Source organism: Rhincodon typus, chromosome 28, assembly GCF_021869965.1.
Source record: "Rhincodon typus isolate 14 chromosome 28, sRhiTyp1.1, whole genome shotgun sequence".
Lineage (NCBI taxonomy): Eukaryota > Metazoa > Chordata > Chondrichthyes > Orectolobiformes > Rhincodontidae > Rhincodon > Rhincodon typus.
The window spans coordinates 29,985,911-30,130,089 of record NC_063359.1 but is presented as its reverse complement, the minus strand read 5'-3'; the positions used below and the strand labels follow the sequence as shown (position 1 = coordinate 30,130,089).

At 40.2% G+C, this 144,179-nt stretch overlaps 2 protein-coding genes across 3 annotated transcripts; one reads left to right on the top strand and one right to left on the bottom strand.

The window, feature by feature from the left end:
- Window positions 1–45,390: 45,390 nt before the first annotated feature.
- On the bottom strand, window positions 45,391–119,208 carry ak8 (adenylate kinase 8). Its single transcript, XM_048613385.1, has 11 exons — window positions 119,094–119,208; window positions 114,491–114,575; window positions 101,403–101,452; window positions 95,450–95,563; window positions 90,629–90,697; window positions 63,007–63,088; window positions 51,290–51,361; window positions 49,606–49,806; window positions 46,198–46,329; window positions 45,644–45,710; window positions 45,391–45,463 (listed from the first exon to the last, which is right to left on the bottom strand). Exons 1-11 carry the CDS (start codon window positions 119,175–119,177, stop codon window positions 45,391–45,393), a joined length of 1,029 nt encoding a protein of 342 aa, XP_048469342.1. The 5' UTR covers window positions 119,178–119,208.
- A 198-nt stretch (window positions 119,209–119,406) lies between these two features.
- Window positions 119,407–132,944, top strand: spaca9 (sperm acrosome associated 9). Of its 2 annotated transcripts, none has more exons than XM_048613648.1 (3): window positions 119,407–119,561; window positions 128,038–128,183; window positions 132,464–132,944. In XM_048613648.1, exons 2-3 carry the CDS (start codon window positions 128,040–128,042, stop codon window positions 132,668–132,670), a joined length of 351 nt encoding a protein of 116 aa, XP_048469605.1. In that variant the 5' UTR covers window positions 119,407–119,561; window positions 128,038–128,039; the 3' UTR covers window positions 132,671–132,944. The 2 variants fall into 2 exon arrangements, with proteins under 2 accessions (XP_048469605.1, XP_048469604.1); XM_048613647.1 differs by lacking the exon at window positions 119,407–119,561 and adding an exon at window positions 127,164–127,304.
- The last annotated feature ends 11,235 nt before the right edge of the window (window positions 132,945–144,179 follow it).

Sequence of the window (144,179 nt, the reverse complement as noted above, 5' to 3'; positions counted from 1 at the left end):
ATTTCTGACATGTGAGTCAGCTTGCCGATTGCTTGCCTTCGGCATCATCCAACTGTGTCTTCAGCACAATGTCCCTGCATTATCCATGGACACTATGTTTTTCAATCCTTTGGCTGCGTGAGTCAGCACCGGCAAAACACCAGATCATCTCACCATATCATCGTACCATTTCAGCCCTTCAGCACAAGCTCCAAGACATCTTTAGTTGCACGCCCCGACCAGGTCACTTTGCACACAGAGCCACATTTATCTTATGCATCTGCGCAGAATGCATCTCATAGCTCTTTGCTTGCCTTCTTAGCACATACCCTTATTTTGCACTTACTTGGAGGCTGTTAGCCTCTGTGTGGCTCACATTGCTTTTTAGGGCACAGGGAGAGGAGGGCATCTTGTCAGGGTGAGAAGAGCTGATAAATCAAGGACTGGACATGTCACTGTATGGCACCAGGCTATATAAATGCCACACCAGCAACTTGTGTCTGCAGTTTACATGGCATACTCACTTCATGTGCTTCAAGCAATTGGCCATGTTTGAAAGTCAAAGAGGATCATTTGTTAGTTGGATGAAGCGAACTGTGGTCAGTCAGGGGTACCACCACAGTCAGTCAAACTCTTCCAATTATACTACAGGGGACTTACCACTGTTATTCAGATGCTGGGTCCCACCAAAGTCTGGGGATTGAGCCACAGTCTACCTGCAGGCCGAGCACAACCAGTCTAGGGATTACTGGTAGGTCAGTCATGGTGGAAACATCAGTCTAGGTGATGGCCATTTTTTTCCTGCAGTGATACAATGAGAGCAGTTAAGTATGATAGAACCGGATGGAGGAGCAGTTAGTGATGATTCAAGAGCAGGAGAGGTGGTGAGTTGGCCCAGTAAGGAAGTAGGAAGCATGGAGGGCCAGAAGGATTAATAGTTTGGGAGGATGAGGTGGATGAGAGCTGTTGAGTGGACATGATGCATACAATAATGAGAAGTGTAGCCTGTGAGTTTTGATGACAGAGTTAGAATGAGTGGTGGCCCAGTGAGTGTGAGATGGCAAAGAGAAGATGGTTGCACTCACCCAATCGTAGTGCAAAAAATTATTGACCTTCTTCCTACAGGGCTGGACATTCTGCTTTACCTGGGGCATTGATGTGAGCTGCTATTTGGATCCAGGCTTGGTGACATGGCCTCCTATGGTGGACAAATGGAAAAAGAACTGCCCCCCTCTCCTTACTCTTGTTCACCAGCTCTTCTAGCTTCATGAAATGAGATGTGAGCTTTCCTTTCTGTGCCATATTTGTCCAGCACTACAGTGTGAAGGACAATTCCTGGTTTGCAGTGTCTAAGGTGATGTGCAACTGGGCTTTAAATTATAGTGTTATTGGTGTGAACGTGAGACAGTTGTGAGCACTTTCTCCTGTCCTGCTGTGCAATTCAACAACAAGAGTACTGTATTGCCCTGTGTATAGTAATGACATGAAGAATGAAAGATTGCATGAAAAAAGTTACTTTGAGCCATTGTCGACCAGAGGCCATGAATCAAAACACTAACTGCAAATGAGAAAATTTCACCCTATTATTCTGCTTTATTTATTCTCAGGATGCAGGCATCAGTAGGAATGTGAAATTTATCGTTCACTTCTAGTAGAACTGAATCACTTGCCTGGTCACTTCAGAAAGCATTAAGAGTCAAAACTAGAGTCTTTTATAAGCCAGACTGAGTAGCACTGGAATGGCTTACTTTCTTGAAGAACATTGGTGAGCCAGGTGAGCTTTTATAACAATCAGCTACAGCCATGCTCTTCAATTCACTCCACATGATATCACAAAACAGGTGAAGGCACTAAATACTGTAAAGGCTACAGACTCTGACAACACTCCAGCAACAGTACTGAAGACCTGTGCTCCGGAACTTGCTACATCCAAAGCCAGGGAGTTCCAGTACTGCTATTACACTGTCATCTCTCTATGTGGAAAATTGCCCAGGTATTTCCTGTAGACAAAAAGCAGGACAACTTCCGTTCTACTTTCAATCATCAGAAAAATGATGTCAAGCAGCACTTGCTCAGCAATACCCTGCTCACTGCCGTCCAGTTTGGCTTCTGCCTGAACCACTCAGCTTCTGACCTCATTACAGCCTTGGTTAAAGCATGGATTAAAGGGCTAAATTCCAGAGGGGAGGTTAAAATGACTACCCTTGACATCAAGGCAGCATTTGATCAAGTGGGACATTAAGGAGCCCTAGTAAAACTAGGATCGTGCGAATTGGAGAAATTTCTGTGAGTCATAGCTAGCGTGCAGGAAGATGGTTGTGGTTGTACGATGTCTGTTATTAGAACTCCAAGCAATCTCTGTAGGAGTTCCTCCTAAGTCCGTGATGCTTCATTAATGACCTTCCCTCCACTATTAGTTCAGAAGTGGGGTGTTCGCTGATGACTGCTCAATGTTCAGTAACATTTGCAACTCCTCAGATATTGAAGCAATCCATATTCAAGTACAGCAGTACCTGGACAATACCAGAATTAGTTGACCAGCGGCAAGTAATATTCACGTCACAGAAGTGCCAAGCAGTAACCAAGTTCAACAAGAAAGAATCTAATTTTTGCCCCTCGACATTCAATGGCATCGCTGAATCCCCCACTATCAATAAATATTCTACCATTGACCAGAAGCAGAACTAGACTACCCAAATAAATACTGAGGCTACAAGAGCAGATAAGAAGAAGCCTACAACAAGGATCTCATCTCCTGATTACCCAAAGCCTATCCACCATCCAAAGGCATGTCAGGAGTTTGATGGAATACCATTTGCCTGGATGAATGCAGCTCCAAAAATATTCAAGGAGCTTGATAACATTCATGAAAAAGCAGCCTATTGAATTGATACAACATCCACAAACATACAATCCCCCCATTGCACAGCAGAAGCACACTGTATCATTTACTAGATACACTGCAGAAATTTGCCAAGCTTCCTTAGATAACACCTTCCAAATCCAAGGCTCCTACCATCTAGAAGGATCAGGGCAGCAGATAGGTGGTATTACCACCATCTGCAAGTTTTCCTCCAAGCCCCTCACCATCCTGACTTGGAAATATATCGCCATTCCTTTGGTGTCACTTAAATCTTGTGACTTTTGTGCTGTACAGACGTTTCTACAGCCGGTACACTAGGATATGCTAATCATGATGCTAATACAAAGGTTACACATCTTTATTTGTGTTGGCTTAGGTCTTACAGAGCATTAAAAACAGAATGATGAAAACCTTGGTCACTATATATAGCACAGAAAAAAATATCACAAAGCTCACTGCTGTCATAACCAATGAATACAATTTTCCCTCACACATGCACATCCTTCTAATTGTCAAATCAGAGCACATATGTTCAATGTCAACAGATAAATCAGTCAGATTTGAACCTAGATTAAAAATGCACCTGTCTATAAAGGGCATTTCTATTCACCCAAAAGACTCCTTATGCTCATACTATGTATATGAGCACACTGTGAAATCAACTTTTTAAATTTTCTTTTATTGGGTAGTCGGTGAAGGGAGACAAATAGAAAAAAGTACAACCAGAATACTGAATGATACACTATGAAGGATAGGAAAGTAAAAACAAAAGCCAAGATGAAAATATTACCCCAACCGAGCAAAATATTTATATCCCATTCAAACATTAACATTCTTTTTCCTTGCTTGATTAAAGAGTTGCCGTAGGTTTAATCGAAGGCCAAGGGACCAAAAATACAAGAACCAACTTTTAGTAATGTTTATATTTTATATCAATTTTTACTTTAGTTTTAAAATAAATCAGATGAACATTACTCAACTGTTTTATCTTTGTTTTCATTTAAAACTGATGGAAACATGCTAGGTATGTTTATTCAAATTTCTTCTGACAATCTAACCTTTCCCTTTCATTTGCATTTGTTATAATTTTACACACATCAGATTGATTTAGCAACGTAATTAATACCAGTGATCAATAAGATGCAAGCCACTTTGTCATCACTAGTCAATGGCATAGATTTTGACTTGGTGTGGTATTGTAATAGACGTGTCAGCTTGTCAGCAGCTCATTTTACATTTCCCCCAGTTTTCAATTCTATTGACTTCAATGAAAATAAAATTTGCAAGAGATGTAACAGGCTGCCAATTCACTCCTGCACCAAGTTAAAATTCAGCCCACTGTTTTAATTTCCATTTAGTGGTTTTTTGCATAAAATTCAAGGATTGTGCAGCACTTTGACTACCTAACTTCCCTGGGAGAAAATTTATTTGAATGTACGCAGGCCTACATTGAGTCCTTCAAGGCAGAAAGCATTGTGGTGCACTACTACCATGACACTTGCAGGTTTCTTCACAGGTTGTGCAGCCAAGCTGGATAAATCCAACCCAGTTAATTATGGTCTATCAACCTACTTTTCATTATCAATGCAGGAGGTGTCAGCAGTGGTATCAAGCAATACTTATAAACAGCCCAGACAGTTTTGTCTTCCCGGGAGAACTCACCTGCAGCCCTAATTATAGCCTTTATAAAAACATGGACATGAATTGACTTCTAGGGGGTGAGGTGAACATCATTGCTGTTGACATCTCAGCAGCATTTGTGGCACAGTAAAAATGAGTATCAGAGAAAATTCTCTAATCCTATACCATACCTAGCAAAATGAATAGGTTCTGGTTGTTATATGCCCATCATTTCATCTCTAAGACATTGCTATGAAAGTTCATAACAGCAGCATCTAAGGTACAACCACATACCACTGTTTCACTAATGCCCTTCCCTCATTATAAGGTCAGAAGTGGATTGTTTGCTGATGATTGCCCAGTTGCCCTTTTTGGCTATAGATGTCAGATGCACTATAGTCTCCTTAGTGTTCTCTGACAAAATTGGCCAATGTCTCACAAATCTAATCTCGTGCCTCTCTTTGCAATCATGAATAATAAGTAATCTATACTAATTTCCTGTTTAGCCCATCTAGGCTGCTATCACATTTAATCCTGACTTAACCCTCCTTAAGTTACAGAGTGAATATCTCTTGCATCCTTCAGGACAGTGGTTCTTAAAGTGAGATGCGGGTGATCCTTGGGCTAGTTCAAAATGCAAGTCATTGAATTGAAGTATTAGACAAGAAAAGTTTGAGAAACTTTTGACTCACTTGAGCCCATCAAGTTTGCTCCACCATTTGATCATGGCTGATATGTTTCTCAACCCCAATCTCCTGCCTTCTCCCCGTAACCCTTGATTCCCTTACTAATAAAAACTTATCTATCTCTGTCTTAAAGAAAGTCAATGACTTGCTTCCACAGCCTTCTGCGGCATTGAATTCCACAGAATTACTACTCTTTGAAGGAATTCGTCCTTATTTCAGTTCTAAAGTGTTGTTCCTTCACTCTGAGGCTGTGTCCTCAGGTACTAGTTTCTCCTACTAGTGAAAATATCTTCTCCAAGCTCACTATATCCAGGCTTCTCAGTATTGTATAAATTTCAATGTGATTCCCCCCTCATCCTCCTAAACTTTATTGAGTACAGACCCAGAGCCCTTTATTTCTAGAATCATTCTTGTGAAACTCATCTGGAACCCCTCCAAGGCCAGCACATCTTTCCTTAGATGCAAGGCCCAAAACTGCTCATAATATTCCAAATGCAGCCTGACGAAAGCCTTATACAGCCTCAGCAGTACTTCTCTGCTGTTGTATTCTAGCCATCTCAAAATGAATGCTAACATTGCATTTGACTTTCTAATTGGCAGCTGTGAGATACAATGGCTTTAAGAGGTATATTTTGTCCTGGAGACAGAGGTGTCAATTCAGTCTGCTCAAAACTATAGAGTAAACAGCTTGTGAGGCCTTGAGGCTTTTTTAAAAAGTTGGAACAATAGAAGCAGCCTGAATGGGTGGGGTCAAGCTCCCACAGAATTTTTAGCTTTGGCCTTCTGCAGTTGCTGTGGCCTTGAAGCTGGATGTGGAAGGTCTTATTCTTTTTTCTAGTCCAACTAGAAGCTAAGGTTCTCTCCCTGCTGCTAAAATTGCATGTGAGACAATCTATTTTACTGAATTTGCCTTTGTCAAGTATATGTTTATGGGATGTTACTACACTGGAACAATTAATTATTAATAGTTGATATATGCTATTTTGTTAAGCATTTTGATAGAGTTACAGTTAAGCCAATTCTTTTTATTTTGTCTGTATTTTAACTATTGTGTAAAAATAAAGTGTGTTTTGCTTAAAGTCGATAGTTTGACCAATCGAATTGCATCTGGAATGCAATGCCTTATTCTTACTTTTAAAATAAAATACATTAGGGACTAGACTATGTTCTTAATATATTTTGGGGGGGGTTTGGTCTAGTCCATAACATAACTGAACCTGCACTTTAGCCTTAAGAGAATCCTGAACTAAGACTCCTATGGTCCTTTGTGCTTCAGATTTCCAAAGCCTTTTGCCATTTAAAACATTAGTCTACGAGTCTATTATTCCTACCAAAGTGCATGGCCTCACAATTTCCCACATCGTATTCCATCTGCCACTTCTATGCCCACTTGTTTAGCCTGTCCAAATCCTCTGCAGCTTCCCTACCTCTTCAACACTACCTGTCCTTCACATTATTTTGTATCACCTACAAACTTAGCAACAAGGCTCTCATTTCTTTCATCCAGATTGTTAATGTATGACACGAATAGTAGTGATCCCAACACAGACCCCTGTAGAACTTCACTAGTCACCAGCTGCCATCCTGAACAAGGATCTTTTATCCCCACACTGTGCCTCTGTGTGCCAGCCAATCCTTTATCCATGCCAGTACCTTACCCTTAACACTGTTGGCTCTTATATTGCTTAGTAGTGCCCTATTATGTCAAAGGCCTTCCGGAAATCTAATCCAATCCTAACAGCAGACAACCATGAGATTGGATTTTCCGTGTTTGTGAAGCTGATAACAAAGAGGAAACAGCGGAATGTGGTGGCCGACATGAGACAGAAGCTGTTCAGCTTGGTACCAGACATCAACTCATTTGGTGTCTCACTGAAAGCAGTGCCATTATCAATGCAGCAAGCAAAAGCAAGTAGGACTGAACTATCACATACTCAATGGGGTTTTTTTCCACTCGGGTGGTCAGCAAAGGCAAAAAATAAGAAATTGTGAGAAAAGCTGCTGTAGGATAACTCATGTGCTGACTCCCCAAGGCCTGTCCACCATCTACAAGGCATAATTGAGGAGTGTGGTAGAATGCTCCCCACTTGCTTGGATGAGCGCAGCTCCAACAATACTCAAGAGTTTTGGCACTATCCAGTTCAAAGCAGCCGACTTGATCGGTACCACATTCAAAAACTTTCACTCCCTCCACTACGGAAGCTCAGTTGCAGTAGTGTGAACTCCCTATGAGATGCACTATAGAAATTCACCAAGGCTCCTTAGACAGCTCCAAACCCACGAATGCTAACATCTAGAAGGACAAGGGACATTGGGAACACCACCACATGCAAGTCCCTTCCAAGCCACTTGCCATCCAGACTTTGAAATGTACCACTGTTCCTTCAGTGTCACTGGGTCAACAATCTGGAATTCCTCACTGATGGCATTACGGATGTACCTAGGTGAAATGGACTGCAACCGTTCAAGTGGGCAGCTCACTACCATTTTCTCAAGAGGAACTAGGAGTAGGCAATAAATGCTGGCCCAGGCAGCAACATCCTACATCCCATGAGTGAATTTAAATAGACTTGTTCTGCTCCATTTGCAATTTTCAAATATTGAAGTAGCCCATACCCACATGCAGCAAGACCTGGAAAACACACAGGTTTCAGTTCCTGCAGCCACCCCCTCCCCCCCGCATTTGTGGAAATAATGTGCATTGAAGTCAAAAGATGCACATCAATATGATTGCTTTAAAATTCTGTGTAATACATAAAATGCTTGTGTTGGGTGTCTTAAGACAACAGTAATAGACAAAAGGTTTAAGGACTTCTTAAGAATACGCAAACAGTGTTTTATTTAATGAAATAAAATTTAAAAATTGTTAAAATTACTGTTGATTGGATTGATTGCTGATGTAATTCTTTTGACTAAATTTGATCTTCCATACTCCCTTGTGTGAATGATTGCTCTTGATTGTTCTCTCAATACTACTCTACTCCTTTCTCAAATGCAGGGTTTATCCCTTGTGAGATAGAGTTCTGACAAACACAGCATTAAAAAAAACTCAAAAGTAAATCTCTCTTTTGTTCAGTATGGTAGTATATAACCTCATAAATCACAACACACAGAAGGAAAAACGTACCTTTCCAGTTGGTGTGTTTTGCACCTAAAATCTAACCTGCTCAGTTGAAGCATAATAAGTCCCATTATTATCAAACTTTCTACTAATTATAATAAAACTACATTAATACATTTTTGCTGTAACTGCTGATGTGTAATTAAATCGTTATTAAAAGCACTCACCAGTAGATGGCAGGCGGTACCAAAAATCCTTGGTTAAGCATTTTTTGGCGAAAACCTGAGGACCCTTTTTGTTGATTGTTTTTAATGTGAATGAGCACAGCTTCCTGTTGAGTCACCATTAAGTTGACATGGGAAGATCATATTACATGGCACACCAATGTATAGATGGTACACTGCTTACCAATGTAACTGCTTGTGATATTTTTCAGACAGCTGATGGTATGTGTGGATATTTTTATAATTAAAATGCAAGTGATACTGGGAAGCCAGAGTTTGTTTTAACCTTTAAATGTGTTTTATTGGCAGTCTTCACACCAGCTGCTTTTAGACATGGGCCAGTGTCAGCTTGGCTCAGTGGTAGCTCTCTTGTTATGGATTCAAGTCTCACTGCAGGATTTCAGCACATATCTTGGCTGACACTTTGGTGTGGAACTGAGGAAGTGCTTCATTGTTGCGGCTGGCTTTTAGCTTAAATGTTAAATTGAAGCTCAGTCTGCCTATTCAGATGGAGATAAAAGATCCCATGGCAGGGCAGTATTCCCAGCATCTAAAACAAAAATGTTGGAAATACACAGCAGATCTGGCAGCATCTTTGGAGAGAAAAGCAGAGTGAATTGGTGAAATTTTGTGAAGGTGACAGGGGTCTAACCTGCCAGGTGGAGACCTCAATTGCTTCCTTTGGGGAAGGTATGTTAAGTCATGAGTCAATCTAGCAGTCAAGAATTCACCACAAGATCAGGATCCAGGGGTTGGGAATTCCTGGCTAACACTGGTTGCTGCAGAAATGGTAGGCTCCAGAGTGCTAAGATCATGGAGCAACCCAGGCCAGAGGTTGGTTCCATGGGGAAAGCTTTGGTGGGATGGGATGACAGAGACTACATTTTGAAAACAAACCTTTGTGAAACACTTTGAGTCATCCTTCTGTTGTGAAAGGCCCCACACACTATAAATTCTTATAAATGCAAAATCTTATTAATACACATCAAGACAACCTCTCTTTGAGTTTGCTATGAGTATATTGCTGATTTCTATGTTGTTTTTTATCTCCTTGGTGCACATCTTGGAGACCAAGTCCACCAGAAGTGGAATGATCAAGCGCAGACCATGGAACTAAGCTAACTGCTTGCATGACAGCACATATTGAAGCCCACGAGGCTCAGACAATTACCACAGGTCCATGACAGCCAGCAGTGAGAATGTTTTCCTGCAGAGTCATAGAATTGCTGAGGTAGTTACAGGAGGCTGATATTTGCTCCAAGGAAAAGGTACTAGTTGTCTTCTCTCAGGACAACAGTATGCCTATTTCCCTGCCACCTTTTAAATGCCATATAGTCAACTGCAGCAGACTAGTCCTGGTCCACATTAAGATGCAGCTATTAGTGGCTGGCCCCACATGGCCAACAGCTATCTGAGATCATTTATCATGAACGCTGTAACCACTAGCCTTAGACTTTGAAGGAGCTCTAGAATATGTAAAAGTGTACACAAGACAGGCACTAAGTGATTGTTCAAGGATAATTTGTACTTTTTACTGTTAAATATTATGCAAAGAATTGTGGTTTTGGCATTACTATTTTTAGAGAAATGAGAACAAGACCTATCAGGTTGCACTGCAGAAAGGAATTTGAATAATGGTAGTTAGCAGTGGTGATGATAAGGATTGGTGGATTATTGGAATTGGAAACAAAATATTTTATGCGAAGCACACTTCGAGAAATTGTTTTCTAAAAGCTCTGGCAACAGGAGTTATGATGGCTGATGCTGCTCATTTCCCCACAACAACACAAGAAATATGAGCAGAAGTAGACCATATGGCCTGTTGAGCCTGCTCCACCTTTTGATACAATCATAATTCATCTTGGACTTCATCTCCACCTTCCCCCTATGCTTTCGTTCCCTTAGAGACCAAAGAACTCTCTTTTCCAGCCTTACATTTCAACAATGGAGGATCCGCAGCCCTCCAGGGTAGAGTATTCCATTGGTCCATAACCCTTTGAATGAAGTAATTTCTTCTCATTTCAGTCCTAAATGATTGGTCCCAAATCTTAAGCCTGTGTTTTAGACTCCCCACCCACAAGAACAATCTCCCAAAGTCTCTCCGATCAAGCCCCTTTAGAAGCTCGTATGTCTCAATGAGATTGCCTTTCATTCTTCAGAGCTCTAGAGAATATTGGTCTAATTTATTCAGCCTCTTATCTTAGGATCCCCCCTCATCACAGGGAGTAACCTAGTGAACCTTGTGGAATCATTTCCAATGGAAATATGTCCTTTCATAAATGTGGAGAATAAAACTGCACACTGTTCCTCTACTCCTCTTGCTTATGCTGTTTTTCAACATTGAATGCCTCTTGCTGCCCTGGTGTTGATAAGGGCTCAGAAGTTATATAGCATGCAATGTATGGTCACACATCTGGATACAATACCGATGGAGCTACACTTGTGGCACAGAAAGATCAAGTACACAATGATATCCACACAACCCCTTAAGGACACAGTTTACACATGTAAAAGATTTCATTTCTAGGTCCTTGTTTAAATAAAACAAAAGACTACACTTTAAATAAGGGATAATATATCAATATGAGTAATTATATCACAATGAGTCACACTTGAATAGGATGTAATCATAAAGCTTGATCGTAAATTTGAAAGGAAACATTCATTTGGACTTAGATTTGCTCCCTCTAATTTCCTGTCAAAAACAATAATCAAAATAAAACAATAAAACAAAAAAAAAGCAGTAATTCCAAGGACAGAGTTGGTACTTAACTAATCATAACCCTGTTGAGATACCATTCATATAATCTATATATGTAACGGGGAAGAAACGGTCTTGTTGTATTATCGCTAGATTATTAATCAAGAGACTCTAGTAACGATCTGGAGACCTAGGTTTGAGTCCTGCCATGGCAGATGTTGGAATTTAGATTCAATTAAATGTCTGGAATTAAGAGTCTACTGATGACTATTAACCATTGCTGATCATCAGGATAAAATCCATCTGATTCACTAATGTCCTTCAGGGAAAGAAATCTGCCATCCTTACCTGGTGTGGCCTGTATGTGACCCCAGACCCACTGCAATGTGGTTGACACTTAGCAATCCTCTGGGCAATTAGGAATGGGCAATAAATGAATGCCTAGCCAATGACAGCCATGTCCTGTGAATGAATAAAAAAAAACTTTCAGACTCTTTAACCTTTAAATTGCAGAGGTTGTTTAGAGCTCCTCTTGTATTCCTCTTGATAAATAAATGGTGAACTTATTGGATAGTGGTAAATGTTTAAGGCTACATAAAAACCATGAATTTCAAAGAAAAGCTGCAAAGAGGAAATACAATAAGCAATGCAACAGACTAAACAAAATAATCTGCTTTCACAGTAATTGCTGAATTAGTAATGGGAAGAAATTAGAAGGTTGTGCTATACTGAAAAATTATTCCTTATGATATTTGAATCTTTTAGCTATTGATAGAGTGTTGGCCATCAGTGTTAAGTGAGAGAATCTAGGATTATACATTGGCTAAGAAGAATGTAATGTTCATGTGTACATGTCAATATCACCTGAATACTGAGTATTGAATTGGCACAGGCTGCAAAAAAATCTTTGAATTTTGCCATCGAGGGAAGATACTTTGAGTAAAAGCACAGAGGTGGGGTAGAAAGTTATCAAAATTCTTGTTTTTGTCTTACTAATACTCGGAAGTGTAACCAGGGCTACCTTACATAATAATTGCACAATTCTGTTTATTTTGGATATAGTTCCAGATGTTATGGTCTTAAAATGTTTGTCGCGACGTCTGAGCAAACTGGACTGTTCTACACGGGGCTGGGTCATGCATGGATTTCCTCAAGATGTGAGCCAGGCTGAAATGCTAAATGATGCAGGATTTATTCCAAACAGGTAAGTCTTTTTAAGAGTTTAAATCTTTGCATTAGTAATATTGAACTGGCATATTGTAACTAGGACTAAATGGGGGTTAATAGGGTTAAGTTTGACTTTAATATACCACATGATGTAATTAGAATCTAGTTACACTCCTAACTATGTAATCTATATAAAATCACCAGTAATCACACGATAACCTGGATTGGGAGTGGAACACCCCATCTTGGGAGCAAACGTGGCAGAGGCAGAGGAATTGGAAGTAGGGTCTTGTATTCTTGCAGGAAGGTGGGTGAGAGGACTACATTTATTTCGGAGCTCCCTTCCCCCTCCCCCATTTCTGAAGAAGGGTCCTGACCGGAAACATCAACTTTCCTGCTCCTCTGATGCTGCCTGGCCTGCTGTGCTGCTCCAGCTCCACACTGTGTTACCTCTGACTCCAGCATCGGCAGTACTTACTATCTCTAAAACAGTTTGTTAATGCTTTCTGTCACACCTCCCTCTTACCTGTTTACTAACCTGTGCATTTCAGTTAAAATGTCTATCTTTAGGCAAATACAGAGAGAACTCAGAACTCACACCCAATGTGAGCAGGAGTTAGTCAGGGCAAATGCTGTTTCCGCCCAATGTTGTCAGTGTGAAGTCTGAACCCTTTTCAGGTTTAGTACCTCATGTCAATGTTGGTGGGGAAGCTGTCAGCGGGAATTGTGTAAGGAAGGACACTTCATCTATTGAGAGCAGGGATTTTAGGTAATCAACTTTCTGGCAATATTAAGGTTCATTGTGCCACTACTATTTTGTTTACATTTGAATGGACAAATCCTAAATTTTTCTTTTATGTTTAGTCAGTATCTAAAGGATAACAGCCATAAAAGCACTCCATTGTTTGTGTGGGAAGGCTACATCTCTCAGCAAGATATCGTGTAGCAAAACGTTCAGAGGGTCATGGCTACTTCCTGGTTTCTACACTTAATCTTCATTTGCCATCCAATTTACTTTTTAATACAATTGAGTGCTAGTAGCCTTATTTCACAAATATGCAATCAACTTCTGCCACAAACATGCATTATGACATTACACATAAATAGGCAGCTTCCCTCCTTTCAGCACCAGGATGTAGGAGATTGATGGGGGAGAAGTTTTAAAATGAGGCAATTAGTTTTCAAAAAAGCTTTTATTGCTGGTATCCAGTGTTGCAGCTTACTCTGCCAAGCTGTTACGCCTAGTCCTGACAAGAAAAATCTACCCCACATGACTGTATACCATCATTGTATAAGTCCATTGTGCACAGTAGGCATACCTGGCATTATTAGATAATTCGCAGCATATTTTCAAGATACTGCCAAATTTCAGAAATGTGGTCCACTTACACTTGTTAGGTTTGAGGAGACTTTTTTTAAACCATTGCTAGCCTCTATTAGCTTTTCTGCAATGAGGAAAATGTTTCTACCACAATATAAGCAACTTTGTCATGGGGAAGGCAGTAAATTCTGACCTCATGAGTAAGAAAGGGAAAGGCAGATGAAATTCAAGTGACATAAGGTCGATTTTTATTCTGTACTGCATTATGTCGTAACTATAATGAATGCTCGTATTTTTATTGAAGCAAAGCTAAAAAGACAAAATTAAGATATTAATTGATAGAATGCAGTCTTGTAAAACTGTAAAATATATGACTACCATTTTACTGATCAACTTGGACTAAATTTGAGCTCTGTCCAGGGAAATTCAGAAATATACTTTTGACTGCTTGAACACAGGTAAGTGAATTCATCAGTGTGCTGTGTTTGCACAGACTTCAGTATTCTCCAGTGCTGATCCCCACATGGATTATGAGAACACACAGCAGATTAATAGAAAGTTCAATGGGAAAATGGAGTTGAAATCTTCAACACAATCTTGGGGCCAGCAAGGTTAATAACCATATTATCAGCTACTCAGTCTTTAGCCATTTCAAGTGGTAGATGTCACTCTGCATGCTGCAGCCCTATCTTACTCCTCATTTATTGTACTAATACAGCTGTACCTGTTCTCTATCCTTGCCATTTACAAAAAGTTTGTTGGGTGTGCAGTGGAATATTCATCACTCTTTAGTTCTGTGTGCAGAGAAAGCATTTTCATAAGGTGCGATTTTCGGGGATTATAGTTCTGCTTCCATGGTAAAATAGAAAACTGAATAAGCCAGGAACTTGGTTGTAAAATTGTGTCCATTAGAGGCAAAGTAATCTGGAATTTCAAATAAGCATTTCTTGTAAATTCACAACCTTTTTCATGTGTTTTCCAGTTATATTCTCTGTACAAATATTGCTGACTTTGTCCAAAGCAAGATTTCAACAAATATGTAATACTACCTGGGCCTGTTTCTGGGCTTCCCCTCTTGGGGTTAAAGCTGCAATGAGCTTTTATTTTAGCACATTTCAGTAACTGATGTGCATTAGTTTAATGAAGTTACTTTAAGGGGAAAATGGGATTTAAGCATCATTTAAAACAGATAATTACATGCTCAATGTTCGCTCAAGGTTCTGTAAGATGGAACAATAGCTACATGCATTGGTAACACTGTTACTGAATCAGAAGAATTGCTGTGCAGTACTGAGCAAGTGCTATATTGTCAAAGGTACTGTCTTTCTGTTGAGGTGTTAACCAGAAGGCTTGCCTGTCTGCCTGTCTCCCTACTCTGGTGCATGAGATCTTGTAGCACAAACCAAGAAAAAGCAAGATATTCTTCCTGAGTTTCAACCAATGTTCTCCTCTCAAACAACACTTCAAGAAACAGATGTTCTAAATATTTATTCATTCACTAATTTCTGTTTGTGGGACGTTGTACACAAATTGGCTGTTGCCTATGCAAAGCTATGACATCAATTCACAATTGAAAGATGCTTAGGACATCCTGACTGATGATGACAATTCTTTCTTTTCTTACACAAACAAACTCGCAACAACACATTCTGGAAATGGCAAACTAATACTGCAAATTCCACAATGCCCTTTCATTAGCTAAAATTAACTTTGCTTGTTAATGTTAATTATGTTAATAATGATCATCCTGAAGTCTGTGGTCTTGTAATTATTCATTCATTAAAATTGAAAAAATTGTTTATTTAAATATTTATCACTTCAGTGTCAGGAAGGCAATGGTCTAGTGGTATTATTGCTGGACTGTTAATCTAGCAATCCAAATAATGTTCTGGGCAGACCTGGTTCTAATCCTGCCATGGCAGATGGTGGAATTTGAATCCAATTAAAATCTGAATTAAGAGTCTAATGGTGACTGTGAATCCATTGTTGCTTCCATCTGGTTCACTAATATCCTTTCGGGAAGCAAACTGCCATCTTTAACTGGTCTGGCCTACATGTGACTCCAGACCACAGTGAAGTGGTTGACTCTTACCTGCCCTCAGGGCAACTGGGAAGGAAAATAAGTGCAGGCCTAGCCATCAAACCCCTCATTCTGTGAATGAAAAGAACAAAGTCATTAACTAGATTTAGAATTTCTGTTCTAGTGCAGTGGTATTCAAATTGAACTTGTCCAACATAACTGACTCTTAGCAGCTGTAACTGCGATCCACTAAAGACTGAATCTATTGCCTTAATATTTAGGGCAGAATGCAGATGATGTCAAAACTACCTGAATAAATTTCCAAGTTTGAAAACATGGAGGCATTGCCCATCTTAAAAGCAAGGCCTCATGTGCATCCTGGAGGTGCCCCTTCTTTCACAGCCAACCACATGGACAATTTAGCTGACAGGCAGCAGAGCTGGGAGCAGGAGTTCCACTTTTAGGAAGTCTGGGGTAGGAGGACTGCCATCGGGAGGACCATGTGGCACTAACAGCTCTTGTGAAATTGTACTCCCAACTACAATTTGAGAGCTTAATTTTAAAATACGTCAGTAGCATCCCATCTCTCCATGGCAGGACATTCCAATTATAGTTTAAAGCATGGAAGATTTAAAATACTTCATATGACAATTAAACAGATATTATCCACCTCTAGGGAGCATTAAAGTCTACACCATGAATTTGTGATTCTCACATTTCAATTTAAAATGCTTGAATAGCCCAAATGGGGTCTGTTTGAACTCAGCACCAAGTTCAAATGGCCTTGCTGAGTTAGGGATTCTCTTATATGTAAGTCTCATCCTTCCCCCCCCCACCTTTTCCCTTAATGGAAAAAGAATAAGGTTTGGAAATAGGGTTAGGACTTCTGCATCAGGGTCATTTTTAAAGGGCAAAATAATTCTGACTCTACAGAAATCTGGTCCTGGGTGTTTAAATGTGCAGCTATATCTATATTTCAGAATAACTTTTTCTAGCAGTTGCTTTCTGTTAATGAATGTACAAGTAACTTAATAAAACCATCCTATTTTGTAAAATAAAACCCCCAAAAATTCCAGAAAGCATTACAGCTTAAACAAAGTATCACTACACAAAAGAACCTTGCAAATTGGAATTATAAAATTACATGCAATTTGGTTTAAAAAGTGAAATATTCGGACACAGTTAATAGGGTGAAATTGTTTTCGTTCGAATAGACGTGATAAATGGCTTTTTCTTTTGGTCACAGAGGCCGAGACGGTAACAATAGGTGGGAGAGGAATTAAAATATGAAATCCAGTCAATGTAACCAGTTTTGGCTTTCATTGGCAGGGGAATTGAGTTTACGAGGTTATGCTGTAGCTCTTTAAAACTCTGGTTAGACCACACTTGGAATATTGTGTTCAGTTCTGGTCACCTCATTATAGGAAAGATGTGGAAGCTTTAGAGAGGATGCAGAAGAGATTTACCAGGATGCTGCCTGGACTAGAGGGCAGGTCTTATAAGGAAATGTTGAGGGAGCTAGGGCCTTTTTCATTGGAGCAAAGAAGGATGAGAGGTGACTTGATAGAGGTGTACAAAGTGATGAGAGGCATAGATAGAGTGGATAGTCAGAGACTTTTTCCAGGGTGGAAATGACTATTACGAGGGGGCATAATTTTAAGGTGATTGGAGGAAGGTATAGGGGAGATGTCAGAAGTAGGTTCTTTACACAGAGAGTGGTGGGCGTGTGGAATGCGCTGCTGGCAGTGGTAGTGGAGTCAGATACTGTAGTGACTTTTAAGTGACTCTTGCATAGGCACATGGAGGATAGTAAAATGTAGGGGTATGCAGGGTAGATTGACCTTAGGATAATAGGTCGGCACGATGTCTTGGGCCGAAGGGCCTGTACTGTGCTGTACTGTTCTATGTTCTATGTTCTAAATGCAATTCTATGTTTCCAAAATTCCCATTATTTGCTTGGATTTTCACATAATTACGGAGACTCTAAAACGGCGGATGGACTCTGGACACAAAGATCCTGCCCTATCTAGGAGAAATCATTTTCGCTGGGGCAGGGTTTGGGGATGAGAGGGAAAGGGATTAAGATCTGAGACCAGAGCGCCAATTTTGTTATGATCCTGGATGAGACCACTAAATTATGCTACAATCTGGTTAGGCATTGGTTGCCTTTTTTTAATGTAGACAAAAATTTTTTTCCAGAGAACTTACTAAAGTAGCAAGATTCCATGAGTTTGAATAAACAGCAAGACATTATTGTACAAGTCTGAACAGTAATAGAATCTACATGTCCAACCTACTTCTTTACATGAAGTAAATGTGGGTAATATACTTTGATCAAACCTCTGCAGTATACATCAACTAGCAAATGCTTTGAAAACATATCACATGCTGTAGTGATTGGAACCAGGTGGATCTTATTGACTATGAGATCCTTGATTGGGGTTGTTAACCTGGGCCAATCATGGACTCCTAGCTGACAGATATTAACAGGGAATTCATGGGTCTCCTGACTTCAGGGACTGACTCTGAGCTGTCTGGTGACAGTCAGTGTACTGTGCACATGTAAATAAAGCATGACTAGGTGATGTGATACCAGCGTCTGTTTAGTTATTTCACATGGATTTCTCAGTAACTTCCCCAGGTGTTAATGATAGAATGGGTCATCAAATAGAGTCATAATCATATGGAAACAGTCCCTTCATTCTAACTTGTCCATGCCAATCAGATATCATAAATTAATCTATTCCCATTTTCCAGCATTTGGCCCATATCCCTCTAAACCCTTTCTATTCTTGTACCCATCCTGATGCCTTTTAAATGTTGCAATTGTACCAGCCTCCACCACTTCCTTTGGCAGCTCATTCCATACACTCACCACCCTCTGCGTGAAAAAGCTGCCCCTTAGGTTTCTTTTAAATCTTTCCCCTCTCACTTTAAACCTATTGCACTTCGTTTTGAACTCCCTTACCCTGGAAAAAAGACCTTTGCAATTCACTCTATCCATGCCCCTCATGATTTTGTAAACCTGGGCCAATCATGGAGTCCTGGCTGACAGATATAAACAGGGGATTCATGAGTCTCCTGACTTCAGGGACTGACTCTGAGCTGGCTGGTCAGCCCTTAGCCTCCAACACTCCAGGGAAAATAGCCCCGGCCTATTCAGCCTCTCCCTATAGTTCAAACCCTCCAACCCCGAGAACGTCCTTGTAAATCTTTTCTGAACCCTTTCAAGTTTCACAACATCTTTCCTAGAGCAGGGAGACCAGAATTGAACACAGTATTCCACAGTGGCCTAACCAATGTTCTGTACAGCTGCATCATGACATCCCATGTCTTATACTCAATGCACTGACCAGTCAGAACAAGCGTACCAAGCACCGCCTTCACTAGCCCATCTACCTGCGACTTCACTTTCAATGAAATGTGATCCTGCACCCCAAGGTCTTTTTGTTTGCCAACACTCCCCAGGACCTGACCATTAAGTGTATAAGTCCTGCCTTGATTTGCCATACCAAAATGCAACTCCTTACATTTAACTAACTTAAACTTCAGCTGCAACTTCTTGGCCCATCTGATCACGGTCCCGTTGTACTTTAACATAACCTTCTTCACTGTCCACTACACCACCAATTTTGGTATTATCTGCAAACTTACTAACCATACCTCCTATATTCACATCCAAATCATTTATATAAATGACAGAAAGCATGCTTGTGGCACACCGCTTGTCATAGGGCTCCAGTCTGAAAAACAACCCTCCACCACCTCCCTCTATCTCCTACCTTCAAATGTTGCTGCAAGGCTCTTATCATGCAGTGTGATAGTTATGAATCTTCAGTCTAGTCATAAATATTTCCATAGGGTGGATAGTGATGTAAATGTTTTAAGCTCTCAAGTGTAAATTACCAGCCCTTTACAAAAGGAGAAAACACTGTCTGTCTATGTCTGAGAGTTGAAAACTTCAAACTGTGAACACCCATTTAAAAAAATGAAAATGAAAGCCCACTGAGTCTGTGAGACTTGAAAAACTCTGTTCCAGCAGTTTCAGTAGCTATTTATTGACATAACCCTGAATGCTATCCTTATAGCATTATTAATGCTTAGCTGCTTTGCACAACCCATCATTATTACAGTAGGTGTTTGTTAATTCACAGGTTGACAGTTTAAAGAGATTATTGAAAAATTAGCTGCCTTTGCTTTGGCTTATAAATTCAACTACTTGTTTTGATAAGGAATTAAGTGGTTGAGGGATTTAAATGTACTGATGGGGTTTTCATGAATGTGCTTTTATATATAGTGAAGGGTGTAAAAGATATTACTTCTCAAAATGAGGTCTGCACATAGTAGATACTGGGTGACTTTATTCTTTATTCGTTCATGGGATGAGGGCGTTGCTGGCCAGGCAGCATTTATTGCTCATCTGTAATTGCCCAGAGGGCAGTTGAGTCAAACACATTGCTGGGGGTCTGGAGTCTCATGTAAGGATGACAGTTTCCTTCCCTAAAGGACATCAGTGAACTAGATGGGTTTTTCTTGACAATCAACAATGGATTCACAGTCATCATTAGACTGTTAATTCCAGATATTTATTGAATTCAAATTTCACCACCTGCTATGGCAGGATTTGAACCCAGGTCCCCAGAACGTTATCTGTCCAGCAATAATACCACTAGGCCATCATCTCCCCGTGAATTGGCATGGAGAGTGTCAGGGCAATATGCAATGAATGGCGGTCATGGATTGGTATAAATTGGCATACAGGTTATAAGGAGTCATTGGGAATATGAGTTAGTATGTGTTTACGTAGATGGGGAATGTGGGAAGGATAGACCAAATGTGGGGTGAAGGCCAAAGGCCCTAAAACATAAGCAAGTAACTAGGACTAAATCACAAGGAATGAGGGAGGCCTTTTAAACAGCCCACCTTGGCATTTGACAACCCCTTTGGTCAGAAAAAAAAAGAAATCAAAACTCTTGGAGAAGACATGCATTTCCTCTTTTTGAAACCTGTCATCGTGACAGGTATACAAACAGTTTACAGAGAGATATTGACAGGTTAAGTAAGTGGGCAAAAAGTTGGCAAGCACAATATGATGTGGGAAAATGCAAAGTTGTTCATTTTGGAAGACAGAGCAAAAGAACAGAATATTATTTAAATGGAAAAACACTGCAGAAATGTGCAGCACAAAGGGGCTTGGGAATACTTGTGCACGAAACGCCAAAAGCTAACACACAGGTACAACAGTTAATAAGGAAAGCTAATGGAATATTGGCCCTTATTTCAAGGGGGCTTGAGTATAGGATTAGGGAAGTCTTACTGCAGTTGAATCAGATGCTGATGAGACCACGTCTGGAAAACTGTGAGCAGTTTTGGTCTCCTTAATTAAGGAAAGCTATTTCATTGGAGGCAGTTCAGAGAAGGTTCCCTGGTATGGAAGGATTCTCTCATGACCAAAGATTAAACAGGTTGGGACTGTACTTACTGGAGTTTAGAAGAATTAATGGTGATCACATTGAAACAAACAGGATTCTTAAGGGGCTTGACAGGGTATATGCTGAGAAGATCTTTCCCCTCATGGGAGAGTCTAGGACCAGAAGGCTTAGCCCCAGAATAAAAAAGTGCCAATTTAAGATTGAGATGAGGAGGAATTTCTTCTCTCAGAGGGTTATGAGTCTTTGCAATTCCTTGCCATAGAGAGCTCTGAGAGCAGAGTCCTTGTACATTTAAAGCTGATTTAGATTCTTGATCAGTAGGGAATCAAGAGTTACAGGGAAAAGACAAGAAAGTGCATGCGGAATGTCGGATCAGCCATGGCCCTATTGAATGGTTCAAGGGGCTGAATGGCCTACTCCGGTTCCTAATTCTCATGGTCTTATGGGTAACATGTTTATATATACTTCAATCACATCGGTTACTCAGGTTCCAATTATCACGTGATTACAGAAAATACCAAATCATTACAGGATTCACAGCTGCTTATGTGACAAACGTGTTTCTGGATGACACTTTGACACAGACTGCATCCTTTATATAGTAATCAGCTCTTCCCCAGAATTCATTCGATATCACCTATATCGTTTTTGTGACAAATAAAAGCCCCTACAGTGCCAGTTCCACAGCACTGATGTCTTTGTGTTTAAAAATAGGTCTCCACCTACCTGTAGCATTTCTTTTATTCCCAGTCAAGTGTTTTTGAGACTTGTTTGCATTTTCATAGCTTCCCTTCCTTTGTGTTGTAGAGTAGTTTCCCCTCAATCTATCTACTGCCATCAGTCCATAATGAGATTAAAGGTAAAAACCAAAAGAACTGCAGATGCTGTAAATCAGGAACAAAAACAAAGTTGCTGGAAAAGCTCAGCAGGTCTGGCAGCATCTGTGAAGGAGAAAACAGAGTTAACATTTCGGGTCCAGTGACTCTTCCTCAGAACATGAAATTAATCATGAGATTAAAGGTGATGCCTAACATTTACAGGCCTTACAATGATTGTACCCCTTTTGTTTGCTAAAAATGATTTCCTTTGATGGTCCTCAAGTCCTGATTTCAGGTTGTGGTCTCTACCCTCTCAGTCCTCCAGCCGTGGTTTTACCTCCAGTATCTGTGCTACCTAGTATTTGTATTTCTTTTACTTCAAAGAAGTAGAGTGATATTTAATAATTATGGAAATTTCTTACTTGAATGTGTGGCATAAATAACTGTGGATGCTCGAGATCCAAAGTAAAAACAGAAATTGCTGGTAAACTCAACAGATCTGGTAAAATTTGTGGAAAGAAAACAGGGTTAACGATTTGAAACATAAAGCAAGAAGTAGGAATATTCACTAATGATTATAGAACATTTATCATTGTTCAATATTGTAATAGCTGTGCCCATTTAAACCTGGAAAACATTCCAACTTGGTCTGATAAGTAGCAAGTAAGATTTGCACCACACAAGTGCCAAGCAAAGACTGCCTTTAACATCAGAGAAAACCATCACCTTTTGACAAAAGGGATACAATCACTGTAATGCCTGTAAATGTTAGGCATCACCTTTAATCTCATTATGGACTGATGGCAGCAGATAGATTGAGGGGAAACTACTCCACAACTCAAAGGAAGGAAATGCAAACAAGTCTCAAAAACACTTGCCTGGGAATAAAAGAAATGATACATTAAATGGCTTAACCATTGCTGAATCCCCCACTATCAACTCCTGGGGATTATCATTGACCAGAAACTGAATTGGACCAGCCTTATAAATACTGTGGTTACAAAAGCAGGTCAGAGGCTGGGAATTCACCTCCCTGACTTCCCAGAGATGTCAATCATCTACAAGGCACATATACAGAGTGTGATGGAATACCATCAACAGCTCCAGCAACACTCAAGAGCCTTATTGCAACCAGGACAAAGCAATCCATTTGACTGGCATTCTATTCATTCAATTTCATTCCCTCCACTATTGATACACTGTGGAAACAGTATGTATCATGTAAAATTTGCACTGGAGCAACTCACCAAGGCTCCTTGGATGATACCTTTCAAATCAATGAACTCCAACACCCAGGAGGATGACAGTAATAGATGCATGGGAGCATCACCACTTGCAGATTCTGTTCCAAGCTACACACTGTCCTGACTTGAGACTGTATTGTCATTCCTTCACTGTTGCTGTCTCAAAATTCTGGAACTCCCTTCCTACTGCGGGGTACCTACACTGAATGGACAGCAGGTGTTCAAGAAGCCAGCTCGCCAGCACTTTTTCAAGGGCAATTAAGTATGGACAACAACTGCTAGTGCAGCAGTCATATGAGCATACAAATTAGGAGCAAAAGGAAATTACTTGTTCCTACTGCACCATTTAAAAGGCACAAAGCTGATCTGTGTGTTTCAAATTCCACATTCTCATCTATGCTCAATAATTTTTGCTTTCCTTGCCAAACCAAAATCCATTTAACACTACCTTAAAAATTCAATGACTCCCACTTCCACAGCCTCCTGAGGAACAACCCTTTGAGAAAAGTAATTTCTCCTTATCTCTGACTCACCTACAAGAAGAAGCATCATTTCTATGTCCGCTTTATTAAGACTGTTCAGGATTTTATGCATTTCAATCAAGTCTCCTCTTACTCTTCTGAACTCCAGTGAAATCAAGCCCATTCTGTGCAACTCACCCTTATAATGTTGCCATAGTCAAGCAAACCATATGACTGCTCTCTCATTAGAGAAAAACAACTGGTTTAACCTGAAGTTGACCGCACCTCAGGCAATAGGAGAGGTTGAGGAGGAGATCCTGCATGGTAATCTCAACCTGTGTGGGAAGTGAACCCTTGCTGCTGGCATCACTGCATCACAACCAACCATCCAACCAATTGAGATAACTGATCCTTATGAGGTAGTCCACTGATTCCAGGTGTCAATCCAGTAAACCTCTTCTGAACTGCTCCAACATTTACATTCTTCCTTGAATAAGGAAACTAAAATTGCGCACAGTATTTGAGATGTGTTCTCACGAATGCACTGCATAACTGAAGCACAACATCTTTACTTTTGTGTTCAATTCCTCTCATAATAAAAGATGGCATCCCATTAGCCTCTTGATTACATGCTTGTACCTGCATTCTAACTTTTATGACTCATGCTAGAATACCTAGATCGCTTGGCTCCCTAGAATTCTCCTGTGAAAGAATTTAAAAATTCTAACCAGTTGAAGGGTAAAGAAATTATTTCTGAATAATGTATTGTATTTATGGCACCTAGTATTGGATTCTTCACAAATGGAAATATTTTCTCCTCACCTGCCCACTCAAATCCTTTCATGGGCTGAATTTTCAATCATCTGTGATTGCAGGCGGGCTTGGAAAATTGCACACTGGTGAGGCATCACTAGTTCTTAATGTCTGAGTGATTGATTAGATTTTCAAAGAAGGTGCCAGTGGGGGTGCTGGTAACTCATTTGTTTCCAGTTAATTGCTTGTTGATCTCATTGTAAAGATCATTAGGCGTGTGGGAGCAAGTTAGTTTTCAAATGGCCAGCACATGGAATGAGGTGCGTCTGGGACATATTTGAACATAGCCATGGCAACAGGGACTCATTAGTGCTCATCACTGCAGTATGAAAATGTTACATAAATGTGCTCAGTTGCTCATTCTGTGGTCCAGAGTTACGATCGCTAGAGGTGGGAAGTTGATTTTTGGAGGAAAAATGTTTGAGGGAAATATGAAGCTGCTGTCTCCCATGGCCTTCTCTGACCATGTTAACTTGGTCTGACTCACTGGAGCTCTTCTGTTCAATGGAGGGACCTAAAGGAAGGTATCAGAAAAATATCTGGCTGCCAATAGACAACTGCACAAACCACTGCTGGCCCTGTGCTCATTCATCAATGGTGCCACCACTGGAAGAGTCTGTCTGGTTTTAAAGTTTCTGGATATCCCTTTGGTCACCACTGACACACAAACATCCTGTCCTGGCAAAACTAAAACAAATAGTGGTAATGGGGGAAAAAAAGGGCCATCACAATCAAAATTGAAATCTTTCCGGATCCGGTGAGACCAGATCATCATCGAGGATGGCAGATTATTATGCAGAGCAACAGTGATTGTCCAAGCAAAGGTCACCACTAGATACTGGCTGAGCTCCATCAGGGTCATCCAGGGTTTTCAAAATGAGGATGTTGGTGAGAAGTTATGTCTGATGGCAGGGTTGGATGCTGACATAGGCATGGTGGTGGGGCAGTGCACAGAGTGCCAACAGAAATTACCGCCAGCAGCTCCCCCTCATTTGTGGGAATGGCCGGGAGGTTCCTGGACTCAGTTACACGTCGACTATGCTGGTCCTTTCACGGGCACTATGTTTTTAGTCATTGTGAATGCCCATTCAAAGTGGTGGGATGTGCATAGAGTTCATTCGTCAAACATGGGGACGAGGAGTGAAAAGTTGTGAACATCTTTTGAAAATTCACGCACTCCCAGGGGTGTTGGTCACAGACAAGGCCATCATTTACCAGCAGGGAATTCGAGTATTTCCTAAAGTCAAATGGCAATTGGCATGTAAGGACAGTTCCATACTATCCCTCGTCCAATGGTCTGGCAGAAGGAGCAGTCCAAACTTTGAAGGCAGGCTTAAAAATAAAGCCTACAGCTTCAATTGATACCAAACTGTCCTGGTTCCTGTTTGATTATGGACTACAGGGACAACTCCAGCAAAGTTGTTACTGGGGAGAAGACTGTGCACCAGGTTAAATATGATATTTCCGGACCTGGAGGGCAGGGTGAAACAGCATCAAGAGTGCCAATGCCACATAGAAGACTCCTCTGAGCACGAGAGCCAGATTAATACAGGGACGAAGTCTGGTGTCAAAACCATGAGAATGACTCTGCATGGGTAAGGGGCATGATTGACACGAGGTCAGGCCCTGTGACGTGCAGAGTTCGGGCAGGTGAGGTGGTCCTGAACAAGCACGTGGACCACATGCAAGCTGCAGCCACGCAAATAGGGCAGGAGCAAAACAGACCCAGCCCTTCAGAACATCCAGCAAGGCTGTCAGAACTGTGGTTCTCCTCTTCTGCCTAGCATTAAAGAAACCTCTGAGGACAAGATGTCACAGTCTCGATGCCGTTACAGCTTGAAGAAGATGAGTCTCGGCCGAAGCAGTCCAGGTACGAGAGGCAGGCTACAGCCTGGTACATGCCACCTGTATCCGAGGAAGAGTTGGAGGAACCAGACCAGCTGCAAAAACACCCCAAGAGAAGCTACAGGAAAAAAGAATGGACCTACATCCCAGGATTTAGAAGAGGTGGGATATAATGATTGGAACAATGTTAGCCAGGTGAATCTCATAGAATATGAGTTCCCTGATTGGGGCTGTTAATCTGGCTGACAGATATAAGCAGGAGTGTCAGGGGTTCTGTGCACTCAGGGAGCCAACGTTGAGCTAGCTGAGTCAATGTCATGTACTATGCACATGTAAATAAAGGGTGACTTGATGATGGTATACCAGCCTGCATGGAGTTATTTCAAATATCACAATGATAAATTAGGAATATTAGGCATTGATTAAACCATGCAACATCTGGTCTTGTTGAATTTGGAATCTCATCCCTAAAACACGCATAACAGTATCAGATCCACATTTAATAAATGCGATTGCATTTTGACTTGTTGCCCTGAGCCCTGATAATATGAAAGGACACATGTCAGTGCAGGAAGTTTGGAACTGCATGAATGAATCTGGATTCTCTAGGAAACTTCTGGGAATGGGTGATGTTCATAAGTATAGGTTGTCAAAGAAAAGTCACAGTATGTGGTAATTGTGTGTATGTTTATGTATGAATCAAAACATTCAAATTTGTGGGAGTATATACTTCTGGAACATGAGAAGAATTTTGGAATTGAAAATAACCCTGATGAAAGCTGATTATGTCCCTGAGCTAAATATAAAAAAAACTGGCATGTTTTATTACTGTGTACTGCATTTAAACTTATGCTTTTTTAAAAAGTCCCACATTGTACTGCAGAATTAATAATCACACATTATGTGTGTTTAGTGTGTATTCTTCAGACAGCTGCCCTTCTCTATTGTAGCCTTGGGATGTAGTCCCTGTGTTGTATTAACAATAATTAGCCTTGTAAGACTAATGGAAGGAGCCTTGTCTAATTGCCCCATTTGAGGGCCCAATTATGCTATTAACATTGTGGGTTAAGCTGATGATGAAAGCATTCATTTGCATAACATTAAGTTAATTGAGCTGGAAGTAGCACTGGATACTGTTGATGATATTGGGATACAGTTTCTGAATGGATAATGATGACCCAAGTTGAGGAATTCACCTGACATTTTCATTAATTAACAGCTATCTGATTACCTCAAGTAGCACAATGCACAGTGGAAGACTGAATAACTACAGGCCATTTAGAAATGAAGTCATTGCTTAGGAGCTCCTTTTAAAGTGAGCTTAATTTTTGCCTGAGCATTTAAACGTAAAATCAAAAATGAACTATAAACTTGTGATCAAGTTTTGATTGTTTGATCTCAGTGAAAAGGATACTATATTTGGTTGGTAATTTAAAACTGGAGAGATTGTTATTTTTGAGATCTGTTACGAAAAAATAACTTATTTAGTGAAAGTATACTTGCAGATCTGACTAAAACAGTTCACTGTTTGTCCACAAGGTATTTCAGACATTGATAACTTCCACTTTTGTAATTATTGAATTGCCTGAGAATCCATTCTTCACTTCCTTGTTTTACTTGATCAGAATGTTGCTTCCACAAATTTAAGACCAACTTCTACATATACACTGATGACACTCAGCTAACCCCTGCCTCCATTCTTCAACACTTCCATTTTGCCTATACTGTCCAACCCTTTGTCTGGCATTCAGTCTTGGATATGATGTTATCTCCTCCAGGTATACATTGATATGACTGAAGGCACTTGTAGCTCATGGTACAAATGCCCTAAGCTTGCTGCAACTCCGTCTTCCTACTCCATCAGACTGAAGCAGACCGTTTTCACCTTTCAAACATGCACTTAAGTTCTGATACCATATAGTTTATCTCGCAAAATTGATCATAACGCAATTGATTCAATTTATATAACACCTTTAGTACAGAAAAATAAGCCAATGCACTTGACAGAAGTAAAACAAGACAAAATTAATGCTGAGCCAAATAAAGAGAGTTTAGAAGGTTTGGTCAAAGAGTTAACAAGGTTTATAAATAAGAGGGAGTTGGATTTAGAAAAATGGAGTGCTTGGTGGTGTGAAATTTAGGGTTTCAAGGATAAGACCATGAAAGGATTTGAAATAAAGATGAGGATTTAAATTGGAATTTTTTCATGGAACAGAACCCCCTGGAGGTCAACATGGACCATAGTGATAGATATGAATGAACAAGACCCATTATAAGCTCGGATCTGAACAGGGGAATTTTGGGTTAGCTAAACTTGACAGGAGGAGTGAAATAACTCCACAGAGGCCAGTATCCCATCACCAACTCACCCTTTATTTACAGTGCATAATACTTGACACTGATCCATCTTCCTCAGATCTCAGAGTCAGCAGAACTTCTGACACTACTGTTTATATCCCTCAGCCAGGACTCCCTGATTGGATTGGGTTAACAGAGAACTCATCTTCTATGAGGTCCACCTGGCTGACCTCATTACAATGACTATGTCTCCCACCCTCTAAGCGCAGGGACATAGGCCTGTTCTTTATCTTGTAGCATCTTTTGGGGATTTTTTTGCACCGGGTCTGGGTCATCTGACTCAGTCTTGGATATGGGCTGTACCTCAGCCTGCCTTTTGCACTCAGAGCAGCTTGGAAGAAATTCATCCTCCTCAGGCTGTAAAGGCATTGAGGCTGCATAATCCGTTGTTTCTATCTCAGACTCAGAAGTTTCTTTGACACTAGGCAGACGGGGAGAGCCCACCGATTCTTACGGGTTTTCCAGCTGCTTTGAGGGGTCAGGTGTGTTTTGTTTCTGCCCCATTGGATGTGTTCAGCTTTCATGTGGTCCATGTGTTTGTTCAGGACCAGCTCAACTACCCGAACTTCGTATGTCATGGGACCTGACATCACATTGACCATGCCTCTTACTCATGCAGGGTCATTCCCATGGTTTTGGCACCAAACTTCATCACCTGAAATAAACTGTCTCTCTCGCTTAGAGAATTCTTGTATCCAGATTCTGGCGTTCCGGATGCCATTTCGCCCTCACCTCCACATTCGGGAAGTTGATATTTAACCTGGTGGGGAGTCCTTTCCCCATTAGCATCTCTGCTGGAGCTATCCCTGTAGTTGCATGAGAGGTGGTCTGATAATCAAACAGGAAATGGGATGGTTTGGGATGGAGTGAAGCTGTAGGCTGTTTCTTTAAGTCTGCCTTCAAAGTTTGGACTGCTCTTTCTGCCAGCCCTTTGGACGAAAGGTGGTACAGAGCTGTCCTTATATGCCCAAAAGCCATTCGTCTTTAGGAAATACTCGAATTGCCCAGTAGTAAATGATGGCCCATCATCTGTGATCAACACTTCTGGGAGCCAGGGTATCGCAAAAAATGCTCACAGCTTTTCTATTGTCATCCCCATATTTGACGAATGAACTGTATGCATGTCCAACCACTTTGAGTGAGTGTCCACAATGACTTAAAAACATACAGCCCATGAAAAGACTGGCAAAGTCAATGGGTATTAAACCTCCCAGACGGTGGTCCAACTTATAATTGTACACAATTAGCATGAGACCTCACCGCTGAATTCGACCTGAAGCTATGGGTGGCACGGCCTTGTCCTCTTTGAGTGGGCCTAGCGGAAATTTGTGGTCTGTAATTATTACAAATTTAAATCTGTAAAGGTATTGATGGAACTTTTTCACACCAAAGATGACTGCTAAACCTTCCTTCTCTATCTGGGCATATTTGCTACCTGCATCAGCCAAAGTCCAGGAAGCATACATTATTGGGCTTTCTTCTCCATAGAGCCATCTGTGAGCTAACACTACCCCGATACCGTATGGGGAGTCACCACATTTCAGCACCAGATCTTGCTTGGGATTTTACTGTGCCAACACCTTAGACTATGATAGCTGTTTCTTCACTTCCCTAAAGGCTACGTCTTTGCTGCAAGCCTATTTCCAAGGCTGACCCTTTTCAATAGCAGATGTAAGGGTGCTAGGTTGGAGGCCAGGTTATGTATGAACTTTCTGTTATAATTTACCTATCTAAGGAAAGACCTAAGTTCCAGTACAGATGTGGGAGCCAGGGCACTCTTGATCGCCCTCACTTTATCTTCCAGTGGGTGTAACCCAGTCTTGTCAACTCTGTAGCCCAAGTAGGTCACTTGGGGCACCTGGAACACACATTTTTCCATTCTAAGGTGTAGGCCCATCCTGGAGAAATATCTAGGACTATGTCCAAGTTTTCTAAGTGCTGTTTGTTGGTCTTCTCTGTTATTAGCACATCATCTAGATAAATGGTGACCTGGGGTAGACCTTATAAAACGTTCTCCATTGTCCATTGAAAAATAGCACAGACTGATGATATCCCAAATGGCAGTTTTTTATATTGGTACAAACCCTTATCGGTATTAATTGTAGTGTACTTCTAGGAATCCTCATCTAACTGTAATATCAGTTATGCATGGCTTATGTCTAGGTTCATGAAGGGCACCCTGCCACCCACCAGCTTTGCGTATAATCCCTGAATGCGAGGGATTGGGTATTTATCCAGCTACGAGAAGTGGTTTACAATTTATTTTAAATCCCCACAAAGACCCATCGGGCTTCGCAATCCATATGACCAGTGCTGTCCATTCCACAAACTGTAGTGGTTTGATGATTCCTTTGTTTTCCAGCCTCCTGATTTCTGCCTGTACTTTTGCCCGTAAGGCAAATGGCACTGGGGGTCCTTGCAGAATCGTGGAATTGCTTCCTGGTCAACATGCCAGGTGGCCTTGGCTTCTTTGATAGTCGCTAGACCTTTCTGAAAAACATCCGGGTATTTAATTAAGACTTCACTGAGGCAGCTATTTTCTAATTGAAAAATGTTGAGCCAACCAAGTTGAATCTTTCTCAACTAATTTCACCCTATCAAGCTTGGGCCAGAGCCTTTTACTACAATCAGTGGTAACTGAACCAGCTGCTTCTCATATGAGACCGGAACCAAAGTTGTACCTTCAATCTGTAAAGGTTCTGTGGTTTAGGTTCTCAGCCTGGCAGAGGTCTTACGCAAACGTAAGGGTTGGAGTAGACTGCAAATTTTGTTATTAAAGACTGGTTCTGCAATCACTGATACAGCCATGCCTGTATCAACCTCCATTAGAATCAGGTGACAATTTAGCCAGATGTTTATTGTGACTGGTTTTGATTTGAGTGTTGCTAAGCAATTTAACTGTTACAAGACAGATGTAGGTGGGCTTCCCAGAATGTGCACTCTCCTGGTAACACCCTATGAGTTCTCTTAACTCAATTCAGGCCTGGTGAGATTCTTTTGCTTTCATGAATCTATTTACCCTATCCATGCCCCTCATGATCTTATAAACCTCTATAAGGTCACTCCTCAGCCTCCGATGCTGCAGGGAAAATAGCCCCAGTCTATTCAGCCTCTGCCTAGAGCTCAAACCCTCCAACCCTGGCAACATCCTTGTAAAATCTTTTCTGAACCCTTTCAAGTTTCGCAACGTCCTTCCTATAGCAGGGTCTTTTCTGAAGAAGGGTCTAGGCCCGAAACGTCAGCCTTCCTGCTCCTCTGATGATGCTTGGTCTGCTGTGTTCATCCAGCTCTACACCTTAGTAAATACTCCTTAAATTTTGAGTAGTTATTTCTATTTTCAACCATCATGCCATTTGTTAAAAGTAAGCTTTAAATGCATTCACTGTGAAACTGACATCTTCCATTAGCAGTATATGCTCAGTCACCATAGAATATATTACAAGATATCTGGAATAGGGACAGGTTTGCTACACTGACTTTGTGTGCTCTACATCAAATATTAAACTAATTTGTTTGCATCACATGAATGCACCAAAATGATGTACATTATACTATATAAGCTTCAAGCTCAAGACTTCATTCAGTTCAACATTCTGAAAAGGAATTCCCAAAAGCACTCCAGAGAAAACCTTAGACTTGAGTAAAATCAATGGGTTAGATTTTGCCTAAAATCATCTAAGTGTCAATTTCAGGGAGTTGAGTTTTCTCATAAAATTTTACACTGCTCATCTGATTAAATGTGCACCACACATCTATGGCACTGCTCTCATGCTATCTTGGTGCTCATCAGCAGCAGAAGTATTCACAGCTGCAGGGACCTGCCAGGATTTCCATTATCAGTGCCATGTTTAAACCCTACTTGTGTACCAGGTCAATCTCTGCCTACCAGGAATAGCTGTTTGCAGTTGCTTGTCCAAAGAATTACTCCAAAGATGGCTGACAGAGGTACTTTGGCACCCTGATTTACTGAAAATAAGATCTAGAGATCTTGGTGGATGTGCTTTTGGAGAGGTGGGCTATCCTCTTGCTTTAAGACCTGCCAGCCTGGTCTAAAGTTGGCATTCGGGTCTGTGCGATGTCCACAAGGAAACAGTATTGCTAGTAGGCACCCAACTGGAGCTGGACCACATACAGGCCCCAAGAAAGTCCCCTGTTGGGATATTTCAGATGTGCCTGTGCCTCCATCTCTAGCCTGACCTGCAAACCCTGACCCTGTGGATGTTCAAGCCAAAGAGATAAACTTGCATCTGGACAGGACATACTCAGGATGTCTACCAAAAATGACTCTGGGTTTACCCACCCAAAACTCCAAAATAGGGCAAGCTCCCTTCACCCAGCTGTGGATGTCAGGACTATACGTAGATATAGTGGGAGAGAAAGAAAAAAGAAAACCTTATGAGGTATGCAAGCAGCACTTGCAGTAAATATGTTATTACATTTGTAAATATATATTCACCTTTCATTATTAACTGTGTGAGAGATTGTAATTTTAGCTGCAGCTACAAGAATGAAGGCAAGATGCTAGCCATCCTTAGTGCCACATGATGTTCTAATCCTGTCTGAGTAATATCTGTCCTTTCAATAGCACCCATACTAGTATGAAATTTTATTGAAATATAGAAAATAGGAGCAGGAGTATGCCATTCAGCCCTTGGAGCCTCCTGTGCCATTCATTATGATTCTGGCTGATCATCCACCTCAAAACCCTGTTCCTGTTTTCTAGCTATTCCCTTTGGTACCTTTAGCCCTAAGAACTATATTCAACTTCTTCTTGAAGACATTCAAATTTTTGGCCTCAACCACTTTCTGTATCAGAGAATTCCACAGGCTCACTCTCTGGGTGAAGAAATTTCTTCTCATCTCAATCCTGAATAACCTACCCCATATCCTTAGACTGTGACCCCCGGTCATCAGGAACATCCTTCCTGCATTTACCCTGTCTAGTTCTGTTGGAATTTTATATGTTTCTATGAGATCCCTCATTATATGAGCTCATTCTAAACTCCAGTGAATATAATCCTAACTGATCCAGTTTCTTTTCATACGTCAATCCTCTCATCTCAGGAAACAATTTGGTGCATCTTCATTGCGCTCCCTCCATAGCCAGAACATCCTTCCTCAGATAAGGAGACCAAAAACTGCTGGAGATATGGTCTAACCAAGGCCCTATACAATTGTAGCAAGACACCCTTGCTTCTGTACTCAAATCCTCTCGCTGTTAAAACCAACATACCATTTGCCTTCTTCAGTGCCTGCTGCACCTGCATCCTTACTCTCTGACACTGGTATGCAAAGACACCCAAGTCTCATTGTACCTCCCCCTTTCCTAATCTATTATCATTCAGATAATAATCTATCTTCCTGTTTCTGCTACCAAAGTGGATAACCTGACATTTATTTTCACCCATCAAGCATTTGCCTACTCACACACTTTAATCAAATCACACTGCAACGTCTCTGCATTATCCTCACAACTATCCTGCTCCCCCCAACCCCCCACCATACATCCAGCTTTATGTCATCTGCAAATCTAGTGATATTACATTTGATTCCCCCATCTACATTATTAATACAGCGAATATCTGGGGTCTAAGCAGTATCCTACTAATCACTGACTGCCACTCAGAGAAAGACCCATTTATTCCTTCTCTTTGTTTGCTTTTGCCAACAAACTCTCTGCCCATGCCAGTACACAACTCTCAATCATAGAACATAGAACATAGAACAGTACAACACAGTACAGGCCCTTCGGCCCAAGACATCGTGCCGACCTATTATCCTACTAAGATCAATCTACCCTGCATACCCTACATTTTACTATCCTCCATGTGCCTATGCAAGTCACTTAAAAGTCTCTAAAGTATCTGACTCCACTACCACTGCCAGCAGCGCATTCCACACGCCCACCACTCTCTGTGTAAAGAACCTACCTCTGACATCTCCCCTATACCTTCCTCCAATCACCTTAAAATTATGCCCCCTTGTAATAGTCATTTCCACCCTGGAAAAAGTCTCTGACTATCCACTCTATCTATGCCTCTCATCACTTTGTACACCTCTATCAAGTCACCTCTCATCCTTCTTTGCTCCAATGAAAAAGGCCCTAGCTCCCTCAACCTTTCCTTATAAGACCTGCCCTCTAGTCCAGGCAGCATCCTGGTAAATCTCTTCTGCATCCTCTCTGAAGCTTCCACATCTTTCCTATAATGAGGTGACCAGAACTGAACACAATATTCCAAGTGTGGTCTAACCAGAGTTTTAAAGAGCTACAGCATAACCTCTTAAACTCAATTCCCCTGCCAATGAAAGCCAAAACTGGTTACATTGACTGGATTTCATATTTTAATTCCTCTCCCACCTATTGTAGGAGGGTTACCAACATGCTAATCTCTTACATGGGACATTATCAAATGCTTTCTAAAATTCCAGATAAACCACATTCACTGTCTTCCCCTTATCAACTGTATTAGTTACATCCTTGAAACATTCCCATTGATTTGTCAAGAATGATTTCTCTTTTGTTAATCCATGTTGACTCTGCCCAGTTCTGTTAGTGTTTTCCAAGTGCTCTGCTATTAAATCTTTTATAATGGACTGTAACATCCCCACTACTGATGCCACGCTAACCTGTCGATAATTCTCTTGTTTTTTCTCTACTTCCTTTTTTTAATAGTGAGGTTCCATTAGCTATTATCCAATTCAAAGGAGCTGTTCCAGAGTCTATAGAACTTTGAAAGATGAGTGCCAATGCATCAACTATTTCTAGGGCCACTTCCCTAAATACTATGGGATGTAGATTATTATACTGAGGGATATATTGCCATTTAATCCTATCAATTTCTACAACACTATTTCCCAATTAAAACTGATTTCCTTCAGTTCCTCCCCCTCACTAGATCCTGTGTTCTCCAAAAATCTTGTGTCCTCCTTTGTGAAGACAAAATCAAAGTATGTGTTCAATTCTTCTGCCATTTCTTAGTTTTTCATTATAATTTCCCCACATTTGAAAATAGGGGATCTACATTTGGCTTCATTAATCTTTTTCCCTTCAAATGAAAAAGATGATTGAATGAGAGAGCAACAGTTTATGGTGAAGGCTTCCAACATTTGTAACCTTAACTTTTATTAAGTAACATGAACAGCTTAGAAAGATTAAATTACACTTGCAGTTGGGATCACATAGGAGATGTTAGCCTCAGCAGCAACAAAACATTTACAGTCAGTGAAAGGTGATTTCATGCAACTCAGTTCCACTGACCCCCGAAACCTTTTTGCCTTGCTTTCCCTATCCATCCGGTTGGGTTTGATTTTCCATGTTCCCAGCCAACTCATTTATTTCCCCACTTAGCCCCCAAGCCCAAGACATACATCTTACACATGCCAAGCATATTCATACTGTGCTCCCCTATGAATGTCAGGTTGGCAGTGATCATCAGTGACCTTCCCGCAAACCCCCAACTCCTACTGTACACTTGCCATTCCATGCTCTCATCTCCCACCCTTATATGTTGAGTTTCCCCCTTCACAGTTATTATCCCTCTGCATCCCACATGTTGTCTCCTGTACCCACAATTGAACCACAGCATTCCCACCATGATAGCAACTTGTCTTTTGCACTCCGGCCCCCCCACCACCCCCGATCCACAATAATGTCATAATTTTCTTTCTTCAGATTTAATCCCTGGTTTCAGACTGAAATACACGGCATAATTCTAACATATTATGGTTACTATTTCCTAAAGAGTCATTAACGGCAAAGTCATTAATGAGCCATTACTTATTACACATCAGTAAATTCAAAAAAATCCCAATGCCATACAGGTCAGACCAAGCAATGGCAGTAGATTCATAGATCAATAGAATCCCTGCAGTGTGGAAGCAGGCCATTTGACCCATTGAATCCACACCAACCCTCCAAAAAGCATCCCACCCAGATCCATCCCTTACCCTATCCCTGTAACTCCACATTTCCAATGGCTAATCCACCTAGCCTGCATGTCCCTGGACACTATGGGCAATTTAGCATGGCCAATCCATCTAACCTGCACATCTTTGGACTGTGGGAGGAAATCAGAGCATCCAGGGGATACCCATGGAGACACGGGGAGAATGTGCAAATTCCACAGAGGCAGTCATCCGAGGCCAGAATCGAAGCTGGGTCTATGCTGCTATGAGGCAACAGTACTAACACTGAGCCACCATGTTGCCCAGATTGCTGGCCTTAAAAGTCATCAGTGAACCTGGGTTTTTATAGTCACTGTTACTGATGCTAGTTTTTATATTCTAGATTTATTTAATGATCTAAATTCTCTAGTTGCCTGAGTTGCAATTTGAACCAGTCTGGTAACATGACCACAATGTTACTGTACACATGTATAGGATGGGCCAAAGGGCTAAAAGTTAACGATGATATTCGACAGTTGCATGAAAAGATAGGATGGGCTGAATGGCTAAAATTATTGATGATATTTGACAAGCTGCACTACCTTGGATGAGTCTTGTTAACCTTCCATTAAGGACTGAAGATGGCACCTGCAACTTGTTTTGCTGTATCTGTGTTTTGTCTTCTGCATCTGCTTTCTTTGTGCTGGCTGTTTGTCACACTGTATAAGAGAGAGAGAGTTTTGTTCCAAATCGCAGGACTTTGCTTCAGCTCAGAATCGTGAATGGTGCTAGGAACGACTTCAGCCTCCAGACCAGCTGTCGATCGAGGGGCTCCCAATGGGCAGGAGGGCTTGAGACTTGTTGCTTTCTCTCGAAGGGCGTGATATTTGTTTTATTTTTCCTTTTCCATTTAATATTACCACTATAATAATTTATTATTACTTCATAAACATACATATTTAAGCAAATTGCTGTGGTCGAGCCTTCTCTTAATTATATTTACCCAAATCTGAAAAGAATTGCTTGGATACACGCTGTGATCCAAGACAACTCATCTGAATTGTATCTAGAATGGACTGACTAAAAGATTAGAAAGAGATTCATTAGTAAAATTCAAACAAGAATTGGTTAAAGCTTGAAGTGAAGACATTTGCAAGACTATGACTTTAGAGCAGGGGAGTAGGATTAACTGGATAACTCTACCAAACAGCTGGCACAGGTGGAACGATTTAATGGCCTCCTTCTGCACTGCATCATTCTGTGATTCCATGACATCTCTTCAGTTATATGCATATAGGTCCTATCTATTACAAAATTCCATTGCGACATGTCCTGTTAATGGACACAGACTCCTAATTTTACCATTGAATATGCTGTACTTTCAGGCTATGCCTAAAATACTCCCTGCTTCTGTATTCCATAAGCATTTATTTTGCCCCTCCTTCTTCAGGTTCCATTGCTCATTCAGAAATAATGTACGGACATTAGCCTTGTGTAAACATGCCTGGTATCAGATCATACCTTTCTCCCCCTGAACAGTGAGTCCCTTCATTTATAAAAGGTGACCATGCTTATGTGAATACAATAAAGTTGCATGTAACATTCAATAATTAAAAAGTATGGTAGCTTCTCCTACTGGGCCAATGCTAAATTATACCAGAAACTACATGTCAAATGTGATTAAATGGCTGTATAGCATTTTGGGATGTCCTGAGGTCGCTAACACAACACACCTGTTTAAAAAGGGAGAAGGCAAAAGACTGAAAATTACAGGCCGATTATCCTAACCTCGGTCATGGATAAGATTTTAGAGTCCATTGTGAAGGATGAAATTTCTGAATACTTGGAAGTGCATGGTAAAATAGGGCAAAGTCAGCATGGCTTTATCAAGGGGAGGTCATGCCTAACAAATCTGTTAGAATTCTTTGAGGAAGTAATGAGCAGGTTAGACCAAGGAGACCCAATGGATGTTATCTACCTGGACTTCAAGAAGGCCTTTGATAAGGTACTGCACAGGAGGCTGCTGAGTAAGATAAGGGCCCATGGTGTTAGAGGCAAGGTGCTAGCATGGATAGAAGATTGGCTGTCCGGCAGAAAACAGAGAGTGGGGTTAAAAGGGTCTTTCTCAGGATGGCAGCCAGTGACAAGTGGTATTCCACAAGGGTCAGTGTTGGGACCATAACTTTTCACTTTATACATTAATGATCTAGATGAAGGAACTGAGGGCATACTGGCTAAGTTTGCAGATGATACAAAGATAGGTGGAGGGACAGGTAGTATTGAGGAGGTGGGGAGGTTGTAGAAGGATTTGGACAGGTTAGGAGAGTGGGCAAAGAAGTGGCAGATGGAGTACAATGTGGGTAAGTGTGAGGTCATGCACTTTGGTAAGAAGAATAGAGGCATGTCTATTTTCTAAATGGGGAGAAAATTCAGAAACCTGAAGTGCAAAGAGACTTGGGAATTCTAGTCCAGGATTCTGTCAAGGTAGACTTGCAGATTGAGTCAGTAGTTAGGAAGGCAAATGCAACTTTGGCATTTATTTTGAGAGGACTTGATTAGAGAAGCAGGGATGTACTTCTGAGGCTCTACAAGGCTCTGGTCAGGCCACGTTTGTATTATTGTGTGTAGTTTTGGGCCCCATATCTCAGGAAAGATGTACTGGCCCTGGAGCCAGTTCTGAGGAGGTTCACGAGAATGGACCCAGGAATGAAAAACTTAACATATGAGGAATGTTTGAGGACTCTGGGTCTATACTTGATGGAGTTTAGAAGATGAGGGAGAATCTAATTGAAACTTACAGATTTCTGAATGGCCTGGACAGAGTGGATGTTGGGAAGATGTTTCCTTTGCTAGGACCTGAGGGCACAGCCTTAGAGTAAAGGGAAGACCTTTTAGAACAGAAATAAGGAGAAACTTCTCCAGCCAGAGAGTGGTCAATCTATGGAATTCACTGCTACAGAAGGCTGTGGAGGCCAGGTCATTTAGTATATTTAAGACGGAGATAGATAGGTTCTTGAATGTCAAGGTTATCAAGGGTTGTGGGGAGAAAGCGGAGAATGGGGTTGAGAAATGTTTTAGCCATGATTGAATGACGGAGCAGACTCAATGGGCTGAATGGCCTAATTTCTGCTCCTATATCTTATGGTCTAATGGAGATCATTGATCGGACTTTATAAATGTAAATCTTCCTTTTAGAAATATATTAGTATTGCGGAGAAAGACGGTGATAAATCATTGGCCTTCAGGATGGTCACAATCAACATATCCTTTGGTGTTGTTTTGGAATATGTGGGTGATGTGTTAAGTGTGCAGTTCCTTTACATTTTTTGCATTCCAGCACACACAAGGAACTAACTTATGATTGGCTTGTGTGGGAATTTTTGATTTGAAGGGAACTTTGAACACAATGGTTAGGTTTAACCCATGCACTGTAAATACTGCTTCTGCATTCAGGCTGTCAGCAAAAATGTGACGGTTAACATGAATTGACAGGAACGAGATTTTACTAGAATGTGATGTACTTTTCCTAAGAGAAATCTTATTTAGCCATTTCCAATAAAACTACTAAACAGTAAATTAAACACTGTTTGGTGTAAATGTTATTATAATTGTCAGATATTTTGATTTTGCTGTATTCCATTAGAGATATGAACATCTAATGGGTATGCATGGAAATATGTTTGTCGATGTTGATAGCTGGAATTTTATAAATCTGCAAGTAAAGCTCTTTTTTTTAAAAGACTGATATCTATTAGAATGAATTTAGTTAGAATGAAAAGTAACAAGAAGAGAGTCAGCAGTTATTAGAATTTACTGAATCTGGCTAGTATGTGTCAAGACTGTTAACCCCATCAATGGGTAGAGTAATAATCATTTTAGTACCTCTGCCAATTGCTCTCTTAGCTGTTGTGTGTGATATTGTCACACATTTCTGTGCAGAGTGAAAATAGTCTTTTATAATTGTCTGCCTTCACTTCTATAATTTTATAGAATATAAAATGATTTCCAATAATTTTAAAATTGAGGCACTAATCCTCAGTATTGTTTCATCTAATAAACTGTTTCTGGTTTGGCACATATTGCTTATTTAAAAGCTTCCACCATGTGCAGCTTCTCATGAGTTTTCTTTAGAAACAAAACTCAGGAGAATGGAAAGATTAAAACAATATAATTGCACAGAAAATAGTTCCAAAGTAATTATTATAAGCTGATATATTTGAAAGCACTCAGCTAAATCTTGGTGCCTGTCAGTTGTATTAATCTAGGACAATAGCCCTGATGTATTCCAAACCAGACTACTCTTTGTCAATTTAATTAAACTGGCAGCATGCATATTTTAAACAATAAGCATACATCAGTCCTAAGGATGAGACTTAAGACTTGCTTTATTGCACTTTTTTTGATGGAGAGTAAAAAGATACAGTTATGTTGAGGGTAGTTAATTAAACAAGTCCTTTGATAATATTTCAGACCAATCAAATAAATCAGAAAATGTATGATTGTGAGCATGATTTGAAAAGCAGTAATGTGCTTGTTGTGGACTATAATTAAATAAATCCTGTCTGATGTATACTGGACAATGTATTGCTTCTCTTGACTATATGCAATATTGGGTAATCAGTGGAGTAGTATTTTGAGTGTGACTACTTTTGAGGCTTGCAAAGAGATTTCATACTAATCATATTTTAGAATTTGATCAATCAATCTTTGATATCAGTAATTAACAGGATAGGTGGGCCATTGGTACCTATGATGTCTACAAGATATCATTGACAAACAATAATCTGGTTAATGAAACTCATACACAAAAAAGAGTCAAACTAACCTAATCTATTGAACAATCCTGTGGTCCTTTAGAGAGTCTTCTTTAATGGAAGACCTTCATTATCCTTTGGGCTTCTAATGCCCACCAAAGACTAATATTTAGTGGTCCTGTTAAAGATGGACCAACATCCAAATTTTAGGATTGGTAATTTCTTTAAAATCTATATTGGGGAGAGATAGTGATATAGTGGTAATGTCATTGAGCTAATAAACCAGACACTAATGCAGTGGATGGCATGTTTAGAGTGGTGGTCATAATGCATATGAAAGGACCTGAAGAAGGAAGGGAGTGGGTGACCACCAGGCAGTTCAAAAGAAACAGGCAGGTAGTTCAGGAGTCCCCTGGGATCCTGCTTACAAGTTGGTATTCCATCTTGGAGGCTGATGAGGGGACTGGTTCTTCTGGCAAGTGCAGACAGAGCCAAGCTTCTGGCACCACAAGCAGCCTGCCTGTGTAGGAGGGGAGGAAGAGAGGAAGGACAATATTAATAGGGGATTTGATAGTCAGAGGATCAGACAGGTGCTACTGTGGCTGTCAACGTGAGTTCAGGATGGCGCGTTGCCTCCCTGATGCTAGGGTCGAGCTTTCACTGAACAGCTGCAGGCTGTCCTGAAGGGGAAGCATGATAAGGCAGAGGTCATGGTACATGTTGGTACTAATGATATTGGTGGAAAGAGGGATGAGGTCTTGCATTAAGAATTCAGGGATCTAGGTTGTAGACTAAAAAGCAGGACCTCTTGGGTTGTAATCTCTGGATTATGCCCAGTACCACATGCTAACGAGTACAGAAATTGGAAAATACGGCAGATGAATGCATGGCTCAAGAGTTGGTGCAGGAAGGAGGATTTAGATTCCTGGATCACTGAGACCATTTCTGGAGAAGGTCAGACCTGTACAAGCGGGATGGTCTACATCTGAACCAGACCAGGACTAACATTCTTGCAGGACAGTTTGCTCGTGCTGTTGGGAAGACTTTAAACTAATTCAGCAGGGTCAGGGGACAAAGACTGTTAGCAGAATATGGGCTCAGACTCATACAGTAAAACAATTAAGTCAGAAGGAGTGCAGCCGTATTAACTTTCAAGGGAGTAAGGCAAGGCTAGATGGTCTTTAATTCCAGGACTATCACGTGTAAAACGGATGAGTTAAGGGCGATGATTGACACATGGAAGTGTCAATAGGAGCCATCACAGAGACATGGTTAAGGGAGTGGCAAGATTGGCAACTCAACTTCCAGGATATAGAATCTTCAGGCGACACAGAGGAGGGGGTAAAAGAGAAGGAGGCATTACATTATTAGTTAAGGAGTCCGTTAGGAGTAAGGAGAGATGATACCTTGGAGGGGGCATGGAATGAAGCTTTGTGAGTAGAGCTTAAGATTGAAAAAGGGGCAACCACATTGCTAGGGACACGGATTCAAGGTGAAGGGTAGGAAGTTTAGGGGGGATGCGAGGAAAATCTTTTTTTACCCTGAGAGTGGTGACAGTCTGGAATGTGCTGCCTGGGAGAATGGTAAAGGTGAGTTGCCTCATATACTTTAAAAAGTACCTGGATGAACACTTGGCGTGTTGTAACATTAAAGCAATGGGCCAAGTGTGATAAATGGGATTATGCGGAAGACCAGGTATTTCTCACATGTCGGTGCAGACTAGATGGGCCGAAGGGCCTTTTCAGCACTGTATGATTCTGTGATTCTTTTCAATGGATTTAAACATTTTGTATGATGTGAAGTGTAATGTTATTCTCTGTCTTCTTTGCAGATATATATTCATTGTAAAGCAATAGAGACACTGATCTCCAACTATCTAGATCCTGCCCCACCGAACTGATCTCCAACTATCTAGATCCTGCCCCACCGAACTGATCTCCAACTATCTAGACTCCATTTTCTCCCCCTTGGTCCAGGAACTCCCTACCTATGTCCGTGACACCACCCACGCCCTCCACCTCCTCCAGAACTTCCAATTCCCTGGTCCCCAACACCTCATCTTTACCATGGACGTCCAGTCCCTCTACACCTGCATTCCCCATGCAGATGGCCTTAAGGCCCTCCGCTTCTTCCTGTCCCGCAGGCCCGACCAGTCCCCCTCCACTGATACCCTCATCCGCTTAGCCGAACTCGTCCTCACATTCAACAACTTCTCTTTCAATTCCTCCCACTTCCTACAGACAAAGGGGGTAGCCATGGGTACCCGCATGGGCCCAAGCTACGCCTGCCTCTTTGTAGGTTACGTGGAACAATCCCTCTTCCGTACCTACACCGGCCCTAAACCCCACCTCTTCCTCCGTTACATTGATGACTGTATCGGCGTCGCCTCGTGCTCCCACGAGGAGCTCGAACAGTTCATCCACTTCACGAACACCTTCCGCCCCAACCTTAAGTTTACCTGGACCATCTCTAACACCTCTCTCCCCTTCCTGGACCTCTCTGTCTCCATATCGGGCAACCACCTAGAAACCGATATTCATTTCAAGCCCACTGACTCCCACAGCTACCTAGAATACTCCTCCTCCCACCCACCTTCCTGCAAAAATGCTATCCCCTATTCCCAATTCCTTCGCCTCCGCCGCATCTGCTCCCAGGATGAGGCATTCCACTCCCGTACATCTCAGTTGTCCTCGTTTTTCAAGGACCGTAACTTCCCCTCCTCGGTGGTCGAGAACGCCCTCAACCGTGTCTCCCACATCTCCCGCACCTCATCCCTCACACCCCGTCCACGCAATAAAAACCAAAAAAGAATCCCCCTCGTCCTCACGTACCACCCCACCAACCTCCGGATCCAACGCATCATCCTCCGACTCTTCCGCCATCTGCAATTCGACCCCACCACCAAAGACATCTTTCCCTCCCCACCTTTATCTGCTTTCCGGAGGGACAACTCTCTCCGTGACTCCCTCGTCCGCTCCACACTCCCCTCCAGCTCCACCACACCCGGCACTTTTCCCTGCAACCGCAGGAAGTGCTACACCTGCCCCCATACCTCCTCCCTCACCCCCATCCCAGGCCCCAAGAAGACTTTCCACATCAAGCAGATGTTCACCTGCACATCTGCCAATGTGGTATACTGCATCCGCTGTACCCGGTGTGGCTTCCTCTACATCGGGGAAACCAAGCGGAGACTCGGGGACCGCTTTGCAGAACACCTACGCTCGGTTCGCAACAAACAACTGCACCTCCCAGTCGCGAACCATTTCAACTCCCCCTCCCATTCCTCAGACGACATGTCCATCCTGGGCCTCCTGCAGTGCCACAACGATGCCACCCGAAGGTTGCAGGAACAGCAACTCATATTCCGCTTGGGAACCCTGTAGCCCAATGGTATCAATGTGGATTTCACAAGTTTCAAAATCTCCCCTCCCCCTACCGCATCCCAAAACCAGTCCAGCTCGTCCCTGCCTCCCTAACCTGTTCTTCCTCCCACCTATCCCCTCCTCCCACCTCAAGCCGCACCTCCATCTCCTACCGACCAACCTCATCCCGCCCCCTTGACCTGTCCGTCCTCCCTGGACTGACCTATCCCCTTCCTAACTCCCTACCTACACTCACCTTTCCTGGCCCCATCCCCGCCTCTTCGACCTGTTTGTTTCTTCTCCACCTATCCTCTCCTCTATCCCTCTTCTTTCCGCCTCCCACTCTCTCCCTATTTATTTCAAAACCCCCTTCCCCTCCCCCTTTTCTGATGAAGGGTCTAGGCCCGAAACGTCAGCCTCTCTGCTCCTATGATGCTGCTTGGCCTGCTGTGTTCATCCAGCCCTGCACCTTGTTGTCTTAAATACACATGTCACTTCTGTTACGAAAAAGAAAACCTCAGGAACTTGTGGCAACAAAGAGATTGAAAGTGAGCTGCAAACATGTTCCATTTTACTGCACGGTTCATGCTACTCCACTGTTCACATTGCAAAAATCAAAAGTTTGTTGACAACCTCACCATAATTGTCTTTCTGTTTTAAAATAGTGCCATGGGATTGTTAACATCCATCTAAACCAACAAAAAGGATTCTTGTTCTACTAAGCATGTTATATTAAGTAGCTGCACTATAATCAATTTTGCTATGGGTGTTTCAAAGTTATTGTCCCCAAGAATGTTTGATGACAACTGTGGCTACTTGCAAATACAGGCTGTTACCAATCTTTTCATACCTGAGCAATGAAGAAAAATAAAGTTTCTTACACATTGGAACTCATTGACAATTATCTCCAACACTGTGCATCTATCTGGAGAATCAGTCTGGTAGTCTGCTGAAAAACAGTTGCACTACAAGATGCATAAAAGTGAAAAGTGCTCTGCCTCAGAGATCCTGTTACCCCTGGGCAAATCACCTGATAATTCGACCAAAGGTGGCTTTGACAGCACTCAGATTTTCTGAGCAATAGACCATCTGCCCTCCTAGTGGAGGAAGGCACTTAGGAAAAGAAAAACAATGAAACCATAAGAATATATAGATTGACACAGTGAGGTAGACAAAGATAATCATTTGACAGTAAAAAGAACAAATTCTGACAATTCGAAGCAGGGCAGCCAAAAACAGATAAGGTGTGCCATTTTGGTTGCGGCATCACATAAACCTATGAGAGTCTGATTCTGCTCAAAAATTCGATTTCCATTTCAGTAGAAATATAAAAGGTATATTTATGACAAGTCACCAAAGTATCAAACATGGAAGTACTGACCTTGCAGCCACGTTTATATGTTGTATGTTTGGGTACCTCCAGAGGCAAAACTATAATAGAAACAAGCCACAATAGGCCATGGATTTACCACATATTTACTGCCAGACTGTAAAGTTTCAAATGTACTGCTGTTGTACTGCAGAATATACAAGACAAAGACAGAAGTTCAATAAAGACAAAAAGTCCACTGAGTTAGTGCTCACCGTTAACAATCCCATATTTTTCGGCAATCAGTGCTGCCTGCAGGCTCCTGCCACTGCCAGGGGGACCGTGAAGAATAATTCTTGGCGTGTAGGGGGCGTTGGATCGATGTCGACTTTGGACATGGCTTAAAGCTGTGTAGAGTGGAAACGTTTTTTTAAAAAACTTAGCAGAGATCCTGAGCACTAATAATACTTAGAGGAAAGCAAATGCATACAGTATGAATATTGTTAAGCCCCATTTGCAGGGGATTCCCCCGCCCCATTTGTATTAATTAACTGCGGAGTAATTAGATGTAATTATTCCCTGCTGATTTTCTTTCACAGTTGAAAAATGTATAAAAATTGCAATGCATGAATAGCCTGTTCCAAGCTTTTAATAAATCAAATTCAAGAGGAATTTTAATGTTTTATAAAATTTTCAGCTAATTTAATTGTACAAAATACAAACAATTACATATATATATCAACAGACAATTGTGCCCTTAGTTTTTTAACAGAAAAATAATATACACTTAAATCAAACTATATTGCTGCACAGATTTTAAATATTGAAATTTACATTAATTTTTATTAAAAATCAAATAGCTTCACTATATATTGTCCGTTTTCTGGTTTCTTTTGCACGAGACAAACACAGCTTTCTTGCAAACCCAAGGGAACAGTGAATTCAACAAATCAGAATATAAGGCAAACTTCATGTATTCTGGCTTGGTAATGGAACATGTGAAACTATCCTGAAAAAATGAATCAGTATGTACACATTTCTCTTCTTCCACTAACGGCTGCAAATTACGATAATCATTTGTGCTGAAAAACAAGTCTGAAATTAATGAAATGCAACATAAAATTTTCATGACTTTATTCAGCAGAATTGTTTTGACTTGTGAATATAAAGCTTGGCACTGCAGTAATGTGATGTCTGTGAACAATAAGGAAGTGGTAAGACACCCATAAAGAAACAAGGTTCACAATCAGTTGCATTTACATACTGCTTCAGTGCTGGCAGTTCTCTTCTTGATTAATTCAAGAGAATGTGGGTGCTATTGGTCAAGCCAGCCTTTATTAGACATCCCTAATTTCTCTGGAGAAGATGATGGTGAGTTGCCTTCTTGAACATGAGCACTCTTAGGGTATAGGGTTGCCCAATGCAATCTTAGGCAGAAAGATCCAGGATTTTGTTCCAGTGACAGTTAAGGAATGGTGACATAGTTCCAAGTCAGGATGGTGTGTGGCTTGGATGACAGTTTGAATGTAGTGGTGTTCCTGTGCATTTGTTGCTCCTGTCCCATGTGACAAAGACCACGGGTTTGGAAGGTGCTATCGGAGGAGCTTTGGTGAGCTACTGCAATGCATCTTGCAGATAGTACACACTGCTGCCACTGCATCAGCGGTAAAGAGAGTGGATGTTCAAAGTTGTGGATGGGGTGCCAATCAACAGGTTACTTTGTCCAGGAGGGTGTCAAACCTCTCAGTGTTGTTGGAACTGCACACATCCATGAAAATTGTGAATATTCCATCATAATCCTGACTTGTGCCTTGTAGTTGGTGAACAGACATTCCAGAATTCCTAATCTCTAACTCGATCTTATAGCCACAGTAACTATATGGCTAGTCCAGCTCAATTTCTGGTCAATGATAACTCCCAGGCTGTTGAAAGTTGGGGATTCTGAATGCCAAAGGGTAATTTCTCTGGTCATTGCACTGGACTTAGTGTAGCACAAATGCTGCATACAGACATTGGCTGCTTCAGTATCTGCGGAAACACAAATGCTGCTGAACATCTTGCAACCATCAGCACACATCTCCACTTCTCACCTTATGATGGAGGGACACTAGTCCAAGAAATCTCTTCATTGACACTCTAGGGCTGAGATGACTGGCCTTTCAAAAATTACAACCATCTGCTTTTGTGCTAAGTATGAATCTGATCAGCTGAGAGTTTCCCTGATTTTCATTCACTCCAGTTTTGCCAGGTCTCCTTGACGCATACTTGGTTGAGTGCTGTATTGATATTAAGTGAAATCAATCATCTCACCTCTGGAGTTCAGATCTTTTGTCCATGTTTGGACTGAAGTTACAATGAGGTCAAGAGCCAAGCAGCCATGGCAGAACTCAAACTGAGCAGTCGTGAGCAGGTTATTACTTTGCAAGTACTGCTTCACAGCCTCTCGATACCCCTTCCATTACTTTGCTGATGATTGACAGTAGAATGATAGGGCAGTAATAGAGCTGCTTTCTGCGCACAGGACATGCCTGATCAATTATCCACATTGTCCAGTGAATGCTTGTGTTGTAACTGTACTTGTACAGATTGGCTAGGAACATAACTAGTTCTGGGGCATAACAGTACAGTATTATGTTTGAATATTGTCAAGGCTCATAGCCTTCGCCGAATTAAGTTTCTTCAATTCTTCCTTGATATCATATGGAGTGAATCGAATTGGTTGAAGACTGGCATCTGTGATGCTGGAGATCTCAGAAGAAGTAGGAGATGGATCATCCCATGGCATTTCTGGCCAAAGATGGATGCGAAAACTTCAGCCTTATCTTTTGCACTTAAGTGCTGGTCTCCCCCATCATTGAAGATGGAAATATTTGTGGAGCTATCACTACCATTAGTCGTTTGATTGTCCACCACCATTCACAGCTGGATCTGGTAGGACTGCAAAGCTCAGCCCTGATAGCTGATAGCTCGTTTATTGATTTCCTTTTTAATAACTGAATAGGTAAATAAAAGTAATCAAAATGGAGAAGCTGCAGATATTAATATATACAATCACACATTTAATTTTCACCTTTGGAACTTTCACCACTATTACGCTATTTATGTACTTTATCCAACACAATAACTGGAGTGACAGAACAGTAGATTGCAATACTGAAGTGCAGTGCCAGACTGAATTGACTCTCCTTCTCTTTCTCACTTTCTGCCCACTCAACTACATACGAGTTTTGATTGGTTGTACTGTTGCGGAATAAACCAAAAGGGAGTAAGTGTCCCTTTCCTTTCTGAAAACATTCATAACTTGCTATAGTTTATTTTATGTTGGAAAATGTGGTTGTCAATGGTCCCCCTCATGCACCATTGCAGTAAATGGTAGATACATAAAACAAATCATTTGGACATCTGTATGATTGCTGGAGGTGAATAGTTGGTCATAAACTTATGTTTATTAGGAAATTCATATGGAATATAATGCAATCCCAATATTATTTTCATTTGAGAACTTTTCATAAAACATATATTGGTGAGTTCTTTCTCCTTAGTTTGAATTGGATTTCAAATCAATAAAACGATAGTCAACTGTTCCACTCATGATTTCAGCTTCAAAACACAAGTTCACAGCTATACAAATGTTACTTTTACTAGATTTTCCTGCGAAAGGTTGTTGATGGAATATTACTTACTCTGCGAAAAGACATCAACACTGGGCTGATCCGCATTAATAATATGGTATTTTTTACTGTAGCTATTCAGTACCCCATGAATCACTCTGCGGTATTCTAATAATCTCTTTGCAGTTTCTTCCTCTGAGGTTCCACCAGGTTTCACTAGGCGCTTTCGTATTTTGCTGGAGGTTGGCCAGTTGAAGGTTGTATGATATATTTCTAAAGTATACAGATAAAGGTTAAATTTAAAGAATGGAATGGTGAAGCACAATATGAAATATAAACTACTCTCTTTGAAGGAACAGTAATCTAGACAACATAAAGAATAAAAACCCACTTCAATAGTTGCAATTACTTACGGACTAATCAAGATGCATCAGTATCTATTTTTATTCAGTAATCAACAACACTGACAATTATCTAGCTAAAATTTGAACATCTTAGTCACTGATAGGGAAAGTATATTTAGGCCAGTTGATAATGGTAATTATGCAGGATGATTTAAAACGAATGAATAATTGGTAAGGTTGACAAAAGTACTAGAAGATCATTGCAGAACAATATTTTATCTCGTTACCTAAGGAGATTGTAATTAAAAATGTTTGCGATATCCAGAACTGTGCATTTATAATACAAGTTTCAAAAAAATTATTGGAAAACACTTTATTTTAATTTTATTATGGATTTATTATACAAGAGAAATTAACTTCTATACTTTCAATATGGAAAACGCACAGAAATGAATTTAAAAATTGAGGACCAAAATAAATGTATTATATTTGTAATAAATATATTGGTAAAGAATGACTGACATGCTCATTAAAAAATGATAAATCTATAGCTATCTATGGAGTTGTAGGACACAGTGTGAATAAGGACAGGAGAAAACAATGGTTAGAACCTCACGGTAACCTCAGGATAAAACTGCAGGAGAGGAAAGACCACTTGTTGCAAGTGAAGTGTCATCTATTTCAGAACTGATTGGATTGCAACCGAACAGCAGTGGAGTTTCATTGCTACACCATGAAGGTGAGGCAGTGAATAAAGTTCGAGGAGTGATTGCTGTTGAATCCAAGAAAGCATAACAGTTCTATCACAAAGAATGACTTTCCTGAATTGACTAATACTATGGGCAGAACTGAAATTGGGCCGAAGGATTTAAAGGGGAATTCAAAATTTATCTGATCCCTTTATCACATTGCAGCTTTGGTATCTTGCTGTGTGACAATTGGCTGCCCAGATTACACCACTTCTAAAGGATATGATTGATGCTATAAAGGATGTGGATGATGCTATATAAATGTAAGCCCTTTATTTTAACTTTTTTCTGTTGCATACCACAGTTTTAGTATTTTTAAGTCTCCTCCTTCCCAAAGGACAAACAAATGAGATGAGTGTATTGTTATGCATTCAAAATAGCATAGTTTTTGTTCTCCCTAGAAGATGCATGCAGTTTAAACATTCCTCAAAATATTTCTACAAGGATACCTCTGGATATCCTATTAACCACAATATGCAAGAACCACATCAAAGAAGAAGCATAATTAAATGACTTGCTTCCTGTTTTGGAAAATTACTGTTTTAATCATTAAGATACTTAAGTTAAAAATGTGTAGAGTGTAAGACGAGAAATGGAGCTAGTTATAAACTAATATAAGGTGTAATTCTGATAAAGAGTTAGTTTATAAATAAAGTATCATACCTCCTGTAGTCATGTCAATCCTTTTCTCAAGATTCCTCTCAATTAACACGGTATCAGGAGCATCGAGTATAACTATGGATGGAAAAGATGCAGTTAATGTATAATTGTACAGTTACAATGGGATCATTTATTGAGTGGAAACCATACTGAACTTAGCTTGAAAATATCAGAACTACAGCACCTTCAAGGTGAATTGAGACCTTATACATTATGTAAGTCATTATACCATCTTCCCAGGCATTTTACAGATACAAGATAAACACAGGAAGTTATGTTTTGCAATTGGGGCAATTTTAATATAAGCCAGCCAGCAAAATCTGGGTGATTGTCGGTTAAAATCAGCTAAATGCCTTACCCACCAACGTCCTGCCTGAATTACATCATCACCATCTCCATAGCTATTTTATGCTGGTGGCTAGTGCGTCTGGCGTCCTTACATATGAACAGCAGGTCCAATTTCAGGAAGAAAGCATAAAAAATTTGTTAGAGAGAGGAGAGCCCTCCAGGGGACACAGTGCTTTATTTCCCCTTCCAATTCCATTTTGATTTAGTCCCCTCCCTCTCTCCCTAATGCTCCCCTCACTTTTTGATGTTAGCATTGCCCTTAACAGGCTTTGCACGCAAATATTCAATTGGACACACGGATGTTTTCCTTCTATTGAAAAAGGTGTCTTTAGTTTCTGTCTCATTCTAAAAAATTAACTATAGGTGAGTTGGGAAAAAGATGTATGGATTCTAGGCTGGCCTTGAATCCAAAAGAATAAAAAGCAGAAAAGAAGTAGAAAAAATAAAAAATTGTTAGGCTTTCTGTTCTCTCATTCAAAGTATCTGTCAGTCCCAGATGGGTCCTGGAGGTCTATAATGGAGCTTTGACCTATGTCATGTGTGGGGCACTTCAGCTGACGTGTACACACACGCTGCTGGCAAATCAAACACTTATTTAATACCTGTCAAGTAAGTGTGATGCCAACAAGTTTCTAGATTTTAATGGCTAGGAGATCCAATGGATCCACTCTACTGTTGCATTCTACATGAATAATAAATAACTTGTTGCAGCATTCAGAGTACATCAACTTACGTCAGTATACTTTGGAAAATTTGAGCACTTAGTGGTCGCTAAATAATGTTTTAACCATCAAGGGGGTGAACACTGCACAACTGCAGCAGAATAAAACAGGATATTATGGAGTCAATAAGCATGGAGCTGGACAAACACAGCAGGTCAGACAGCATCAAAGGAGCAGGAAAGTCAATGTTTTGGGCCAAAACCCTTTGTCAGGACTCGGCCTGAAATGTTGACTTTCCTGCTCCTCTAATGCTGTCTGACCTGCTGTGTTTGTCCAGCTCTGCGTTTATTGACTCTGGCTTCCAGCATGTGCAGTCCTTACCGTCTCCTAGAGGATGCGATGTGACTCTAAAAAAATTAAGAAAGTGGCAGCAGTCTTCCGATGAGGAAGGTAAGGGCATTGGGCAGGAGGAACAACACCTGCAGAATTAGGCTCACGAAGCCAGACATGACATGTGAAAACACTAGTATATGAATACATCCAATAGACGTGAACTGGGTGCAGTGATCACTCTGACTGTATATCTGTTGCAGCTCAAAAGTCAAGCAGAGCCTATTTGTTCCCAGAAGTTTTTGATTGTTTCTTTCTTCATGTTTGGTGTTGCTGAATAAAAGTAAATATTTCCAATTGTTTGAAGGCTTTCCATTTTGTGATGGTTCCATGAGGCACTGGGGAAACAATAGCACTCACTTTGACAGGGGTCTAAGATACAATGACGCTAAGGACAGTTAAGCTGAGTAACTTTGTTTTCAAACAGCAATATATTAATGTACACTTGTACATGCAATGAAGCTGTACCACTTGTGTGTTCTGAGAAGCATTTTTTTTGGTTCCCTTTCCATTATGCACAGTGAAGGGCAACTCCTGGTTGGCATTACTTGATTGGGTGTAAGGCTTGGCTTTAAAAATAGAGCTGGCACCAGGAGTCCAGGGACGTCCCAGCACTGGTGAGTACCTCTGCCTTTGGCAAGCGGAAAGACAGCACGACCAAGGTGCCACAGAGACATGGTGCATAGATAATGAGGCAACTTGCAGAGAATAGTGTGTGGAAACGCATTCAGGATCACAGCAAGTAATGCTCCATGAACCTCAGCAAAATTGCCACTTAGTTGATTTCTGGAAAAATTCAACTCATGATAATTGATTTTAGCAGATAGTCTCCAGTATTATCAAAAGGTCAATAGAATCCTTACTCTGAACTGTTGCCTTTAGCCTGCACTCAGACATTCATAGTATTTCCAAATTTCAATTTGCAGTGAATTATAATATATATTCTACTTTATGAATTATACAGTACCTGCAGGTTTGTTAATGCTATATTACATGCTTCTGTGTATTTGAATGCTATCATTGTTGAAAGGACTGAAGTCCAAACCAGAAGGAAATCTAGAATTGGTGATGGCATAACGGTAATGTCTCAAGGTTAGTAATCCAGAACCCCAGACCATTGTTCTGAGAACACAGGTTCCAATTAGATCATAGAAACTTGAATTCAGTGGAAATCTGGAGTAAGAAGTTCATCTAATGGCAACCATGTTGATTGATGTGAAAGTCCATCTGGTTCATTAATGTCCTTTAGGGAGGGAAAACTGCTATTCTTACCTGATCTGGCTACGTATGACTCCAGACCCAGACCAATGTGGTTGACTCTTAACTGCCCTCTGGGCAATAAACACTGGCCATGTCAATGATACCCACATCCCATGAACAAATTTTTAAAATTTTTTAAAAATTGGGTGCATTGGGTCAAAGCTCTAAATGACATTGGTTTTGGCATCACTTATTTCCCAAGAATATTTTAGTGGGCTTAAAGGTTTAGTCTCCTGCATTCGCTGCACACAATGTGGTCTCCTCTACATTGGGGAAACAAAGCGCAGAACATCTACGTTCTGCTCGCAAAAAAGATCCTGAACTACCTGTTGCCTGCCACTTTAACACACCACCCTGTTCCCTGGCCAACATCTCTGTCTCTGGCTTGCTGCAGTGTTTCAGCGAAGCTCAACGCAAGCTGGAAGAATAACACCTCATTTTCCATTTGGGGACCCTGCAGGCCTCCAGAGTCAGAGTTGAGTTCAATAATTTTAAGGCCTAAACTCTCCCATGTCTTAGCTCCCCATCCCACATACCAGGCCTTGTAATCACACAGCCTGCCATTACACACTACCTATTGTTAGTCACTAACAGTCCCCATTAATAGCTATTCACCCTCCCAGCCAGATCGTTATCAACTCCTTTGTCTATCCAATTGCTCTTCTTTCTCTTCAGGCTCTATCCTATCATTTACTTCCTACCCCATCCCCCTCCCTATTTTCTGCATATAAGCCAACATTTTCCCAGCTACCATCAGTTCTGAGGAAGGGTCACCAGCTCCGAAACATTAACTGTGTTTTTTTCTTCACAGATGCTGCCAGAACTGCTGAAGTTTCCCAGCAACTTCTGTTTTTGTTCCTGATTTACAGTATCCCCAATTCTTTCGATTTTTCTTTCAGTAAAGGAGTTGGGATGTCATGTTGAGGTTTACAGGACATTGGTGAGGCCTGTTCTGGAGTACTGTGTGCAGTTCTGGTCATCCTGTTACATGAAGGATATTGTTAAACTGGAAAGGGCTCAGAAAAGATTTCCCAGGATGTTGCTGGGAATGGAGGGTTTGAGATATAAAAATAGATGGGAAAGGCTGAGATTTTTTCACAGGAGTGAAGGAGGTTGACAGGTGACCTTATTGGTGCTTGTAAAATCATGAGGGGCGTAGATAAAGTGAATGATACGAGTCTTTTTCCTAGGGTGGGGAAGTTCAAAACTAGGGGGCATATTTTTAAGTTGAGAGGAGAAAGTTTTAAAAAGGACATGAGAGGCAACGCTTTTACACAGAGTGTGGTTTTTGTGTGGAATGAATTGCCAGAAGCAGTGGTGAATGCAGGTACCGTTGCAACATTTAAAAGACATTTGAATAAGTCCATGAATAGTATAGGTTTGGAGAGATATGGGTCAAGCACAGGCAGGTGGGACTGGTTCCATGCTGTGTGACTCTATGACACTATAATTTATTTTGACGAGGGCAGGAAATTATTGTTAACACGTCCTTCCAAACCAGAAGAATTTGCATCATCACTGTTTTAAAACTATTAAATCAAGCTGAAAAGACATTTTGCTCAAGATCAGAAAATAATTCTGTTTATAATTGTTTTACGTCAAGATTACTTTTTGCTCCCATTGCAACATAACAGATTTTATTATTGTTACCTAATATGTATAAGAACTGTTCAATCTAGAACTTAACTGTAAGATGATTACGGTCATTCTTTTGTATATCACAAGGCATGGCATTATATTTTCCAGTTGTTTTTGTTGTACATTTTCTGAACACAAAAGTGTAAATTGTCTGAGAACAAAATAATGTATTCTTACCCTTTACAAAAAATGTTTGCTCTTACTGGTATGCAGGCAAGGAATCAATCTGATCCAACCTTACAATGTAATATTTATAACTTCAGTGTTCCCTGATCATGCTTAGACAACTTGGAGATTGTTAATTTTTTCATGTACTTCACACAGCAAATGATTTCAATAGAGGCAACTGTGAGGTAATCCATTTTGGATCTAAAAGGGTTGGATTTTTTTTAGTCATCCATGAGACATGAGCGTTGCTGATTAGGGCAGCATTTAGTGCCAATCCCTAATTGCCCAGAGGGCAGTTACGAGTAAACCACATTGCAGGTCACACTTAGGCCAGACCAGGTAAGAACAGCAGATTTCCTTCGCTACAGAACATTATTGAACCAGATGGGGTTTTCCCAATAATCAGCAATGATTTCATGGTCAATGTTAGACTCTTAATTCCAGATTTTTTTAACTTCCACCATCTGCCATGGCAGAATTTGAACCCAGGTCCCTAGAATATGAACAGAGTCTCTGAATTAATAGGTCGATTGCCTGATTGCCTTTTAACTGAATGGCTTGCTCTGCCATTTAAGAGACTGATGTGGAGATGCCAGCGTTGGAGTGGACAAAGTCAGAAGTCACATGACACTAGGTTATAGTCAAACAGGTTTATTTGAAATCACAAGCTTTCAGAGTGCTGCTCCTATGTCAGGTGAAGTGGCCCACTTGATTTCAAATAAATCTGTTGGAGTATAACCTGGTATCGTGAATTTAAGAGATTAGTTACGAGTCAACTGCATTGCTACAATAGTGACACGTAGGCCAGACCATTAAGGATGGCACATTTCCTTCCCTAAAGGCCATTATAGAACAATGACAATCAGTGACAGTTCAATGGCAATTATTACTAAGACTAGCTTTATATACCAGATTATTTAATTAAATTTATTAAAGTTCAGTTGCAATAGTGAACCCACGTACCTACAGTATTAACCTCCAGGTTAAGGTCCACTGACCTTACCATGACATCACCATCTCCCCTTGAAGGAAATAAACTTACAGAGCTATGGGATAAAGTGGAGGAAAAAGAACTGATTGGATTGGTTCACAAAGAGACTCAGTGGGCCAAATGGATTCCTTCTGAGCTCTAAACAACAGTGTCTCTCTAAAAAGCTTAAGGGGCTAAATGGCCTACTCCTGCTCCTACCTTTCTACTTACTTCCTGTAGATTTAAAGCTTTTGCATGGTTATTCCTTTCTTTCTATATTGGAATTCCTTTAGATATTGACATATAAAGCAACAGTGTCACCAAGTTCACCCAATGATTAAGTGAGCTTAATGCTAACATATAACTAAAACAAAGATTTTTACAGAAAGAGTTTGAAAGGCTCCAAATAAACTAATTGTCCAGCAGACTGAGTTATGCTGTGAGTATTAACGCTGGCCTGGTTTTAAATCCAGCTCCAGACAGATGGGATGAAAGTCTCTGACAGCTGTTAAGGGTCCTAAATGAAATCAGTTTGGGTAGAGTTAAGCCAATTCCCGACAGTCACAAGTTCTACAAAATTGGCTTCAAATTCAGTACAACTGGCAGTAAATGGTCGATCATAATCAGACAAGCCATAAGGATAGTTAAGGTGGGAGATGGCAATGTTGCACTGATTTAATAAGGAATTCTTTGAAGCTCCAACACAGTGTATTAATAACTGTTATTTGCAATACACCTGAGCACAATACTCTTGCTGATTACAAAGAAAACAAACATACCATTCTCCAGCAACTTAAGGAACATAAAACTCTCTTAAAAAAAGGCATTTTTCTCTAACCGTCAAGAAAGAGAGTGATCAAAATCAGTTCCCTTAATTTCTATCACTAACTAGTTTTTGTAACATATTCATTAATAGGATTTGGCATGATGATTAGGCCAACATTTGTTGCCCATCCTTACTTGCCCTTGAGAAGATGGTGGTGAGCCTTCTTGAACTGCTGCAGTCCATGAAGTATAAGTACTCGCACAGTCCTGTAAAGGAGGAAGTTTCAGGATCCTGACTCAGTGATGGTGAGGGAATGGTGACATGCAGCCTGGTTTTTCTCGATACCATCCAAGAGGTAGCAGAGAATGCATGCCCTCCAATCACAGCAGCTGCAGTTATTTAACATTCTGAAGAGTATTAACTGGCTGGAGACAGGAAGTCCACACCTCATTCAGGCGGAAGCCCTTCCTTAGATTGCCAGCCAACAGGCCTTGTGATTACAGGCAGATCTTTAGTACCTAGAGCACCAGTGACAGAAGGAGAGACCAGAGGCTTGGGGGCATCAGGTAAGGGGTTAGTAGGGGTGTAGATGGAAAGGTTAGACAAGCAGGAGGGAGGAAGCACCTGGGATGGGAGATGGGGGTGGAATAGAAGATATTGGAGAGGAGAACCCAAATGATAATGTAGACAGGGGACCATTGAGGGAAATGTGCTCAGGTGGAAACATGAGCAGGTGAACTGAATAAGAAGCAGTGTAAGGCATTATGGCCCTCAAGATCAGTGGCATTGAACCTTCTAGACAGTGACTCCTTTCAAACTTCAAATGTGGACTCATGTTGCATCACTCAATCAGCAACCCATAAGCACATTTGTGAATTCACTGATAACTTTTACAACAAAGCAATATAGTTGTCCAGGTCGCCACAGACCCAGGGACCCAAGGTGCCTGAGCTGTCGGGTTTGCAGCATTGCTGGGTTTCCATAGGTACAAGGGGTCTTCAACTGCATACGTGACAATCAGAGTTCAATCACATTAACCAGCCAGATTCTTGAACAGAAAGAAATTTCACCCTCTCAATATTCAGCTCCTTTGTGATCACAGGTAACAACTCCTGCAGCTGCGTGCCCATTATACAGCGAGCTGTCACGTTGGTTACAATTTGCACAGCTCCCAGGTTCCTCAAATGTTCGCTCCAGGGTTGGCTTGTGGGTGACAAGCAGACATGGCTATTGATCCCAGTGCACAAGCCTCAGACTGATGCTGAACAGTGCTACAACTCTGCTCATACCTTTACTGGGGCCATCACTGAGTAGAAAATTGGTCTTCTGAAGATGAGCTTCTGTTGCCTGGACCACTCAGGAGGAGTACTCCAGTACTTATTGGTCAGGGTCTTAAGGATGGTGACTGTCACTATGCCATGCACAGCAAAGCTCAACAATAAGGCAAGAACTAAGAAGAGGGAAAGATGGAAGCCACCTGTTTCTTCAAATGATGAAGGTGATGAGAAAGCCAATGCTTACGATGAGGATGCTGAAGAAACAGAGCAATTGTGAGACATGGCAGATAGACCATAAGATATAGGAGCAGAATTAGGCTATTTGCCATTTGATCCTGGCTGATATGTTTCTCAACCCTGTTCCCTGCCTTCTCCCTGTAATCTTTGATCTCCTTACTAATCAAAAATCTATCTTTGTCTCAAATACACACAATAACTTGGCCTCCTCAGCCTTCTGTGGCAATGTGTTCCACAGACTAACTACCCTCTGTCTGAAGAAAAATCCTCCTCATTTTACTTTCCTTCACTCTGAGGCCATGTGTCAGGTCCTAGTCTCTCCTACTAGTGGAAATATCTTCTCCATGTCTACACTATCCAGGCTTCTTAGTATTCTGTTAGTTTCAATGAGATCCCACCTCATTTTTCTGAACTTCATTGAGTATAGACCCAGAGATGTCAACTGCTCGTCATATGATAAGCACTTCATTCCTAGATCATTCTTGCAAGTATCATCTGGACTCTCTCCAAGGCCAGCACATCCTTCTTTAGACACAAGGCCCAAAACTGCTCACAATATTCCAAATGTGGTCTGAATAGAGCATTATACAGCTTCAGCAGTACATTTCTGCTCTTGTATTCTAGCCCTCTCAGAATGAATGCTACCATTGCATTTGCCTTCCTAACTGCCAACTGAACCTGCATGTTAACCTTAACAAAATCCTGAACTAGGACCAACAGTAAGCATCCGTAGACGTGCACAGTAAGCACAAACATTCTCAGACCTAGAAGGGGATTAATCTGACATAAGGAGCCTGACCTCCTTGGAGGAGCGAGCTGTTGAGCTGGCAGGAGAGAAACAGGAACGTGCCTGTGCTAAAGGGGAGGTTGAATATTTACAGCCATCTAGTGAAAAACCCTCCAATCTACTTCTCCCAGCTGCAAATCAAGCACCAAACATCTTAATAAAACTTTTGTATGGATGGCAGTACATGACATCAACAAATCTTTATGTTTTTCTTCGTAACCTATAGATTCCACTCCCAAGCCAAGACAAAAAATCAAGAACCTCAGCCCTCAGGCTATTTCCACCAGCCATTTGAACCGCACTAATTGTAAGTTAGTTTGCTCCTTTTTCACCATTAACCTCCTGTTTCGTTTCCTAGCCGGATAGAGGACATCCATAGTGCTTGTTTGTGCTTACTATGCATGTTCTTTTTCTGAAGGATAGAAGCATTAAGAGACATTAGCTTGGATATATGAATACGTTGCTTGCACTTATTGATACAAATAGACATCAATTTACAGAGGCTGTGATTGTCTGTGTATGCTACTAGTAAGAAGAACTTAGTATGGGGGAAGTTAGAAATTAAAAGGTTCTAGTTGAAAGGTGGTTCACTGTAATCAAAAAGTTGATGAAAACCAATAAAGCATAATATGATGAGTGCCCGAGTTACCTTTGAGTGTCCATCCTGGACACACACCAAGACAAACATCAACTGTGCCTGGAGGACCATTAAATCAGGAAAAGACATTCTTTGGTCTACCTGAAACTTGTCGGTTTTCCAGTGTAAAGTGTTGACCTCGACTGACTGTTGTAGACTGGCACATTTCAAGGTCCAGGACTACGTGCTGAAGGACGCACTAAAGTTGAGGCAGCCGCTACCAAGGCTCAGTGGGGAAAGACTGTTGCCTAAGGTCTTCCTATCGAAGTATAACAGAGGTCCATTCAGTCAGACCCTCTCCCAAAATGAACATGAATAGTTTCCTGCTATGTAGAAAATGCCTTGTTTCTGCAACTGTAGTGAAGCTGAGAAACGTCAAAAAATCCAATGTGCTGTTTGTTTTTTGTCTCTGCAAAGACTGTACAGAGCTGATTTAGAACCTTACAGATGATATTTTAAGAATAAAGTATATTTTTGAAATTAAAAAAATCTCAAAGCCATCTTTTGTTATTGTATCTTTATCCTATGAAAACTTTTGGTTGAAAGCCATCAGATGAGTGCATTCTCCTAGTTGTGAACAAAGCTGAGGGAGCTGATGGTGTGATAGTATGTCAGCTGCTATGTGTTGTAGCTCCATTTATGTTTTAAGCGTGATCCCTGGCAGATGTGTGACAGGTAATACGTCTGTGGTGAAAGTAGTTCTACCCTGGTAGTCGCAATAAGTGACAGATGTTGCTTGTAAATGAGACATCTGATGGATATACCTGGCAGCTAACCTGTGTGGGACAGTCCGTTTCTGTGGCAAGTTTACAATACTAACTCTCATTCACTCAGGGACAAGAAACAAGGAGTAGATGGTGGTATATCCCTAGCTCAGCATAGCAGATGATTTGTTCTCTTATGGCACTGGACTTATGGCACTACCCACAAGTCCTGACTTGCGCAGCCATCTCTGTCCAGGCTGTCTTCATCAATCAGGAAGGCCTCTTTTTGCTATCCCAAGGGAAAAGATGTTCCCTTCTCTCCTAAACAAGCTTCAGGAGAAACTTGAGGGAGATGTTTTTCAAGTGTGGCCTTGTGTCAGACATCTCTGGGATGGTTGGAAGATGACCAGAGGTTAAGTGATGCGCCTAGGTTGTTGGGAGTGAAGTGCCTTTTAAATATGGTGTCTGGAAAGTGAGGTCCAGGAGGTCCCAGGCATAGAACTTCATGACTGCCTGCCAATAAAATTTAGTGTTTGATCCATGTAATGAGCTCAGAAGAATGTAATTGCGCAACAAAACCCAACACACCCCCAAACAGAAATACCTTCTGCTTTTAGGCTTGCCTTCACACTTAATCTCAAAAAACAGAATTCCACACATAAATAACTCCACAGAGGCCGGTATCCTGTCACCAAGTCACCCTTTATTTATACATGCATAACACTTCGCACTGACTCAGTTAGCACAGATCCAACTCTCAGAGTGATCTGAACCTCTGACACTCCTGTTTATATCTATCAGCCAGAGCTCCCTGATTAGACCAGGTTAACAGCCCCAATCAGTGAACTCATATTCCATAAGGTTCACCTGGCTGACCTCATTACAATCACTGCACGCCCAATGTGTAGAGTTCACTTTACTGCAATTCAGCAGTGTTTTATTTGCACTTTCTTCGATTTAGGCTGTCTTATTCTCCACTCAGAATGTGATCTCCTTTATGTTGGCAAGACCAAATGCAAACTGGGTGACCACTTTGCAGAACACGTCCGTTCAGTCCGTAAGAAGGACCCCAACCTTCCAGTTGCTTCCAATTTCAATAAACCATCTTGCTCTCATGCTAACATTTCTGTCCTGGGCCTGCTGCAATGTTCCAATGAAGAATAATGCAAGTTTGAGGGACAACACCCCATTTTCTGCTTAGGCACTTTACAGTCTCAAGGAATCAATATTGAAATCCACTTTTTCCCACAAATTTAGAGCCTGACTGTATGATATCTGTCCCACATTTTTCTTACTTTCCTACATTTTGTTACACTCCATTCCCCCATCCCACACACAGCCTTGTCTTATTTGTGCTTTGCTTACTTTGCTCTCAGTAGAGAGGACCCATTCTCTCCTTTTCACAACTTAATTTACATCCATTTTACATCTCTTTTTTTCTCTTTCAGCACCATTAACAACTCCTTTGTCTTTTGCACTGGGCCTATTTACCATTTCACCCACGACCATCTCTGTCAAAACTAATTTTCCCACTCCTTTCAGTTCTGAAGAAGAGTTACACAGAACTCGAAATGCTAGCTCTACTCGAAATGCTAGCTCTGTTTCTCTCTCTGCAGATGCTGCCAGACCTGATGAGTTTCTCCAGAAGTTTTTGGAATTTGTTTCAGAGTTCCAGCATCAGCAGTATTTTGCTTTTATTTTAATGGAGAATCCAGTTGTTGGCTGGGAATAGTGTTATTTTAACAATAATTCGGGAGAAAAATGTGGAATTAAAGCTCTTTTTCTAGGGTGCAATGATCTGATGATTTTGTTCTATTTTTAAGTGCAATTTTTAAGACTTTGTTTTTAGTTAATATTCTTATCCATGATAACTTACCAACATGTTCTGGCGCAATTCCCATTTCTTGTAATGCAAGTGCCTGTTCTCTAGTTTTTGGGAAACCCACTAGGATCCAACCCTGAGACAAAAAACAACCAAGGGGCACATTGTTACAATTAGCGATATGAAAGGGAAGTATGCAGTGTTAGAATTTACTACATAGGATAATATCAAATATACCATATAGTTTTGTTAATAGCACTAGTTTAGCTTCATAATTAAGAAATTGGTAACTTTCCAACTCTACACATAGCATCCACATCCAGAGCTCCCTACACATAAGGCCTGATTTTTAACTCTATGAATGATAGGCTTTGAGTAAGTTTAAGCTTCACTCATAGTAGGATCTTAACCTCAAATTCAGAAAAATATTATGCTCCTACATTGCCCACCATCTAAGTGGTTACACGTAAATAGCCTTTAAAATAAGTTCCATGAAATCTCTCCAATCCCAGCATTGGTATTCAAGGAAATCCAAGAATATATATAAATCCAAGAATAAACCAAAATTTAACTTCTATTTATATTACAACTAACATTGATTTTTCCAAGATTGAGTGAATGGCATTGTTTCAGAAATTTTTCAAGAAATTTTTTGGTTACAAAGAACATTTACTCAATGCTTTCTGAAGGAAATAAAGTGAAATAGAATTTGCTGCTTTTGTTGAGGGCATTTTTCATGCGTTCACTGCTTCATTAAAATGTTTTTAAATCTTCAGTCTCACTTGATAATCACCATTTTTCCCCAACAATTATCTTTGATTGCTCTGTAAAGGTCGTATGTGTTTCATAGTGTCATACAGCATAGAAATAGACCCTTTGGTCAATTCATCGATGCCTACCATGTTTCCCCGAACTAAACTAGTCCCAGTTGCCTGCATTTGGCCGATATCTCTCTAAACCTTCCCTATTCATGTACCTGTCCAAATGTCTTTTAAATGTTGTAACTGTACCTGCCCATACCACTTCCTCTGGCAGTTCATTCCATATAAGCACCACCCTCTGTGTGAAAAAGTTGCCCCTCAGGTCCCTTTTAAATCTTTTCCCTCTCACCTTAAACCAATGCCCTCTAGTTTTGAACTCCCCACACTGGAAAAAAGACCTTTGCTATTCACCTTATCTATGCCCCTCAAGATTTTATAAACCTCTACAAGATCCACCCTTCAACCTCCTACACTCCAGGGAGAAAGGTTCCAGCCTATCCAGCCTCTCTTGCCTCCCGATTCACTGGATAACTCTCCTATTGATTTTTTTTTCTTCTCCTTTGCCCTTCTCAGAGCATTGATTAAAGTGATGAACAGTGTTGGAGGGTTTATGTTCTCTGCAATTATATAGACTGCACAATCGTTAACCATCTCCATTCTCTTGTGTGATTTTATTTCTACATGACTAAATACAGGTAACACATCTACAGGAATAGCTTTTCATCCCAACACTGCATGATACCTCTGAAGTCTTTGGTCGCTTCCGTTTCCTTGTCTCCACAGGGTCACCTCTAAATTGTATGCCAATGATATCTCCGCTTATCTCTACCACTTCCATTGATTGCTCCATGGTGTTAGACTTCCTGTCCATTAACAAATCTCTGTTCAATGAATACCAGGCTATTAGTTTCAATCCTCATCATAGTCTCCGTTCTTGCTGCAGACTCTCACCCATTAAAAGGGTGAGCCACATATTCCAAAACTTTGGCATCCTATTCAACTCCAAACTAAGCTTTAAGGTCCACATCTTGTCCATTAGCAGGAGCTTTTAGCTCCACCTCCACAAATAATTGCCTCCATCTACAGCTCAACCCCTTTGACACTGAAACTTCATTGTCTGTCATCTCTAGACTTATTCCTCAAGGTGTTTTTCACTTCACATTCTTTCCAGATTATAAAATGAGTCATATTAATTATTGCATTATGTAGATATAATAAAATGGAATTACTAGTTTTATTCCATGACATCATAGGATTGTGTGATCTTACTTGAACATATTCTTGTGCACTTTTCTTTTAACTGTGTATTTTTAAATGATCCTGCACAGTAAACCCACTAGTTTTAGAAACTAAAACTTCACATCTGACTGAATTTGGAAATTCTTTAAATTACATTGTACAATGTTCTAGTTTAACTGCTCATTTTTAAACATTTTTATTCCATACATCATCTGTGAGGATATATTATGAGTATGATATGGATATAATTGCGTTGGGCATTAGCTAGTTCACTTGGCTGGATGGCTGGTTTGCATTGAGGTGTAGCGTCCCTCAGGTTACACTACCACCATTCATCTCTCTCTGATGAGAAAGAAGCCTAATGGTCCAGCAGGACTATGGCGAATTTATCTTTAATGACTATATATTTGTGCCGCCCGCTCAAACTCATACGGTAATTATACCTGTCATTAATCATTGATAATCAATTAGGAGAAATTAGAGATCTGCAAATAGAATCTATAAATTTTCAGATAGAATCCAGCAAAGATTTTTCAAGTTCCAGAACTAAGTATTATTTTACAAAAAAATTATAGCTCACAATCACTTTTCCATCAGTCTTATTTTTCGCAGACTTGGTGCAAGATTGAGATTGCAGAATGTATAAGAAATTTACTATGGTGAATCAGTCTAATAATGCAAAAAGATAAAAATGTTCCACAAGATGTTAATAGAATAAAGCAAAGGAATGAGAATTAACACAACAATAAAAATCAGCAAAAAAGCACAGGCTCGTTAGTTACAAATGAGAGCATCTTGCTAATGGAATACTCACTCTTAGGACTGCTTGCTGTAACAGAGCTGAAAATAGTCATTTCCCAAATGCCCTTGTTAAAGTAAATGTAAATGTATTACCAGACTTCACTCTCTGAAAATCCACATTTATAGATATAAATATTATCTCAAGAGCACTCTTTATTAAAATTGCAATGCGTTTTGAATTCCAGAGTAGTGACAAGCTTTTTCACAATATTGAGGACAGTATTGATGGAATAAGAATTCAAAGAAACTTACAGATTCCATTTAACCAACATAGCTCTCTATGAAAACTAGTCACGTATCATCCGAATGCATTTCATACAAAATAAACTTTTTACTCAAGGTATACTTCATCTTGTAACACTTAAGACTCTTTTCTTTGAATACTGTTAATAAAATATAAAGGTTGAAAAATTTGAAGAAGCAATTATATTGTATTTATTCATAAATGATAAAAGGTAGCTCTGTATTTATCCTGAGTATCTTCTTCTATATAGAACTAGACAATTCAATAAATGCCATATAGCATCCCCAAAAGGATAAAAATTATTTTATAAATGAATAGGTGAGCCAGAACTCAAAGTTTTCATCCAATCTTTTTGAAATATTGCCTTAATATGGAGCTTCTAAAGTTACATTCCAAATCTGATCATGTACATATTAGTCTTGGGTTTTAAAACCTACTTAAACTTTACAGAAAGGATTTTAAAATTGTTTTGGAAAATATTCTGTCATAATAAAGTAGAAGATGTTGACAGCCTCTCAGATAGCACAATCTGATTAAAAACAGAAGTGTTAAAGTGGTTATAATCAAATTGCAGGATAAGCTTTCAATTCAGATTCCCATGAGCTCCTGGGGTCTTGGGATTTTTTGATACCATCAATTTCCTGTATTTATAGTGTTTCTGTTGCTGGAGACAAAGCATTTTTTATTGTAGTTATGGGTAGAATTTCAGTTGGTGGGTTAATAGATGGTGACATTTGTAAAATCCAGCAAATCGCCTGCCTGAACCTATTTGACTGTCTGCAACCTGTATGCCATACTGTGGGGCACAGTGAAGGCACTAGGTCAATTAATGGCTACGCCCCACATCAGCTGCTCTTTTCCTGTGGCAGGGAGGAGGAATATGCCCTGCAGCTTTCAATGCATGGGCTAGCGACGGGCAAGTGGGGTGGGGATAGTTCTTTTGGGAGCCCCTGTACCCAGCAGGCGCACTCCCTCTCCCCAGGTCATACTTATTTTAACACACACGCCAGCTTCTCAAACCTGGCTCCCAATACTTTCATGTGTCTGACTGGGGCTAGCTAGCCAAGTCCTGTTGATACTCCAGACTTACCTTCAGTCCGACCTCCAGTATGTCCTCTTCTTTGGATTTTCCTGTAGTCCCAGCCTTGGCTACTGTTCAAACTTGGGACTACAAAACTTCTCTCTCTAAGGAGGGTCTTCCTTCCACATGGAGGAAGTCTCAGCCTTAGCCAATTAACACCCTGCTGTACATTTGACGGCTGTGGGGCAGCTAGTAATGGAAGGGATGTGTTGCCTGCCAACCCTTCAGGATGACGGGTGAAGAAACCAAGTCATTCAAAAAATCCTGCTCTGCACTCCATTTTCCTTTGGATAACTGACAATGCTTTGATCATGTTTTCAGAATGTTTTCAGCTAATTCCCAAACAGAAAAGTTAGGCACCTATCTATGAGTATAAATTCACTTCTGTAATGATTTAACAGAGTACAAATTAAGCAAGATTAATACTTGAAATCATGGGCACAATCTTCCCAGACACTGAGATTGACAGAAAGGTGCTTCTCAACGTCGAAAGCAAAAAGATCCATTTTCTTGCCAAATGTTTAATGCCGAAACAAAAGTCAAGCTGGTGAGAAATGAGAGGCATACTTGTATTAGCATGCATTTACATCTCATTATTAATTAATCTCACCTCATGTATACGCAATTTCCCATTCTCACACCTGCTGGATAAAAATCAGGCATCGACAATTCTCAACATGAAAGTCAGTGGTTACCTGGTGGTTCCAACTTGCTGCTTGCTCCCCTGGCCCTCCACCTTGGACATCAGTGACCAACATCTTAGGGCATGTTGCATGGGTAGTGACAGCAGGCACCTGCCATTCCTGAATATTGGCATCTGACACATACCAGCCTCCCTGCACTCTTGTGACACATCTCTGATCCACTCACAAGACAGTTCTACACTTCTGTGCTGCATTTTGGAGCACACTGGCACACATCTTTTACAGCAAGCTTATGAGGTGATCCTCCTTTAATGTTGCTTAATTTCACCTTGATCTTTGCCAAATAAATTCTTCTCTGTCTGGTCTAAGTGCAAGCAACTTTGAAGGAAAGGTTGTGCAGAATGCAGCAATCAACCATGATGCAGGAAAATCATTGTAAGGAAATGTCATTGGAAACTTTAAGGGGGCCAGACATCTGAACCTGTAATCCTGTAGTGCACTCGATAATTGTCCTGGTGGTCTTGTGATTTTGATTATGCCAACATTGTTCATACAGCATGGTGTTTTGGAGAATATCATAAGCAAGTGTGCAGTGGATATCCCTCGTGTTCCAGCATCTACTCTGTGACAATAGTAAAGCGTCAAATATTGGGCTTATGGGTCTATGTTGCAAAATAAAAACAATATGATGGCTGCTTGGATAGCTTGCATAAATGTGTTTCTGTTTTGAGAAAAGCTAGGGTGTTGGAATTTCCTTACGGCAAATTCTGCAGGCTGGTGCTCTAGTTCCATGATGTCAATATGTTGGTAGCCAATAACTCCATGCAAGTAGAATGATATTTATTCCAAGGGGAATGGAATATAGAAAGCAGTGTGACTCAATGCAAGTAGAATGCTGTTTATTCCAAGGGGAATGGAATATAGAAAGTAATGTTGTGCTTTAACTTTGTATAGCATTGGTGAGGCCACATTTGGAGTATCATGTACAGTTTTGGTTCCGTCATTTAAGAAAAGATGTAATTTTTAAAATTAATTCATGGGACATGAGTGCCGCTGGCTGGCCACCATTTATTGCCCATCCCTAGCTGCTCTTGAAAAGGTGGAAGTCTGCTGCCTTCTCGAACTGCTGCAGGCCATGTGCTGTAGGTTGACCCAGCGACAGTAAAGGAACAGTGATATATTTCCAATTCAGAATGGTGACAGGCTTGGAGGGGAACTTGCCCGTGGTGGTGTTCCCATGTATCTAGTGCCCTTGTCCTTCTAGATGGAAATGGTCATGGGTTTTAAAGGTGCTGTCTAAGGATTTTTGGTGAATTTCTGCATTACATTTTGTAGATTGTACACACTGCTGCTTCTGAGTATTGGTGGTAGAAGGCATGGATGTTTGTGGATGTGGTGCAAATCAAGAGGGCTGCTTTGTTGTGGATGGTGTCAAGCTTCTTGAGTGTTGTTAGAGGTTCACTCATCCAGGTAAGTGAGGAGTATTCCATCACACTCCTGACTTTTGCCTTGTGGATGGTGGACAGGCTTTGGGAAGGCAGAAGGTGGTTACTTGCCGCAGTATTCCTAGACTCTGACCTGCTCTTGTAGCCACAGTATTTATGTGGTGAGTCCAGTTGAATTTCTGGTCAATGGTAATACCAAAGATGTTGACAGTGGAGGATTCAGTGGTCATTGCCTGGCATTTGTATCGTGTGATTGTTACTTGCGACTTGTCAGTCCAAGCCAGGTCATTGTCCAGATCTTGTTGCATTTGAACATGGATTGCTTCAGTACCTGAGGTGGTGTGAATGGTGCTGAACATTGTGCAATCATTGGTGAACATCCCCAATTCTGGCCTTATGATGGAGGGAAGATCATTGATGAAGTAACTGAAGATGATTAAGCCTAGGACATTACCCTAAGATACTTCTGCAGAGATGTCCTAGATCTGAGATAACTGACCTCCAACATGCCAGTTATGACTCCAACCAGCCGAGAGTGTGTCCCCAGTCCCAGTTTTGCTAGGGATCCCTGATACCATACACGATCAAATGTGGCCTTGATGTCAAGGGCTGTCACTCTCCCCTCACCTCTGGAATTCAGCCCTTTGTCCATGTTTGAACCAAGGCTGTAATGAGGTCAGGAGCCCTCCCAACCTGGGCATTACTAAGCAGGTTATTGCTGAGTAGATGTTGCTTGATAGCTCTGCTGATGACATCTTCCATCACATTACTGATGATTGAGAGTAGACTGATGGGGCGGTAATTGGTCGGGTTGGATTTGTCCTGTGTTTTGAGTACAGGATATTCCTGGGCAATTTTCCAAATTGTCAGGTAGATGCGAATGTTGTAACCATACTGGAGCTTGGCTAGGGGAGCGGCAAGTTCTGGAGCACAAACTTACAGTCCTATTGCTGGAATATTGTCAGGGCCCATTGCAGTATTCAGTGCCTCCATTCATTTCTTGATATCACATGGAGTCAATCAAATTGGCTCAAGATTGGTATTCTTGATACAGGGGACCACAGCAGGAGGTTGAGATGGATCATCTACTTGGCTCTTTTGTCTGAAGACTGCTGTGAATGCTTCAACCTTACACTTTGCACTAATGTGTTGGGCTATTCCATCATTGAGATTGGGGATATTTGTGGAGCCTCCTCCTCCAGTGAGTTGTTTAATTGCCCACCATTCACAACTAGATGGAGCAGGACTGCAGAGCTTAAATCTGATTCATTAGTTGTGAGATTGGTTAGCTCTGTCTGTTACTTGATGCCTATGCTGTTTGGTATGCCGTCCTGTTTGGTAGCCTCACCAGGTTGACATCTCATTTTTAGGTATGCCTGGTGCTGCTTCTAGCATGCCCTCTTGCACTCTCTGTTGAACCAGGGTTGATCCCCTGCCTTGATGGTAATTGTTGATTGGTGGAATGTTGGGCCATGATGTTGCACATTGTGTTGGAAGAGCTATGCTACAAGAGTTCAGAGACAGTTCAGTCGATGATACCTGGGATGGGTGGCGCTTATCTTGTGACAAAAGGTTGGACAGGCGGGGCCTATATCTAATGGAGTTTTAGAAGAATGAGAAGTAGTGTTATTGAAGCTTATAGGATTCTGAGGTGACTTGACAGGGCAAATGCTTAGCAGATGTTTCCCCTTGTAGAAAAGACTTGAACAAGGGGGCCATCATTTAAAATGAGGAGGAATTTCTTTCTCAGAGGTGATGAGTCTTTGATAATCTCTTCCCCAGAGAGCTGTGGAGGCAAGGTTGTTGAATACTTTTCAGGCAGATGTAGATCAAGGGAGCCAAGGTGGGAATGTGGAGTTGAGGCAACAATCAGATCAGTTATGATCTTATTGAATGATGGAGCAGGCAAGAGGGGTCCAAATGATGCATTCCTGCTCCAAATTCATATGTTCCCAAACCTCTAACACATGGAAAACCACCCACTGCTGCAAATCATCTAATTTCCACTGTTAAGACTGGTGCATAAGATAATGTGATAACACGGTGTGGAGCTGGATGAACACAGCAGGCCAAGCAGCATCAGAGGAGCAGGAAAGCTGACATTTTGGGTCGAGATCCTTCCTACTATCTCCATAAGATAATGTGCCCTGGTTACTCCTGGAAAACAGGACATTGCTAATCTGCTTAATTCAACCATGTACTGTGGACTGTGACATGCAAGGGATGTACTTATTGGCTTTATTGGCGATTTGAGCACTGGGCAGGACTCCTGTGTTTTTGTGTTAAAATGGCACTGCAGTCTTACATCATAGGACTCAAGTTGCAACTAGTCCTGAGCTCCCTGGCTGTGGCAGGCACCTCAGCCAATCCGAAAAAAAAGCATATAAATTGGTGGCTAGTAGTAAATTCTCTCCAACAATTTAAAACCACCTATGCAATACCTGACAGGTAATTGGTGTCAGAATCATGCCCAATACATTAAAGTAAATGCCTCTGTTGTGATTATTCTACAGTTACTTCACTGCATTCTGTAACATGAATATAAAATGTATTTTCATTGTCATCCAATATCACTACAATGCATTACATATAAAGTAAGGAGAAAAATCTTTAAATGCAAGGTTTATAGTTGTGCAATAATTGTTGTCAACTATAGTTGATAATAAACTGAACAATACTGGAGAAAATCTCCAGCTTGTTTAGCCAAGGTTAATTGGCATTCAGATCATCCTTTCCTTACCTCCAGCGAGTTGGTTCTTTTTATCAGACATCAAAAGCCTGTGTATTCTGAGCTCCTTAAGCACAGCACTGATCTATGGACAGAACATCTGCATGTGCACAGGAACTGAGGAGGGACAGACAACTGAGCAGATGTCACAGGGAAAAGAGCTATCCTGGGAGTCAAATGGACGAGGATAAAACACACAGACTTGACCTAGCTCAATGTTAGACAACAATGTATAAAAGTTCATCCTAACTAGATTTCACACCTGACTGCACAAACACAAATTTAGTTATCAGGGGTTAATTGCATACCAGAAATAAAAAGCAAACCAGACAGACTCTATTAAAAAGGAATTATAATTACAAGGCATTTACACATGATGAGTGTCTGTGGCCAGTTCTATAATACTCTTGGTAAAAGCTACATACTTATTTGGAGCAAAAACAAAACTAAAAATCACATCAGTGATTCTATGTTTACACCATGCAGAGAAATAAAATATCAGAAAAGTACAGTCAAGGAGGGTAAAATTGAAACATCTGAAACATAGATCAATACGATTATGAATTTAATAATTAATTCAGAAGAGTTACAAGGCATTAGAGTCCTAATCCTCATGTCACAGAGTGAGATGATTATTGGTCCAATTCCCACTCTGCTCAGTCTTCAATGTGAATTATACCAGCCGGGACATATCAAGTGCAGCCTGTTAATTTTCCTGCCAGGAAAAGAAAGATCAGAAGACAGTTTGGTTGGTTACATGGGGACACTTGTGGTTGTGTGGCAGTAGGTTATTTGTCCTTTCTATCAGAAACATAGGCATAAAGGCTAGACAAAGTAGGAAACAGGTACTAATTTTCTATGAAAGATTAGTTATAAAGATCAAAGGTGTATGAAAATATAACATAATGTTAACATTTTCTTGGATATAATTGTGTATACAATTAAATACTGTAAATATTTTCTGAATACTTTTTTCAAACACATTCAATAATTTGTATATGAAGTTTTATCTGCATTAGATTAGTAACAACATAAACCCATTTGCTACCGAAGTTTAAATATATCTAATCACTTCTTGCATTGAACAGCAAGTACCAAATGCACTATTTATTTTTAATCTTCTCAATATTGGAAATTTATTCTATAACTTCCAAAATACATTTTATTAAAAATTTACAATACTCACATGCAGAAATCTATTGTAAAAAAGGATGTAGTGACATACAGAAATCAGAACACTACTTCATCCTCTTTTTTTTAGTAAAATTTAGGTACAGAAGGTATGGTTAATACACAATGTAGACAGTGGAGGTTTTTAACAGAAAAAAAATTGCCGTCATATAAGCACCTTTAATTTAAGCTTCCAAGGTACTTCATTGAAATGTTATCAGAACGAACATAATATCAAACCTCAGAGGGAAATATTAAGACAGGTGACCAAAAGCTTGACCAAAGAGAGACCTTTTAAGGAGCTTCTTAAAGGAAAAGGGAAAGGTTTAGGGAGAGAATTCCAGTGCTTGGGTCAGCTACTGATAGTGGAACAAATGAAACACAAGATGCACAAGAGACCAGAATTAAAGGAAGCTAGTGTGGGTTGTGAAACTAGTTATAGAGCTAGGGAGAGGCAAGGCCATGGCGGGATTTGAACACAAAAGGACAGAATCTTAAATTTGAAGTGCTGCTTGACTGGGCAGCAATACAGGCCAGAGAACACAAGGATGATGGGAAATAGAAGACTTGGTTCAGGTTAGGATGCAAGCAGTTGAGTTTTGGATGAGTCAGAGAGCATAGAAGGTGGAAAGCCAGCAGGAAAACATTGGAATTATAGAGTTTGGAGGTAGTAACATGGATGGATGGGGATTTTAGTAGCAGATGGAATGGAGTAGGGTCAGAAAGGGACAATATGAAGAAAGGACTTCTTTAAAGACTCTAACCACTGGAGAGTTTGCCCCCTGATACCCAATGATTCCAGTTTTGCTAGGGATCCTTGATGCCACACTTGGTCGAATGCAGCCTTGATGTCAAGGGCTGTCACTCTCACTTCACCTCTGGAATTCAGCTCTTTTATCCATGTTTGAAACAAAGCTGTAATGAGATCAGGAACTGAGTGGCCCTGGCTGAATCCAAACTGGGCATCACTGAGCAGGTTATTACTGAGCAGGTGCTGCTTGATAACACTGCTGATGGTACCTTCCACCACTTTACTGATAATCGACAATAGACTGATGGGGCGGTAATTGGCTGGGTTGGATTTGTTCTGCTTTTTATGTACAGGACATACTTGGGCACTTTGCCACATTGTTGGGTAGATGCCATTGTTGTAACTGTACTGGAACAGCTTGGCTAGGGGGAGCAGCAAGTTCTGGAGCACAAGTCTTCAGTACTATTACCGGAATGTTGTCAGGGCCCATAGCCTTTGCAGTATCCAGTGCCGCCAACTATTCTATGAGAAATCCTAGCAAAGAAGGTAAAAGCAAATGTGATCCAAACTGGCTTAGTGATAGGAAACAGAGGGTGGTGATAGCGGGCTATTTCTTGGACTTTTTAAAAATGTACTCATTCATGGGATAAGGGTGTCGGTGGCTAGGCCAGCTTTTATTGCCCATCCCTAATTGCCCCAAAGGGCAGTTGAGAATCAACCATGTTGCTGAGTCTGGAGTCACATGTAGGTTAGACCAGGTAAGGATGACAATTTCCTTCCCTAAAGTACATTAGGAACCAGATGGGTTTTTCCAACAATTGACAATGGTTTCATGGCCGTCATCAGACTCTTAATTCCAGATTTTTATCAAATTCAAATTACACCATCTGCTGTGGCAAGATTCAAGCTCAGCTTCCCAGAGTCTCTGGATTGGCAGTCCAGTGATAACACCACTAAGCCATCACCTCCCCTACTCGAGATAGTAGGAACTGCAGATGCTGGAGAATCTGAGATAACAAAGAGCTGGATGGACACAGCAGGCCAAGCAGCATCATAAGAGCAGGAAGGCTGACGTTTCGGGCCTAGACCCTTGGTGCATCTGTAAAAGCTGGTGAGGGTCCTTATGGACATGCCAAATTTCTTAAGTCGCCTGAGGAAGAACAGGCATTGTTGTGCCTTCTTGATTATCGCACCTACATGGGAAGTCCAGGACAAGTTGTCAGTTATCATCACTCCTAGGAACTTGACGCTCTCAACCTTCTCAAGCTCCACTCCGTTGATGTAGATGGGAGCATGTTCTCCTCCTTTCTTTCTGAAGTCAATGATCAGTTCTTCAGATTTGTCGACATTGAGAGAGAGGCTGTTATCACTGCACCATGACACCAAGCCCTCTATCTTCCTTCTGTATTCTAACTGATTGTTATTCAAGATCCGCCCTACCACAGTGGTGTGGTAAGCAAACTGTATGTGGATGACGTGAAGATGGCCGAGTGGTTGACAATGAGAAAGAAGGTCTTGGGTTACAGAAAAATAGTTCAGATCGGCAGATGGAATAAAAACCCTGATAAATGTGAGTTGATGCACTGTAGAAGTAATAAGACGACGGAGTATTCAATGAATGGTAGGACACCAGGAAGCTTAGAGGAACAGACAGAACTTGGGGTGCTTGTTCATAGATCCCTGAAGGCAGCAGGTTAAAAGGGTGGCTAGGAAAGCATATGGGACACTTGCTTTTATCAGTCTTGGCAGACTATAAGAGCAGGGCGGATACATTGAAGCAGTATAAAACTTTAGTGAGGCCACACCTGAAGTAGTGTGTGCAGTTCTTGTTATTGCACTGGAGCGGGACGCACAGGAAATTCAACAGGATGTTGACTGGGATGGAGCAGTTTAGCTACAAAGAGAGGCTGGATAAGCTTGGGTTATTTTCTTTAGAGCAGAGAAGGCTGAGGGGACCTGATTGAGAATCATGGATAGGGTGGATGGAAAGCAGCTGCTCCCCTTAGTTGAAAAGTCAATAACAAGGGACATAATTTTAAAGTGAAAGGCTGGAGGTTTAGAGGGGATGTGAGGAAACATTTTTTTCACCCAGAGGTTGGTGGGAATCTGGAATGCACTGCCTGGGAGGGTAGTTGATGCAGGAAACCTCACAATCTTTAAAAAGAATATGAATGAAGACTTGAAATGTCATAACATTCAAGGCTATGGGCCAAGTCCTGGAAAGAGGGATGAGTGTAGATTTAGAAGTTTGTGTCAGAGTCGACTTGATAGATCAAAGGGCTTCTTCTGTGCTGTATAACTCTATATTAAATTCAAGCTTTTCTTTAAATTGACTGCAACCCTTTGCCTACTTTGCAATAGTGACTACTTTGGAAGTACTTTAGTGAGACTGAAGCACTTTGGATGTTCTGAGCTAATGAATGTGCTATTTGAGTGCAGGTTCTCTATGCTATTACTCAGTATTCTATTCCTAGTAATTTGGATTTATTTTTAAAATTCATTTACAAGATGTGGCCATATTGGCTAGACCAGGAGCTCTCAAACTTTTGCAGCTTGCATCCCACACACCATATTGTCAAAAAATCCTGCCTTCAGCATGATAAAAACAATATCCTACTTTTTCCAAGGAGTGATTTTGCTGAGAATGTGTTTGCTAAATTGTAAAAAAAAATGAGTTAATGATTTAGTCATTGGCGAGAAGCCTGTGATTGCATTTCATTGGCTACATGTCACTACTCGGGGTCCGACCTAGAAGACTTACGTATCCCACCAGTGAGCATTTATTGTCCATCCCAAATACCCTGGAGAAGGTGGCAGTGAACTACCTTCTTCAGTTGCTGCTGTCTATGTCTTATACAATTAATGGGAGGGCCTTGGGTGGTGTTGTAGAACAGGGGGACATAGGGGTTCAGGTACATAATTCTTTGAAGTTTGTGTCACATATAAAAAGGGGTTTGGCATGCTTGCCTTCATTGCTCAGTCCTTTGAGTATAGGAGTTGGGTGTTATGTGGTTGTTGTACAGGACAGTGGTGCAGCCATTGTTTCCAGTTCTGATCACCCAGTTACAGGAAGAATATTAAGTTGGACAGGGTTCAGAAGAGATTTACTAGGATGTTGCTGGGAATGGAAGGTTTGAGATAAACAGAAAGGCTGGATAGGCTTGGACTTTTTCACTGGAGCATAGAAAGTTGAGAGATTATTTTATAAACTTCTGTAAGATCATGAGGGGTATAGATAGAGTTAATGGCGTTTGTCTTTTCCCAAGGATAGGGGATTTCAAGACTAGTCAGCACATTTTTAAGGTGAGAGGAGAGAGATTTAAAAAACACATGAGGGGCAAATTTTTTACACAGAGAGTGATTCAAGTGTGGAATGAACTTCCTGAGGAAGTGGTGGATGTGTATACAATTACAATGTTTAAAAGACACCTGGACAGATACATGAATAGAAAAGGTTTGGAGGGATATGGGCCAGGAGCAAGCAGGTGGGACTAGTTTAGTTTGGGATTATGTTCAGCATGGACTGGTTGGACCAAAGGGTCTGTTTCCATGCTGTATGACTCTATGATGAACAATGTATAAAAAACTGAGTCCAATTATGTACAGCAAAATGTCAAATGGTTACGTTATCTTTCCAATATAAATCTCTCCCTTGAGCATTTCATAAAACTGATTACTCATACATTTGAGCAATTATTCCATATTTTGTTGAAAATAAACAAACTTCACTGGGCCTAATTAAAAAAAAACCCTAAAACTAAGGCTAACAGGCTGGGAAAGTTCAGTTGAAGTAGAATGATTAGCCATAATCTTATTGAATGATACAGCAGACTCAAGGGATCATATTGTATACTCTTTATTTCTTTTTTGTTCTTAAACTCAGCTTCTTTGTTGGGGGTAGTGGGGATAAATAAACATTTCTGGAGCTCTTCATCTTCAAAATAATAAAATCAAAACTCATCAGAACATAAGAAATAGGAGCATGTGTAGGCCGCACAGCCTTTTGAGCCTACCCTGCCATTTGGTATGGTTATACATAATCTTCTACCCTAACCACACCTGTTTTTTAATCCTTTCATGAGCTGTAGGCACTACTGGCAAGGCCAGTAATTTTTAGCATTCCTAATTGTTTTTGGGAAAGTGGCGGTGAGTCATCTTCTTGAGCCACGGCAGTTACAAACACAATGCAGTTAGAAAGGAAACAGATTTTTGAGCTAACACCGTCACCATAACCCTTGGGATATCCAAAAATCTATTAATTCAATCTATCAATCTACCTTGAATTTATTTAACAATTGAGCATCTGCAGCCCTTTGGTGTGCAGATACTAACAATCTATAACCCTATGAGTGAAAAAAAGTTTTCCTTACCTCAATCGTAAATGGTCAATCCCTTATGCTGAGTGTTATGGACCAGCCCAGACCCTCTCAAAATATTCTAAAATGGTAGTTTAGACCCTAAATTGGTATTCTATTCCTAGTAATTTGGATTTGTTTTTAAATTCATTTACTAGATGTGGCATTATTGGCTAGGCCAGGAACTCTCAACCTTTGTGCAACTTGCATCCCACACATAATTTTGTCAAAAAATCCTGCCTTCACCATGATAAAAACAATATCCTACTTTTTCCAAGGAGTGTATTTTTACCCTAACTCGTTCTTATTTTAAAGGCAAATGTAAAGTGCCATGTTCCAATGCGACTGGTCAAACTATTCGCCGTTGAACAAAACACAATTTATTTAAACACTATAGTTAAAACACAACCCAAGAAAGAGGAATTCAGAATGACTTAACTCTATTGAAAAACCTAAAATAATAGATGTAGCAACTATTACTAATTAACTGTTCCAATATAGTAACATCCCATAAACACACCCCATGGCAAAAAGGCAAATTCCGAAAAATAGATTCGTCTCACAGGTAATACGGCAACAGAGAGAAACCCCAGCTTCTAGCTCTAACCTAGAGAGGGAAAAGATAACTTCTCCTTCTACAAGCCCCACAACAGCAATTGCTTAAAGCTAAACTTAAAAACTAAAAAAACACTAGAAATCCTGGTCTGTGAGAGCTGGCCACACCCATTCAGACTGCTTCTATTCTTCCAACCTGCAAAAAAAAAACCCCGAGCCCTCACAAGCTTTGTACTCCACTGGCCACAGTAGACTACTCGTCACCTCTGCCTTACAAGCTCTCTTCAAAAAAAAGGATAAAATAACCTTTTAAAGCCACAGCATCATGACATGAGACTATTCTAGACTCCCCAATCAGGGAAAACATCCTCCCAGCATCTAATTTTAAAAGCTCCTTAACAATTTTTAAAGTTTCAATTAGATCACCTCTCATTCTTCTAAACTCGTATAAGTAATTGATTGTATACAAGTGCTTTTAGCAACATTTCAATGTTTACAATGCAATGGCATTCATTCAAGTTGAACTTGAAACAAATGATTGAGATATTTTGAAATTAAAAGTGCCTCAGAGCACTTTGTATACAGGTTATTATAGCTAATGCTACAAAATGAGAGTATTTAAATATCAGAACTGTACTCTGGATATTTAGAACCACTTGATTTGATTTATTACTATATATGTACCAAGGAACAGTGAAATGCTTTACAGGCAGATCGCACTATATAAGTGCAGCGGGGTAACAGAACAGAGTGCAGGTTACAATGTTACAGCTGCGTTAGATGCGTCTTCAATTACTTCACATTACTTTAGATAAACAATTGATCTACCACCTTGGTGAAATCTTCTGAGGATCCTCCTCCATTCTTGTTCAACTTTATCTTCTGTTTACTTAATCTTGATTCATGGCTTTTCAGATTCTTCTGAGAATAAAACACCACCTTTATCAGACTGGTGTCTTCATCACTTTACTGTGTTTGATCGTATTCCTGTGTAGGTTTTCCGAGTATTGCTATGAGCTACGAGCTCAGGCCAAACCTCTTCTCAGCAATAAACATACATACATTAATAGTTATACTATGTATGTTCTTAAGACTATGGAACAGAAGCCTCCAAGCCAAGCTGAGTCCAACTTCTTAATGGAACATTTAATACATGACTGCTGAGGTCTCAGCGATATCATAGAATCCCTACAGTGTGAAAACAGGCCCTTCGGCCCAACAAGTCCACAGCGAACCTCAGAGCATCCCACCCAGACCCATCCCCCTATAACCCACCTAACCCACACATCCCTGAACACTATGGGCAGTTTAGCATGACCAATCCAGCTAACCTGCACATCTTTGGACTGTGGGGGGAAACTGGAGCACCCAGAGGAAACCCACACAGACACGGGGAGAATATGCAAACTCCACACAGACAGTCACCCGAGGCTGGAATTGAACCCAGGGTCCCTAGCGCTATGAGGCAGCAGTGCTAACCACTGTGCCACCATGCCACCCCAATTAATCTCTGGATTAATAGTCCAGTGATAATACCACTAGGCCAATGCCTGCCCTAGAGAGGGACAAGTTGAGTTGTGGGTTGTGAGTTGAGTTATTTTACTTGAAGGACCTTCATGTTCTAATCATGGGGAAATTCAGTGCCACTTTGATGAATATTGGTCTCCCTCAAAACTTATAATTACAAATTCTATGTTCCAGTTACTCTGGTAGGAAAAGTATCAGAGCATCCCACCCAGACCCATCCCCCTAGTCTACACATCCCTGAACACTATGAGCAATTTAGCACGGCCAATCCACCTAATCTGCATATCTTTGGATTGTGGGAGGAAACCAGAGCACCCAGAGAAAACCCACACAGACACAGGGAGAATGTGCAAACTCCACACAGACAGTTGCCCAAGGCTGGTAATTGAACCCAGGTCCCTAGCACTGTGAGGCAACAGTGCTAACCACTGAGCCACTGTGCCATAGTGCAAAAAAAAGCAGCAGAGATAAAAACAGTGTCGAGCAGAGGATGTTCTGTGCTTCAATTGAGGTGCAATTTCCTTTTCAGCAATTTTGCAACTTGAAGTCATCTTAAACAAAAGCACACAGATTATCTTCATCACAAAGGAGAGTTCCGCAAAATGAATAAGATAAAGTAGATGACATGGCAGTCACATATTTCCTTGGTCAAGTGAGTGTTGCTGCCTTTGCAACAGAATTTGACATATGGACCAGAATTACTGATAAATGATATTTAACATTGAAAATTTTGATACTAAATTCTTTCTTGAGTTAGGAGCAGCTGAAGCTGTGATCCCTGACATTTTAGAGTTTCTTAACACTATAAAGTTTGACCACCAAAATTGAACATTCAGGGTGTGTGGGGTGCCCTCACCGTTCCAGTAAAATGATGTTTGAAGTAACACTTACCTACAATGGTAAAGTTATTAAAGAGCCCATTTACGTCTTGAAGAATCAGAACAGACCCTTGTTGGGCATGTGTTCTACTACGTCCTCTATAGCAGCTACCATATGTTCCAAGCCAAGTTTGAAGACATTCCAAGTCATGATGCTGACTATATTCCATTCAGTGAGGAAGTGCTATGCCCAGATGACGATTACATTCAATTCTGTGAGGCATTCCTCAGCCTCTCCAAGAACATGAGTTTTCATCTGTTTAGAAGACTGATTGGCATTTTGTAACAATTTCCCACAGTATTCCATGCAAAGAAGATTGTATGGTATAACGTAAGGAACTTATTCAGTTTTCCTAAGAATTTGAACAGTACTATGAACCCTCTACAGTTGGGTTTGGGCATGAGAAACCTCTTCTTTCTTCAAAGATTCCTCGCCAGCAGAATATCCTGGGAGCTGAACATGTTGATATTTATTATCAGGCCTGGTGTCATTGTTTCTAGAAGTAGATTTGTGGTACCCGACCCTTTAGTTTTAATGCAGCTTGCCAAGATTCCTCTGATACTCTTCCGAATCAGACAAAGTTAGTCTTGAGGCAAGGCCAGTTTGTAAGGCCTGCAATACTAATGCTGTTCTGCTACTGCAATCGAATAGTGACATTCCTCAGCTCATCTGCGATGGTATGGATTTTCTCTTCACTAGAAGGAATCTTGAAAGTGATAAAATAACACCCACCTGTTTTCATCCTGATGTAGCAGCCAATGGCCAACATCCCTTTCAGTGATATGCCATATGGGATGTTGTTACTTACTTTGGGGGGGAATTAGTGGAAGCATATCTTAATTAGAATATCTATTGTTAAGTGTTTTAATTGATAATGTTAAGAAAGAAATTTAATTGAAAATTGGAAAAGTTACTTGGGTGAAGATGTAGTCAGGTTTCACAATTAGGTAAATAGACCTCTGGGATGAGCAGTGGTGTCAGTGTGATCTCAGTGATCATATGTAAGAATTCTAATAAGATGTTGAATACTATACAGCTCAGAGCCTTGTGCTCAATCGTCTTAACATCATGCACTTGCAACAGTAAGTATACAATAAGAGTTACAAAGAATTTGGCCATAGCTTGTATCAGTACCCAAAATAACCCACACGCGAATCAGTTAAAGTAGAATAGGCACATCTTATGGCCAAAAGTGGTGGCGTTGGGGTCTTCCGTGAGTTTATATGATACACAGCAGCAATGATTTTTTCAGAGTAGCAATTATCATGCACAAAAAGTTTGATATACTCTATTTTTGCATCAAGCTTTCACGGTGTGCAGGTGGCTAGGACCCTACTCTCAAAGTTGATGATAGGCTGAAATTCTAGGTTATGGAATTAAAGGAATCCCCACAAAAAAATGACCTGTGAGCATAAGCTTGCAATAGTTAGTACTAGAAAACCCTTTGGCAGATCTCTCAACTGCATATCCAAGTAAGGAACTTCTTGTTTGACTATTCCATTTCAAAGATAAATTTCATCACAGGATGGAGGCTATTAATGTATAATGACATTATAATGTATTAATGGAGTAAATACATAAAGGTAGGTGGAGGGACAGGTAGTGTTGAGAGAGGATGCAAAAGGACTTAGACAGGCTGAAAGATTCAGCAAAGAAGTGAATGATCTATGTAGGTCCCATTCTGAACATACAAACATATGAACAAGAGTAAGCTACTCGACCCTTCAAGCCTGGTCTGACATTCATGAAAGCATGTTCAATACATTTAAATTGCTCAAATATTTAATTCCCTATAAAAACAAACATTTGTATTCATAACCCTACATCCAAGATGACTATTCTTTCATTAACTTTTTTGAAGTGTCAAGCAAACTGAATTTACAACTCCTTAATGCAAGAATAATAGATTGTAGAAAGCAATCAAGCAGTAATGGTGCTATAATGATAATATTTGGGTATTGTCACCAAACAGCTATTGAAACTGCTAGATTGTTTGCAACACCGAGACAAAACAAGCAGCTATGTTTAATTTTTCAAAGGCAGGCTATTTAATTAACTTCAAAGACTGACAATCCTTTTATGCCCTGCACAATCATTTATTTCTACACAAAAAATATATAACTCGGACACTGTGGAATAATGCCAGGTTTGAATGCTGCACAGTTTTGCCTCTTTCCGTTACTGGCAAGTTGGAAATGGAAGATGGGACCTCCAGATCTTCGTTTCACCCATCATTTATTAAGGTCTCGGTCAGTGTGTACTCTCTCAAGTTCTTTCAGAATCTTATAGTTTGCAATGAGATCACCTCCCTTTCTTCCAAATCCCAAAGAGAAAAGACACAATTTACTCAGCCAAAGAAAACTCAGCTTTTCTAGTAATCATTTGTTCTTCATTAAAGGCAAAGTGTAGAAAACATATTTTGCTTCAGTGCATTGACGCAAATAATCTTGGTGTGATTAATATATGACTTGAAATATAATTAATATAGTAAGATAGTCAAAATCATATTTAAATAAATTGGAATATTTATTATTCTGAAATGTTGCTATCTCTTTAAGTTAACTAGATTCCCAATACATTAACTAAATGCCATCGCTCTGAAACTATTGTATTATTATTGAATATTCTGCTACTTTTTAAAGGTGTTCTTCAATTTCCAAATACATAAAATCCCTTGAAGCATTGCTAGTGGTCATATTGATTTTTGTAGGTATGTATTAAAAGATGTAAGAATTTTAATTATTTATTTATTATACTACTTATGTAGATCTATTCAATGCATGTTTTAAATTAACTCTCAAGATCTATGAATCAACATGTGATTTCTTTTTGATTCTATTTGTTTACCCAGTTTGTATTTCCTGACTTAGAGGTGCTAAACCTACTTTTTAATCAGTCACTAGAAGTTGGAGAAATATTCAAGCGGGTCTGGTACCATTCAGGAATAGCAAGTGCTAGCTCTCACCAGAGCACTAATTTCTAATAATGATTACTGAGTTTTTTTGTGCAGTCAGAAAACCTGATAAGTTATGCCTACAATACACAGCATTTTTTAATCAACAACCCTTACATTGCAGTCACTATACATAGTCATGTAAGAATTGACTTTCTAAGACTAAATGTTTAATGAAAAGAAAAGTAGGGATTAACTTCTCCATAAATAAGATTTTGGAGAGGCTGAAATCCACCCTCTTCATCATCTCCTTATTGAAAAATTGCCAGGTTCAAGACTGTTCCCACTAACCTGTTCCTAAAAGTTGTATAAATGGAGTTACACTGCTATGAAGACAGACATTAATTTCTGTGTACTAAATTCATCAAAATTTATCAAATCTGTCAAAAAATTAAAAATACAAGGGCTTAACATCATGTGTTGAAGTCCACAGACATGGGACCTTTAATGTTGTACTATTCTATGTTTCTAACAAGGAGGTTTGAACGGGGCAAATTTGACTTCAGTAGTGAGCAAGTGATACATACAAAGGATTTGCATTTTTTGGCTAAAATTTAGAGGTCAACTTATACACTAGGCACATGACAAAGCAATGCCTTTTGGTCAAAATACAGAAGTCTATTTTTACACAAGATTGGTCACTACAAAGTATATTTGATATCTGCAAGCATATCTCCTGTAGTTATCTTGGCCTATTTCCTTGTAGTTTTCTTTCTTTTCTTGAAAAACTTCATTCCCAAAATAATGATTACTGAGTTTTTTGAAGTATCAGAAAAACTGATAAATTATGCTTACAGTACACAGAAAGCATTATTTAATAATAAAATTTAATAATAAAGGACAATGACCAACAAAGCTATAATGGCAAATTTATCTCTTCAAACTATCCTCTTTTCTTGGTCATTGTTAAAAAAACCCTCCAAATCATTCAGTCAGACTTTTCCATTTTCAGTTCCCTCAGCTTTTGTCCAATGCCCTTATATTGCTGTCAGTACCTTTATCAACCTACTGAGCAATTATCTTACATTGCCATATTCCTTGATAGCCTGACCCTGATCAGATATGGTATCTAATCCCCATGTTGATTCACCCTTCAACAATCTCAAAATCACCTCTATGATCTTAAATCTGTGAATGCAGACGACATTGCATGACCTTTATGACAATTCTGGCTGTCCATTTTAAGTGGTAATACCTTTCCTCTAAAGGGCCAGATCTTCTTATTGCCTCAGGGTTATTCTCTTAAATCCAAATTGACCGTTACACATCAGCAACCACTATCTCTAATTCCGTTCCTCATTCCTTCCATCCACATTTAGATTTCTAGATTGGGATCTTTTTTCCTCAAGTCAACACAATGGGCAGAATCTTCCCAGTCCCTGGTGAACTTGTGGACATTGGTGAAAAGGTAAGGAAAACAAGGCGAGATTGACAGCAATTAAATTCTTAATGTAGAGAGCAAGATGTCTGATTCTCCAACTAAATGTTGAACAACAAGACAAGAATCTCATGAGTGAATAGAATAGAATAGCCTTTATTGTCACATACACTCAATGAGTATAGCAAAAAGTTTATATGCTGCCAATTACAGCGCTGCCTTAGATAAAATAAGTACCTCGGCACAGCTTCTTTAGTTAGAAGATTTTTGACAATACAGAAATAAAGTGTCCAGCATTACAGAAAAGAGATCAGTACAGCAGACCAAGCTGGCATTTAGTGTCCAGTCCGCACTGGGCCCTGGCTCCATACAGCGCCAGTGACACATCACGCCGGTAGACCACTGCAGGAAGCTGCTGTGCAAGGCGGGGTGATCGCCACACCATGCCGGGATGCCCCAATGAGAGGAGGCCACTGCAGGAGGCTGGAAGGTCGCTATGCCACGCCAAGAGGTCCCTACAGAAGGAGGCTGCTGCACCAGGCCGGGAGGACGGCACGCCATGCCTGGAGGCCACTGCGCCAGGTAGGGAATCATAACTGGAGGCCAGGAATCATCACTCGCCAGAGGCTAGGGATCATTGCTCCTCACTGGAAATTGCGAGTGGTCATCAAAGGTTGGGAGTCAAAGGGAAAAAAAAAACATTAGGAGAAAGAAAAAGAGAAGATAAAGAAAAGAGCCAGCGGAACAGACAAACCCTGGCTGGAGTGTCCTATTCTGCCGCCATCTTGCCGACTTGCACCCAGTTGCATGCCATGAAGTGCCAGGAAGAAAGAACATGGAAGTTTGGGGATGCCGCTCCAATACCAGTTACAGCCTGCGACTCACGAGGCCAAACATGACCTGCATTGCCTTCCATGCTCATGTGACATGCAAATTGCACACTGAAAATGGAAAATGGTCGTGATTGCATCTGGAGTGGGTGAAGTAATTCTTTCTTTTCTGTCTGAGCATGCAGGCTCTTCTTTTGAGCAATGTGAGGTCATTCAAGGGGCGATTATATTAATCAAGCCCCTTCATATTACAAATTGAAGTAATCTATAAGCATAGGAAACCCACATGTGAAATGCATGCAGTATTCAATTGTGTGGGATACCAAACCTGGTCACAAGCAATCTGGACATGTCATTGGTCATTGCAGACTCAACATGGTTATTTCTGTGAAGCTGAAGTAATCACAGATGACCTTAAAACCAGCACATGCAGCCTCAATTCCCAAAGACAGTCTAAGGTCACATCGGGCATGGAACTGACTTTCCTAAACTTAAACCTGTTCAGTATTCATTAATGTGCTCTTGTATGCTCTGTTGCCTCTCCTGACTGATATGGGGTAGAATCAGTAATCATACAGCATTTACAACCTCCTACCGTATTTGCATGACGTGCCTTGTGCCACATTCATTGGAATAAGGCCCCTACATAAAAGGCCCATGTAGAGACATTCTACAGCCCTCTCTGTTGGATCCTCTATGTCCCACTGTATACAGGAGTATGCTAAACCACCATTTGTGAATGATGCGAATGCTGACTAATCATATTACTAACAAATTGTTCTGTTTCTGATATTTCCCACGCCGGTTCATTGGTAGCATGACTAATAGATCCAGCCACAGCAGGGGTTATCATCACTGCTGCTGCAGTGCAACAGAGGTGCAGAGAAATTGAGGATCAACTGATGCCCCAGCAACTCAAGTATTGCAGCCACTCCAGTACTACAGCAACCTCCAGTAGATGACAAGCAGTCTCCACATGAAAACGTCACAACAGAAGGTCCCTTCACAATTTGCAGGACGTACAGGCGGCACAGCAGGCAAGTAGTGAGGAAGACATAAGTAGCTGCAGAGGTATATAGACAGATTAAGCAAGAAGGCAAACATTTGACAGCTAGCATATAATGTGGGAAAATGTGAGGTTATGCACTCTGGAAGGATGAACAGAGGAGCTGAATATTGTTTAAATCGAGGAAGACAACAGAAAACAAAGAATTATAGAATCCCTACAGTGTGGAAACACAGGTCCTTCAGCCCCACAAGTCCACACCAACCCTTACAGCATCCCACTCAGACCCATCCCCCTATAACCCACCTAATCTACACATCCTTGAACACTACGGGCAATTTAGCATGGCCAATCCACCTAGCCTGCACATCTTTGGACTGTGAGAGGAAACCGGAGCACTGGGAGGAAACCCATGCAGACAAGGGGAGAATGTCCACACAGACAGTCGCCCAAGGGTAGCACAAAATTTGAGTATTGTTAAAAAGAAAGACATTTTGTCAAAGCTTCTCATCTTACATTCATCAAGTCAAGTTGAAAGAAATACCAATGTATTGGTAAAACAATACTTTATTCCTGCAATAACTTGTTGATTGATTATCAAGTGGACTCACTGGTTAGATGATAACTGATAGTTTACTGCCAAGCCTTATTTAAATCTAAACCAGGCAAGTTAAATCTAATTGGTCAGTGCATTACCCTGAGAAATGAACCAGTGAGTGGCTATCACCTGTCTTGTTGTATGTGAAAACAGGCGCAACGTGTACATATTCTTTCTGTCTTCAATGAACAGGGCCCTGTATGTTAAAAGCTTCTAGTATGCACAAAGATGTCAAACTTCAAACGTAACTAACAGTCTTAAATTATTTATCAGCACAACTTTTAACACACTCAGGATTATTTAGCAAGTTGACCAATGTTGAACACTGCTGGTTGGGTATGGTAAGTGCCTTGCTTGTTGAAACAACTGAAGGAATATGCTGTTTGACACAATCTGCCAATCATTGTATTCTACAGCCTATAACAATGAAATTCATATTACACGTAACTCATTTGCTTTATAGGTAGAATATCTTTTTGGTTTGCTCACCGCACCCTTTTTAATGATGACCATTATTATTGTTTTGACTGAATACTAGCAATGTGAAAGAGCTCACTTCCCCTGTTGGTCAAAGCATTGAGATACCCTTCACCTGAGATGGACTGGAGTCTTTTCAGCTGAAACGTGCTGACCTTAGGCCTGCTCATGAATTTGCACAATATACAGTGAGAATTGATGCAATCAGTGTAGTCATTATCCCACAGGATGGCTTCGATGTGCATTTTTTCAGAATCAAGTCTTCATGGAGAACAAATAGTCTGGGTCATATTTATGAGGTGGCCAGCAAGGCCTTTACCATCTGGTACTATAGCAATCCCATATTGACCATTGACGGTAGACTTGCAGTAGACAGTTGTAGAGAACTGCAAGGTTGCTTTCTCAACTGAGATGGGCATTGAAAGGAGCTCAGTTCATTTTTCCATTTCAAAGATGAATTTAAGAGCAGGATGGTGCCCATTCACACATTTAAGGAAATTCTTATATGCTGCTATGGATTCAATTATTGCAAACCTATCATCTACATATCAGAGATATGCAAGGGATAGGAGATTATGTGTCATTATAGGAACACAGAAACAGGAATAGACCATTCAGCCCCTTGAGCCTATTCCATCATTCAGTGAGATTATGGCTATCTGTAGTCTACCTCCATATATCTGTCTTTGGCCTGTGTCCCTTAGTATCTTTGCTTAACAAAAAATGTCTATCTCAAATTCAAAATTAATAATTGATCCCACATTCACTGGTGTTTGTGGAAGAGAGTTCCTAATATCAACCATCCTTTGTGTGTTGAAGTGCTTGCTAACATCTCTCCTGAATGGTCTGGCACTAATTCTCAGACTACGTCCCCTAGTTCTAGAATTTCCAACCTGTGGAAACAGTTTATCTTTATCTCCCTTTCTTTTCATGTTAATATCTTGAAGACTTCGATCAGATAACCCATCTAGCCTCTAAGTTCTACAGAAAACAGATCTATTTTTTATAATCACTCCTCAAACTAACCTTGAAGTTGTAAACCTGCACCATACTCCCTCAAGGCCAATATATCTTTCTTAAGATGCAGTGCCCAGATTTCCTAACAGTACTCCGAATGGGGTCTAAACAGAGTTTTGTATAACTGCAGTATAAATTCTCCAACATATACTCCAGTCCTTTAGATATAAAGTCATTCCATCCAGGATATGTTTTTCATGGAACCCAAAGATGTTTGTGAGAGCTGGACCAAGCACGGCATCCCATGGCAACAGCAACTATTTGGGCGTACATGCTGCCGATAAAACTGAACTCAACAGTGTGAGTTGTTGAGTTCCTCATGTTCAATGAATACTGATTGGCAGGTCTACATTGCCACAATACAATGCTGCAATGCAAATATCTATGGCTTCCTTGAGCGATATATTGGTGAATAGGTTAGTAATGTCACATAAGCCATGAACTAGTATTGTTATCGGTTTGCAAATCCTGTTCTTTGCAAATGTGCAGGAATCCTTTGCCATTTTTGTGGGAAACTTGCTCAAAATTGGTTGTAACAATTCGTCCAACTATTCAGCCAATTCATATTGTGCAGAAAAAAATCATAGATGAGATAGGAAACAAAAAGGCATCACTTCTGTGTGTCTTAGGTAGCACATAGATACACTGGCACAGTAAACATGAAGACAAAACCTATTGTATAAATAAGGCTGAAATCCACTCATATTGGCCATCTCAAATACCTTTCTGTTTTAAACTTTCAGTAAATTAACAAGTTGGAATTAAGAAAATTGTTTTAAAAAAACTGAAGTAACTTATCTAATTGTTTTTGTAACTGTTAAAATGCATATGCTGTTGCATATTTTATTGAAAATGTCAAACAAATTCTAAAAATTACTCTATGCTAAATAAAAATTTGCTGCAGCTGCCTTACTAACCAACTAGCTGTACGGTTTCATTTGACTGTTCTGTCTGGTTTCTCGGTGACATAGCCCATCCCAGCCCTGAATACTGCTCCAGGCAATCAGTTGGATTCTGTGTTTAGTCTTTGATCAACGCTCAACTATCAGATTAGCATATGCACACACTCATCCTGCACTTTATCCTCTTAATAAACTTTCAAACTCCCCCACTGCTGTTCGACAGAGCAATCAGCCACTGCCTGAACCAATCCCCCGCTCATTCCACCGCTGAATGCCAAGTATGTGTGCATGCTGTGTAATTGCTCTTTGACTATTCCTACAGGAGCGATTCCTACCCGTTTGATGCAGTCCATTTTTGACAGCCGTTCTAGGATCAGCTTTGCCCATAGTGTATTGGGAATTTCCTGCAAAGCAAAAGAGAATTGCAAAGAGATGAGAGGGTGAATATTCAGAGCGAAGTTCAAAAGGAATTCCAAAGCCCCTACATGATTAGGCTGAAGGAGAAAAGTGAAGAGAATCGGCAGGCACTTTTTTTTTGACAGTTACTGGGTCCCATGGGGCTGCTGGCTCGAGACCCATGGTCCAGCGCAGTGGGAGTATGGACTCACTGCCTGCTTGTGGTGGATCATGCTGCTTGCTTCCACAACCAGTCTCTGTTTCATCCCTTTGAAGTGTCACACTGACAGAGGTTATGAAAGTTACAAACTCATTTTGTATAGTCCTGCTATACAAGGCAATCTTTTAAAGTTGCTTTACGGTTTTTAGAAAATCTGGGGAAATCAAATTAGTAAATATGTCCAAATTGGTTCAGATTGATGTCTACCATCTGGAGCTAAAGTATGGCAACTTTTACAACACAGAAGATTCAAAAAGAATGTCCATAAGATGCAATGAATGAATAAACAAACAAAAGTAATGGTCAGTCAAATAATTGGGTTATAAAATTATATTGCCTGACCTTCATTGTGTTTCCAATTTATATAACACATTAGCAAAACAAAATGTAAAATCCAACTGATAAGCATTGGAACAGAAATCATTTTAATTATAACCTGTACTAAAGAAGCACTGATTGATTCCTGGATCATTATCTTGAATGCCCCTCCCCCACAGACCCCCGACAATGTTATTTGTTCTCAATTGTAATGACCTTTCCACGAAATCTAAATATTTCAAATGAAATTACTTAATCGTATAAAGGATAAAAAATGTTGCTGCTTGAGTAGAACTTGTGTCCGATTGGTTAAATTTTTTTCTCTAATTTAAAGGTAAAGCAATTTTAATTCCTAATTTTAAATGTCACTACATTGTGTTAATATCGTAACGCAGATCCTTCATGACTAGAACAAAGAGAAAGTGTTAATGTATTCATTCATGAAAAAGTTAAAATTTAACAAAGCTCATGCATAATCTTAAAATAACTCAAATTACTGCCTTGGAAAATTGTCTTTTATTTTCACTACTTGTAATACTGGAGGAAGTTAATTAACAATTTTAAGGGAGCCAGGAAATTACTAATTTTATCTTTAGAATGTTAGGGCTGTTTCAGGATCTTGACAATATTGACTATGGTGAGAAATCTGGGAGAATCACGTGAGAACTTGAGCATTGCTATCTCAATGTTGGGAGCAACTAGTTTCATATTCAAACATTGAAATGAGATTATTTTTAGGCAGTAGCGAAATGCCTATTAGGGGAATTATTGCTTGATGCCAGCCTAATTAACTCCACTTCTCACTTCATTAATAAGTAGTCTCCTACCCTAACACCCACGCAAGGAAACCAAAATGAACAGAGTTTTCAAGATGGAAGTCTGAGTGGTATCTGGCAACTCCAGCTCACTTCATGTGCCTAAGGACCTCTATCTGGACACCCACTACCAGCACTTCAGGGCACATTTATTGGCAGCAACCACACGGATCCCACATTCATGGGTCTCGGCACTGGACACTGGCCAGCCTCTTCGCATCATCATAGCTCATTTCCAATCTACTTACAGTACATTTATGCACTTTAAAGTTGCACGACAGGATGCACTAGCAACTATCATTGCAAGGCTACTGCAAGGACACTTTGTGCACAGGGACTGCATTCACTGAATGTGAGCCGACCTTGACGCTCAGAGCATTTTGCCTTTTGCACTTTGACCCCTCAGCCAGAGCTATCAGGCTCACAATACAGCTAATTCTGATTACCTGCAGGAAATGTGGATAACATAAAACTGTGGAAGAATGGGAATCCCCTATCCACCCTGACAGACCTAGAAGTACCGCATGATCCATCAGGACCTGTCAACAGGGTGAAAAATGGATCATGACCAAGGTTGGCCTCTCGAATACATGGAACCGTGAATGGTGGATCCACATATAAACAAAGATCAAGCAGATTTCTGTACTGTGTTGCTACTTAGTGGAGGCACAAAACCAGGAAGTTGTCATGGTTGTCAGCAGTCCTCAGATAAGTCAAAGGAGATCAGTTAAGTCAGTGCATCCTGGCACAGTAAGTGAAAAGCAGTCTCTGATCCCAGTCCTGGGGCTTGGACACAGTCCATTGGGCATTTGAGGTGATCAGGTTCCTTAGGCTGTAAGAGATGAGGAGCCGAACGTCAGGCAGCCTAAATGTCCTGGATCTTCTGCTCTGTTGTGGGCTGTTTTCATCGAGAGAAAGGGAGATGACAGTGGGTGGCACAACTATTAGTGCTGCTGCAGATGGGGTAAAAATGGTGTGTTATCCCAAACAAGTGAATAGGCAGCACAGAATTAGTGGTGAGACAGACTTGGGTTGATTGAGAGAGTGAGGAAAGATACCGCATTCAATAGCAAGTGTGGTAGAACATGAGCCTTGGTGGGAGGTAGGTACAGCCATAGAAATGAAATTAATGTGAGGCAACAGAGAGAAGATGGTGGCATTTATACTGGTGGAGCAATGAAGGTGACTTACTTCTTTCCTATACTATTGTGTATCTCTCCAGTCAGCTGAGGCAGAATGGCAATGGGCTTACAATGTTGGACCACACTCACAGGATCAGGTGTCATGGCCTCATTGGCAGGCCCTACAAGAAGAGGAGAACCTTCCTCTATATAATCCTGTCCACAAACTGTGCAGGGTAGTTCAGACTGATATTGTTTATCCTGGTGCATAACAGCCTTTTAAAGATGACACCAGTACCAGGGATGCTGATCCATTCTGAATATCCCAGCACTGGTGAGGTCTGGGTATAGTAAGTGTTAGAGTTGGGCTAGCATCAGACAAGAGTGTCACCACAGAGATGCAATAGCTAGTTAATGAGGCCAGTTTGGGATACTAACGTGAGAAAACTCATTAGCTCTCAGAAAGAGATAACCTCCGTGAAACTTGACAAAGTTAACACAACTAAAAAAAAAGTAGAATTCAGCCCTTAGTTTTCCATTGTGAACAGAAAAGAACAAATTTTACTGGTCTCACTGAAAACAGATCATTTGTCTTTCATAGATCAAGACTGTTGGTATTTTTAGTGCAATCAGTGACACTAACCATTTCATCCTGTCAACTTACAGAAATGTGTGAAAAACCAACATGCACAAATCATAATCACTGACAGTTTAAACATGTCAAGGAAAATACAAGACTCATTTCTTGCAGAATCTGCTGTTCACCTGCAATCTTCCCAAACTTATGCATATAACTCGTTCAAAAGGGCTTCATTAAAAGGTCATGGTCACACAGAACAATCTAATGGTTATACATGTATGTCTGTATGGAAACATATGCATAAAAAGGGCAACACTGAGCATCACATTTACAATACCACATAGTGAATATTATGTTTTAATTTTTGAATAAATTATTACTGCACTATATATCTTGAATTATAAAATAGTTAAATTTAAATCTGAAGTGTTAGTTAGCCATAGGGATGTCCATCAAGCCAATGCATGAGTGCACCCACAAACAGTATAATTATCTGCCCAGTATATTTACACGTTAATATTTTTGTCTATGTCTTTGTGAAGCAAGTTCCCTTGGGACATTTTCTTTGCAATGTAATGCAAGTTCTTGTTGAAGTAATCAACTTTGAAGGACTTGTAAATTAGCTCTTCCTCTTTTAAATCATTATTTAATGAAAGGATTCTTTCTCAATATCAACCCTGATTTAACTCCTGTTCTGAATGGACCCTTTTCTCTCCATGGTCAAAATTAATGTTAGAAAAGAATTGGCCATCCAAACTTTGAAGCCCAGAAAAGGGTATCATTACAGCCTGACTCACAATTACATTTTTTCAAGTCAAGAGCTAGTGTATTAAGAATATAATTAATGCCCCTGTTGCTCTTTAAGCAGCTGCATTATAATCATTTTTCCAGAACTATTATCTCCCTTCAGCAAAGTTTCATTCCTTTAATTAGCACTGAGTAACTCCACTCATTTTTATCCACTTCCACATCGGAGTAATTCTTAAAATTAATTTCAATGGGCAGTATTTATTTTAAAAATGAAATAAGACTAAACTTCCTCAATTGAACTCATCGGATATAATGTACGATAAAAACAGCTAGAACGTCAATGTCACAACATATCCACAAACTACAGGAGGAACAATCAGTTTGGCCAAGAGAATAATCTGGGTTCCTGTTTCCATAGCTCTGTGAACATTATGTGATGCCAAACGAAAGTTCATTCATAACCCATGAACTGCTCAGGGCATTACAACTGTAAACAGCATTCCTGGGGAAAGGAAGGAGAAGCTGAAGGATACGAGGCAGAATTCAACTAACACCTAATCAGAACAAATGCATCTGTGGCCAATCAAGTCAGGATTTTTGTTCACTTGTGACAATCCTGAAGGTCAAACAACTCACCTTTTCTGACCATGCATTAAAAGCAGCCACTGATGGTAGTCAGAAGATGTGAGTACTAATAAAACCATGTGTCTAGTCATCACCTTTAGGAAAAACTGTGCAGAAACACTTAAGAGAAAATATTTCCCTTTAGTCACTTAAACTAGAAAATCCATTTTACTTGAACTTTTTTCAGCATTTGCAAGAAAACATGTAGGTGGCTTCTCTATTGTTGTCACCAATTTCCAACAACTACCATTTGAAAACATGGACCGTGTACGTACTTAAAATGGCTACAGGCAATTTATCACAAAACAGCATCTTAAGCAGTATCACTGTACCTTATTTCCATTGTTTAATCTGTGAATTTTTTTAGCAACTTCAGATTTTTCACTTGCTAACATATTGTCCAAAGTAAGAACATTCGTATTGATCTTGTCACACAGCAATTTGGCCTAGTGAAAGGAAAGTGCAAAATCTCATACATGGGTAATAATACCAGTTGATTGTTTAAGTTTAAATCTTAATGGTTTTAGGAGTTACTATACGACAGAGATATTCTAAATAGGAGTAATACAAAACATCAATTACACAGAAAAAGTCCAAAATTTGTTTTTATAAACATGACCCTTGAATGTAATTCTAGCTCTATTTTTCTTGGCCCTTAAACCCTCTACTGAGGCAGAAAGAAAACTGTTGTATAAACCCATCACCAATAAATGCTGGCCTAGCCAGTGATGCCCTACAGGTAGTTATGATTCAACTATATTGCAGTGGGTCTGCAGCCACATGTAGGCCAGACCACGTAAGGATGGCAATTTCCTTCCCTAAAGGATATTGGTGAACCAGATGGGTTTTTCCTGACAATTGACAATGGATGTATGGTCATCATTAGACTCTTAATTCTAGAGTTTTATTGATTTTAAATTCCACCAATGACCATAGCAGGATTCAAACCCAGTTCCCCAGAACATTATCTGGTTCTCTGGAGTAACAGTCCAGTGATAATACCACTAGGCCACTGCCTCCCCAGTTGTACCAATTGCTGTGAAGTCTCAACAAAGAAATGAAACCAAACAAACCACCTGGCACAACCTTGATAATGGCAACATCATGCACTGGCATATAAACCACTCAGTGCCATCAAGCCATGGGATCAACTTTGGTTCAATGGAGGATGCAGAAGGACATGCCAGGAGCAGCATCAGTCATACCTAAAAATGAGGTGACAATATGGTGAACCTACCAAACAGGACTACTTGCATGCCAAAGAGCATAAGCAGCAAGTGACAGGCAGAGTGAAGCGATTCCACAACCAACGGATCTAAGATCTGCAGTCCAGCCACATCCAGTCATGAATGGTGGTGGACAAGTAAACAACTCACCAGAGGAGCAGTCTCCACAAATATCTCCATCCTCAATAATGAAAGAGTCCAACACATGGTTCAAAAGATAAAGCCAAGGCATTCGCTACGATCAATCTCAGCCTCCTCCAGTTGTTCCCAGTATTACAGATATTGGTCTTCAGCCAATTTGAATCACTCCACATGATATCAAGAAACAGTTGGAGGCATTGGATACTGCAAAGGCAATGGGCCCTGACAACATTCCATCAATTGTACTAAAGACCTGTGCTCCAGAACTTGCTACTACCCTGGCCAAGTTCTTCCAATACAGTTAAACACTGGCATCTACACAACAATATGGGAAATAGCTCAGGTATGTCCTGTACACAAAATGCAGGACAAATCCAACTTGGCCAATTATTGCCCCATCAGGCTACTCTTGACCTTCAGTAAAGTTGACAGTTAACCAATCAACCAGCGACTAGAAACAGCATTTTTCATTCTTTTTTAAAAGATAAACAACCATAATTTTAAAAATGTATTAGATTCTGATTAATCTTCTCCATACCAGTAAAAAAAAGCTACCCATTTTTATGTTTCTCTTCCCTTCCAAGCTGTAAATTAAATCAACGTGTTTAAAAAAATTGCCTTTCAAATATTCTTTTCCCCAAAATGAACTACTTCACATCTTTCTGCACTGAACTGCATCTACCACATATCTATCCATTAAATAGTCTGCCAATGAATGACCATGCAAGTCATCCTCCAAATTTGTTCAAATTTACAACCTATTGACTGAAGGCTCTACATACCATATGGAATACTGTGTGTGTAAACTGACCAAGGTCTAATGAGGGTGTGGTTATTGCAGGTGGAGATGAGGCAGTTAAGATGTAGACTATCAAAAGCATCAATATCTAGCGAACTAGGGAGCTTAAAAGAAGCTTAAAAATGTGCTGGTAGGGAGGTTTGGCTTATTTTTCTTAGACTAGAAAGTGGAGTAGCGTTGGACCAATTGAAAGGTGCTCACGTGTGTGGACAGGGAATCAATACAATGATGTGTGTAGGACAAGATATTCTGTGGTAATTGGGAAATGTCACGCTAAAGGAGGCTGAAGTGACCAAGAATCTGGAGTTGTTTAGTGCAGAGATAGAACTGATCAGATGAGATGTGAATTAAGTGAGAAAAGAACACAGATTTTATGAGTGGACATAATAGTGTTTAAGGATTCTAACGTGGGGATTGGCAAGGGTAATCAAGTAGAGATGCACAGGGGATAAAGGCCAAATGGAATTCAGGGAAGACAACCACCTCAACACCACAGGAGTAAGAGGTGGGAAAAGACATGGGAGAATTAAAACCCAGGCAGACACCTCAGCAACATGGCAAAGACTGCCATTGAGAAACCTCCAAGGTTGATAATAAGACCATAAGACGTAGGGGCAGAAATAGGCTATTCAGCCCTCATCAAGTCTAATCCACCATTCAATGAGATCATGGCTAATCTGATAACCCTCAATCCCACTTTCCTGCCTATGGCTCCCTAATCCTGGATTCCTTTCCTTATTAAAAATCTGTCCACTTCAGCCTCAAATATGCTTAATAACCCAGCTTCAACACCTTTCTATAATGAAGAATTCCACACTATTTTCTGAGAAGTAATTCTTCCTCTGTCCCAAATGTCTGATCCCTCATTCTGAGATTATGACCTCTAGTCTCAGACTCTCCCACAAGGGGAGACAATCTTTCTGCATCTACCCTGTCAAGTCCCCTAAGAATCTTATATACTTCAATAAGGTCATCTCTCATTCTTCTAAACTCCAATGAATATAGGCCCAAACTAGTCAACATCGCCTCATAACGCAGTACTTCAATACCTGGTATCAGCCTAATGAACCTTCTTTGGACTGCCTCAGATGTCACTATATATCTTTCCTTAGGAAGGGGCCCAAAACTGTTCATGGTAGTCCAGCTGTGGTCGGAGTAGTGCCTTGTATAGTTTTAGCAAAACCTCCCTATTTTTATACTCCATTGCCTTTGAAATAAAGACTAACATTCAATTAGCCTTCCCAATTACGTGAAGTTTAACACTAGCTTCTTATGATTCATGGATGAGGACTTCTAAATTCTTTTGTTCCTCAGCTTTCGGCAGTCTTTCTGCACTTACAGTCACAGAGCTGTACAGCATGGAAACAGACCCTTCAATTCAACTCATCCATGCCGACTAGATATCCTAAATTAATCTAGTACCATTTGCCAGCATTTGGCCCTCTAAACTCTTCCTATTCATGTACCCATCCAGATGCCTTTTAAATGTTGTAATTGTACCAGCCTCCACCACTTCCTCTGGCAAATCATTCCAAACACACACCACCCGTTGCATGAAAAAGGTGCCCCTTAGGTTCCTTTTAAATCTTTCCCCTCTCACCTTAAACCTATGCCCTCTAGTTTTGGACTCCCTCACCCCAGGGAAAAGATCTTGGTTATTCACACTATCCATGCTCCTCATCATTTCATAAGCCTCTATAAGGTCACCTCTCAGCCTCCAAAGCTCCAGAGAAAATAGCCCCAGTCTATCCAGCCTCTCCCCACAGCTCCCCAACCCTGGCAACATCCTTGTAAGTTTTTTCTGAACCTTTTCAAGTTTCACAACATCCTTCCTATAGCAGGGAGACCAGAATGCATGCAGTATTCCAAAAGTGGCCTAAGCAGTGTCCTATACAGCCGCAACACGACATCCCAACTCCTATACTCAGTGCTCTGACCAATAAAGGCAAGAATACCAAACACCATCTTTTCTTCACTATCCTGTCTACCTGGGACTCCACTTACAAGGAACTATGAACCTGCACTCCAACATCTCTTTGTTCAGCAATACTCCCCAGGACCTTACCATTAAGTGTATAAGTCCTGCCCTGATTTGCCTTTCCAAAATGCAGCACCTCACACCTACCTAAATTAAACTTCATCTGTCACTCCTTGGCACACTGGCCCATCTGATCAAGGTCCCAGTGTACTCTGAGGTAATCTTCTTCACTGTCCATTACGCTTCCAATTTTAGTGTCATCTGCAAACTTACTAACCATATCTTAAATAATATTCAGCTCCTCAAGTCTTCTGATAAAGTGGATAACTTCACATTTCCCTACATTATATTCCATCAGCCAAGTTTCTGACCACTCACTTAACTTGTCTATAACTTATCCCACTGCAGACTCTTTGTATCATCCCCACCTACTTGTTTTCCTACCTATTTTTGTGTGATCCACAAACCTGGCAATAGCAGATTCACTTTCCTCACCTAAGGTGATTAATATATATTGTACATAATTGCAGACCGATCATTGATCCCTGTGATACACCATTAGTTACATGTTGCCATCCTGAAAATGACCCTCTCCCCTATTTTTAAGCCAATCCTCTTTCCATGTTAATACACTACCTCAAGCACCATGGGCTCTTATCTTACTAAGTAGCCTAATGTGTGGTACCTTATCAAATGTATTCTGAAATTCTAAATATATTACATCCATTTCTTCCCCTTTAAATATCATTCTATTACCTCCTCAAATAATGCTAGATTTGCCTTTCATGAAGCTATGCTGACTCTGCTCAATGTATTATTTATTTCTAAATGTTCTGCTATTACATCCTTTATAATGGACTTTGATATTTTCCCAATAACAGACGTTAAACTAACTAGCCTGCAGTTACCTGTTTTTGTTTCCTTCTCCTTTCAAATAAAGGTGCAACATTGGCAGTTTTGTAATTCTTTGGGACTCTTCCAGAATCTAAAGATTCCTGGCAGATTATCACCAGTACTACCACTATCTCTGTAGCTATTCCCTTTAATATAAGATGATGCAACCCAACTGTTCCAGAGGATTTATTGGTCATTAGCTCCAATAGTTTCCCTAAAATTTTTCTCTACTGCTAGTTATTGTATTTCTTTCTTCTCTTCCTTTTGCCTCTTGAATCTCATGTCAACATGTGCATTGGCTGGGAGATAGAAGAGCTGGGATGCTATATGTGTCATTAGAGAAAGGAACAGATATGAGGAAAAGAAGAAGAATGAGGTTGGAGATAGTGATCCAAACGAAAATGGTTGGTAATGATCTCCTATACTGAACAATGACCAAAATAACTTCTAGGAGGATCAAGTAATTAACTGACTAATTATTTGACATCCATTAACTAAAATTACTACTTAGATAATCTTGCATTGCTGACACAATGAAAATGCCTATTAAAGCCTGTAATCCAATCAAACTCAAGTTAAAGGAAACTGTTGTAAGCAAAACGTTTGATTTAGGGCTCTTGTGGCACCACAGTAGTGTCCTTATCTTTGACCTTAATTTGGCCCAGGTTCAAGTCCCATCTACCCCAGATTTATGCTCTAACATGCTAGAACAGCCTGATGTAAACAAAAATGGTCATTTGGCTGATCATCATAGTTACAGTGATGGATTTAAAATTCATTGGGGATCTCCCCATGCAAGGTTGAATCCTCTTATCTATCCCTCTCCCTTCAAACATATTCCTATAAATTCAATAATTGGTTAGAGTGAATGTAAAAACATGCTATTTAAGGCAGGGGTTGGTTGTGCTGTAGTAATAGTGTCCCTACCTCTGAGTCAGAAGACCTGGACTCAAGACATGTTCTGGATGTGTGTTGTAACTCATCTGAACAGGCTGATTAACATTACCTATAGAAGTTTGACAAATTTCATAAGAACGAACAAAACAAAGCACTTCCATCCCAAATCATTTTAGACAGTGAAGATATAATTTTGGAATAGAAATGCTTTAATATAAATATTAAGAAATATGGATATTAATTGCTAACACTGCTCCTCCAGAAGTTAACTTTTATTTAAAAAAATGTATTCACCCTTAATTACAAAATATTTTTCTACAGTAAATAATGTAAAGTTAGAATGCACTTACAATAGTAAGCTTCCCTGAAGCAGGTGGACCCAGCAGAAAAATCCGGGGAACTATGATATATTTTGAAGAAAATATGTTTATTAAGATCAATCAATATTTTTTTAATAATCGAACAGATAATTCAAGCAAAATAGTATAATTTGCTTCCAAAGATTGTTTTGTGTAAAATTATGCCAAACTAAAGTGAATTACAAAGATTTTAAATGTAAACAAACACTAGTTTCTATTCATTTTTATATATTTTAGCTCAAGTCATAAAATAATGATACTTATTTTGTGCCATATAAAGAAACCACACCATGGTCGGAATTTTCAGGTCCCAGAGGAAGGTGTGAGAATGGCAAGCAGGGGAACTTAATTAGGCAATAGTCAAAAATTCAGAATTTCAATGGTGGGATAAACTCTTGCAATTAAGTTCCTCAACCTTAAAAAGCAGGTCAACGCAGCTGCAGGTGTTGAGAAATCTATCTGTATGCATTTGAATCTAATTAAATGCACAAGTCACCAGAATTAAGTGCTCAGTCCCAATTAAGTCCTACTCAATGGAGGAATACATGTCTTCAGATACCCGACTGCATCTACGAGCTGTGTACTTGGCAAGCTTTAGTCCTTTCTGGACCTCAGGGTAAATACTTGCTGCTTTGTCTTCATAGTGATAAGGCTTTAAATCAAGGTTAATAAGCAAGTTGCAGCATAATTTCTCCAAGCGATCAGAAAGCAGCACATGAGAGGAGGCTGCCTTTGGCAGGGTGGAACAAAAGTGGCATGGGGAAAGGAGATACAGTGGGAAAATCAGTAATGGCTGGGCAAGGGTGGGGAACTGTCCAAGAACGTGTGAGGTACCACCAACAGTAAAAGGGTACACATTGCAGCATGTTTCTGTCCAGTCTTGGGTTGTTATGGCTAATAGATGGGTCACAAAGAGCTGGTGTGCAGACCATAGCTGCTGCTGTTGGATGTGTTGTACAAGGTAAGAGTTGGAAACTGCATAAGGTTCCACCCAATCTGATGATGTCACACAGTCAAATGGAGAATGGAGGAGTCCAGTTTGAAATTCGATTTGCATCATCTTAGTCTTAGTGATGTCGATATAGTGTGAAGCTGGAGGAAAACAGCAGGTCAGGCAGCATCAGAGGAGTAGGAGAGTTGATGTTTCGGGCCTAGACCCTTCACCGGTCCTGATAAAGGGTCTAGGCCCGAAATGTCGACTCTCTACTCCTCTGATACTATCTGACCTGCTGTGTTCCTCCAGCTCCACACTGTATCGACTCTGACTCCAGCATCTGCAGTTCTTACTGTCTCCTTAGTCTTGGTGATTATGTGTAATTAGTCTATATGACTTTTAGCTATTGTTATCATGCAATAGACTATAATATGATGTTATGACAAGTACATTTTCTTGGTTAAGACTCACTATTACTTCATCTACTACCACTGTTAACCAAACTGACCCTTAAGATCAATATACAAATCAGGGCTGGTGGCAGCACCCATTCCAATCACAAGTTGCCAGTGATTGGTTCTGCAAATGTGTGAAATAGTGATCAGTGTTGGGTCATTGCTTATATACGCCAAGGTAACAGCAGAAAATTAAAATAAACATTTGACTCAAAACAAGTGTGTTCAGTGAGTGCTGTGACACAGGGATCGGGGCTGGAATTTGGAATTATTACAATTATGTAATAACTTGGATGAAGGGACCAAAGAAATGGTTGCTAAATTTGTTGACGACACAAATATTCATAGAAAAGTAACATTATCCATTTTGGGAGAAAGAATAAAGGAAGAAGCATATTATCTTAATGATGAGAGATTGCAGAGCTCTGAACTACAGAGGATTCTGCATTATCCATGTAAGACAGACATAAGGCAAATTCTTTTCTGACAAATGGCCACAAACGTTTGGAACTCTTTCCTCAAAAGGCGATAGAAACACAATTATGGAATACTGTTAAGACAGAGGTAGATATATTCTTGATAAACAACTTGTAAAAGGTTATCAAGGTTCAAAGAGTTGAGCAGGAGGGCATGTCAGGAACTGCACCAGGCATTCCTAAACATTAGGTGTCAATCCAGTAAAGATGCAACATAAGATTACTCACATGTGAAGGAACAAAAGCAGTGTGCAGTAGACATGGCTAAGAAATTCCACAACCAATGGATCTAAGCTCTGAAGTTCTGCCACATTCAGTCATGGATGGTAGTGCACAAGTAAACAATCAACATGAGTTGGAGGTTCCCACAAATATCTTCATCCTCAATGATGAAGGATGGCTGCATATCAGTGCAAAAGAAAAGGTTGAAGTGTCTGCAACTACTTTTGGCAAGAACTGCCAAATGGCCTATCTCAGCTTTTTCTTGAGGTTCTCAACATTACAGATGTCGGTCTTTAATCAATTCAATTCACTCCATGTGACATTACATGTGATGTAAGATTTGTCAATCATATATATATTAACATCATTTATTTTTGAGTTTGGATCTTCGAATTTGAAACAGTGCCATAAGGCTTTTTTCGTATGTCTGAAGGGGTTTAATGAATTACTTATATTTCTATAGCCACGGTGATGTCTTTTAGAAAAACAAATCTAAGAGAGGTGGTATTGGAGGCTAATGGGAATTTGTTTGAATTGGGAGAGTTTACAGATGAACAAAGTAAACAATGGAGTGTATTAGACTTTTGGAAGAAAATTTGGTATTTCTTTTGATTATGGGAAACACTCTCAACTTGAAACCAATTTTTTTTTGTTTAGATTTAGTTTGGGCAGTTCTGCAGGTTTCTTAGTTGAAGCTGGATGTATAACGCAGTTGCTCCTGAGGAAGGGAGAAGATAGTTTAAAATTGTTAAAAATAGGTTGCATCAGCTTAAGGAGTTAAATTTAAAAGACCAGACCAAAAGTGTTTGATTAAAACCCCAGAGGGGTTATTTAAAGCGGACAACGTTTAAGTTCAATTACATCAAGGAATCAAGGAAGAAGCTATCAAGTTGTCACAATTTGAAGCTACAGCTAAGTCAAACCTGTGCAGGATAGAGAAGAGCACTGTCTCTTATGTTTGAGTACTCTAATGGAATATTGTTGGGATTAAGGGAAACATATTTTTACTGTATGATTCAAAAGTTTTAAACATGGGTTATAAGTAAATAGTTTGGCTTATTCTATTTTATCTTCAATTCTTTTGCATAATTAACTTCTGTTTTATTCTTAAAACCAAATCTGCAACATTGCATGTTTATCGTTAAGTAATCTACCTTGTAAAAAGCCAAAACAAAATATGATCTATCAAGCCAGATTTCAGTTTGGGATCTGAGTTGTCCAGTGGTAACATCTGCTGGGATAATAATATAAGTAATGGTTGAAGGTATTGGATTTTGCAAAGGTTATGTATCCTGACAACATTTTAGCAATAGTACTGAGGACATGTATTCCAACTAACCATGTCCTGAGCCAATCTATTCCAATATAGCTACAATATTGGCATCTACTCAACAATGTGAAAAATTTCCTGGGTATGTCTTAAAAGTAGACATCTACTGTGCTAGCAAAAAGCACTTGAAAAAGAATAACCTGTTCACTGATACTCTGTATGGAATCTGCCAGGGCTACTCAGCTCCTGGTTTCATTACAGCTTTAGTCCAAACAGGGATAAAAATGCTGAACTACCGGGATGAGGTGAGAGTGCCTTTCCATGACATCAAATCAGCATTTCACTGAGTCAAGGAGACTTAGCAGAACAGATCAATGGGAATGGTGGTAGTGGTGGTGGGTGGGGGTGCGCTCTGCTGGTTGTGGTCATACCTAGCACAAAGGAAGATGATTGGGATCGTGGGAGGTCAATCATCTCAGCCTCAAGGTATCACTGCAGGAGTTCCTCAGTTATAGCTTCTAAGGACCAATCACCTTCAACTGCTTCATCAAATGACCTTCCTTCCATCAGAAGTGAGGATGTTCACTGATGACTGCACAACACTCAGTGCTACACTATGACTGAACCCTCTGCCATGCAGTATCACCAATTAGACCCAAGGCATAAGCTTCCTGTCATGAGTTTTCAGGACAAATCATTGGCAGTTTGAGATTGTTCTAGAGTGCTACCATCCATTCTCCTTTGTATACGAATAAGGGCCTGTTCATTTAAGTGATAGAGAATGAACCATTAGTGAGTTGTAACAAGAAAAAGCACTTGTATTAACAACAAGATGTGGTCTATTGCATAAAGGTTACTTTGACTAGTTTAACATAATTACAATAACAATCAGGAACCAGAGATGGTATATCTCACTCCATTGGGATCTAGATCATGGAGAATGGCTGTTTTGTTGAAACAAGTACTTTCCTCCTTACAGTATCCTGGATTTTTAGACCAAGATGATCAGTGAGGTCCAGTGAATTGTCTTGCTCATTCCCACTCTCAGCATCTGCCTTTCCGCTGACTCCTTTCATTATAGAAGCCCAACACCAACCCTCCCAAGAGCATCCCATTCCCCTACGCTATTCCTGTAACCCCTGTATTTCCCACGGCTAATGCACTTAGCCTGCACATCTTTAGACTGTGGGAGGAAACCTGAGCACCCAAAGGAAAGCCACGCAGACAGAGGGAATGTGCAAACTCCACACAGTCACCTGAGGGTGGAATTGAACCTGGTCCCTGGTGCTGTGAGGCAACAGTGCTAACCACTGAGCCACCATGCTGCCCAGTCATCTGAAGGCTCTTTAGTGATGACAGGAATAGAAATCATTTCCACATTTCCTGTAAAGTCACAGTCTTCCCATTGGCAGTATGAAACAATTGTCTTACGGCTTTCTTCCTTTTGTGTTTCACCATGACTCTAGATGCCCAATTAAATCTTCTACTGGGGCATGTAGTCTCATCACTGTTTCTTCAGCCATGGTATTTAATCTTATAAGAAAGTGAAACTTATTCTCTGTGAACACAAAGTGCTCCTTTTTATCTCTATCCTTCCAAGTGTGGTCCTTTGAGGCATTAATTTAAAGTTTATTTACCATTTCCTATGGGGATCTTTAATTTTCTTCCTGGAGCTCCATTGCTCCCCAGCCAAGTCCCAGATCAGGACAGCCCCTACAGATACTTTTTCCCTTTAGACTCTGTTTCTGCCAAGTGCAACTATTTGCTCTGCTCCTAGCCTACACTGTCTTGTATACATCTTTTGCAAGTTCTGAGATGAAGGTTTAAACACTGATTACTTATAGTTTTTGCTCTGCTGTTCCATGCCTGAGTTCTGCAGACTGCCTCTCTGTTCAACTACTTGCAGCTCTGACTGACTGAGAGTTCTTAAAATGGTAAACATGCAAACCTAGGAATTAGGAGCAGGAGCAGGCTACTCAACCCCTCAGGCCTATTCTGCCATTCAATAAGATCATGGTTGATCTTATATAAGTCAACAAACCAGAAACAACATCAACAAAGTAATAATCTACTACTACAACTTCTTGAAACAGTTATTCATTTTCAGATGAATGGAATGCCTAAAATACTGAAACCAAACTACTTTCTGGGAAGGAAACAAAACAGTGAATCTCTTCTCAACTGCTTCAAGCTCATTTACATCCTTTTTTAAAATAAGGATACTAATACTGTAAATGTACTCCAGCTTTGGTCTCACGAATGCCCTGTATAACTGAAGTATAACCTCCCTATATTTGTTTTCAATTCGCCTCACAATAAGGATCATATTCTATTAGCTTTCCTAATTACTTGTGGTACCTGCATACTAGCTTTTGTGATTTACGCACCAGGCCAACCAGATCCCTCTACATCTGAGAGTTCTGTAATCTTTCACCATTTAGATAATATTTCTTTTTCATTCTTCCTGCTAAAATGAACAATTTCACACTTTCCTACATTGTACTCCTTTTGTTACATCTTCGCCTATTCATTTAATACATTTATATCCCTTTATAATTTCCTTACATCGTCTCAACAACTCTGAATTATTTTCACAGCAAATTAAGCAATCGCACCTTTAGTCCCTTCATCCAAGTCACTTGATTGATTGTAAAAAGTTGACACCCCAGCACTTATCCCTGTGGCTCACCACTCATTAGAGCTTACTAACGTGTAAATGACCTATTTATGCCTATTTTCTATTTCCTGTTAGTTAGCCAATTTTCTCTCCATGCTGATATGCTACCCTGTAGACTGTGAGCTTTTATTTTCCACAACAATCTTTTGTAGCACTTTATCAAATGCCTCTGGAAATCGATACAGTACAGAGATTGGTTCCCTTTCATTCACAGCACATATTACTTCTTCAAAGAACTCCAATAGATTGGATAAACGTGATTTACCTTTCACAAAATCATGTTGACTCTGACTGATTACCTTGAACTTTTCTAAGGGATTTGCTAAAATGTCTAATAATAGCTTCAAACATTTTCTCTATTATAGATGTTAAGCTAACTGGCCTGTAGTTTCCTGCCTTTCATCTTCTAAATTGCTAAGAGGAGAAAAGACATTGAAATCATTCACCTTATTCTTAACAGCACTAGGATGTAAGAAACAGACTCGAATGAAAGTCTGTTTATGCAGCATGAGACAAGAATATTGATTGTTTGGGTCATTGTTAGCACAGAGATACAGCAAGAATAGTGAACTGTCCCACTATTTTTGAATAAAGGAATTGCATTTGCTTTTTTCCAATATTATGGAATTTCCCATGAATCTAGAATATTTAGTAAAATTAAAACCAATGCATCAACTATTTCACTTTTAATACATTAGGATAAAGTCCATCAGGACCCAAGGGATCTATCAGCCGACAACTCGAACAGTTTGCTCAGTGCCACTTTCCCAGTGAGTTTCCCAGGTAACTTTCCTGAGTTCTTCCCTCCCATTCATTTCTTGATTTACAGCAATTTCTGGAATGTTACTTGTATCATCAATAGTGAAGATGAACGAAAATCAGAATCATCTGTTCAATCATCCGCTGCTTCCTAATTTTCCATTATTAATTTCTCAGTCTCACTTTCCATAGGACTGATGCTCACTTTGTCAACAATTCTTTTTTAAATGTCTACAGAAATTCTTATTATCTTTGAATTTCTAGCTAGTTTTCTTTTATGCTAATTTTCCCTTTTTTCATTAATGTTTCAGTCATTCTTTGCTGTTCTGAAACTTAACTTTTGAATTTCATTTTCTCATATTCATTCTTTTATATCACCAGGCTTCCCAAACACTCAATTTTTTTAATGCAACATTTAAAAAAAATTCAAAAGAAATACTTCTGGAGGAATTATTTGCAGAACAAAAGAATCCTGTAAGAGATAAAATAAAGTTGAATCAAAATGCATGTCTTTTGGGGGTGGAAACAAAAGAACCTGTCTCAATGAAATACAGCAAAAATAGATTGCAGACTAACTGGTAATTTCTAAGATGTGATTTTATAATTTGGGTTGATTAAGATTAAATTCCACACTTAATGGCAAACTTTTGAAGGTTCCAACAAGTCTAAATGTCAGCAAGATTTAACCAATAATTTTACCAAATTCATGGAAATTAGCTCTGTTTGAATAGAGCTCCTGCCCAAACTCGATTATCTCTACTTGGTAGTATCTATTTTTCAAAAAGACAATACCCTTTACAATAATCCACAAATGAAAACATAACGATGATAGTATTCACCGTAGTAACACACTCCAAATGTAACAAAAGTAATGGAGAACTTTCAAACATAAGTTAATAAACAATGCATAAAGGTTTTAATGGCTCCACAAAATCTTGAAATTTATTTTGACACAATCAACACAGGTGCCACAGGAATAATACAACTAAATCCGATATGTAAATATGTTCCTCTCTGTTCAAAGTAAATGCAGAAAACAATGAATTATTTAAACTCAATACAATTAGCACAAAATAAGCTCTAGCGCCATCATCAGTAAATTTCTTTCAAAGTACTTCAAAGCAAATTCTTCCTTGGCAGACATGGCTCTTTTGAGGATTGTCTAATCTCATCTATAAGAATAAATCCTCAGGTGAATCAAGCCTTTATACTCAAGATTCTTCAGTTAAGGGATCAGTGAAAAGCAGAATTATTCTATTATTAACACAAGGTCAAACTCTTGTTTGGGAGAAGCACTGCCTTGGGCTATTGTAATTGTTTATTTCGTACAAAAAAAAGCTATAGTTGCCCTAGGTCATATTTTTTCAATAAAAGGGAACGAAATCATTCTATAATTGGATTACATCCCTTGTAGACTTCTAACTGACAAGACTGTAACCACATTTCTCAGACAGACACTAATTTTGTACACATCTGTTCCACACATAGACTCATAGAATTATACAGCATGGGAACAACCCTTCAGTCCAACTTGTCCATGCCGACCAGATATCCTAAATTAATCTAGTCCCATATGCCAGCATTTGGCCCTCTAAACACTTCGTACTGAAATATCCATCCAGATGCCTTTTAAATGTTGTAATTATACCAGCCTCCACCACTTCCTCTGGCAGCTTATTCCATGCACACACCACCCTCTCCATGAAAAAGTTGCCCCTTAGGTTCCTTTTAAATCTTTCCCCTCTCACCTTAAAACGAATGCCCTCTAATTTTGGACTCCTCTACCCTGGGAAAATAACCTTGACTATTCACACCATCCATGCCCCTCATGATTTTATAAACATCTATAAGGTCACCCCTCAGTCTCCGATGCTCCAGAGAAAATAGCCCCAGCCTATTCAGCATCTTCCTGTAGCTCAAACCTCCAACTCTGAAAACTTTCAAGTTTAACAGCATTTTTCCTATAGCAGGGAGACCAGAATTGAATGCAGTCTTCCAGAAGTGGCCACAACATAACCTCCCACCTCCAATACTTAATGCATTGACCAATAAAGGCAAGTGTACCAAATGCCTTCCTCACTACCCTGTCTACCTGCAACTCCACTTTCAAGGAACTATGCACCTGCTCCCCTAGGTCTCTGTTCAACAACACTCCCTAAGACCTTACCATTAACTGGATTCGTCCTTCCCTGATTTGCCTTACCAAAATGCAATACTTCACATTTATCTAAATTAAACTCTATCTGCGGCAACTCGACCCATCTGATCAAGGTCTTGTAGTTGTCTGAGATACTCTTCTTCATTGTGCACTACACCAACTATTTTGGTGTCATCTGCAACTTACTAACCAAACTTTCTATATTCATTCAAATCATTTATATAAATGACAAAAAGCAGTGGACCCAGCACTGATCATTACAGCACACAGCTGGTCACAGGCTTCCAGTCCAAAAAACAACCCTCCACCACCACCCTCTGTCTCCTACCTTTCAGCCAATTTTGTATCCAAATGGTGAGCTCTCCCTGAATTCCATGTGACCTTACCTTGCTAACCAGACTACCATGCAGAACCTTGTCGACCGCCTTGCTGAAGTCCATATAGACAATGTTCACCATTCTGCCTTCAACAATTTTCTTTGTCACTTCTTCAAAAAACTCAATCAAGTTATTGAGACACAATTTCCCATGCGCAAAGCCATGCTGACTATCCGTAATCAATCTTGCCTTTCCAAATACATGTAAATCCTATCCCTCAGAATCCCCTCCAACAACTTGCTCACCACTGACGTCAGGCTCACCTGTCTACATTTCCCTGGTTTTTCCTTACCATTTTTCTTAAATCATGGCACCACGTTAGCCAACCCGTAGTCTTCTGGCACCTCACCCATGGCTATCGATGATACAAATATCTCAGCACTTGTGCATAGGTATCCAAGTAGTACCACCATCAGTTTCAAGATAAAGACACTGAAACACAATCTGAAGCAAATATATAAATAAACTACACCCAGTTACAACAAAATTTTCATGTGTTGAAATTATTATTTTAGACCCTCGAATCAAAACCCCCAAATGAGGTATATTCCCTCAGAAGGTAAAGGTAGGGCAAACAAACACAAAATTCGCTTGATTAGAAAGGAGATGGAGATTAAAATAATGAAGAACAAGTTTGCGTACAATAAGTATCAGGTTGAAAATACAACTAAGGTGAATACAGAAGTTTCAGAAGGGAGGTAGAAAAATAGGGATTATGAATAAAGATTAGCAGATAACAATATAAAGGGGAATCTCAAAAGACCTCTACATGCACATAACATTAAAATGGTAAAAAGAGGAGCAAGATGTGGACTTCACAAGCTTCAAAATCTCCCCTCCCCCGACTGCATGCCAAAAACAGCCCAGCTCGTCCCCGCCTCCTGAACCTGTCCGTCCGTCCACTCCTTCCACCTCAAGCCCCACCCTCACCTCCTACCTACCAGCCTCATCCCACCTCCTTGACCTGTCTGTCCTCCTTAGACTGACCTATCCCCTCCCTAACTCCCCACCTACACTCACCTTTACTGACTCCATCCCCACCTCTTTCACCTGTCTGTCTCCTATCCACCTATCTGCTCCTCTATCCATCTTCTATCCGCCTCCCCCTCTCTCCCTATTTATTTCAGAATCCCCTTCCCCTCCCCCATTTCTGAAGAAGGGTCCAGACCCGAAACGTCAGCTTTCCTGCTCCTCTGATGCTGCTTGGCCTGCTGTGTTCATCCAGCTCTACACCTTGTTATCTTAGCAAGATTGATTAGAGACCAAAAAAGGGATTTATGCATGGAGGCCAGGAGCATGTCTAAGGTGTTAAATGGATATTTTGCATCTGTATTTACTAAGAAGGAATTTCTGCTAGGGGCATGATGACTGAGAAAGAAACTCAGTCAATAGAGAGTTTAAAATTGATAATAATACAGTAGATAGGTTGCCAGCACTTAAAATTAATACGGCACCAAGACTGAATGAGGTGCATCCAAGGATATTGAAGAAAGTGCGAGTGAAACTCACAAAGGCACTGGTAAAAATCTTTTAATGTTTCCTGGACTCAGGGGTGATGCCAGAGGACTGCAGAATTGCAAATATAACACGCTTGTCCAAAAGAAGGCTGTAAGGATAAGCCCAGCAATTACAGACAAGTCAGTTGAACTTCAGTACTGGGGAAACTTCATGAAACAACTGTTCAGGATAGAATTAACAGTCACATGGAAAAAATGTGGGTTAATTAGGGAAAGCCAGCATGAATTTCTTAATGGAAAATCCACGTTCAACTAACTTGCTGGAGTTTTTGAAGGGGTCAGAGAGAGGAAGAGTGTTGATAAAGGTGATGCTGATCATTTGGTGTAGATGGATTTCAAAAGGTATTTGATACAGTGGCACCAAAAAGCATGTGAGCAAAAACTATAGCTCATGGGGTTAATGAGACAGTAGCAGCATGGACACAAAACAGCACAGTGGCTCAGTGGCTCGCACCGCTGCTTACAGCGTCAGGGACCCAGGTTCAATTCCAGCCTTGGGCGATTGTCTGTGTGGAGTTTTCACATTGTCCCCATGTCTGTGTGGTTCTCTCTAGGTGCTCTGGTTTCCTCCTACAATCCAAAGATGTGCAGGTTAGGTGGATTGGCCATGCTAAATTGTCCATAGTGTCTAGGGTGGGAAATGCAGAATAGGGTAGAAGGTGGGTTTGGGTGGGATGCTCTTGGGAGAGTTGGTGTGGACTCAGTGGGCCAAATGGCCTGCTTTGACACTGTAGTGATTCTATGAAAATTGGATGCCAAATAGCAAACAGAGTAATATTTAACATGATGTACAGACACTGGTGTTGGACTGGGATTGACAAAGTCAGAAGTCACACAATACCAGGTTATACTCCAACAGGTTTATTTAAAATCACAAAATTTCGGAGCACGGCTCCTTCATCAGGTGATCTCTATATCTATTAATGATGAATAGATATTGTTTGAGCTGGAAGAAGGTTTGTGGCAGAGTTCCTTAAGGGTCAGTTTCATAATCCTTGCTTTTCCTGATATATTTTAATGGTCTAGACTGTGCAAGAGATTATTTCAAAGTATGGATTAAACAAGAGCTGGAAGCATTGAAAACTGTGAAAAGTTGGTGTAAACCTACAAAGAACATTGACAAGTTGGTTAAATGAGCAGATAGGTGGCAGATGGAGTTAAATGCAGAGAAGTGCAAAGTGATACATTCTTATGGCAAGAACATACAAACACAGTAAAAAATAGGGGGCACTACCACAAAGAGTATTGAGGACCAGAGGGACCTAGATGTATATGTGCACATGCCACTAAAGGTGGTGGGACAAGTACAATGAGTATTTAATAAAGCATTCAGTATCCGAGGATTATTAATGGGGGCATAAGTAACAAGATGAAACAGGTATAAAGTAATTTGCAAAAACTAAAATGTGATAAGAGAAAAAGCTTTGTCACCCAGTAAGTAGCGAGGGACTGGAATGCACTGCCTAAAAATGTGGTGGATTTGAGGCATTCAAAGGACTTTGAATGATTATTTAAATAGAAACGATATTCAGGGAAAATGTAGGAGAATGGCATTAAGTCATAATGCTATTCAGACAGCCTGTGCAGACAAATATGAATAGGGAACAAAAGTTGGCCACTCGGCCCTTTGAGCCTGCTCCACTATTCAATAAGATTATGGTTGATCTGATTTTAACTTGAAGTCTACATTCCAGCATAATCCTGATGATCTTTCATTCCTTTGGTAATAAAGAATCTTGACACAATGGGCTAAACTCATGGAACTGAGAGGCACCAGTCAGAATTCTTACAAACTGACATAATAAATCCAGAGTACACAATTAAAAAGTATATACAAATATAAAGCAGAACAATTCTTTTTATAAATGTTTTCCCGTAAAATAATACATTTATAGAACCCAGAGTAAGTACCATTTTCAATAATATGTAAAGAATTAGAGCCATTGGATGGTAGAACAAAGTACGGTTGAAGTCTGGACTGACATAATGATTTAGAAAGGAATGATTTCATGTTACATTTCAAGATGTCTTCAATCCAGAGGTTGAACTCTGGTTAATCTGAAAAAAATCTAGAATGCTAAACAACAATTAACCAGTAATTTTAGTGTCCTCTCTCAGAAAACTTTCTGAAGCTTGCAGCTGTCAGAATACAGCTGCACCAGAATTTTGGAAAAGCCTGAAAAACAATTCAGCAAAGCACCTAAACTTCCACCAAAGTGAAAAAGCCTTCTCACCTTCATCATTTTCTTTTTTAAGATGATCTATCATATACTGAATGGGATCATTTGGTTTATCCACGAGCAGACACTGCAGCATTCTCTGAAAGAATGAATTAAGAAAGAAAACAATTAAAGAGATTACACTTACATCTGATAATCCTCATTTATGTATTATTAGTTTTGTAAGTACATATATAACTATGAAGGAATTGGATAAAAGTACAATGCCAAACTAAAGAAGATTGAAATTAAACCAATTTTGAAATAAATAGGTTCAATTAATTATGCTTGCAGTCCTAAGATCATAAGATAGACTCTAAGAAAGAGAATCTTTCAGTCCATCTTCCCTACCTAAAGGCCACCCCTGTAATGATCTTCTTACAAAAGCATCTAATTATGTATTAAATCATTCTAGTTTTATTGTCTCAAGTACTCTCGTGCCAACCTCCAACTGCCAGAAATGCAAAAATCTTATTAACTGCTTCATATAACTATGAACTCAGCTAAATTTGATCCCACAAAGATTTCTGTGAGATACTTATTAATGAAAATGTTGATTATTAAATGTGCTAAGATATGAAAATATAGATCATTTTTAATGTACGAGTCAAATAAACAAAACTTTACAAGCCAAATTTCACAAACAAAAACATTGACAGTAATCAAATCTATGATTTCCAGTGCTAATTTCACACTTGAAATGCCATGGGAGCTGTCAAATGAAAACATTTCCGCTCAGATATGGAAGCAACAGATAATGTCCTTTGTTGATTTGTTTTGTTAAACATGAGAAGCCTATTTCCTCACTGGAAATGATATTGCATGTGTTGACCTAAGTGGCAGGCATCGAAAATTGTTGTTAATTGATGTTTAAATCTTTAATCATAGAAGCGTGGCAACAGGACTGGGGCTTTTTACCATCATGGCTGATCTGTGACCAAACTCTACATACCTGCCTTTACCATTTATCCCTTAATGCCTTCGGTTAATAAAAATCTATCAATCTAACATTTGAAATTACCAATTGATCTAACATCAATTGTTGTTTACAGAGCAGAGTTTTGAACTTCTACCAGTCTGTTCATGCAGTATTTCCTAATTTCATTCCTGAAAAGTTCAGCCCTAATTTTTTGACGATGTCCCTTAATCTTTACCTCCACAATCAGATGAAATACTTTCTCTGTATCTATCAATTGCTGCCCCCGAAAGCATAACATTTGAAAGTTTGGAACAAGATTTGTCAGAACACCTATTTGACTCCTTTCACAGTCCATGACTACTGCAACAACAAACTCTTTCCTCCTAAAATCTTCAGATAATCGTTTTGTTATTCACGGATAATTATTTGGTTTAAGGATACAGTATATTTACCTTTTCAATCAAATTTCTATAAATAAAACATTTATTATTTTGTTGTACAATAAAATTCTTATATTAACATAAAATGATCTCATCCACTACTTCAATTTCCTAAATTCCTTGATATCATATGATCAGTTATGTTTGAAAAATATCATACAATAATGGGTCATTGTCACTTCCACCACAAAATAATCTGTGGATTGGTTAGATTTAATTGGTTCAAAGACCATTTCCATTCCACGTTTTCTTCTAAACATAGACATGACGATTAAATGAACTGTAACTACAGCAAAAACAGTTGCGCTGACTCCCTCTTTCAAGCATAGAATACTTCATTGGAACTTCTCAAAATCCTAAATCATATTTTTTGCCATACTTTCCCATACATTGTGCATCTTTTACTCCACCCAAAATTATAATCTTGAGCATTTTAATTACAGAAAATCAGTTGACATAACATGGAAATACTCTGCTACTGACTCTCTGCCTGGGTGTTAACAAGAACAAATTATACCTGACCTGAACCATTAACTCTGATTTCTCTTCACAGATGCTGCCAGACCTGCTGAGTTTTTCCATCAACTTATGTTTTCGCTTCTAATTTACAGCATCCACAGTTCTTTCTGTTTTTATTTTCTATTTGACGTGAGTCAGATGAGAACCCCCATTTGGCAGCATGCTGAAGGACATCCAGAGTCTTTGCAACACCAGAAGTTATTCAAAATTATCTACACATTTGATCATGGGTGCTTCATTTAATGCTAGCACTGGTGTGCAATTCCTCCAATGGACCAGCTTGGTCCAAAAATTTGGAAAGTAGGCATTAGGTGAATTGGTGGAGCTGTAGGATAACACAAAAACGGCATGGTGGCTCAGTAGTTATCACTGCTGCCTCACAGCAACAGGGTCCTGGGTTTGATGTCCCCCTTGGGCAACTGTCTGTGTAGAGTTTGCACATTGTCCCCGTGTCTGTGTGGGTTTCCTCTGGGTGCTCTGGTTTCCTCCCACAGTCCAAAGATGTGCAGACTAGGTGGATTGGCCATGCTAAATTGCTCATAGTGTTTAGGGATGTGTAGATTAGATGAGTTTGGGGAATGGGTCTGGGTGGGATGCTCTGAGGATCGGTGTGAACTTGTTGGGACGAAGGCCCTGTTTCCACACTGTAGGGATTCTATGGAAAACCATAAATGGAACTGTCTCAAAGGTTCAGACAGAGTATTTTCACAAATGCCCTCCTTGACAGGGTGTGCTGCACTGAAAACACAGAGGTCACTGGCAACACATTCCTGCTTCCATTTCGCCATCTCCAATGGTGCTACGAATCTGAATTTCACACCTTTCATCCAATGACATAACATCTGACCCTCTATCACCTTATTGGGATCCTTGTGGTGCAACTTTAGACCAAGATACCCAGGTTTAAGTCCCATTTGTTTCAGAGGTGAATAATATCAACCGTGAACAGAATAATCAGAGAATATCGATATCACTTTATTAACAATTGCAATTTACAGTTTGTTGTTGGGATTGGAAATTACTGGCAAAGGATCACAAAGGAATTAATGGTTAGAATTAGAGTTGAGAATTTATTGCAAGGTTGAAGTGTGAGAGCCAATGGTTAGGATGAGAATTGGGAGTGAATGATTGGGGTTGGGAGTTAATGGTTAGGTTGAGGATTAGAAGTTGATGGGTTGAGTCAGAAACTGCTAATGGCAACGCTGTTTTCTCAAAACAAGCGGGTTTGTAAATTTTAGTTTCATAAGCAATCTGCAGAAAATAATAGAACATAGAACAGTACAGCACAGTACATGCCCTTTGGCCCACGATGTTGTGCCGACTTATTATCCTACTAAGATCAAATTACCCTGCATACCCTCCATTTTACTATCATTCAAGTGCCTATCCCCAACAGTTGCTTAAAAGTTTCTAAAGTATCTGACTCCACTACCACTGCCGGTAGCGCATTCCACACAACCACCACTCTCTGTGTAAAGAACCTACCTCTGACATCTCCCCTATACCTTCCTCCGATCACCTTAAAATTATGCCCCCTCGTCATAGTCATTTCTGCCCTGGGAAAGTCTCTGACTATTCACTCTATCAATGCCTCTCATCATCTTCTACACCTCTATCAAGTCACCTCTCATCCTTCTTCGCTCCAATGAAAAAAGCCCTAGCTTCCTCAACTTTTCCTCATAAGACCTGCCCTTCAGTCTAGGCAGCATCCTGGTAAATCTCCTCTGCACCCTCTCTAAAGCTTCCACATCTTTCCTATAATGAGGTGACCAGAACTGAACACAATATTCCAAGTGTGGTCTAACCAGTGGTTTATAGAGCTGCAGCATAACCTCGCAGCTCATAAATTCAATTCCCCTGCCAATGAAAGCCAACACACCATACGCCTTCTTTACAACCCTATCAACTTGGGTAGCAACTTTGAGGGATCTATGGACATGGACCCCAAGATGCCTCTGTTCCTCCACACTGCCGAGAATCCTGCTATTAACCCTGTACTCTGCATTCAAATTCGACCTTCCAAAATGAATCACTTCACACTATTCTGGGTTGAATTCCATCTGCCACTTCTTTGCCCAGCTCTGCATCCTGTCAATGTCCCGCTGCAACCTACAACATTCCTCCACGCTGTCCACAACTCCACCAACCTTCGTGTCATCGGCTAACTTACTAACCCACCCTCCAACTTCCTCATCCAAGTCATTTATAAAGATCACAAAGAGCAGAAGTCCCAGAACAGATCCCTAGGCAACACCACTGGTCACGGAGCTCCAGGCTGAGTACTTTCCATCTACTACCATCCTCTGTCTTCTATTGGACAGCCAGTTTTGTATCCAGACAGTCAAATTTCCCTGAATCCTATGCCTCCTTACTTTCTGAATGAGCTTTCCTCTACCCTCCTACTTTTGACATTTGAAGTGCGAAGGAGTACTAGACTCTTAGACAGTCATTGATCCGACCTGAAAAATGTCTACGGCGGTTAAACGAATGAGATTGGTGATCAAAACAGAAGCGCAGTTCGCCAATCCATTCAACACAGTAAGTTACTTTATTTCAGAAGAGACTTAAATCAAAATAGAACTGAACTAAAAAGGAATGAGACTTGAAATCGACGGTTCTTGATGTTCACTACAAAACCAACTTACCCGAACAAAACAAGGAAAACGTTTTAACAGAAGGCAAATAAAAGCATATATTGACTTAAAAATAACAGTAAATGACAAACTTTGGCGCTGTTCACCTGCAGAATCTGAAATATTCCATGTTTCTCCGCGTAGACCCCGAGTTCCGGGGAAATCCGAAGCGGCTTTTTGGTCGCGTCCATTTCTTCGAAATCTAATTATTTTAAATTTCCATCCGAAGACGGGATCCTTCCATCAGGGGCTTCCGAGGCGGTGCGAGTTCTCCGTTTTCGCCGTTTTCCGGACAGTCGAAGTTTGTTTTCCTTCGCGCGGACGCCAGATTTGGAAGGCCCCGTTACCAAGGCAACAGAACACAAATGGGGTGGATGTCTTGTGTTTAAATTTAATTTACACTGACAACCTGTGAAGACAAACGAACGGATAAAAACAACTCGTCATTCATTGACTTAAGGATTTATGGAAGATTTTCTGATTCAAAGTGCGCAAACCGTTGATCGTTGCTATGGATACCGAGCTGTTGGTGACTGGAGTACTCCAGCTGACCTGGGGAGTCTTCTTCTAAAGATGTAACGACTTTTTTTTCAAAAGTTATTTTTATTTTGCAGTTTTAATATTATCATTAATTTTTATTCTTGTTTAATGTTGATATCTCCAACTTACTATAAATGCCCCTCCTTCCTGATCACTAAATGCATCCAAATTCTGGGAGATGTCTTCAGCAGCAACAGCCCTTTTCACGGAAAGGGACAGGTTCAAACAAAAAGAAATTCCAATGAAGGGAATGATGACGTTAAATGTTTTGACATTAGGTAGAAAATAATTCATTGAGCCAAAGTGAAGAGGAAATAGTCAGGGCCAGGAAGTCAGAAATTGTTGAAATGTGTACAGCGTCAGCAGAATCACAAATGTAGGTTGAGAGAGACTGGACAAAGGAAGAAAAATTAGTCTACCAGGTCGGTCCTGGCATGACGGTAATGGTAGGGAATGTGCCAGGTCCTGATGTTGCCACCCTTAGTGCTGATCTGAGCTCTGAGATACACTGAGGTAGAAGGGGCTCAAAGGGTTAACATAAAACAAAGAAGTGCAGATGCTGGAGATCTGAAACAAACAAAAACAGAAATTGCTGAAGAAACTCAGCATGACTAACAGCATCTGTGGAGAGAAAACAGTTAACATTTCGAGTCCAGTGATGCTTCTTCAGAACAGGGTTTTAGGCTCAAAGGGTTATATGGTCTAATTTATTCCCATGTTTCTATGTGCATATCCTTCATTCTCTACTTCTGCAACAAATTAATGCTTATCCCACTTCAGGCTTTTGCTGTGTACTAATAGACTTAAATCAGGTTAAAGGTTAGCTGGGAGAAACATCTTAAAGAAATAAATCATTGTCTTACACATTATAAAACCAAGCAAACTTTTGCTGAAAATACCATGGGACCACCAGATGGTGCTGTTCAGCCCTCTGACTGGGATTGTCATGAACAAATGCAACAAAAACAGAAATTGCTGGGGAAACTCAACGGGTCTGGCAACATCTGAGCAGAGAAAACAAATATTAACTCTCCAGCAATTCTCCAGCACTTTCTGTTTTTGTTTCAGATTTCCAGTTCTTTGTTTTTTTTCCATGAAATAAATGCAATTCTGCTTCAAAATATGATACAAATTATGTGATACATATGAACAGTACTCATTTATTTGTGTGTAGGGATCGGTTAGCTCAGTTGGCTGGTTTATGGTGTAGAGTGATGAAAATTCCCTCAGGTTAAACCACCACAAGTTGTCTGGTAGATCCAGAGAAAAAGAGTTTGGGTTTCTGTGGCATCTGTTACTTTGGGTAGGAATGAAATCCTATGTTCCATTGACAATTAATGGAGGGAAATTAGAAAGTTATAATTAACACATTAAAAAAGAGACAGTAGTTCAGGCTGTTGATGCTGCCCAACATTCAGTTAGATTATGGCTGATATGTATTACAGTGCTATTGATCTACATTTGATTCATTTCCCTTAATACCCTTAACTAACAAAAATGAATCAATCTCAGTCTTGAAAGTTTCAATTTGATTTGATTTGATTTATTGCTGTCATATGTACCGAGATACAGTGAAAAGTGCTGTTTTGCGTGCTCTAAGGCAGATTGTACCATAAAAGTGCATCAGGTAGCAGAAAATAGTGCAAAATGCAGTGTTACAGCTGCAGAGTAGAAGCAGTGAGAGACATCAACATTAACATTTGAGAGGTCTGTTTAAAATCTGCACAGAAGAAGTTGTTCTTAAATCTGTTCGTATGTGTATTCAAACTTTTATATCTTCCGTCCAACGGACGAGGGTGGAAGAGAGTATAGCCTGGGTGGGAGGGGATCTTTGATTATGTTGGCTGCTTTCCCGAGGCAGCAGGAAGTATAGATGGAGTCAATGGATGGAAGGCTGGTTTGCATGATGACTGGACTGTGCTCGTGACTCTGTAGTTTCTTGCGGTCTTGGGAAGAGCAGTTGCCATACCATGCTGTGATGCAACAGGATGCTTTCTTTGTTGCATCTATAAAAATTGGTAAGAGTCTTTGTGGACGTGCTGAATTTCCTTTGCTTCCTGAAGAAGAGGCATTCTTGTGCTTTCCTGACCATCGCGTCGACGCGAGTGGACCAAGACAGATTGTTGGTGATCATCACTCCCAGGAACTTGACGCTTTCGGTCATCTCCACCTCAGCACCATTGATGCAGATGGGGGTGTGCCCTCCACTCTGCTTCCTGAAGTCAATGACTAGCTCCTTCAGTTTGCTGATGTTGAAGTGATTGTTGTCTTTACACCATGCCTTTAAGTACTCCTTCTCTTTCCTGTACTCTGTCTCATGATTGTTTGAGATCTGACCTACAACGGTGGTGTCGTCAGCAAACTTGCAAATAGTGTTGGGGTGGAATTTGGACACACAGTCATGAGTGTATAAGGAGTACAGTAGGGGGCTGAATATGCGGCCTTGTGGGCACTAGTGTTGAGAATTTCATGGAGGAGGTGTTATGGTCAACTCTTACTGATTGCGGCCTATTGGTCAGGAAGTTGAATGTCCAGTTAGAGAGGGGGGAGCTGAGACCTAGGTTTCAGAGTTTGGAGATGACTTTCTTTGAAATTATGGAGTTGAAGGTGGAGCTGCAGTCAATAAATAGGACCCTGTTGTAGGTTTCCTTATTATCCAGATGTTCCAGGGATGAGTGTAGGGCCAGGGAAATGGCATCTTCCGTGGACCTGTTCCACTGGTAGGTGAATTGCAAGGGATCAAGGCCACCTGGAAGGCTAGAATTGACGTGAACCATGACTAATCTCTCAAAGTACTTCATAATTATCGAGGTCAGAGCCACCGGGCTATCGTCATTGAGGCTTGCTGCATGATTTTTCTTTGGATGATGGTGGTCTTCTTGAACCAGGTAAGGACTTCAGATCGAAGTAGGCAAAGGTTAAAGATGTCTTTGAATACTCCCACCAGTTGGTCCACACAGGATCTGAGTGCATGGTCAGGACTCCATCCGGGACAGTCACTTTCCATGGGTTCATTCTGAAGAAGGCCGGTCTAACATCTGTGGTGATGACCATGGATACAAGTGTATCTGAGGCTATTGGGACAGGTGACATTGTTAGACTGACCTTCTGTTTAATGTGAGCATGGAATACATTGAGCTCATTGGGAAGGGATGCATTGTTGCCCATGATTCTATTTGACTTTGCCATGTAGGCCATTATGTCATGTAAGCCTTACAACAAACAATGGGTGTCGGTGTGGATGATCTGGGTCTCAAGCTGAGTTCAGTATTGTCTTTTGGTATCTCTAATAACCTTGCAAAGGTCGTACCTGGATTTCCTGCATAGAGTAGAGTCGCTCGAATTGAATGCCTCAGACCTGGACTGAATTCTCCCAGAGTTTATAGCCTTTTGATGAAATGAGGATCATATCTCTAGTACCCTCAGTGAGAAAAAGTGCTTTCCAATTTCACTTCTGAAAGGATGAGTTCTAATTTTAAGATGGTGTCCCTTTGTTCTGACTCTCCCATCAGAGGAAATAGTTTTTCTGTATCCATGTTCATCAAAGTCTTTTATCATTTTAAACACCTCAATTAGATCACCCAATAACTTTATAAAGTTAAAGGAATACAAAACAAGGAAGAGATTTCTAAGAGGAGAAGGAAATTTTTTATTTGGGGAGTTGACCAATTGGCGAAGCTGGGTAGGTATTTCACAATGCCAATTCAGTCAGAGAACCAGTGGCGCTGCAGCCTTGACAATGACACCACTGGAAGTGGAAGTTGCCGATTCAGCCAGAAAAACCCAAGGCATTTTAAAGTACCTTCTCAGGTTTGGCAGAGTTGTTTTGTTTATGTCGGAGCCAAGCAAGCCCCAATGATTGGACGAGAAAAACCTCCCGAAGCAATGGTGAAGTGATGGCAATGCAAGTCAACATTTGACAGTAGCAGCCTCTTCGCAGAGTCTCCCATTCCAATGGCCATTTTCCAGGAAGCTGTTGGGAGGCTGCCTCCATGTAGCTAATGGCTTTGCCAAATGGTGTGGTGGTGGGTGAGGTTACTGCTCTGCTACTGGCAAATGCCAGCAGACCTGGGAAAGTGTTCCTTGATCAGGCCTTTCATTATTCAAATTGACATCCACCTTCGGAGTTGGTAGGGAGAAATACATGGAAGAATTTGAAAACTCGGCTAAGAATTACAACACACTGCTAAAATATTTCTACCACAGAGTAATATAATACCAAGAATCAAGCCACAGTTGTGATGAAAGATATACCATGTGTTGTAGGCAGCTAAAGACTAAGCATAGTTTTTTTGTGAGCTTAAAACACTTGTGGGTAGAGGTCGAGTGTATAAAAGTCACTTTGTTAACTAATAAGGATCAGCAGTTCAGGCATTTTGACCCAATGCAAGGGGAAGGTTATCAATATTAGCAAACAAGCAAACAGATTTCCTTTGCTAATCATTGATCAACGACCCTTGCTGTAACATATGGATGTGAACATTGGTGGAGAAGATGACAGAACTCGTTTGACATAGCTGCTGCTGCCCAGATCAAATGCTGAACTGGTGAAAATTGGCGTTTCAGAGGAAAGGAGAAGGAACTTAAACAAAAAAAGAAATAATAGCATTAATATGTCATATTGTTTTCTTTCCTTTTATTGTTAGGAGCATGGATTAATATTGGTGTGCAAGTCATTTTGTGTTAATGCTTGATGTCATCTGCATTGCATATCATGTAAGAAATATAAAATGGCCATTTACTCTATTATTTTGTCCCATTATTCAGTTCACCAAACAACACAATAACTTGTGTTTACTTAGTGCGTTTAACATAGAACATCCTAAGACAATACAAAGGATGTTACAAGATAAAATTTGATACAAGGAGAGGGCATAAGGCAATATTAGGACAAAATGTGTACTCAAAAAGATGTTTTAAATAGAGCCATATAGGAGGAGGGAGAGGAGGCCAGACCGTTGATTTTGGCAACAGAATGCACAATTGCCAACAGTGCTGCAGTTAAAATTTGGGCTGTTCAGGAGGCTAGAATTACAGAAGTATCAGATTCCTTACAGACTTGTGGGGCTGCAGAATGTTACAGGGATGCGGAAGGGGAAGGGCAAGGTCCTGGAATGCTTTGAAAATAAGGACGAGAATTTTAAAATTGAGGCTTTGCCAAATGAGGGGCCAGTGTGGATCATCAGGTACAAAGGCAATGGGTGAACAGGACTTGGTGAAATAAGGACATGACATCAGAGTTTGGATGACCTCATATGTGGAATGTGCAAAGCTGGTCAGGGTGGGTTTGACCAATCAAGTCCAGAGTGAAAAAAACATGACTGAGGATTTCAACAGCAAGTGAGTAGAAGTCAGGATGGAGTCAGGCAATGTTACAGAGATGGAAACAGGCTTTGTATTTTGATAGTGCTATTGCAGGAATTCTACAAACAAAGTAAACTAATCATCTTTGGAGAACAGATGATCATCCATTATTATCTAACTGCAAGAATTTTAAAAGCATTTACACTCATTGGAGGTAATTTTCTATTTCACTGGCTGGGTTTTAACTTGGCTGACTCACCTATTTTATAGAACCCTGATAATTCTCCAATCCATTGATACCCATGAATACTGTTGTAGTATAAAGAATCATAGAGTCATACAGCACAGAAATAGACCCTTCAGCCCATGCCGACCAGGTTTCCTAAACTGAACTAGTCCCATTTGACAGTATTTAGCTCATATCCCTGTACACCTTTCCTATCCATGTACCTGTCCAAATGTCTTTTAAATGCTGTAATTATATTCTTTACCACTCTATACTTTATCACTTCCTCTGCCAACTTGATCCATACACACACCACCCTCTGTGTGAAAAAGTTGCTCCTCGGGTCCCAAAAATCATTCCCCTCTCACCTTAAACCTATGCCTTCCAGTTTTGGACTCCCCTACCCTGGGGAATAGACCTGGCTATTTACCTTGTCTGTGTCCCTCATGATTTTATAAACCTCTGTAGGGTCACTCCTCAATCTCCTACACTCCAGGGAAGAAAGTCCCAGTCTATCTAGTTTCTTCTTATAACTCAAACACTCCAGTCTCAGTAACATCCTTACAAATCATTTTTTTGCAGCCTTTCCAGTTTAATAACATCCTTCCTATGGCAGGGCGACCAGAATTGTACATAGTACTCCAAATGTGGCCTCACTAATGTCTTGTACGGCCGTAACAAGACATCCCAACTCATGTACTCAGTGCTCTGACCGATGAAGGCAAGCATGCCAAATGCCTTCTTCACTGCCCTGACTACCTGTAACACCATTCTCAAGGAATTATGTACCTGTACCTTTAGGTCTCTCTGTTCAACAACACTCCCCAGGGCCCTACCATTAACTCTGTAAGTCCTGCCCTGGTTTGTTTTACTTAAATGCAACACCTTGCATTTATCTAAATTAAATTTCCATTTCTCAGCCCACTGGCCCTGTTGATCATGATCCCGTTGTATTCTTAGGTAATGTTCTTCACCGTCCACTATTCCACTTATTTTGAATTCATAGTTTATTATGTAATCTAGAATCCAAGGTCAAACAAATGGAAGATTGTGATTTTCTAATACTCCTTGTAGAAATATTTTAAGTTGGGAGTCTGATTGCATTAATAAACTATTTAGCCTCATGGGTTTGTGATGTTTTTTTGGCTAAATGGTCAGAAGTTAAACTGGAAGGATTTTAACAATGAGGTTTCAAAATATGGGCTCTGTTCTGAGGAAGGGTCACTGGACCTAAAAGGCTAACTCTTGATTTTTCTTCACAGTTGCAGCCAGACCTGCTGAGCTTTTCCAGGAACTTCTGTTTTTGTTTCGAAATATGGGCGCTGTGAAATGGCAACATATTTTAATACCTTAGAAAGATATATTTGAAAATATGAACAATTGGAGTGAAGTTTTTTTTAAGGGTTGATGGTGAATTTTACGGGGATAGAGTTGTCGACCGTCCCGAGAAAGCTAATGTCTAGCAACCCAGTCGCCCCTCGTTAAGCAAGGTGTCTCGTTATCCCCCAGGATTTTTACAGCAAAACTATGGGAATTTCAACAGCGCACCGTATGGAGGAGCTTGAATTCACTGTCAGCAGCTTCTAGATTTTCACATTGTTCGCGTTTTTTTTCTGAGCTCTCAAACTTGCTGTCGGTCTCAATGGAGGAATGACCGCGAACGCCGAAGTTTGTGAATGGTACATTCACTGCCATTCACTTTCCGCAGTCTTGTGCTCATGTCCGAACTCGCAAAGTTGGTGTTGCTTTGGGTAATGATGGTGAAAGTTGACAGCAAAATCCAAGTCGATGCTCTCTAGCAAGATAAAATACAAAAGAGGATATTTAAGGAGGGAGCAGGGAGGAATCATCATCAACAAGAATTCACCATCAACGTCATGAGAGATATTTATTCAGAGTACCATTAGAAATAAAATGAGTAAAATTATTACCACATTCGTTTTTTATATTGACGCAATTGAATAATCGAATTTAACTGCAAGTAACACCTTAGGAGGCCCCTTGATTGATAGTGATACGTACATTTGATACGCGAGTGAAGGTTAACGTGACTTACGTGCATTTAGTTCAGTTGCTAGGTAATGAAGTTAAACAATGGTCACTACATACAGTATGGCGCCAGCTGAAATTGTATCCAGTTAACAAACTAACCAGGCTAGGAGGAAAACGTCCACCCGGAACACATAAAAAGGCAACGAATTTAAAAATCATTTGGTATAATCCGAGATCTATTTTTTCAAAGTTTCAGGTAGGTTATCGCCAAGTAAATATTTCACTATTAATCACCATCATTGGTAAAATAGTTGCGGTCATACATCTTGTATATGCCTCATTGCACATTTACATTGTATTAGTTATCAGATCAATACATTTAGAACAACCTGTATTTCATTAACGTTATCGTATTTCACTGACATTTAATCAAGATTATTTGTTTAAAAACAGTGAATGTTGTTTAAATAGTACAACAAATATTACATGTCCGAGAGCCCCACATCTTGAATTATCAACTGTGTAAGATTTTTAGCTGAAATCAATCATATGGCGTATTATTATGCAAACATTGTTGTTATTCAGCACTTTCATGTTTGCACTGCAATGGGGCGGTAGTTACTCTCCATAGATGCATTCCATAAATTATAATTCGTGTGAACCAAATCACGGAGTCACCTATATCTATTGAATTAAATATGGTGCAAGGTATAAATTAATAAAGGCAATATCACTTTATTGCAGCAGCAACAGAAAATAATCGGGATTGTGAGTTCTGCAGAGAATTTCTGGCTCTAATCTATGAGCAAAACTGAGATTCCTGAGCAAACAGTTACAACTTTCAAGTCTTGAATTTTGTGTCGCTGTTCATGGCCCTTTCGGGTTCGTGTTTATTACAAGGCCAAAACTGTAAAAGTTTATTATAAATGAGCTAGCTCAGTAATTTCTATCGGATCCAAACAAATACCTTTTAACTGCTTTCTATAAAGATATGAATGAGCTGAAGGCTACTCTGCGAGATCTGGAACAACGCTATTTACTCTTCAAACAGCAACAATTCACATTTGTTGCAGCTCTGGACCACACACGTGAGAACGCCCACGACAAGACCAAGCCTGTGTCTACTCTTTCACAGGTAACAAGGTGTTCATTTCACCATAGCTACTGATATAGAAAAGGACTTTGCTCAAATCAGTGCTGTACAACTACAACTTTTTTTTAACAGTTTGTTACAATTGAAAATAAATTAAAATCCATCTAGATTTGCATTTATTCTACATTTAAATTTGGGGTATAGTACTTACAATTCTGATATAAATAGAAACTAAAATCCCCAATGTGATATATCAGATATCATGACAATCAGCCAGTGGATAAATTAATTTCACAACTGTAAAATTGTTTCTTTTTAACCCTGTGTACCTCATTGATAGGTTTACATTTGGAATATTGTACGTTATTTTTGGAAGTCTACTTGAAACACTAGGAGATGCAGAGAATGACAAGGATGATTTCAGGAAGGACTGGAAGAAGTGAAAAGTCTGGATGAAGGAATATGAACCAGATATTCATCATTCTAGATAACTTAATTAATGCAGGTGTTCTCATGTTCACTTAATGAGAGTTTTGAGTACAAAATCATAAAAGCACAGCGTTCATATTACTGAAAAATGCATACAAGTTGATTTTGCAGTGGTCAATATCTATGATCAGCACAGTTATGAATGTACCAAAAAACCCAACAACTTCATTAACCTATCACTGTATCATATTTACTTAGTTTGTATGTATGACATACAATCTTTGACCCAGAAACTGTACACTAAGGAAAATGTATAATTTATTTAAAAGGTCAATGGAATCTCTAATTGCTTTTAAGGATATTTAAGGGATCAAAATAAGAAAAAATGGCTCATGTGACCTTATAGTCCTTGATCTGGAAGCAGTACCATCAGGAAGAAAGTTAAGAATGAAGCCATGTGGATGGTGGACACAAAGGGCAGCTACAAGCAGAGGATCTGAAGGTGATAAGTACATAAACACAAATGCAAGCAGACAAGAAAGAGGAACACAGATATGTTTTATGCTGTAAAGAAATAAATAATTCTCATTGAGAAGTTAGTTTTTCTATTTGGCAGCAAGCAAAATAAGAGTTTTTGGAAGCAATCCCAAGCTGGCTAAAATGGTTTAAGCTTGAAAAGCCTGTGTAATTAACTGCAAGACAGTAAAGAGCTCTGTGTTTTCCCAGATGTGATCAAAAATTGAACAGGGATATAATTGATTGGTGGATATAATTGATTGAAAAGAAACTCGGGAAAGCTACAACCTCAAGACTGGTCATGACCTGAAGGAAAGAGGGTTCATGAAAGAGTGCCTTGCTGATGATAATCATATGCAGGAAGCTCAGAGCCTAAAGCTGATGTTAGATAGGATGATTAACCTATTCTACATGAATAAGGAATAGCATAATGTGGAACAGTGTAGCTATGTAATGCTATAATTGCTGAAGGGGAATGCTTAAGATTTTTAAATCTATTTTTGATGTATCAACTATTTAAAGTGAAACTTACTTTTTTACTTTTTTATTAGTACTTTTTACTAGCAAAATCATGTTTGATTTATGTTGTTTATGATTCATGTTGACATAATATCATCAAAAAGAGAAATATTGTTGAAAATTTTCTCATTGGGGGATCTTTTGGTAAATTTAGTTAATCTGGTTTCCCATTGCTTAACATGTTGAAAATGGTATCATAAGTTTCACAATATGAACATTTCAATTCTGACACAATGCAATGATAAAATATACAAACCCCAATCCTCAGCTTTTCCTAATGTTTATTTTACCACAGTTGTTTGTTAGTTACTGCACTTGTAGTAAAGAAAACCTTTGAATCATTTGTTTTAATAATAGTATTAGAGATTAGGATGACAAATGGTTCTGCAAGATGATGGTTCTGCAAGAGTTAATGTCAAAGCTGAATTAAGTTCCATTCAAACTAATGATGTTGCATAGTTTTAGGTTTGGATAAAGCAGTCTAGCTCAAGGTCCTGATGGAGATAGACCTGTTATCTCGGGCTGCTGATAGTCCTTGTAATAATGCCTTTCTAGTCAATGTGACTTGTACCTATTGTTATCTTGCAATAAACTCCAGTTTGTTGTCTAAGAAAAGTGCTTCTTCTGGTTAAGTCTTAAAGGCAGATTATCCTTTACCACTGCTAATTAGATAGGCTCCCAGACTGACCATAGAAAGGAGGACCGAACACAGGTGATTTTCTGGTGGCGGTTAATAAGTGGAAAAATAAATACCGTGGTGATTTGTTGATGGAAAATAAGTTCAGTTGTGTGTACAGTATACTTCTGTACATAGAAAAAAAGAACTGGGGCTCTTGTGGTGCAGTAGTGGTGTCCCTAACTCTGAACCAGGAAACTGAGGTTCGAGCCCCATCTGCTCCAGAAGTGCATAACATCTCTGAATGGATTGATTAGGAGAAGTATCATTGAGGGCTCTTGTGGTGTAATGGTAGTATTGCTACCTCTGGGCTAGGAGATCCAGGTTCAAATCTCAGCTGTGCCCAATGTACATCATAACACATCCAAGCAAGTTGATTAAATACAGAAAAAGAGCCTTCACATTCCTAATCATTAGACACCCCATGCAGAAGGGGGCTGGCAGTTGAAAGGGCCTCCCTGTGGGCTTGCTCTTGGGCCTGGCCAAAGTTGGGGGAGTTGTACAGCCTGAGTGTTTGTCCCCCTTCTGTGGTCACATCCATTGAGAGGGAGAATGAAGTGTTTACCAGCACAGTAGTGGCCCTTAGAGACCAGTGGGCACCACAGGGACTGGCATGCATCATCACCATAGATAATGTTATTTTGATAAGATTCCATTCTAGTTCTATAATTTTCTGCTAAATGTTTGACTTTGTTTCTGCTACCAGGGTCTATTTAAACTATTAAAGTTGGCTTCAGAAAAGAGTAAAAAGGTGGACTTGAGAATGTTGTGGCACAGTGGTAGTGTCCCCACATCTGGGCTAGAAGGCCTGAGTCAAGTCCTACCTGATTCAGAGGTGTGTGATAACATTTCTAAACAGCTTGATTAAAATATCTATAATCAGGTCACTTGACATTAAAACAAAATGTGAGGCTCTTGTGGTGCAGTGGTAGTGTTGGGACCTCTGAGCTAGGAGGCCTGAGTTCTCACCTGCTCCTGAGGTGTGTTGGAACATATCTGATCAGGTTGATTAAAATATCTAGAAAGGAGAATTGGTTGCAGGCACTCTACACCAATCAGAATTGGTATTGGTTCCGAATCTCCAGTGCAGAAGAAGGGGGTCACTGGACTTGAAATGTTAATCCTGTTTTCTCTCCATAGATGTTGCCAGACCTGCTGAATTTCTCCAACAATTTCTGTTTTTGTTTGTTTTAGACAACGCACATTGTCTTCCCATGTTTGGATGATGTCAAATTTGGAATGATTAGATAAAATTGCCCTCTTTGTACAAGTAACTAGGGCTAATTAGGAAGAGAACTTAGACCAAAACAATACCTGTGGTCCATCATAAATAGATTATTGGCAGTTTCATTTATGAAGGTCAATGCAATGGCTGCCGTGGGAACTCAGAAGATGCATATTGCAGCATTATGAGTGTAGCCAATTCAGTTTTAAAGCACATTGGATTTATTCTGTTTGCTTCTTATGAGTAACAGCATTGCAGGAAGGTCTATTTTGACCATTGTTCCAGCATTGCAGTAAAATGCATTACTTCAGATGACAGTAGAAAATAGTAAAAATAGTATTTATCAGATCAACAGCACAAACAACCAGAGGAAATCTTCCTCCTTCTTTGAACCAGAGCTAAAGAAACCTTACATTGCAAAAGATCCATGATAATTTAGATGTCTTTGGCTGTGATACCTGACACTTCACATGGTCAAAATTCAGCAAATATTTCCAATTTCAGTTTAGATTGTTCAGCTTGTGCCAGTTTATAATCATATACATTTTGGGAAATGATTAATTATTAAGTACCTGTTACCTTTACTGTTACTTAATTGATAATTAAATCTCAGTCTCATTTCTATTGCCATCCATGACATCAGATGTTTCTGCTACTCTTGTATAACTGTAGTCAATGGGTTTCACAACAATATGGATGGAGACTAAAGAGCATTCTGGTGACTTAAGACAAAGCTTAATATGAGCCATAGACAGATTGTGGGAAAAGTAGGAAAAACACTTTAAGATAGGAAGTTTTATTACAAAAAGTGTACATCTCAGTTTTTCAAATATAACTGTTTAAATTCTTGAAATTATCTGGAGACAAGTCATGAAAAGTGACAAACCTACCTTCTTTTACCATCATCAACTGATACCATTAGATTAATTATAGCGTTTATTTTATTTTCTCATGCAGGTTCAAAATTACCTGGACCATTACTGTAACAATTCAACAGACAAGCGAATCCTGATCATGTTCCTGGATCTTTGCAAAGATCTGAGTGAATTTTGTAGTCAACTTGAGGATATAAATCCCAAAGCTTGCTCACCTGATGATAGACTGGAAAAATGCAAACTCCTTCTCAGCTGCAACAATGACATGTCCAACATTCGAGCCAAGTAAGTTTTGTAAAATCATTATAAAATGTCATGTATCGGTTTGTATCGATGTAGTCCATCAAATTCACAATGCTGCACAATTTTGCTGAAGAAAGGCTTGGCCTGGTGTGATCTAGTAGCTCAAGCAATTAAATGTTTTACCACAAACTGAAATTCACATGTCCCAAAATTCATTTGTTGAAATTCACTTAGCCTAAGATCAATAAAGAAAGAACTTCCATTTCTGTAATGTTTATCATGCTTATAATGTAGAAAATGTGGCAGACAATTTTCATGTAGCAAGGTTGCACAAATAATAAAGTATAATGATTAGCTAATCTGTTTTAGTGATGTCGATTAAGGGATAAATATTGGCCAGGGCACACAAGATGAAACTCCTTTACCCTTCTTTGAAATGGTAGAGTGTTGTGGGATTTTTACATTGTCTTATGAGGGAAGGTAGAGCCTTGGTTTAAAGTTTCATCAGAAAAACAACACCTCCAAGTCTCGAGTGGGGCTCGAACTCAAACTTTCTGATTCAGAGGCAAGAACATCACCTTTAAGACATAGCTACGACCACCATACTTAGGTTTGTCTAACAGATTCTTATATAGAAATTTAATAGTCAAAATCTTTGATACATTTTAAACTTCAGAAGAATTGACTAAATAACATATTGGTTGAGTATTGCTGAGACAAGACACATTTTGTTGAAGCCTTTCATCTTGCACTCATCAGGATGATTCATAAGAATATCAATTCAAAGGGAAAACCAACGTTTGTACTGTGTAAGAGAAGAGAGCTGATTGGTTGGCAAGTTAGTAGAGATGTTGCCTTTGATAAAGCACTAATTGATGTTAATTTACAGTTAACTGCCAGGTTTTGTTTAAATTTTAAACCAGGTATGTTGAATCTGATAGTCATTGAGTCCTACAACACGGAGACAGGCCATTCAGCCCAATCTGGTCCATGCCAACCAAAATGTCCATCCATGGTAACCCCATTTCTCTGCACTTGGCCCATATACTTCTAAACCTTTCCTATCCATGAATTCATCCAAATGCCTTTTAAATATTGTTAATGTACCTGCCTCAACCACTTCTTCTGGCAGCTCATTCTATTGGTGTACTACCCTCTGTGTAAAAAAGTTGCCCCTCAGGTTCGCAAATCTTCTTTCCCCTCTTACCATAAACTAATGCCCTCTAGTCCTCAATTCCCCAACCCTGGTGAAAAGACTGAATGCATTTACCCTATCCATGCCTCTCATGATCTTATACACATCTATAAGATTCCCCCTCAGTCTCCTACACTTTAAAGAAAAAAGTCCTAGCTTGTCCAACCTTTCCCTGTAACTCCCTTAAGTCCTGACAACATCCTTGTAAATTTCTTCTGCACTCTTTCCAATTTAATAACATTCTTCCCAAAGCAAGGTGACCAAAACTGAACACAATACTCCAAATACGGCCTCACCGATGTCCTGTAAAACTGCAACATAACTTCCCAACTCAATGCCCTCTCAGGAAGAAATTAGCCAGCAAACATTTGTCACTTGTTTTGTTGGGTTGAAACAAGTACAGTGCATGTGCATGTTTATTCTGTCTACAAAGAGCAAGATTAGTATATTAGTATTAGTATATGTAGCTTCAAGTACACAAAAGTATGTTCACAGTACCCAGTCTCCTCTTTAAAGCATCTCATCTTGTTCCATACACCTAACTTCTTCTTTGAAATCCTTGCTATCTACGAAGTCTTCCCCTCCTTTTCTACCCTGAAATGTTTCCCTTCTATTCTGTGTCAGCTTCTGCACTGAGTGATTCACTACTGTTGGTGTTTCAATTTCAGTTTCCTTTCTCCTCATTTTATAGAATTGATTGCCCTTATATCTGTCTGTACTTGCCTTCAGTACAGTGCCTGCATTTGCCCTGTCTCAGTCCAATGGCTGCTGAAACCCTAATGCCAGTCTTTATCACCTCCTCTATTGATTACTGTATTTTGACTTGTTTCGCTTAGCAATGCCAAGATCATATGTCCTGCTAAATTTTGATACATAGCAACTTTCCCAGTTTTTGCATAAAGAGAATCATACTAATGCACGTTGGAAGACTCTACGTGCTGAACAAGATCCAACTTGTATGCAGGAACAAGTTGATAATTCATTTCAGCTAACAGAATTATAGTGCCGGCAAGAACACTGAGTGGAAGCCAAAGCTTTTGAGAAAATCTGAATCCAAGGGAAAGAAAATGTTAATACAGACACTTAAAGACATAAGACAATTTTATAGATACATGCAAATTTCATATTATGAAGAACATGATTTAAAAATGTTTTTTATTACTTAACAAACCATATTTTGTGTTCTTGCTATTGGCCCGCAAGGAAGAAAAATGGCAGGCCAATCTCTATCAAGTTCTGATTTTTTTGTAGTCTAAAGAATGTTGGAAATTTTTTTGAGCCACTTCAAGGATTCACATTCTACTTTCATACTACATTTCACTCACAGTACATAGCTGACTTTACAGAATTGAAATATAAACCAATCAAATGAAAGAGTAGCACAATAGTTTGCATATAGACTATGTGGCACCTGAAGTGTGACAGGGACTGCAGTGTGATGATTTATTATGCCATAGATCATGAGATGTGAAACTGGCATCCTGCCTTCAAAAATCTTACAAGTGATGTTACCATCCACGCTGGTCTATAAATATATCATTTCAAACTGTTGAGAGGAAGCACTGGAAAGAGTCATCATCTACAGTTTATTGTGGAAATGATTCAAAGATAAAGGTGTTAGCTCCATTGACAGGCAAATGTATTGGATCTTCATTGTTATCAATTTGCCAACTTATACCAGATGACTTTTCTGCAGGAGTTTTTTTATTCTGCGGATAACAGTTTGTTTACTCTGAAAATGCATGGTATCATGCTTCACAGCAAATTTCTAGACTATGTAACATCTGGCTTAATTTTCCCAGAATGAACATTATATACTTTAGATATTTGCTCCAAGTTAACGTTGAAAAATTTCTTCTGATTGTCTGCTGTCTGCTGCTCTTCACTGCCTTAGTACATGATATTGATATGAAGATAAGATGCCATTAATTTGTAAAGCAAGAAACCTTTCTAGGTCAATAGAATGTCATTTTTGTAGCCATGATATTTATATTCGTCATTTGGGCACACCTTGACACTCTGTCTCTTCTTGTCGATTCATTTTCATGGAAGATTGCACTGGATGGTTTTGCTGCTTCAGTGCAGATGTTGAAGAATTAAGGTTTAGCAACTGTTTGAAAACATAATGATGGTATTTATTTGCTTTGTGCATTCAAAACGTTAACATTTCTTCAAAGCTTCAAGCTTTATTAGTTTTATTTTAAAATAGCCTGATTCATTGATCTCTGCAATGTGCCTGTTGATTTATTTATTATACAGTACACTGCTATTTAGGTATGTAAGGATAACCTCAGCATTGAATTTTGTTGCCCCATTGCAATTTTATCATAAAGTTAAAGCTGGGGGGTCATTGTTTTTACATAATTCAAGTATTAGAGGCTGCTCAACCCATAATAAAAGGCCACCAAAATTATTTGATGATGTGCTGTAGATGACTTTTGAAATGTGTAAATATAGAGCAGTCTTTGGTGAATAAAAGTTTGCAAATACACTTTACTTTAGCTAGTGTTGAAAATCCTGCCATCTACCTGGCAATATAAATAAAAATCTTTACAGCATCATGCAGCGTAGCTATGGAAATCTCAGGGAAAAATTAAAATGTATCTTGACATTATTATTTATAGAGAAAGAAAGATTTGCATTTAAATTGGCACCCACTTATACCTTTCCAAACATTTCAAAGCATTTCACATATGAACTACATCGAAGGCCCATGACTATTAACGTAAGCAAATGAGCAATCGTTATGCTCTCAGCTGATCCCTCAAATAGCAATGAGATGCATGACATGATTATCTTTTATGGTGTTTGCTAAAAGAAGGATGTTGGACATTATATCATCAGAATTCCATACTTTTCTTTGAATAATGCCATGGGATCTTCAAAATCCATCTCAACTACATTAATAGGCACCTCAGTTTAATAGGCGAGGTCAGAGTGTTTACCCATGACGTCAACCCAGCATTTGGGTTTGGCGTCAAGAAGCCATAACAAAAATAGACATTGATGGAAATTGGATGACAATGTGTCACTTAACTTCTCCATTTGCTTGAGAATAGTGGGAGTGAACTACAAATTTGAATTTGGATATCCTTTATTGTCACTTGTACTCCAGTACAGAAGTACAGGAGTACAGCGAAAAGTTTTTACAAAGGCTGCCTTTTAATGGCACCTTCTTAGGTACATGTGCCTAGGTACAAATCTTACAGAGTTAAAAAATTAGTTTTGCTATACAAAAGGGGATTGAAATGAAAGCAGTAGCATTACTTACAATGTTCTGAGAATGAATTAGGAATGAGGTAGTTATAACATTGTAAAAAGAATTCACACTGCAATAGTTCAGCACGTGGCACCAGGCCCAAGTCCAATGACTGGTCCACATTACTCCAGCCTCCAGATTGCTCCTCACCAGCACTCTGTAGCAACAAGGTAAGTTGCGCTGTACTGGGATTCACTTCGCTTTGTGCCATTCCAGGACTCAGGATTCCCCGGGTGCCACTCTGGGACTCGAAATTCTCCTGCTACCATCACTCAGGGACTTGGGATTCCCTTGCTGCCATCGCTCCAGGATTTCTGTCCATCTATCACTCCAGGACTCAGCCCGACCCATGCGTGTTCTGCTGCCGATGCTCCAGGATTCAGTGCATTACTCAGCCCGTGCTCGCTCTGCTGCTGCTGCGGGACATAGCCCTCGATCTCAGCTCTCGCCCGGGCTTGTGATATGAACAAAATAATATTCTTGTGCGAATGTCTTGAAATGCTTATTTGCAAACTGCGGACTATTGCCTGAGACTACCTCGTCCAGAATGCCTGATGTTAAGATTTTCTTGAGTGATTCTGTCACAGCTTCTGTGTTAACAGTTTACCTCTGGCAATCTCAAGCACAGATGCAGGTATCCTCTCCATACAGTGGTTCAACAACGAAAATGACATGACCTTGGTGCTGGCAGAGGTTGAACAGGTTCCCAGTTGTTCTGTAGATTAGCTCCACTCCAACAGGAGCTATTGTGTTCACTCAGAGGCTAAGCTCCAAGACAAGTTCAACACCTTTATTGAGGTGTACAAGAAGATGAGCCTTATAAAACACTCATAAAACAAAGATCCTCTACCACTTGCCCCACCATGTTGTACTTCCTTGACCCTGGTTATCAACATCCATGAGGTGGCCTTGGACAAAATGGACTACTTTCCATTTCTTAAGACCCTACTGTCAACAAGAGTGACATCAAATACAAGATTCGGCACTACCTTCAGCAAGTCCATGCAGTCTTTGGTCACCTGAGGAAGAAACTGAAGACTGTGTACTCAAACCTGGCACCAAGCTCAGGTTTACAGAGCAGTAATGATACCCATCCTCCTATATGGCTCAGAGACTTAGACTACATATAGCTGGCACCAAAAACACAGGACAAGTACCATGAGCGCTGTCTACAACAATTTGCAAATCCATCGGCAGGATAGGCACACCGATGTTGGTGTTAAATTTAGAACAGCGTGTCCAGTATCGAAGCATCAACCATATTGACCAGCTCCATTGAGCAGGTCACATTGCCTAACATGAGAGTCCCAAAACATGTCCTCAACTCTGAGCATAAACATAAGAACTAGGAGCAGGAGTAGGCCATCTGGCCCCTCGGGCCTGCCCCGCCATTCAATAAGATCATGGCTGATCTTTTTGAGACTCAGCTCCACTTACCTGCCCACACACCATAACCCTTAATTCCTTTACTGTTCAAAAATTTATCCAACCTTGTCTTAAACACATTCAGCGAGGTAGCTTCAACTGCTTAACTGGGCAGGGAATTCCACAGATTCACAACCCTTTGGGTGAAGAAGTTCCTCCTGACCTCAGTCCTACATCTGTTTCCCTTTATTTTGAGGCAATGCCCCCTAGTCCTAGTTTCACCTGCTGTGGAAACAACCTCCCTGCCTCCCCCTTATCTATTCCCTGCATAATCTTATATGTTTCTATAAGATCTCCCCTCATTCTTCTGAATTTCAATTAGTATAATCCCAGCCTACTCAGTCTCTCCTCATAATCCAACCCTCTCAACTCTGGAATCAAACGAGTGAATCTCCTCTGCACCCCCTCCAGTGCTAGTATATCCCTTCTCAAGTAAGGAGACCAAAACTGCACATAGTACTCCAGGTGCGGCCTCACCAGGACCTTATACAGCTGCAGCATAGCCTCCCTGTTTTTAAACTCCATCCCTCTAGCAATGACAGACAAAATTCCATTTGCCTTTTTAACTACCTGCTGCACCTGCAATCCTACTTTTAGCGATTCATGCACAAGGACACCCAAGCCCCTCTGCACAGCAGCGTGCTGCAATTTTTTACCATTTAAAACATAGTCCATTTTGCTGTTATTCCTACCAAAATGGATGACCTCACACTTATCAACATTGTACTCCATCTGCCAGACCTTTGCCCACTCACTTAGACTATCTATGTCCATCTGCAGACTTTCAGTGTCTTCTGCACACTTTGCTCTACCACTCATCTTAGTGTCATCTGCAAATTTTGACACACCACACTTAGTCCCCAACTCCAAATCATCTATGTAAATTGTAAACAATTGCGGTCCCAACACTGATCCCTGAGGCACACCACTAGCCACTGACCGCCAACCAGAAAAACACCCATTTACCCCTACTCTTTGTTTTCTACTAGTCAACCAATCGTCTATCCGTGCCAATACATTACCAGTAATACAGTGCAACTTTATCTTATGTAGCAGCCTTTGGTGTGGCACCTTGTCAAATGTCTTCTGGAAATCCAGATACACTACATCCACAGGTTCCCCATTGTCCACCATGCAAGTAATGTCCTCAAAGAATTCCACCAAATTAGTTAAACATGACCTACCCTTCATGAACCCATGCTGGGTGTTCCCAATGGGACAATTTATATGCAGATGTCTTGCTATTTCTTCCTTAATGATAGATTCAAGCATTTTCCCCACTACCAGAGTTAAGCTAACTGGCCTAAAGTTACCTGCTTTTTGTCTACTTCTTTTTTTAAACAGTGGCATCACATTGGCTGTTTTCCAATCTGCGGGAACCACCCCAGAGTCCAGTGAATTTTGGTAAATAATTACTAGTACTTTTGCTATTTCCCCCATCACCTCTTTTAGTACCCTGGGATGCATTTCATCAGGACCAGGAGACTTTTCTACCTTTAGTCCCATTAGCTAGCCCAGCACTGCCTCCTTAGTGATAATGATAGTTTCTAGGTCCTCACCTGCTATAACCTTCTTGCCATCAGTTTTCAGCATGTTATTTGTGTCTTCCACTGTGAAGACCGACACAAAATAACTGTTTAATGCCTTGGATATTTCCTCATTCTCAGTTATTAAATTGGCCTTGTCATCCTCTAAAGGACCAATGTTTACCTTCGCCACTCTTTTACGATTTACATATTTATAGAAACTTTTGCTGCCTGTTTTTATAATCTGAGCTAGTTTACTCTCATAATCTATCTTACTTTTCTTCATAACTTTTTTCGTGGCTTTCTGTTGGCCTTTAAACATTTCCCAGTCTACTAGTTTCTCACTACTCTGATTTTTTTGTATGTGTTTTTTTTCAATCTGATACTTTCCTTTATTTCCTTAGACATCCATGGCTGACTATCTCTTTTCCTACAGTTCTTCCTTATCCCTGGAATATACTTCTGCTGAGCACTGTGAAAAATCGTTTTGAAAGTCCTCCACTGTTCCTCAATTGACCCACCATAAAGTTATTGCTCCCATTCTACCTTAGCTAACTCCTCCCTCATCCCATCATAGTCTCTTTTGTTTAAGCACAGGACATTGGTACTGGATTTAACCTTCTCTCACTCCATCTGTATTTCAAATTCGACCATACTGTGATCGCTCCTTCTGAGACGATCCCTAACTGTGAGATCATTAATTATTCCTGTCTCATTACACAGGACTAGATCTAGGATAGAATCATAGAATCCCTACAGTGTGGAAACAGGCCCATTGGCCCAACAAGTCCACACCGAACCTCAGAGCATCCCACCCAGACCCATCCCCCTATAACCTACCTAATCTACACCTCCCTGAACACTACAGGCAATTTTAGCATGGCCAATCCACCTAACCTGCACATCTTTGGACTGTGGGAGGAAACCAGAGCACCCAGAGGAAACCCACGCAGACACAGGGAGAATGTGCAAACTCCACACAGACAGTGGCCCGAGGCTGGAATTGAACCCAGGTCCCTGGCGCTGTGCGGCAGCAGTGCTAACCACTGTGCAACAAGTCCACACTGACCCTCAGAGCATCCCATTCCCCTATAACCCACCTGATTTACACACCCCTGAACAATATGGGGCAATTTAGCATGGCCAATCTACCTAACCTGCACATCTTTGGACTGTGGGAGGAAACCCACACAGACAGTCAGCCGAGGGTGGAATCGAACCCAGGATAGCTTGCTCCCTCGTAGGTTCCATTGCATATTGTTCAAGGAAATTATCGCGGATGCATTCTGTGAACCCCTCCTCAAGGTTGCCACGACTAACCTGGTTTGACCAATCGATATATAGATTAAAATCCCCCATGATAATTGCTGTACCATTTTTCATGCATTAGCTATTTCTATGTTGATTGCCCGCTCCACCACGATGTCATTATTTGGTGGCCTATAGACCACACCTATCAGTGACTTCTTCTCCCTGCTATTCCTAATTTCCACCCAAATGGATTCAACCCTTTGTTCAGTAGAACCTATATCATCTCTCACTACTGCCCTGATATCATCCTCAAAAATCAGAGCAACACCATCTCCCTTACCTTCCTGTCTGTCCTTCCGAACTGTTTGATACCCCTGGATATTTAACTCCCAGTCATGACCATCCTGCAACCATGTCTCTGTAATGGCCACTAAATCGTACCCATTTGCCATGATTTGCGCTGTCAACTCATCCACCTTATTTTGAATGCTCCGATCATTCAGATAAAGTGCCCTTATGCCAGTTTTTGCACCTTCTTTTTGAGTCCTATCACCTCCATTACTAACAGCTCCTGCGTTCTCCTTCCCTTTAACTTTTTTCCTAATTTTCAATGGAGTTGAAGCTTCCTCGTCACCTGCTAACCTGCTGCTTTGCCTTCCATTAATTGTTATACTCCCTGTACACTCACTCACTAGTTAATCTACTAGGTGTGACTGCCTCCTGTAACACAGCATCCAGGTATCTCTCCCCCTCCCAGATGTGCCGCAGTGTTTGGAGTTCAGATTCCAGCTCATCAGTTTTGAGCCGGAGCTCCTCAAGCAGCCAACACTTGCTGCAGATGTGGTCACTGCCATTCTCAATGGGATCAGCTAGCTCCCACATCATACAGCTACAACACATCACCTGACCTGCCATCTCTACTTAGTTAATTATTTAAAATTAATTAGTTTTTTGTTAGTTTCGCAGTGTACTCTCTTTAAGTGTTCTCTGCACCAGTAAGTTTACTCCGTTATATACTCAAACAGACTCCAGTTTTGTCTTCCGAACCGTTCTCAGAGGATTTGACGTCTAGATCACCTCCCCGAAAGATAACAAAGAGATGAGAAAAAAAAATGCAAATAGCTTACCTGCTCACCACACTTAGTCTTTATTATTAGGTTAGAGGAGGTGGAAGGGTGGGAGACATTACAGGTGTAGTGTCTTGGGTATTAGTTACTTCCCAAATTTATTGGGTGAAAGATAACCAGCCGACCACTCGCGCCCACTCTGGGACTCCTCCTCCTCTGAACAACTGAAGGCCGCAGTCACACGAGGTAAGACTTTTATAACGATAGCTTACCTTCCCGGTTGCCCTCGCGCTCTCTCCCAGACTCCCGCCACTGAGCAACTGAAAACCTTACCTTCCCGTCGGACCCTGGCTCGTGCTGCTGCCGCTGAAAACAAGAAGGTCGCTGCTACACGAGGTAAGTTTTTATACAAGAAAAAAGAACATTACCTTCCTGTTGGCCCTGGCTCGCGCTGCTGCCGCTGAAAACAAGAAGGTCGCTGCTACACGAGGTAAGTTTTTATACAAGAAAAAAGAACCTTACCTTCCTGTTGGCCCTGGCTCGCGCTGCTGCCGCTGAAAACAAGAAGGCCGCTGCTGCACGAGGTAAGTTTTTATACAAGAAAAAAAGACCTTACCTTCCTGTTGACCCCTGGCTCACACTGTTGCCGCTGAAAACAAGAAGGCCGCTGCTGCACGAGGTAAGTTTTTATACAAGAAAAAAAGACCTTACTTCCCGTTGACCCCTGGCTCGCACTGTTGCTGCTGAAAACAAGAAGGCCGCTGCATGGTATGAGAAACATGGTATGAGAACTCCTGGAAGACAGAAGAAATGCCTAAAGAAGACTCTCAAAGCCTTCTTAAGAAAGAGCAGCATCCCGGTGACACCTGAGAAACCCTGGCATAAGACTGCCCATGGCAGAGGGAAAGCATTCAGGAAAAATCTGTGCATCTTTGCATCTCATCACTGGGGGCAACTTGAAGTCAGGCATTGACTAAAAAATGAGCATGTGGCAGCCTGGCCACCCTATCCTCCCATTCTTCCAACCACTGTATGCAGCTATGAGAAAGACTGTGGGGTGCGCACAGAACCCCTCAGTCATCTAAGAATTTGTTTCTAGTGTGGAAGCAAGTCATCCTCAACCATGAGGAACTACTTAAAAGATCAATCTCAAGTAGTAACTTATGACAGTAATGAAGATATTGCCTTTAAACTAAAATAAATCCATTCCCAAGCACTCCATGACTTCGCTAGAAACAATGATGGGAATAAGCTGTTCTTTCCTATCTTGGTTGTTCACAATACACAAAATGCAATTACTGATCATTTCTTGCATTCAGTTTGAAATCCCTGGCCACAGCACTGATTGTTTCAATCTCTGCTTATCAAGAATCTGTCTACCTCTGCGTTAAAAATGTTCAACACCTCTGCTTTCACTGCCTTTTGAGCAGACTCACAACACTCTATGAGAAAAAAGTTCTTCTAATCTGTTTTATATGGGTAACCCCTTAATTTTAAATGGTGACTTCCTAGTTCTAGATTTTCCCATAAGGGGAAAGATCATCTCTCCAAGCAACTTGTCAAGACCTTTCAGGATATTGTATGTTTGAAGCAAGTTGACTCTCACTCTTCTAAGCTTCAGCAGATGTAAGCCTGGCCTGTCCGACTTTTTGATGTAAGACAACTTGCCCATTCCAGCTCTAATAAATCTTCTTTGAACTGACTTCCAACATATTTATATCCTTAAATCAATAGACTAATACAATACACAATACTCCAGATATGGTATCATAAATGACCTGTATAATTGACGGAACAATATCCCTAGTTTTGAATTCAATTCCTCTCGCAAT

What these genes read in the sequence shown, in the direction of transcription:
- ak8 (XM_048613385.1), bottom strand. Translation starts at nt 119,177, where the DNA reads ATGGACGCGACCAAAAAGCCGCTTCGGATTTCCCCGGAACTCGGGGTC. An exon ending in CTTCAGGGAAGCTTACTATT is followed by an intron (nt 95,564 to 101,402) that starts GTAAGTGCATTC and finishes TCCTTTCACTAG; the next exon opens with GCCAAATTGCTGTGTGACAA. An exon ending in TGTTGATGTCTTTTCGCAGA is followed by an intron (nt 46,330 to 49,605) that starts GTAAGTAATATT and finishes CACTCTACACAG; the next exon opens with CTTTAAGCCATGTCCAAAGT.
- spaca9 (XM_048613648.1), top strand. Translation starts at nt 128,040, where the DNA reads ATGAATGAGCTGAAGGCTACTCTGCGAGATCTGGAACAACGCTATTTA. An exon ending in CTGTGTCTACTCTTTCACAG is followed by an intron (nt 128,184 to 132,463) that starts GTAACAAGGTGT and finishes TTTCTCATGCAG; the next exon opens with GTTCAAAATTACCTGGACCA.